Source organism: Notamacropus eugenii, chromosome 1, assembly GCF_028372415.1.
Source record: "Notamacropus eugenii isolate mMacEug1 chromosome 1, mMacEug1.pri_v2, whole genome shotgun sequence".
In the NCBI taxonomy this organism is placed as follows: domain Eukaryota; kingdom Metazoa; phylum Chordata; class Mammalia; order Diprotodontia; family Macropodidae; genus Notamacropus; species Notamacropus eugenii.
Window position 1 is genome coordinate 197,720,158 of NC_092872.1, and position 144,179 is coordinate 197,864,336.

At 35.5% G+C, this 144,179-nt stretch overlaps 1 protein-coding gene across 2 annotated transcripts; it reads right to left on the reverse strand.

Annotated features, from left to right (window-relative positions):
* Positions 1–2,087: 2,087 nt before the first annotated feature.
* RAB11FIP2 (RAB11 family interacting protein 2) lies at positions 2,088–94,058 on the reverse strand. Of its 2 annotated transcripts, XM_072623839.1 has the most exons (6): positions 91,406–94,058; positions 80,920–81,362; positions 79,737–80,205; positions 65,917–66,243; positions 19,524–19,569; positions 2,088–6,462 (listed from the first exon to the last, which is right to left on the reverse strand). In XM_072623839.1, the coding sequence occupies exons 1-6, from the start codon at positions 91,756–91,758 to the stop codon at positions 6,235–6,237; spliced, it is 1,866 nt and encodes a 621-aa protein (XP_072479940.1). In that variant the 5' UTR covers positions 91,759–94,058; the 3' UTR covers positions 2,088–6,234. The 2 variants fall into 2 exon arrangements, with proteins under 2 accessions (XP_072479940.1, XP_072479946.1); XM_072623845.1 differs by lacking the exon at positions 65,917–66,243.
* Between the last annotated feature and the right edge of the window lie 50,121 nt (positions 94,059–144,179).

Genomic DNA, 144,179 nt, shown 5'->3' on the forward strand with positions numbered 1-144,179 from the left:
GGAGAAAAGGCAGGAAAACAACTAGGAGAATAAACAAGGCATGGTTGAGTAGGAGAAAAAAATGAATCTTTTACACTCAAATTGGCAGTCATTTATTAGAGGAATAAGTTAAAATACTGGATGATAGAAAGGCTTCATATTTAAGATTAACGGCCCAACTGCAATAATACAAATGGCTTGACATATTCTGAGATGGCAGGGCTCCTATTTGAAGCCAATAAGAATTTTGGAAAGTAGAGACAGATGACAGCACAAGGCTCTGAATCTGACAAGTGTGTTTATGTGCAAGTATTTGAGTGCTGGTCCTAGTAAAAACAAACTTGTGGGTAACACAAAATATTTCCAAGATTCGGCCAATGAATTCATTTTCTGAAATATTTAACAGGCAATGTTTAATAGTCATTTATTGAGCACCTATGTATCATGAACCATGCCAGGCACTGAGGATATAAAGCAAAAGACAATCCCTGCTCTGAAGTAGCTCACGTTCTAATTGGAAACAACATAAAAATTATTATGTATAAATCAGATATAGATGAATAAACCACCTCAAGGGGAAGGTACAAGCATTGAGGAAGATGGGGAAAAGCTTCTTACAAAAGGTAAAATTTTAGCCTAAAGAAAGTCAGGAGATGGAGATGAGGGAGAACATTCTAGGAATGGAGGGACAATTGATGAAAATATATGGAATTGGGAGATGGAGTGTCTTATGTGAGAAATGCAATGAAGCCAATGTCACTGGATGCCAAAGTTATTGGAGGGGAGAAAGGTATAAGAAAAATAGGAAGGGGCTGGGTTATAAAGGGCTTTAAAAGCTAAAAGATTTTACATTTGATCCTGAAGGTGACAGAGCACCCCTGAATGAGTGGGGTAGGGGGGTGACATAGTCAGATCTGCACCTTGGGAAGATCAATTTGAAAACTGAATGAGCGACTAGAGTGGGGAAAGACTTGAGGCAGACAGACCAACCAGAAGGCTATTGCAATAGTCCCAGAATGAGGTGGCAGAGCCCTGCACCAGTGTGCGGCAGTGTCAGAAGAGAGAAGGGAGAACGCAGTGAATACAAAAAATGTTAGAAAGACAGAATCTACAGCATTTGGCAACTGACTGGATACGGGGGAGGCATAGAAGTGAGGATTTCAGGATGACATCTAGGTTGCAAGCCTGGATGCCTGGGAGAAGGGTGGTAACTTCAACAATAATAGGAATAATAAAAATGTAAAAGTGAAATCAGTATATTTTTTAATGGAGGGGGTGTATGTGTTAATGATTACAAATTATCTCTTTCTACAAAATTTTCCACTGAATAGTCTATAATCATTTGGTTTGCTTTCAGCTTTCTCTGAATATTCAAAAACTAACTTGGTAGCATTCTTTATTACTTTTTTGATGGAGCCAACGAAAACTGTGTTTTTCGAATTAAGTACTTAAATGTTCCATATACACTGGAACACTAAATTGCAATTTGCTATGCTACATAAAATTTAAGGTATTATACTTGACTTTTCAGCTCATCAAAATATGTTCATTTGCAATCTAACTTTTCTAACTTAGGGACAACTGGTAGTAGTACAGTGGACAGTGGGGTGAACTTGAGTCAAGAAAAACCTAAGTTCAATCCCTACTTAGAGACGTATTAAGTATGGTATCATGGCAAGTCACTTAACCTTTCTCAGTCTGTTTTCTCTCGCAGGTTCCAAGGGGGCTGGACTCAATGGTCTCTAAAGTCCAATACTATTCTAAATCTGTGACTCTATGAAATGTGCAAAATATAGTACTTAAATTGTGTGAATTTAATTGTTTGACAATAGTGTTTGAATAACATGCGTTACTGTTTAATCTGTATTTCACACTAATGTAGGACAAAAAAATGCTTTACCCAAACAGATGTGTCTAAATGTTCATGTACATAATGGAAAGAAGACATGCAGGTGATTCATTTACTATTCTCTTAAAAGATTTTCAAATGCTTTCATACTTATTTATGCTCATTCTTACAGAACACATCAAATTAAAGTATTCTATATAAACATAATGAATAAGTCACATACTAATGAGTATACTAAACTAAAAGAAAAGAACTACTGTGATGTACTTTGGAAATTTATTAATATTTAGACATGCAATTAAATAAAATTATAGATGATTATATTAAGATTATACACTTTAATCAGCTATAATAAATCAATACTTATTGTACGTAGTATAAAAATTCTAATTCTTCATGCGTCAGATGACATAAATTTGGTATCACATTAATACAATATTTAAATATACTTGTGAATTTCATACCTTCAAAAAGGTGTACAAGTTACTACAGTATTTTTAATAAGACAAGTATGTACTCTTCTGTTATAAATAATGTTTATATCTTTTGCATACCTGCTAAATATACACATTCTAAGATCTGCAGCAATTTTTCATACTTCAAAATACAAAACATCTGGAAGCTTCTAACATGAATAAGCCCAAATGTATTATTTGTAACAGATTTCAATTCCACATAAGAGTGGATTCTTTGACATAGAAAATAAATGAAATAAATGATGTCAACTCTAGTTTAATGCTTGAAGAGCTTCTACATTTCCTAATAAATGCATCTGAAAACCCTTCATATGCAGATTAGTTAAGGTGCTATCTATTGCATATTAAATACTTCCAATGATTACGTCTGGATTATTAAAGTTATAAATCCATTAAAATGGAGTTTACAATGGAAGTGCTGACAGACCTTTAAATCTAGTATCATGAACTAGCAAGGCCATAATCCTTCACCTCTTACTTCAAAGAGAGTAAGTGAATCAACATGCTCTTAAAGTTCATTTTAATACACACAACTTACACCTACCATATCTACAAGATGTATGAGTACATGAACATCAAAAAGTTTCAGTGTGATTTACAAATCCAAGATAGGCTCTTTCTTAAAAGCTATAGAAGAAAATAAAAACTCTGGTACAACAGTTATTGTAGATATATTAAAGAAAACAGTTCTTATTTCTTTTTAAGATTCTTTTAGTCAAAAAAAATGCACCCCACCCCCACCCCCTTTGAGTAAGATGGGGGTGGGGGAAGCACATGGGAAGAAAGCAAGTTTTTCACTGATGAGCTTAGTTTTGCTTAGGGTTCCATTCATGAAATCTTTTTAAGAACAAGGCAACATTTTCACAGCTGGAAAATTACAACTAGATCTTGATTTCCTGCCAAAAGCAATAGATGTATGGATGATGCTACATTCACGCACTCACAGGTGACAAAACAAAGTTCAATACAAAATATAGCAGCAAAAAGTTAACATCTAAATGTTATACATTCTTCATGAATGGGTAATAAGTTACCATTGTATTTACAACTCTAAGATATGACCCTGATATTTGTCCCATAAGTGAAAGTTAAAAGAATTACCTGTAGGCAAGTATTTCCAACATTATCATCACTAAATTGGTATTAATACTGAAATGAAATCTGCATATGGAAGTGATTTGATAAAATAAAAACTTTTAAATTAATATAAGTTTCTCAGATTATAACAGGTTTCAGATATATTGTGTAAATTGTTTTATGACTAAAAGATCAATGAAATGTTTTTGAGCATATAGATGTGTTTCAGTGCAAAGAGGAAAAAATGTGTTTATAAGTATCATATTTTCTGTTATAAAATTCATTAATTTTACCCTCATTTCCAAACTATTAACCTAAAAAAATACACACAATCAAATCTCTAATAATTTGATTATAAAGTCATACTTCAAAAATATAAGCTAAGATATTATTTTTTGCCTTTCTGCAATTTCGGGAGTTGCAGACAGTTTTATTTCTACTTTCAACCAAGGAGACAGATTAAAACACTTTCATTTGTAAACAAAATTTGAGAAGTAATTTTTTTCTCTGCTTTTAATTACATTGATTTATAATGCAATCATAATAAAAATAGCATTAAGCTGTAAAGTGATAGTAATCAATAATTGAAATAGTTTCAGGTGGTACTAAATACAATTAAAATTAAGTTTTAATATAATACTCATTTTGGCTTACAACAATAAAAATGAACAGCTTATTGATTCCTGATTCTTTATGTAGGGAAATATCCTTTCCTTTAAAGTAAATTTGATTGTGTCATACTTGTCACATGAGATATGCGCATGCCTATGGCAAAAGAAACATTAATTTGTTAAGTAAAAGCATATTTGGCCAAACTATACTAAAATATCCAAGAATCTTTGTAGCAGAAATGAATGACCCCAACCTTATATTTTGATCTTTAAAAAAAGATTTAAGAAATGTTTTATTTTTTTAAAAAATCTATGAGAATCATAACCTTTGGCACCAGATTTGAAAATATTTGTCATTAAGACTTCAAATTAGGAAAAAAAAAAACAGAGAGATATTTGAGGTATAGTCACCATAGATTCTAAACACTAAACAGCAAGTTGGGGGGAAATGGGCAAATTAATTTTTCTATTTCCCATCCATTTTCCTAATTTTAGAAAACGAACTACATGCTTAGGAAAATTATTTCAGAATTTTTAAATGATGCTCTCTTAGGAGAAATAAATACTGTGAATAAAGGGCCAGATCCTTTGGATAAGTACACTCAATATTCTGTGACTCCCAAATATTAAAGTGATCAAAAAGATAATTCTAAATGCAGTTTTTAAAAAGAAGTCCTTTATCTAGCTCTTTTAATAAATTATATCTACTTTATTATTTTTTAGTGAAGTGAAGCTATGTCAGAAAAACAACAAATTTCATTCAAGAACAGAGGCAAGAGGTTGCAGAAGACATCCCCAACTGAAATGAACTTAACTTCTTAACATCGGGAAGATAAAGCTTCCTTCTTAGCTCATCACTGGAATAATTTCTTTAAAGTCATCTTACAGAAAGTTTAAAAACAAAACAAAAACTTTTTTCTTTCACCACTACATTTTTTCCATCTGTAATGATGGGATAATTTCACATGCATTTTACAACAATATCTAAAAATGCCCTATAAGTAACTAAGCGTGCTTTGTAGAGAGATGAAAAATTCACCAGAAAAAAATCCTATTACTAATTGGACTTCCAAGAAATGTAAATATATATTATTCTTTGAGTAAAGACGTGCACTAAAATTTCACAATCCCTTTTATCTAGCCTTTTTTTGGGTTTAGTGTTTAAAAATTCCCTAATCTAAAACTCTTAATGTTTAAAATTTATTTTGCTTTTATCAACATTCCTATAACACTGCCCATTTTATACTCATTTGTGAACATCTTATGTGCCACTATTATAAATATTCAAGGATTTCACTATATCCTTCCTCTTCCTCCAACTTTCTTTGAAATTTGACATTTTTCTTTTTTAAGAACTTGTCCTCATCTTTAAAAGCATGCAACATCTTTAACAAAAAAATTTTCAAACCCACATATTGTATTAATCTGTTATTAATTTTACAGCTTTCACACAAAACTCAAATTTTAGGATAAAAGAATATGAGCTCCAACAAATATGTAAGATCTTGAAGTTGAAATATCCTAAGAGAGTCTGAATATTACGTAAGTATGACACTCCACCACTTTGGGGTCATTTCTTTCAATGAATACCAAAAATGGATTTTAAAGTATTACATTACATTGCAGTTCACTTTCAAACCAAGTATCACAGGGTTAGGATTGAGTCAAAATAGTTTCTGCATAAACAGCAATACCAATAAGAACTGATTTTTGTTTTGTACCAATAAATAAAACACATTCACACGTTCAAATGAAGGACATGAGAAAGTCAACCTCAAAATGTATCAATTATAAATATAAAATGCTTATCTGTGCATATGTGTAATTAGTAGTTCTGTGGCTAAATATTAACCTCAAATCGATTTCTGAAAAAAATGAAAAAATTCAGCATATTTCAGAAGGCAGGATATGTATGATGAAAAGTCTTATTTAGCAACAGGCATTCTGGAAGGTGAATGTTACTAAGGTAAAATGTCCGCACCAAGAGATTAATCAGGAAGTAGGGAAGAAGGCCTAATCTATACCCAAGGAGAAGTTACACACCCTAAGGATGCTAACCTTTTTTACTTTAAAGATTTATATTATTTAGTTCACTTCAGAGATGACACTTTTTTGGCAATCCCCACTAGTAATTTAAAGCAATTTCTGAGAAGTTAACAGGAAAAAAAACAAAATTTAAACCCATTGTACAGTGTCTTCCACTAGCATTTTTTAAAGTATGAAATGCAGTGCAACTGGCTTATTAAGTCTTAGAAAATTTGCCAGCTTTTCTTGAAGGTTCATATGGCACTCTGAGAATACTTGGAGTTTCTTCCATTACTCTTACAAGAAGATTGTCAATGTAGTCCTCAAGTTCACGGATATGGGTATCTTTCCTTTTAAGTAGTTCTTTGTGCTTCACCAGTTCTTGTAATACTTCTTCATAGGTAAGACTTCGATAGCCTGCAGTGGCATCAAAAGGATTGCTATCCTGGAACAGGATAAAAATACTCGTTTTATTAGATGTTATGTCACAGGTCCAAACAAAGGTTTTGGGGAATCAGAACATGGGGGAGACAAAGAAGGAATGGAAATGAATGATTGTCAATCAATCCTGAAAAAGAAACATGTTTATAACATGATAGTTTTCTTAACAACAACAAGAAAGCACGAATATGTATTTGCTTATCCAAATCTCTAATAAAAATCTGCATGAAGCTTATGCTATCTCAAAAATGAGAATAACCAATTTCAATCTGGTCAGTAAACTGCTTTCTTTTCATTTTAATAAGAGTAGATGGCTCTTTACAATTTATTGTTTTTCCAAATAAATTAAGGCTCTTTTCCTTGTTTCTATCACGAGGCAGGTCTCCCTTGACACACTGCAAATTGCTTATAATTAGAATCAAGTGGAACACTGTACAGATATTAAATCTACTAAATAATTTTATAGCTAGAAACTTTAACTGAATAAAACTATAGAGAGTGACTAGTTTATCTCTGAGGCATCTCTGTATGTGATATATGTGGTTCTACTATAAAGTGATAACATTTTCATGAGTAGCTTATGGACATCACAAGACACAATTTTTATAACAAGATACTGATTTAAAATATAACAAAAAATATAGGCCCCACCTATAAGAATGACATCTACATTTTAAATACCCAATATATGTGTTAAAAATAGCAATACAGAACTGTGGTTAAAAACCATAGAATATTGGGGCTGGAATGTAACTCAAGTTAGTCCAAACTATACTAGAAAAAGAAGCTCTACAAAGTAACTGGCAACTGGCCAACCAGTCAGTCCGTAAGCATTTGCTGACCACCTATTACATGCTAAAGTACTATACTCAGTGCTAGGTATACAAAGAAAGGCAAAAGACGGCTCCTGCCCTGAAAGGCTAACAATCTAATCAGGGAGAAAACAAGCAAACACATCTCTAAAAACAAGTTATATAAAGAACAAACACAAAGTAACAGAGGGAAGGCAGTAAAAAGTAAGAGGGAGTAGGGGAAAGATTTCTGTAGGTGGGATTTTAGAAGGGATTTAAAGGAAGCCAGGAAGCAGAGATGAGGAGGGTGAACATTCCAGGCTTAGGGGACAACCAGAGAAAATGTCTAGAGCTGAGAAGTGGAGTGTCTTGTTAATGGAGCATCTAGGATGCCAGTATCACTGAGTCAAGGACTATGTGGAAGGAGGAGAGGTATAACCTATAAGACTGGAATTGTGGGGGAGAGGGAGGTCTTGCACAGAAACACTTTTAAACACTGAACAGAAGAGAACCACTGGAGTTAATTAGGGTGTGTGTGTGTGTGTGTGTGTGTGTGTGTGTGTGCGTGTGTGTCTGTGTTTGTGTCTGCATGTGTGTGTGTGTGTGTGTGCGTGTGTGTGTCTGTGTTTGTGTCTGCATGTGTGTGTGTGTGTGTGTGTGTGTCTCTTAGACAGACAGACAGACATAGTCTGACCTGTGAAAAGACAAATTCTTTTGAGAGCTGAAGGGAGGGCAGATTAGACTGGAGGAAAGACTTGCAGCAGCCAGACCAACCATGGCTACTGCAGCAGTCCAACAAGGAGATGATGAAGAACTGCACTAGGGTTGGCAGCAGTATCAAAGGTGAGAAAGGAGTGTATTCAAGAGATATTAATTAACTAGGTGAAATCTACAGGCCCTGGCAACACATTACTTAATCTGCTAGAAATGGGAGGTAGAAGATGTGGGGAAATGCCATCTACGGTGTGAGCTTGAAGGACTGAAAGGATGGTGTTGCCCTTCATAATTTATCAAAATTGAGAGAGTTTAAGAGGAAAGATAAGTTCAGTTTGGGACAATATGAGCTTAAGATGTCTATTGAACTCCTCACTATCTCTCACTACCCATATCCAAACTGGATAAATAGAAGAAAATCAACAGGGTGAAGGGTATTAGTATTAAAGGGGGAGAGTCTCCTTGTAAAAAATAAGATTGTAATCACTCACTCTCGACATGAGAGTACAGTCTTAACACAAAGTCCAAATTCAGCAAGGCTATAACAATGAGTAAAGAGAAAAAGAATTCCACCAAAAAGAACTATCGCCTAAGATAAACTCAGTAAAGAATGATTCAAAAATATTTTCAATCAAAACTGCAAAGAAAAATGCAACTTAGACACAAAATTCTGCTAGATTTCCTAGAAGAAATGAATCAAGAATTTTAAAATAAAGAGCTTAAAATTATTTTTCGACACAAAATGAGAGAAACAGACAAAAGATTGGAAAAGAAATGAGTACTAGAAAAGAAAAACTTGGAAATTAACAATTTAAGAAGTACATCTTATCCAAACAAAAAACAGACTCCTTAAAAATCAGAATGGATCAAAAAGAAGTTAACATCGTTATGAGACAAACACTGACCCCAAGTCAAAAAACTAGAAAAGGTAGAAAAAGAAAAGTATCTCTTATTAAAAATAAAATAAAAAACCTTGACCTGGAGAACAGACTAGGGAGAGAGAATGTAACAATCACTGGCCTATCTGAAAGCTGTGACAAAAAAAAAAAAGAAAAGAAAAAAGAGCCTATACATCATATTTCAAGAGATCAGAAAACAGTCCAGAGCTATGAGAACCAAAGAGAACTAAGTGGAAATATGAAGAATCTACTAGTCATCTCCTGAAACAATTTCCAAATGAAAACTCTCAAAAGCAAAGACAAAATTCAGAACTTCCAAATGAAAGAAAAAAAGTATTTCAAACAGCCCAAAATAAACAGTTTAATTACTAAGGAATCACAGATAGAATCTCAAAACATTTATCAACGACCACTGTAAAGGAGTACAGGTATCTGAATATATTCCAAAAGGAAAAATACATTGGTATATAATTATTAATAAGCTACCTAGAAAAAGTGAGTAACATCACATGGGAAAAAAAACAGATTTTCAATGAACGAGATGACTTTTAAGAACTAATGAAAAAGCTAAAGCTGAGTAGAAATTTTTAAATACGCAGAAAAAGACAAACATCAAAAGGCAAATATGAGCAAACTATCATAAGGAACTAATCAATAATCAAGTGTTTATATTCTAACAGAGAGACAATACAAGCATCTCCTCAGAACTCTACCATCATCAAGGGACACAGAAGGAGCAACATAAGAGAGATTTTAGTAATGGTTCTGTTGTTTTGATTATCTTAAAAAGAGTAGAAAAGAGGGGGTGGAGCCAAGAAGGCAGAGTAGAAACAGAGACCTGTAAGAGCTCTCCCCCCCAACCCCTCAAAAAAACCTGTAAAAAAAAAGTAAACAATTTCTAGCGTAGGAAAAGCCACAAAACAATAGGCTGAAGTGAATTTCCAGCTCAAGACAATTTGGGAGATCTACAATAAAGGTCTACTGCTGGGAGTGAAGTGCAGTTCAGCATGACGGAGCTGGACCACGTGTTAGGGGGCTGAACTGTTAGCGGTGGCTGTGGTTTTCAGACTTCTCAACCCACAAACACCAAGGACAGCTTTTAAGGTCAGTGGGAAAGATCTCTTACCTGACTGAGAGGGGAATATGGTCCAGCCCCAGTCCTGGCCCTCTCTGGCTCCAGTCTCAGGGCAACAGCAACCACTGCTAAAGCAGAGGATGCTTCTGGAGCCCTCCACTTAACAAACAACCCAAAATTCAAGTAACTGGCTGAGAAAAATGAGTAAATGGGAAAAAGAAACAGACTACAGAATCTTACTTTCTCAGTGAAGAGGCATTTTCTTATCTCACTGGTGAGAAGGAAGACTAAAATATACAACCAGAGGAAGACAAAGCCAAACCTCCTGCAACCAAACCCTCCAAGAAAAATATGAATTGGTCTCAGGCCATGGAAGAACTCAAAAAGGATTTTGAAAATCAAGTAAGTGAAGCAGAGGAAAAATTGGGAAGAGAAATAAGAGTGATGCAAGAAAATCATGAAAAATGACTCAACAGTTTGCTAAAGGAAATCCAAAAAACTGCTGAAGAAAATAACACCTTTAAAATTAGATTAACAAAATGGCAAAAGAGGTCCAAAAAGCCAAGGAGAAGAATGCTTTAAAAAACAGAATGGGCCAAATGGAAAAAGAGGTCCAAAAGCTCACTGAAGAAAACATTTCTTTAAAAATTAGAATGGAGCAAATGGAAGCTAATGACTTTGTGAAAAATCAAGAAATTATAAAACACAACCAAAAGAATGAAAAAATAGATGATTATGTGAAGTATCTCACTGGAAAAACAACTGACCTGGAAAATGGATCCAGGAGAGATCCTTTAAAAGTCACTGGACTGACCACCTGAAAGCCAAATAGCTGAGACATCATTTTTCAAGAAATTTTCAAGGATAACAGCCCTGATATTCTAGAACCAGAGGATAAAACAGACATGGAAAGAATCCACCAGTCACCTCCTAAAACAGATGTCAAGAGAAAAACTCCTAGTAAAATTCCAGAATTCCCAAGTCAAGGAGAAAATATTACAAGCAGCCAAAAAGAACCAATTCAGGTATTGTGGAAACACAATCAGGATAACACAAGATTTAGCAGCTTCTACACTATGAGACCAGAGGGCATGGAATTCCAGAGGTCAAAGGAGATAGCATTTAAACCAAGAATCACCTACCCAGCAAAACTGAGTATAACACTTTAGGGGGAAAAAATGAAATTTCATGAAATAGAGGACTTTCAAGCATTCTTTTTGAAAATATCAGAGCTGAGAGGCTGAGTGAGAGTGAGAGAGAGACAGAGACAGAGAGACAGAGCAACAGAAAGCACAGAGTGAGCTGAATATGAAGGTATGATACCTAAAAAAAGAAAATTAAGTGTTGACAGGAATGTCCTAGGAGAAAGAGAAAGGGAGAAATAGAATGGAGTAAATTATCTCTTACATAAAAGAAGCAAAAAAGAGCTTTTACAATGAAAGGGAAGAGGGGAAGATGAGAGGGAATCAGATTTGGCTTCAGGAGGGAATAACATACACACTCAATTGGGTATGGAAGTTCATCTTACCCAACAGGAAAGCAGGGAGGAAGGGGATAAGAGAGGGAGGATAAACACTTTGGTCAAAAGAGAGAATAGAATAAATAGAGGGAGGGACAGGATAGAGGGAAATATAGTCTTTCACAACATGACTGTTGTTGGAAGTGTTTCGCATGACTACACACATATAACCTTTATCCAGTTTCTTGCCTTCTCAATGAGGGTGGATGGAGAGGGGGGAAGGGAGAGAATGTGAAACTCAAAGGTTTAAAAATGAATGTTAAAAACTGTTTTTACATGCAGCTAGGAAATAAGATATATAGGCAATGGGATATAGAAATCTATCTCACTCTACAGGAAAAGAGAAGGGAAGAGGATTGGGGGTGGGGACTGTGATAAAAGACAGGGCAGACTAGAGGAAAGGGTAATCAGAACACAGGCTGTCCTGGGGTGGGGGAAGGGGAAGATGGGGAGAAAATATGATATCAAAAATTTGGTGAAGTCAATGTCGAAAACTGAAAATAAATAAAAGAGAAGAAAAAAATATGATGAAGAGAAAAAAGGGAGCAGATAAGTAGAGGAAATTATTTCACAAAGTTGGGGGGCCCAAGTTAAAGATGAAACAAATGAGGAAGGAGTAGGGAAAGGGAGTGACACTTGAACTTCATTTTCATGCTAACTGATCAAAGGAGTAAAAGATATACACTCACAGTTGGATAGAGAAATATAGTTCACTCAAGAGAAACTAGGAGGAAAGTGGATTCTGGGAGGAGGGTATATCTCAAAGACGGATTTAAAAGGAAAGAAATAATAAGAATCTGTGACTGGGCTCTGGGTAAGGAAAAGAGAATGAGGAGTAGAGGGAGCAGACACAGACTGCATCAAACTTAAAGTACAGGTTCTCTTCATACTCCTTTCTCATCAACCTCTTCTTTGTAAAGAGGAGGCAGGAAACAGGTGTATGTTGGAGAAGAGGGGGGATGTAAGAGATTAGTATAGAGAGAAATTCACAATTAATTCTCAAAACTGTGAATTGAATAAGATGAACTCACTCGTAAAATGGAATAGGAGAGAGAATACACTAGAAAGCATATTCAACAGCATGTAGTTTACTAGAAATATACTGGAAAACAAGAAGACTCATAGGGCCCAGGACAATATTATACTTTAGCTTCACTCAAAAAGCATGGTAGTAGTGATGATCTGAGAGAAGGAAAAAGGAAAAAAAAACCAGACTTGATTAAAAGACATAAAAAGGGAAACATACATTATGTTAAAACATACCTTAGAAAACGTTAGAACACTAAATATATATGTGCTGAATGGCATAGCATCTAAATAATTAAAGGAAATGTTACATGTGTTAAAGGAAGAAATGACACAATAAAACTATTAATAGTGGGAGAGCTCTATGTACATCTTTCAGACCTAGACAAATATGAAAAAAACAAAAGACGAACAGAACGTTAGATATATAACATATCTATGGCATTTCAGCATTACATTGTAGACTTTACAAAAACTGATCAAGTACTTAAGGCATAAAGACCTAGCAAAAATAAGAAAAATTAAGCACATTGTTTAATGATCTGGATACAATAAAAATTGTATATAATTTATGGGTCACTTAAATGACAAAAAAAAAAAATATCAAAATTTTGGAATGCTGTTAAAGTAGTCCTCAAAGGAAAATCTAAATCTCTAAATATGTTCATAGAGAAATAACAGGTCAATGAACTAGGTATGCAACTAAAAAAACCCAGAAAGCTAGAAAACCAATAAATTAAAATTCCAAATAAACAGCAAAATAGAAATTCTGAATATCAAAGAGAATTACAAAATAGAAAGAAAAATATAATTAACAAATTAAAAAGCTGTTGTTTTGGGGAAAAAATAAAATTTTTTAAAAAGTTAATTTGAATTTTTCAAATAAAGCCATTTTACCATTATAAAAAATGAAATAGGTAAATTAAGTGAAGAAATAAAAGTATTTGAAACTATTTTGTCTAATTATATGCCAATGAAACTGACAAGCTACATGAAATGAATGAATATTTACAAAAACACAAAATATGTACATTAACGAAATAAGAAATAGGAGGCTTAAATAACTCAATCTTAGAAAAAAGAAACTGAAAAAAGTCATAAGCTCCCAAATAATAAACACTCAAGACTAGACAAATTTATAAAAGAATTCTATCAAACAATCAAAGAACAATTATTTTTAATACTACATAAGCCTTTTAAGAAATAAGAAAAGACAAGGTCTTACTACAGCCCTTCTACGATCCAACTATGATCTTGATATTTAAACCACTGATAGTCAAAACCGAAGACCAATGTCCTTAATGGACATTAAGAAAAAATATTAAATGAAATATTAGCACACTAAAGAAACATATTATCAAGATTATACACTATGACCATGTTAGATTTATACTAGGATTCAGGACTGGTTAGGAAAACTATCCATATAACAAACTATATCAATAACAGGAACAATAAAAACAATATGATTCCATTAAGAGATGCAGAAAAAGCTTTTAACAGAATCTGGCACAGAATTCCTACAAAATACACTAAAGAACACAGGCATAAATGGATCTTTTCTTAAATGATTTTTAATAACTATCTAAAACTAAGAGCCATGTAATGAATACATCCACAGGTCTTCTGGATATGATCAAGGATGTCTATTATCACCACTATTACTTGAGTGTTACAAATGCTAGCTATTACAATAATACAATAAAAAAATTGAGGAAATAAGTACAGGAAAAGAGAAAAGAAAATTAGAGATTTTTGCAGATGACATGACAGGATGGTTTACTTAGAGAACCCTTGAGTCAATTAAAATTTAAATGAAAAATAACTTCAAACAAAGTAACAGGATGTAAGGTACATGCACATGAGTTACTGGCATTTCTGTGCATCACTGTATTATTAACAAAACTCAGCAGGAAGAGATAGAATAGGAAATTCCATTTTTAAAAACTACAAAATGTATAAAATGAGTAGGAGTCTATCTGTGCTAACAATTAACTCCTAGGCCGAGGCTCAATTACAAAGGCAGCACTAGAGAACTCAGTGTAAAGATCAGATGGTAGCTGGGGAAAAACAAGGGTAGTAGTTCCATGGGGAGGTTTGCAATCAGTCTAAGGGATGCCCCAGAAGAAGCCTAAATATGGGCAGAGATATCTGGCTAGAAAGAGTGAAGTCTCATCCTAGGCTCTCATCTACTCTCTATATGCCAATTACTCATATCTACATACACACATACACATACACACACACACACACACAAAATATCAGCAAGAAATGATCTATGCATATATAGCTCTATACCTACCAACACATAAAGACACTGATGTGCATCTAGCTTCTTCCCTGACCTTCCATCCTGCATTACCAATGACCTATTAGACATTTCAAACCGAAGGCCCAGAGATAGCTCAACCTCAAGACACATAAAACAGAGATTATCTTTCCCCGAAATGTTTCCTTTTTTCCAACTTCCCTACTCCTGTCAAAAACATTCATAGTCTCTCAGGTTCCTAACTTTATCTTAATTATCAACATTATCATTAACTTCTCACTCTCCCTTACCTTATGTAATATCTACCAGTTGCAAATCTTTTTACCTACACTACATCTCTAAAATCTGACCCCTTCTTTCTACCCAGAACTAACTACTTACTTAAAGGCTGTCACAGTTCCTTCCATTTGAAATCAAACTTTTTTAAAGCATTATTACCTTCTTTGTACTTGCATCCCCCAGCACTTGGTATGGATTCTAGTATAAAGTAGATTCCAAATAAATACTTGCTGATTGACTCATCTGAATTAGACTTCCACATGCAAAACACTCAAATTCTGGAGTATGACACTCAGAATACCCCGTTTTTCCTAGGCTTCCTTTATTTTGCTAAAAGACCTTTTATTTTATGTGACAAACATTTATTTAGTTCTGAAAAAAGAAATTTTCTTCCAAACAGATCCATTTTTAAAGCACAGTATTATATAATTTTTAAAGAATATGATTTAAAAATTAAAAATTATATACTTTTGTCCACTTTTACTGAGATATTTTAGGTGTGCGGTTTATTTCTGATCACTAGATACTTTTTTCACTCTTATCCATTCAATCAACTTTCTTCTGAAGAATATACAAATCAGTGTAGGATACATATCTATAGCACTAGTTTGATTTCAATTAGTGATAGCTATCAATGTGCAATAATTCAATTTGTAAACATATTTAGTCTAACCATATTAGTTAAGTTTCTGAATTATATTTTGAAAAGATTTAACCCCACATTACATATATCAAACATGTTTTATGTCAAAGGATATTTTATTACATGATACACATAATATGCATAGTTTTATATGTATTTTAAGAGATATACCTAAGAAAAATATTCCTTAAAAAAAAAACATTTTGGATCTAAAATCACTTAATTTTTGTGTTTTTTTTCTCTCGGAGATCTGATTTTAGTAAAGAAAAAAAAATGAGGCAAAAACAATTTGAAAACAAGATGATATAGGTTGTTCCAAGCAATTCTTATAATATGATTGCATAGGACCTGTCCAGAAATAGGAACTGAAATTCTGAACCTCAAATGGATCATTTTCATCATAAGAATGGAAGCTGAACTCTCTGGACTTATTTCTTCATGTTAAAGGAAGTTGTTCTTGAGGATATCTGAGTTGCCTTCCAAAGTCTAAGATTCTAGGCAGTATGGTTTCTGTTTGGTTTTATAAAAGCAATAAAACTCTCCCAAGATTTCACTGTCACACTAAAATATTTATCCTTACCAGGGACTTTTTATGATTTTGTGACAAATCAGTAGGTGTGAGAATTAAATAAATGAAACTAGACAGGATACACTATGAAGTAGCATGGCTTTATTCTTGCTCCTTCTGACAAAACTATGATATTCACCCATCAAAGTCTTATTCATAATAATCAAAATATACGTTATATACACTCAGTTTTCCAGATCTACATGGTATTGTTAAAATTCCTTTGCAATAATTCCAAAAATACTGATATCTGAAGATACTATAAAGAAAAGCATTATGTTTAACTAACACCTTTCTTGAGAAACTGAAAACAGAAATAAGAAATAATAGACTTTAAGATTGTCTTAATGATCAGAAATTTAAATTAACCATGACCAAAATACCAGAATGCAGAAATTTAATTTCCCCAAATATCTGATTTTTCTAGAACTCTGTGATGTCTTTAGAACCAATACATACTAAGGTGTAGAAACTCTTCCAGGAAGTAAAAGCATGCCCAAAAAAGACAGCTAATAATACTTCCACTATATAAACTTTTAACTATATTTCCTGGAACTTTCTCATGTCTATGTGAGTATTTTGCCCCAGAAATCTTGCATGCAGTTTTGTAGTAAGAAAACATCTTAGGAACACATGTATTATGAACTACATTCTGGAAAAGAATACAGGGTAATTAAAAACACAATTGGATCTCAGTTCCAGATTTTATTTCAGATTAGAAAAAACTATGCAACTCTATTTTTAGAAAAGATTTTAATATTGCCTGATACTTAACCTGAAAAAAAAAAAGATCATTTTATATTGTAAAGATGCAAAAATATTCACTTGTGAATAAAATTTAAATGCAGGGAGATCTACTGGGTCATAAACATGTTTATCTACAAATAGAACAATATTAACAATACTATTGAGCTAAACTGGAATTCAAATATAAAATTTTTATATGTTATATGTCATCTAAAAATAATTTATACACTATGTTTGGAAAAGAGTTGATATCGGGAAAAATATAATATGGCAAAACTCTAAAACAAGCATTCAATGAGATTCCTAATTGTTCTACATTGTTTTCTAGTTTATGCCACGTAACATATGTTTTTAAGATGTTTTCTTATGCTGAAATTCAATGCAAACCATCTTCCCAATCCATCTCATCAACAAAATCCCCACATGGAGATAATAAGAATATTTTAAGGATTTAAGGATAGGGTGAAGGAAAGAATAATGGAACTACTACAAATATTATGTACTCTGAATTTTTTATATTAACATACACATTCGTAAGACATGAGTTTCCTAGATAACCTATATTTTCCTTTATGTGCAAATTTCTACATTTTTAACTAAGAAATGTGTATCTTTTTCAATACTTAAATTTAAACAAAAGCAAATTACCAAGACTCAAAATAGCTAAAGATTTAAAGAAAGGTTGTCCTGGTAACCAAATATTGGTGGGGCACTAACTGACATCCAAGGCAACTAGGGGAGAGAGAGAGAGATAAGATGAAGGCTTGGCATTCTCTGATCATCTCATTATTGTTCTAATGAGGAACTTTGCTCTGGGAATATCATCTCAGCTACTTTCACATCTTTTGTCCTACTCCCTTGATCTCCCTTTCAGTTCTTAATTAGGCCTTAAAGAGCTCACACTGCCCTTTCAACTGGCTACTGCTCCTGTTTAAACACTGTGCTTTCAGAGACAGGTGTTGGCACCAGAATATAAGACATACTAACTTAATTACAAAACACTATGTCCAGAGGGAAAAAAATAACCTGGTGGATTGCTATTATTGGAGAACTTAATGTAAATTACTTCAAACATCTTATAATCTTCATAAAAATTTTTCAAATACTTTTTCCTCAAAAAATAACAACCAGTATGAGGAAGCATTTTTTTCTCCTTTTAATTATATCTTGCATTAAATTAACAACACCTAGTAATCCTTTAACTGTCATTAAGGATAGTTAGTATTCCAAAGAAAAATAATCACACATCAAGGAATTCTTTTATCACCTTTAAATCCTTTAAATAAAACAATTTTCATGTTTTATTTCTTTAAAGAAAATTCAAAGAATGCTTTTACAGTAATGAATTACATGATTTGGGGAAGTACATTTACAAGTACATAGAAATTATAATTAAGGTTACTTTAGAGACAATAGCTATCATGTTAAAGTCAATTTTTTGATGTTTTATTTTGTTTGAGATTAAGTAACTAGCTGATAAAATTCAGTTTACTATCTCATCAAAGGCTGACTTCATATATTCTGACATTTTCTATCAGTCTATCAAATACAGAAACTTAGGTTTCTATGAAACATCAAAACTTAAAACTCATTTACATAAATGGCAAAGTCATACTGTTTCTATAATACTTTCTGTACACTTTGAGAATAAGAAAATATTTTGAGTAGTATACAAAAAAAGTCCTAATAAATTCATCATTTCTTATAAGCATATCACATCAAATAAACTGTGATCTGTCACTTTTTAAAAATCTCATTACTATTCATCTACATTATACACTTTAAGCACAAACTAACTTCAAGCCTCTTGGATTAAAGCCCCAGTTTCAGCTATTCAGGAGGAACTTTAACACCAAGACCATGGCCACATTTACCCATACTTTCCTAAAACAAATCATCACTTATTTTAATATGTGCTAAACTGGTTACAAATAAAATCTAACTTTAAGCAATGACCTAACTGTAGAAGGACAGTAAAACCAGAAGAAATAAATTGAAGAAATGTTAATATCCAATACTAGGAAAAGCATTTATTCTGGCACTAGATATATCTGACTATAAAAGTCCTCAAAGGGAAATTAAATATGTAGGACACTTAAAATTTTTGCCATCAGAGTAAAAATCAAATGGCATTTGCAAGAAGATGTAGCCTTGAATTGAGAGAGACCAGATTAACTAATACTTTTCGTAGATGACAGATAACTCAGTTATTCAAGCACTATCTTTGCTTCAAATTTATCCATGTCATAATAAACAAAATCATTCTTGCAACTGGCATTTCCATATTCTTGAACATACACACACACACGTTCATTTTAACTCTATTTTCAAAACAAATGAAATATATGTATTCAAAATTCTTCAACTATTATTACATTATTTACTAAAAGTTTTACAGGTATTGTGGATCCCACTTCCTGTTATATATATATAATATATAAGGCACTTTTTGTACACTCTCATTTTATAGGAACCATAGCAACTTGACTCTAGCAATAAAGAAAAACTTCAGTAGTTTGCAAAGCTGTTACTCACCAGTATTTTCCTGAGATCTTCACTGCTTGTCGGTTTCATATGAACACTGAGTAAGAAAAAATATACATAAATGTCAAATTAGTACAGCATACACTGAATTATACTCTTTAAAACCCAAAGTAATTTCTGTGATAACATCTTCATAACAAAGAGAAGGAAAACAATAGCATTCACAAAATATCTCCTAAAATTTGGAAGTAAGCATTGTATATTTATGTACACCTCAGAAATGAAGATTTAAATCTATTGTTCCTGAAACAGGAAATATAAATGTAAATATAATATTAACTACATAGTTTACAAAAATGAAATTTAGACATTAAATACTCTTAATATCATACATGCAATACTAGAAGATACATGTATCTCAAGGTATTTTTATACCACTCTATTAAGAAGTAAATTTGTAACTTCAAAGATATTAAAATGATAGGATGAGGCAAAAGCTCTCTAATTTATAAGTCTCAGCAAAATTAACCTTCCATATATCACTCTACTGCTGAGAATCCTGACTGGTGCAGACCACGGCTTGGCATAAGTATTTCTTCCTACTGGCCTTAAAATTTAAATATTGACTAAAAAGTAATAAAAGAGAAAAAATTAAGATTATTTCTGAATGCAACAATAATCTTTTGCCATGAAGTTTGTTCTTTAAGAAGTGAACAGTGACCAAAAACTTATTTATGAGATAAACGTAATTTAATGTGTAGGTATAAATTATTTTCACTGGTTACTAAAAACCACTACACCTTCTACAAAACACAACAACTAAGCCCTGGGGAAATTTCTTATGCTTTTAATAAATGTATAACTATTACTGAATTAAAATGGATTGTGGATATTCTATAACTGGATTCCTCTACACATTATTAATTTTATTTTTTAACTTTTGGGAAGATTTACATAAAGAATGTGGACATCAAAGACTAAATCTACATATACTTATAAAAACTGTTACTGTTTTTAAAAGCATTTCTTGTTATATAGAACACATTCCGTAAATTTATATAGCATACAGTAAAGATTTGGCAATCCCCAAACAAACCTAAAGTTCCATTTGTTATTAATAGCCTCAATATCAAGAAGATGATATTTTTTTGTCCAATATACATTAACTCCCAATAGATACTAAGGGACTGCTATCAGGTCTAGTCTAGAAGTCATTACAATTATCATACTACAATACCATAAGTTTTTATTAATTTATTATTGGACCAGGTTTTTTATCTAATGCATAAAGCAAATAATTTCTATGCTGTTCTGTCCAGCTTAAAATTAAAGGTGGGCAACAAGAATACAGAGATATTAATTAAGATTAAACATTTAACACATGGATTAAATTAAAAATTATATATAATACCTGTAAAATGTAACTGTGGGATGGAAGGTAAAGAGTTGTGAGATATTACATCTTTTAAGAAAGTGGAAGAAGTGAACTGAGGGTCAGATAATCAAAGAAGGAGACATGAGAAGCAGATATATAATGCTACTTAAGGCCTTCTTAGGGCACTGACTGTAGCCCTGGACTCAAAAACAGCAGTGTGATGCTGGTATGGGTCAGATTTGTTAGAAAAAGGAAGAAGATATGAGAATAAGAAACATAAGAAATCATCCTTTGAGGCAAAAAAAGAAGAATCTTTAGCTAAGTCTGGCTCTATTACTGCTTTTGGCTAGTTTTTCACTGTTAATGTTCAACTATAAAAATATGTTGTATTTGTATACACGGAGAGAGAAAGTGACACAGACGGACATCCACACATGCACATATTAATTGGGTTCATACTTGATTGTACAGTATTTACATTTATTTCCTCAAATAATATAACAAGTTTTGTATCATGATGAAAGCATCAATAAAATATTAGATTTTATAAATTCATTAGAGTTATAAATCACTAATAATAACAGAAATGAGAATCAAAACAACTCTGAGGTTTCACATCACAATCAGCAAAGTGGCAAAAAATGACATAAAGTGGAAGTAGTCTTCGTTGTAGGTGTTATTAAATAACAAGTTAACCAACACACTATTGGAAGAGTTATAATTTAGTACAACTACTCTAGAAAGTAATTTGGAATTAAGCAAATAAAATAGCTAAAATATTAATAACCTGTGACCCAAAGATTACACTGCTAGGAATATGTTCCAAGGAGGTTACTGATAAAAAGGAAGACCCCAAGACTCCATATATACCAAAACATTAAAAGCAGCACTTCTTGCATCAAAGAACTAGAAACAGAGTAGATGATCACTGATCAGAAGAATGGTGGAAGAAATTATGGAATACAAATGTAATGAAATATCTTTATGTTGTAAAAAAAAAAAAAATGGCTATGAGATGTACATAGAAGCACAGAAAGACTTATATGAACTGATTTAAAGTGAAGTAAGCAGAGCCCTGAGAACAATATGGGTAATGATTACCATGTAAATGGAAAAACCACTATAAATAGATTATTCTGAAATTATAGACAAGAAACTTAGGTCTCAATACAAAATATGAGAAGACGTCTTCTCTAACCTCTTCTACAAAGACTGAGGTTCTACTAGTGTGCAACACTGCGGATGATATCACAATTTTTGTTGGGGTTTTTTTACGTATTGACTGGTTTTACTGATTTTTTTCTGGGGGGGGTCGTCTTCTTTTTCATTTAAGAAAATCTGTGCTATAAAGGATGACTCTCAGGGAAGGTCAGGAGAAAAAGTTTCAGGGCAAAATATAGATGATGCAAAAACAAAAGAGACCCAGAAAAATCTAGTTTTAATAATTTCATAAGAACTAAACATCTTTAATTTAAACTGGATGTGCTTTTCACTTTTTAATTTTACTAGGCCTTATAGCATAGTCACTGGTATGCACATTAAAAAAAATTTGCTCCTTTGATATTAAAAAACACAACAAAAATATGTAAGTGAATATAAAATATTTAAAAGGAAAAATAACTCAAAATGGTGAAAAATTGGGAGCCCAGTCTATCTCAGCCTAGGGATTTTGTAACTCATAGGAAAGCCAACAACCCCCTAAAAAACATGAGAACACTTTAGGATGATTATACTATAATAAGGTAACAAGTGGAAGGGAAAAGGTGTCTGGTGAATCAAGTCCTAGCTAATTCCCCTTATACCTGTTTTTAACAGTGATCTGAGGCATTCTGTCCTTCTTGCTACATAAAGAAGATCTGAGTGAGAGGCCTTTTATCGAGTATTGTCTAAAGTGTAAAGATGGGAACCCTCCCTCATAGTCTGCTTTTTATTCTCACACTGATGTGTCAAACACATGATGAACTCAGTCATTCATGGACTGCCTTTTTTGATCTGTCCTTAAGGGGGGGAAAATGAGTTAACTGAACTGGATTGAATTAGCTTGGTGAAAAATAAAATGTCTTTATTTATTGAAGTGTGGCACCAATTTGTGATATCTTTCTCTTTGGCATGCTGTCCTTCTGTGAGACAAGATATTGAATAATGAGATCTGACTGCTCAACTGAGATGCTGACAGGTTAAAAGAATGGTGTTTTTAAGAGTATACAGAATAAATTGTGAAGTACTAAAATATACAATTGTCGTCTGTACTGAATTTTAGGATAATAAATTTAAATTTTGAAGTACTGAAGGATTCTTGCAAGAAAACGTTTAAATCAATAAAACATTCTGTAGCAGGCTGATGTTGAAATTTTATGATGATGTGAAAATTTTCATAGTTTCTATCGAAAAATTTGACCTTTAAAATTCTGAACATATAAACTGCCTTGGGAATTTTTTTTTTTAATGAGTCTTTAAATTAGCATTGTTTCTCCACTTTTTATGAATACAGAAAAATAGTTTTATGTGAGTACACTAGATGAATCACAGTTTTTGATACTGTACTAAAGATAATCTTGGTAGCAATAGCCAAAATATTACAATTATTATTAAAGATTTCCTAAAAATTCTTTATAAGAGAGCTAAAAAGGGGATGAAGTTTTTAAAAGAATAAATAAGTTATTCTTTTACAGAGTAAAAATATATAAGGATTATTATCTTTTAGTAAATACACAGTTAGTGCTCTTCTAGAATAAGACACTTTTTTAAGATTACAAATTTTCATCATAATCTTGATCATATACATATGAAGTGCAGTATTGCCATTAATAAAGCAATAGCTATAATTAACAAATCAGCTCAACCTAATTAATGTTATTAGTTATCTATTAAAGTTTATCATCTGAAACATTTCCCTGAATCAAAATTACATTCCTTCCCATCAATTATTTGTCCATTCCCAAATATGGCATGAAAAATGTGTAACCAGAAGAAAATTAACACCTTTAACTTACCTCATGGAATGTGTCTATTTATTTACTACGAATAGTTGGGGTTCTAAAGAACTGTGGGTTTGCCAGAGTAACAATTATACTGGTTGAAAATATATGACTAATATGGAAATGCTTTACATGATTGCATATGTATAAACCTATACCAGATTTATTACTGTATCAAGAAGAGGGGAAAAGAGGAAGGAAGGAATAGAATTTGAAATTCAAAATTTTTAAAAAAAAATGACAAATGTTGAAAATTGTTTTTACATGTAATGGGGAAAAAATAAAATATTACTTAAAAAAATAATGAGTATCCAATATACAATAATAGTAGGTAACTTTAATGTTCTTTCTCAAAGCTAATGAATAAACAAATCTAATGATAAAACAAAAAAATACAGAACTGAATAAACTGGGAAAACTCAAGAGCTGTAAGATTGAGAGTATCTTCTAAATGAAAACAATGAAGACTATACGTATTTCTCAGCACCACACAATACCTTCACAAAGAGAGGTCATGTACTAAGCTTAGCACAGAATAATGTAAAAAAGCAAAGCAGAAATACCAAATCACATCTTTTGCAAACTCTTTTTAAAATCACACTTGTGATTTCATCGGGATAGGGAGCTACGAGTGAGGAACTTCCTCTATCAGTGCAGATCTGGCTCTTCTGTAGAATGTATAGTTCTGGGGCACTGAGGGATTAAATAACTTGCTAAGTGTCACCCAGCTTGTGTCAGAGACGGGACTTGAAGCTAGGTTTTCCTGACTTGAAGGGTAACTTTCTATTCAATACACCAAAAAAAAAAAAAAAAAAAAAAAAAACCATTAATCAATACATGCAAAAGAAAGACTTCAATGGAGAACAGAACTTTTCTGCTTTTCAGAATATATCTCATTCCCTTCTGAAGTTTCTGGTGGGTGTAAAATAGTTTTGTGTTATTTGAATTTCTTTTCCTTTACATTTCACTCTGTCTTCTGTTAAACTGCAGAATTTGCTGTTTGGTACTGGAATATATTAACCACTATCTGTTTGGGGAGTCTGAAGCACAGGATTCTTGCTTCTGGATTTCCTACTGGCAGTCTGTGGATTCTTTCACTGTTAACTTCCCCCACCCCACTCCAGGTATGGCGAAGCTCTGGACAGTTTTCTTATATTTCATTTCTTGCATTATGTTATTCAGGTTTTTTTGACTTGTCATGTTCTTCTTGGAGGCCCATGAGCTTTAAGTTATCTCTATCCATTCTATCTTCAAGGTTAATGTATTTTGCTTGCCTAAAGAATATGGATTCTTGGTGGAGTCAAGATGGTGGAGTAGAAGGATGCACCTCTAGAAGCTCTCCTCTCACAGCCCATAAAATACTTGTAAAAAATGACTCTAAACAAATTCTAGAGCAGCAAAAGCCACAAAACAACAGAATGAAAGAGACTGCCAGGCCAAGGCAGCCTGGAAGGCTGACAGAAAAGGTCTATCACACCAGGCGTGGAGCAGAGCACAGCACAGTGTGGGCCCCACCAAAGCAAGGATAGGACTGGAGCAGGCTTCAAGGCACCACCGGCAGCAGCTGCAGGTCCTAGATTCCTCAACTCACAAACTCCAAAGACAGTTTCAGAGGTCAGTGAGAAAGCTCTTTCACTTGGATGAGAAGGAAACACAGAGGTCTAGCCCTGGCCCCAGGCAGCAGCAGCTTCCATTGTTGAAGCCCTGGCCTAAAGTCCCTGGGGGAATTGAGCAGCTGATCTGGTTCTCAGCCCTAAGTGACTACCCTGGGGTGAGGAGGAGGGCTGGCCCGGTGGAGGCTCTGGAGAGGGAATCCTGCTCACAGACCAGAGCGCAAGCCAGGAGAGGAATAAACTTCTCATCCTTGATTGTGCCATCTTAGAGGAACTGAGAACTTACAGGTCCCTGGAGTACACCCTTCCCTTGACAAAGAACTCAAAAGTCAAGTGACTGGCTGAGAAGATGCCCAAAAAAGGGAAAAAGAATAAGACAATAGAAAGTTACTTTCTTGGTGAGCAGATATTTTCTTCCATCCTTTCAGATAAGGAGGAGAAATGCATGCCATAAGAGGAAGACCTAGGGGTCAGGGCTTCTGCATCCAAAACCTTCAAAGTGGATGTGCAGTGGTCTCAGGTCATGGAAAAGCTTAAAAAGGTTTTTGAAAATCAAGTAAGAGAGGTGGAGGAAAGGTTGGGAGGAGCAATGAGAGCAATGCAAGAAAATCATGAAAAGCAAGTCAACAGCTTGCTAAAGGAGATTCCCCCAAAATGCTGACGAAATCAATACCTTTATAAACAGACTAACTCAAATGGCAAAAGAGGCCCAAAAAGTCAATGAGAAGAAGAATGCTTTAAAGAGCAGAATTAGCCAAATGGAAAAGGAGCTTCAAAAGCTCACTGAAAAAAATAGTTCTTTAAAAATCAGAATGAAGCAGATGTAAGCTAATGACTTTATAAGAAAGGGAAGAAATTACAAAACAATTGAACCAAAAGAATGGAAAAACTGAAGAAAGTGTGAAACATCTCACTAGAAAAACAACTGACTTGGAAAATAGATCCAGGAGAGATATGATCAAAAAAAGAGCCTAGACATCATCTTTCATGGAATTATCAAGGAATACTGCCCTGATATTCTAGAACCAGAGTGTAAAATAAATTTTGAAAGAATTCACCGATCACCTCCTGAAACAGATCTGAAAAGAAAAGCTCCTAAGAATACCGTAGCCAAATTCCAAAGTTCCCAGGTCAAGGAGAAAATATTGCAAACAGCCAGAAAGAAACAATCTGAGTATTGTGGAAATACAATCAGGATAATACAGGATCTGGCAGCTTTTACACTAAGGGACTGAAGGGCTTAGAATAGGATATTCCAGAAGTCAAAGGAACTAGGACTAAAACCAAGAAACACCTAACCAGCAAAACTGAGTATAATACTTCAGGGAAAAAATGGTCATTCAATGAAATTGGGGACTTTCAAGCATTCTTGATGAAAAGACCAGAGCTGAATAGAAAATCTGACTTTCAAGCACAAGAATCAAGAGAAGCATGAAAAGGTAAACAGGAAAGAGAAATCATAGGGGACTTACTAAAGGTGAACTGTTTACATTCCTACATGGAAAGATAATATTTGTAATTCTTGAAACTTTTCTCAGTATTTGGGTACTTGGAGGGATTATACACACATATATATAGACAGAGGGAACAGGGTGAGTTGAATAGGAAGGGATGATAGCTAAATAAATAAAATTAAGGGGTGAGAGGAATATATTGGGAGAAGAAAGAGAAAAATGGAATGGGGCAAATTATCTCTCATAAAAAAGGCAAGAAAAAGCTTTTTCAATAGAGGGGAAAAGGGAGAGGTGAGAGGGAAAGAGTGAACTTTACTCTCATCACATTTGGCTAAAGCAGAAAATAACATGCACACTCAATTTGGTATGAAAATCTACCTTATACTATACAGGAAAGTAGGGGAGAAGAATGGGTGGGGTGTGGGGGGATGATAGAAGGGAGGGCAAATGAGAGAAGAGGGGTAATTAGAAGTAAACACTTTTGGGGAGGGATAAGGTCAAAAGAGAGACCAGAACAAATGTGGGGGGGTCAGGAGAGGATGGAGGGAAATATAGTTAGTCTTTTACAACATGACTATATGGAAGTCTTTTACAAAACTACACATATGTAGCCTATATTGTATTGCTTGTCTTCTCAATGGGGATGGGGGGGAGGAAGGAAGGAAGAGAAGTTAGAACTCAAAGTTTTACGAATAAATGTTGAGAATTATTTTTGCATGTAACTGGAAAATAAGAAATACTGGCAATGGGGTACAGAAATCTATCTTGCCCTATAAGAAAAAAGAGAAGATGGGGATAAAGGAAGGGAGAGGTATGACAGAAAAGAAGGTAGATTGGGAGAAGGGATAATCAGAATGCAGGGTGTTTTGGAGTGGGGGGAGGGGTGAGATGGGGATAAAATTTGAAACTCAATATCTTGTGGAAATGAATGCTGAAAACTAAAAATAAATAGATTGAAAAAAAAGATACATTCTTTTAGTTACTGATTTTTGCTTTCCTTCTTCCAGACCATCATTCGCTACAACATATATCTATATTCTTAATCTGTTGGGTTTTTTTTGTTTCTTTGCAGCCACTTAAATTTTCTATTCTGACCATCATCTCTTCTGTGTAGGTCGTAAGTTCTGCCATTTTGATCTCATCTAAATTCTTCTCTCAAGTTACTGATTTGTCTCTTGAACCATTCTGGAACATTCTACTACAGTTTTCATGCTTTCTTAGAAATCCAATTCTGTTTTATCATGTGTTGGATTCAATTTCCTTTGTCTTGCTGTATGCAATCTTTTAGATGTTTTGGTACCATCTTTCTGATTTAGTATCTTACTTGTTGATCTATCTGAGTTTTCTTCCTCCTGAGTTTGGGGCTTTCCCCCCTTATATTCCTCTCTTGACTTACTTTCTGATTTTCCCAAAGTTGGAACTCAAGCTGTCTCACTCCTCAACCACTCTGGGGAATTCATTTATTACCGGCCACATAGTCCTTCCCCCAAGTAACTTCTGGGAGGACAGTACTGAATCCCAGCTAAATGCCAATCCATCTTCTTTCAGTCATGGTACAACTCACAAATGGGTACCCTATTCCAGTTATCTCAGTTCTTTAGTTCTCTGAGTGCAGCTGCATGGTACCACCTACTATACCTCCCCTTGTTATGTAAGTAATCAGAGGGGGTGTGGTCTACTATTTATTGCAAAAGAATGCTGGGGTGAGAGATGGGACAAGGGACACAGAGCAGACTTCAGCAATATCAAAACCATTGCTAAGTGGATCCAGGAAGATAAGCTGGTAGGTTGTGTAATACATATTCTGCTACAGCAAGGAGATTGGGTGAAGAGGGTGCTGAGCAATAATGTTAGGAATTAGCATTCTTCACTGCAAAACAATAAGGATATTAACTTGGTGGGCCCCCTGGTTTCTTTGCCTGCAGAAACAGCTATAACTGCTTTGCCTAAGACAGCCAGTGGTATCCGCCAGCCAGCCTGGAGTCAGGAAGACCCAAGTTAAAATCTGGATTCAGACACTTATTGGTTGCATGTATGACACTGGGCAAGTCACTTAACCTCAATTTCCTCGATTATAAAATGGGAAAAACTAGTAACATTCACCTGACAGGGTTGTGAAGATCAAATGAGACACATGTACATTAAAATAAAGTACTTAGCACAGCACCTGGCATACAGCAGGCACTATATACATGCTTATTCCTTTCTCTCTTCCTCCTTTCCCTCTAGCACATAATTCCCCTTGATTTTTTTTTTTTGTAGAGTTCATGGGGACTAAAGACAAAGTTTACTGTTCCATCTTGCTAGTCATGTGACCCATCTCCTATATGGAAACTTAATTCTGAATGAGTAGGTTAAAGAATAAATCACAGAACCCAAACAGCTGTTGATAACTATAAAAAACAATGAAAATAATGAAACAATATACTAAAATTTCAGCTACACTATTCATAGAATAAAAATTATATTCCTCAGAATATGTATTCTAGAGGCCACTACGTTGCATACTGGGTTAGGCTTGGAATCAAGAAAAAGTGAATTCAAATTCTGCTTTAGACCATTCCCAGCTAAGTGACCCTGGGCAAATCATTACATCTCCTTCAGCTCAGTTTTCTCATCTGTAAAATGGGGATAATATCCTTTACCTCACATGGTCAATGTAAGGATGAAATGAGATAACATGTAAAGAAAGCACTCTGGAAACCTTTATGGTGCTATATAAATGTTAATTATTATTATTACACATTAACAAAACAAAAAGAGCTTTCTGAATCAAATGTTAATAAAAATTAAGAAACCCAACAAATCCAAAATAAACACAGAAGAGAAAATCTTGAAAATTAGAAGAAAAATAGACAATTTAGACAAGAAACTGACAACAACATTAAATACTCAAATTAAGAGAACACAAATAGAGATCTTAAATACTCTAATCTCAGGAACACAATTAGAATTAGTTTAAAAAAGCCAGTAGGAATTTGGGGCAAGGGAGGGAGTTGGTGCAGGAAAAGAATTTCTATGCATGGATTTGTAGGAGAATTCTAACAAATTTTAAAAAGATAATCAATACATGAGTTGTTCAGTCATTTTCAGTCCTGCCCAATTCTTCATGACTCCATTTGGGCTTTTTTTTTTTTGGCAAAAGACACTAGAATGTTTTTCCTTGAAGCAAACTCGGTAAAGCTACTTACCCAGGGTCACACAGCTAATACATCTCTGAGGTCAGATCTGAACTCAAAAAGATGAGTCTTCCTAACTCCAGGTGTGGCACTGTATCCAACATCTAGTTGACCGAATATATTATACATATACATATATTCATACACACACAAATACATATATAGTATATTAAGGCAGATACAAATATAGATATACACATATGTATATATACATACATATATAACACACACATACACACACACACATATATATATATGTATATATATATGTATATATATATATATATATATATATATATATATATATATATATATATATATATATACATAAAACACAAATTATTCTCAAAAACTTTAGGAAAAAAGAGAACATTCTACTGATCTCTTTTAAAAAGATAAATATAGTCTCAATATTTAAACCAAGGAAATATAAGGCAAAGAAAGGACAGATGAATATTTATGATGAATTGATTAAAAACTTTTAAATAAAACTCTCAAAAAGACTACAGTAACAAAAAAACTCCCTTACTATGATGAAGTTGGATTTATATCAGGGATACAAGTTCAAAATTATTTTAAAAACTCAAATTAAAAACAAAAACCTAAGACACAGAACATCAATAGCTACAGAAAAAGCTTGACAAAGTACATCACTCATTTATGTTTAAAAAAGAAACTTTACATAACATAAGCACAGAAGCACCTTTTAAATATGATAAAACGTCCGTCAAAAATCAAAGGTTAGTATATTTTTTTATTAATGGAAAAGTAATGAAGTTTCTCCAACAAATGCAGTAATAAAGCAAGAACTGCTCTTTCCTCACTCAATATCTAAAAATGTTAATAAGACAAGAAAAAGAAATTAAAAATATACCCATATGTACATATTTCAGGGAACTCAAAAGTATACCTTTTTGCTGATAACATGGCAAAGATGGCATATTTAGACAATTCCATGGAATCATCAATTAATAACTTCAGAACAGTAACATACAATACAAGCCAAGAAAAGTCAACAGGATTTCAAATCGAAGTAACAAAATTCAGAAGAGAACAGAAAAGAAAATCCTGTTCAAAGTAACTACCAAAATTATCTAGGCGTCAATCTACCAAAGCATATTTGATGCCTTTTATATACAATTAAGAGCTGTTTCTCAAAGAAACAGATCAACACAAATAATTGGGAGATATATTTAATGATCATCACATGGATGTGTCAATATAATAAAAATGACAATACTACCCAGATAAATTTAGAGATTTGCCTTTATACCACTCAAACTAACAAGAGAACAAAATATAGAAATAGATAATAGGATTTATTTGAAGGAAAAAAACTAGAATATTGAGGGAAAAATGAAAAAGGGGAGAACTGAAGATTCAGGATTCAGAAATTCAATGCAGACATGATAAAAACTATTTGGCAATGAATATTAAGAAAAAATTAATCAGTGAATCAGGATAGACAAGGAAGAATGAGAAATAATTTAAATTCTATAACCTAATAGTCAATAAATTGGAAGACATTACTGAAGAAAAAACTCTTTATTACAAGTACTACAAGGAAACTGGAAAGCAATCTGGCAGAAATTAGGTTTTGGTCAAAATCTTACACTATATACTTTATCACAAAAACTCAAAATTGTTACGAGCTAAAATATTATAACAGAATCCAATCCAATATCTATCATTGCTAATACTATTGCGAGAGAAAGAATTCTTAACCAAATGAGGGATAGAGGGATTACCAAAAAGAAAAATAAACTAGATAATGTAAATTACATGAAAGCAAAAGGCTTTTGCACAAACAAAATTAATGCAATAAAAAAAGGAAGCAGCAAACTAGAAAAATCTTTGAATCCAATCTCTGACAATGGTCTGATGTCGAAAACATGTAGGCAATTAGCAGAAATACAAAAAATCTCAAACTATTCCTAAGCAGTTACTTGGTATTGTTTAGTTTTTTTTTTCAGTCACGTCAGATTCTTCACTACCCCATATGGGTTTTTTTGGCAAAGATACTAGAGTGGTTTGCCATTTCCCTCTCTGGCTCATTTTACAGATGAGGAAACTGAGAAAAACAAGGTTTGATTTCCCTAGGGTCACACAATTAGTAAGTGTCTGAGGCCAGATCAGGGAGAGAAATCTTCCTGACTAGGCCCAGCATTCTATTCATTTCATTCTTAAGTAGGTAAGTGGCCAAAAAATATGAACAGTATATATAAAAAAAAGCTAAGAACTATTAACAACCATATTAAAAAGTGCCCCAAATGAAGAAATGTATGACCAAACAAGATATAGGGAACATTATGAAGGGCAAAATGGATAATTCTGATTACATTAAATCGAAAAGTTTTTGCACAAACAAAACCAAAGCAACCAAGATTAAGAGGGAAGTAGAAAATTGGGAAGGAATTTTTTGCAAATAGTATCTGTGATAAAGGCTTCATTTCTAAAATATAGAGAGAACTGAGTCAAATGTACAAGAATACAAGTCATTCCCCAATTGATAAATGGTCAAATGATATGAACAGAGAGTTTGCAGAGGAAAAAATTAAAGATATCTATAGTCATATGAAAAATGCTCTAAATCATTATTGATTAGAGAGATGCAAATCAAAAAACTCTGAGGTACCACATCACACCTATCAGATTGGCTAACATGACAAAACAGGAAGGTGATAAATGTTGGAGAAGAGGTGGGAGAGTTGGAATACTAATTCATTGCTGGTGGAGCTGTGAGTTGATCTAACCATTCTGGAGAGCAATTTGGAACTATGCCCAAAGGGCTACAAATATGTGCATACCCTTTGACGCAGCAATATCGCTTCTAGGACTATAACCCAAAGATGACAAAAATGGGAAAGGGTCCCACATGTACAAAAATATTTATAGCAGCTCTCTGTGGTGGCCAAAAACTGGAAATCAAGGGGATGCCCATCAATTGGGGAATGGCTGAACAAGCTGTGGTATATGAATGTGATGGAATACTATTGTGCTATGAGAAATGATGAACAGGAAGGCTTCAGAGAGGCCTGGAAAGATGTATATGAACTGATGCTGAGTGAAAGGAGCAGAACCAGGAGAACTTTGTACACAGCAACAACCACAGTGTGTGAGAAATTTTTATGGTACACTTAGTACTTCACTGAAATGCATGTACTTAAAATATTTCCAATGGACTCTCGAGGCAAAACATTCAGGTAAAGAACTATGGAATTGGATTGCAGATAAAAACAGACCATTTTCTTTTGTATTATATTTTGTTTTATTTTATGGTTTCTCCCATTCATTTTAAATCTCCTATGCAACATGTATTTAACAGGAAAGTACGTGTAGAACCTATATAAGATTCTACGCCGTCCCAGGGAGAGAGTGGGGATGGAGGGGGGACAAGGAAGAGGGAGGGAAAAAAAAATCTAAGACATATGGAAGCGATTGTCGAATACTGAAGACAAATAAAATAATTTAATTTAAAAAATAATAAAAATTAAAAGTGCTGCAAATAACTGATAACAGAGAAATGCAAATCAAAATAACTTTGAGATTCCAACTTACAGTAACAAATTAGCAAAGAGGGAGAGAAAATATGTGAATAGTCAATTTTTTAAAGGCAATGGAAAGACAGGTACACTATATATTACTGGTGGAACTGTGAATTGGGCAAACCATGCTGGAAACTAATTTAGAACTATAAAGAAAATAACTATGCCCATATGCTTCAACACAGAAATTCCAATGTGGGGCATGAAGCACCAAAGAAACCAAGGATAAAAAGAAATATTATATATCTAAAATATTTACAGCAGCACTTTGTATAGTGAAGAGGGAGTACATTCCAGGAATGTGGGAATGGAAGATGAAAGATGATATGTCATATATGATTTTAACAGAGAGAAGGCTAGTTTAGATGGACCACAGAGGTCAGGGGAAGTAATATGAATGCTATAAAATAAATTGAGGCATGGCTTCCAAGGTACATCTTGATAATTTTGGCTACCTAAAATTGAAAAGCTTCTCTACAGAAGCTAGAGCTTTTTGGAGATACAGGTGAGTAATGGGTGTCCAGCTGGACACCAAAGATAGACAAGCAGCCTTTTAAAGAGCTCAGGAAACCCTCACACTGAAAAAGTGCTAGTCTTCTCTTAATACTCCATGTATCATTGTAACATCAGAAGAAAGTAAGAAATCTAAACTTGATGCTATATCAATGGAATATTCTTCAGAGGTTTCTTTTATTTGTTTAGTTTAGGGTTTGTTCAGTTTTTTTGCCTGGAAAAGAGGCGCATATGCGTATTCAGGGGAAATTCATTATTTTAACTTTTATAAAAATTAAGCAATGAATTAAAGGTTCTGGAGAAATACATATATACATACATACACAATCTAGAGAATGTCAGTGTATTATTAACTTTAGAGATATAATCTTTATTGTGTTTCTTTTCTTTTTTTTAAAAAATGACTTGAGTACCATTCCAAATTAATGGTGTTATAGACGACAACATTGTGCCCATCTCCCTTGGGTTCGTGTGTGTACAATGAACCCAAAAGGATGACAAAATAGAATATAATATATAAAAGTCCTTAGGGGTAAACAGTAATTACTCATTAATATTCTCATAGGAAGAAAAAACAACCCTATAGGCTGCTTTATGAGATCTCACAGGCAAGACAATTAAAACTGGTGGTCAGTAACAGTAAAGATAACGGATATCAGATTCAGAACTGCAGATCTTTTTAACCTTTTCCAGCAATGAATACTGATACAAACCATAAAATGAAACAAATTAAAGAAATCTTGAAAGAAAGATTTTCTTCAAAACTATATAGCATTGAGAGTATCAATATTTTTCCATTTACTATCAAAAAGGAAAAAATTTATACAATTTAATCAAATTACCTGTATAATAAGAAAAATTTATCAGGTATAATCTCAAATGATCTGAAAAGTTTGCTAGTTTAAAAAGTGCTGAGAACCAAGGGATTAATTCATCATGATGCAAAATTCAAAACCTATGAAATTTCTGTTAGTAGTAAACTGACTGGTTTGTATAATACCATATTCTCCTCACAGTAAAACACACACAGAGTGGGTTTCTTTTTTTTGTTCTAATAGATGTAAGGAAATTATTTACCACAGAAAATGACAACCAGAACAGAATATTACTTTTGACACTTTTTCCCTATAGGTAATTTCACTGATGTTTTATAAAGAATGAGTCTTGTGGCATACAGATATGCACGTATTAACAAGACAGCTGTGTTCTTGAAAAGTGTACTATAAATTTCTTTTATACAAGTAACTGGAAAGTATGTTTAACTAAACAAAGGATAGAGGCAATTATAAAAGATAAAACTGACCATTTTAATTTTGGCTACCAAAAATTGAAAAGCTTCTCTAAAGATAAAATTAAGGCATCAAGGATAAATGGGTAAAAAAACTTCAGATCAAATTCCTGAAAAGTATTGTTTTTTAAAACAAAGATATATAAACAGCTAACAGATATACATGTAAACTAAAGCAGTGCCCTGTAGATGACAGTTCTAAACTTTTAGTATTCTACATTCTTATTAATTTGGGCTATACCACCTATCCAACATTATCTTTACCATTCCCAAGTACATTTTCTCATTTTTTTCACTTCTTTTGCTTAGAAGAAAACTTCCCTGTGCCCTCCTTTGCTCTTCTCCAAATCCTAAACATTCTCTAAGGTCCAGCAGGGGTGGTCCAGTGACTCTTTGACTGAATTCAAACTTCACAGAACAAATACCCTTAATAAAAGGATTTGTTCTGTAAAATTTGTACTCATTCAAATGGCTGCACCCAAGGACCTAAAAGGCCCCACGTGGCCTCAAGGCAGCAGGTTCCCCACCTCTGTGGCCTAGAGAGTAATTGGGTAAGTTGTGGAGGGAGGCTTAAGGGGAAAAATAATGAGTTCAATTTTGGACATGCTGAGTCTAAGATGTCTACTGGATGTTCAATTCTAAAAGGCAGTTGGAGGTAGGAGATTAGAGTTCAGCAGAGAGAGGTAAGGGCAGGATTTGAGAATCACGAGTAGAGAGATGATAAATACATGGGAGTTGATGAAATCATCAAGTTAAATGATGTAGAACAAGAGAAGAGTAACCAGGATACAGCCCTAAAGGATGCTCACAGTTAGTAGTCATGTCATGGAGGAGGATCCAGCAAAAGAGACTAACATAAGGCATGGTCTGATAGGTACAAGGAAAACCAGCCAAGAGTGGTACTGCAAAAAACCTAGGAAAAATAAAGTATCCAGGAAAAAAGGGTGATCAATAGTGTCAAAGGCTGCACAGAGGGCTAACAGAATAAGGATGGAAAAAAGGTCACTGGGTATCTGGAAAGAATAAATTTGGTGGAATGATGAGGTCAGAAGTTGGGCTGTAAGGGGGTAAGAAGAAAATAATAAAGTAGAGACACCAATTATAGATGGCCTTTTCAAGGAGTTTGGTCACAAAAGCAGAAGAAATATAGGATGATAGTAGGGTTAGAAGGGTTAAGTCAAGGCTTTTTGAGGACAGAGAAACACAGACATGTTTGCAGGCAGAAGGGAAGGAGCGAGGGGGCGGAACCAAGACGGTGGAATAGAAAGATACATATACCCTAGCTTTTCCTTCACAGCCCATGAAATTCCTGTAAAAGATGACTCTCAACTAATTCTAGAGTAGCAGAACGACAGAGTGAAGGAGATTTGCAGCCAAAGGTAACCTGAAAGGCCAACAGGAAAGGTCTATCCCACAGGACCACTAGTACAGCAGAGCCTAGCTCTGGCCCCGAGGCACCAGGAGGAACAGAATCGCAACAGCCCTACAGGGCAGAATTCTAAGCAGGGAGGGTCTCAGATCCCTCAACCCACAAGTGCCAAAGAAAGCTTCAAAGGTCAGTAAGAGAACTTTCCTAACTGGGCGAGAGGGGACCAGGGCTGCCCCAGCATTGGCCCCAGGCAGAGGCAGCAGCAGCAGGGGCAGCAGGGCCCCTCCATTTGTGATGCACTCCACCTAAAGCCCCTGGAGGAGCTGAGCAGCTGATCTGAACCTTAGTCCTGAACATGGTCCTAGGGTGAGGAGGAGCACCTAGGACTCTCCTCTTCACAAAAGATTCAGAAGTCAAGTAACTGGCTGGGAAAATGCCCCCAAAAGGGGAAAAAATAAGACCACAGAAGGTTACTTTCTTAGTGAACAGGTATTTCCTTCTATCCTTTCAGATGAGGTAGAACAATGCTTACTGTCAGAGGAAGTCAAGGTTTTTGCATCCAGTACCTCCAAAATGAATATGCAATGGGCTCAGAATATGAAAGAGCTTGAAAACCAAGTCAACAGCTTGCTAAAGGGGAACCAAAAAAATGCTGAGGAAAATAACACCTTTAAAAAAAGGCTAACTCAATTGGAAAAAGAGGTCCAAAAAGCCACTGAGGAGAATGCTTTAAAAAGCAGAATTAGCCAAATGGAAAAGGAGGTTCAAAAGCTCACTGAACAAAATAGTTCTTTAAAAATGAGAGTGGAGCTCAGGGAAGCTAATGACCACATGATAAACCAAGAAGTTAAAAAACAAAACCAAAGGATTGAAAAAATAGAAGATAATGTGAACCATCTCATTGGGGAAACAACTGACCTGGAAAATAGATCCAGGAGAGACAATTTAAAAATTATGGGACTACCAGAGAGCCATGATCAAAAAAAGAGCCTAGACATTATCTTTCATGAAATTATTAAGGAATACTGCCCTGATATTCTAGAACTAGAGGGCAAAATAAATATTAAAGAATCCACTGATCACCTCCTGAAAGAAATACGAAAAGAAAAGCTCCTAGGAATACTGTAGCCAAATTTCAGAGTTTCCAGGTCAAGGAGAAAATATTGCAAACAGCCAGAAAGAAACAATCTGAGTATTGTGGAAATACAATTGGGATAACAGAGGATCTGGCAGCTTCTACATTAAGGGACTGAAGGGCTTGAAATAGATACTCCAGAAGTCAAAGAAACTGGGATTAAAACCAAGAATCACCTACCCAGCAAAACTGAGTATAATACTTCAGGGGGAAAAATGTTCATTCAATGATACGGAGGACTTGCAAGCATTCTTGATGAAAAGACCAGAGCTGAATAGAAAATCTGACTTTTAAACACAAGAATCAAGAGAAGCATGAAAAGATAAACAGGAAAGAGAAATCATAAGGGACTTTCTAAAGCTGAACTGTTTACATTCCTACATGGAAAGATAATATTTGTAACTCTTGAGACTTTTCTCAGTATTTGGGTAAGTGGAAGGATTATACACACACACAGAGCACAGGTTGAATCAGAAGAGACGATATCTATAAAAATGATAGAAGGGAGGGCAAATGGGAGAAGGGAGTAACCACAAGTAAACACTTTTGGGAAGGGACAAGGTCAAATAAGAGAACAGAAAAAAAGGGGGGACAGGGTAGGATGGAGGGAAATATAGTTAGTCTTACACAACATGACTATTACGGAAGTCTTTTGTAAAATGACACATAATATAGCCTGTATTGAATTGCTTGCCTTCTCAGTGGGGATGGGTGGGGAGGGTGGAAGGGAGAGAAGATGGAATTTAAAGCAACAGAAATGAATGTTGAGAACTGTTATTGCATATAACTGGGAAATAAGAAATACAGGTATGGAGTATAGAAATCTATCTTGCCTTACAAGAAAAGAGAGAAGATGGGGATAAGGGAAGGGTGGGGTGTGATAGAAGGGAGGGCACATTGAGGTAAGGGGTAATCAGAATGCAAGGTGTTATGGGGTAGGGGGAGGGGAGAGATGGGGAGAAAAAGTGGAACTCAAGATTTTGTGGAAATGAATGTCGAAATCTAAAAATAAATAAATAAAACTATATTAAAAAAAAAAAAGGGGGAATGAGCCAGTAGACAGGGAAAAAGTCTCCCTGTCTAAGGATGACAGTGAAACGGTCTGATGGAGAATATAGGATGGAATGGGACTGCCTGTGCAGAATGGTAAGGCTACTTTTTTGTATGAGCCAGCGTGAAGGAGGAAATAGTGGCAGAAGGCAACTGAGAGATATGGGATGAGGAAGATAGTTTCAATTTTTTCTGCAAAATATGAGGTAAGGTTCTAAGGGGTAAGGATAGGGAGAAAGTGAAGCCATAGGATTTAGGAGGGCTAAAAAAAACGGTGACAAGAGTTGCTGTGGAAAGGGCGAGAGTAACTTGATAAATGAGAAGCAAAAAGACTGCTTAAGTAGCAGTGAAGCCACTCACTAGTCAGGTTATATAACATTAATTTGTAGCGGATCAAGTCAGAATAGTTGCATGATTGTTTTCCACCTACATTCAAAAGCATGTGTACAAGAGCAAAAGTGGCAGATGGTGGGAATCATCCAAGGCTGAGGCTTTACAAAGTGCTATCAACAATATAAAGGGGACAAGGACTCAAAAAAAGAGAACAGTGATAATAGCATATAAATCTAACAACAGAAATATCAATACTTTCTTAGCAATGGAGGACCAACCCCAACATCTCTAGTCCAAGTTATCCAATAAGAAAACAAAAGAACAAACACATGATTATGACATTAGAACATATCCATTTCTTTAAATGACAGATGATCTTCTATAGAGTAAAATTTAATTGAATTCATTACAGGTACTCCCTTACTTTATATTATAGGCAATATAGCCTACTTCCATTCAAATGACCACAAAGGAATGTACCCTGACCCCCACCCCAGAACAGTGGCCACAAAAAACCTTTCCCTTTCTTTCTTCCTGTAAACATGAATTTCTGCCCCTACTTCCTTTCTTTTTTACTGCTATACAGGTTCCAATGCTTCCTGGTACACCTTTCCCTTCCTGTTCCCAAACCAGAGCTGTCATGAGTCCAGGCTGGAATGTCAAGTCTGGATCTATTCTCCAGCCTTGCTCATATACCTATTGTCTCAAGAAAATTGTAGCTAGTGACTCAATCATCTCCTGACACTGGTTCTCCCTTTATCAATCTCATATGTAATAATTACCCCTTCTGGGTTTAATTCCTCATAAACCATCTGCCAGTTTTAAATATTCTTTGGCTTACTTGATACTTTTTATACTTCATTAGTATTTGATTTTACAATATGCCTGCTTGCTAGCCCCACCTAAATAATAATCACTGCCTTGTCATGGTGGAAGAGATTGTATGGGTCAATGAAACTATGAGCTATGCTTCTGTGCAGGACCCAAGAAGGACAAGTCATAGAGAAGAGTTCTGACAAAGGATGATCCACTGGAGAAGGAAATGACAAATCACTCCAGTATCTTTGCCAAAAAAAACTCTATAGACAATATTAAAATGAAAAAAAGATGACATTGGAAGATTAATCCCTCTGTTAGAAGGCATTCAACATGCTACTGGGGAAGAGTGGAGGACAACTACAAGTAGTGCTAGTACTTAATGAAGTGGCTGGGACAGAGCCAAAAGAAAACTCAGCTACAGATGGGTCTTGAGACAAAAGGAAAGTCCAAAGCTGTAAAGATCAATATTGCATGGAGTCAAAAATGTAAGATCTCTGAAATAAGGTAAGGTGGATGTGGTCAGACAGGAGATGGAAGATTAAACATCAACATCTTGAATGTCAGTGAAATTAAATAGACAAGATGTGTGAATTTAATTAAGGTGATCATTACATATATTACTACAGGCAAGCATCCCTTAGAAGAATGGAATAGCACTCACAGCCAATAAAAGAGTGAGAAAAGTAGTACTGAGATATAGCCTCAAAAATGACTATCTATTCAAATGATAATCTATGTGATTCCAAAGCAAACCATTTCACATCACAGTAACATAAGTTTAAGCTCCAACTACTGATGTAGAAGAGGCCAAAGTAAATCTATTGTATAAAAAACAATTTTTAGAAATAACTCCAAAAAAAAAAAAAAAGAAGTTACATTCATCATAGGGGACTGGAATTCTAAAGTAGGAAATCAAAAGATAATTGCAATAATGGGCAAATTTGGCTTGGAGTACAAACTAAAGCATGGCAGAAACTGTTTAATAGAGTTTTGTCAAGATAACTCACTGGTCACAGCAAACACTTTTTCTTCAACAACCCAGATGGTCATCATCAAGATCATACTGATTGTACATTTTTGCAACCAAAGGTGAAGCTCTATACAATCAGTTAAAACAAGACCTGAGGCTCGCTGTGACTCAGATCATGAGCTTTTTTTTTTTTTTTTTGCAAAATTCGGACTTAAATTGGAGAAAGCAAAGACATCAGACCATAAGTATGACCTAAATAAATTCCTTCTTAATATGAGGTGGAAATAATGAATAGATTTAAGGGATTAAATCTGGTAGATAAGAATACCTGAAGAACTATGAAGAGATTCATAATACTACATAGGCAGCAACAAATAACATTACAAAAAAAAAAAAGAAGAGCAAGAAAGCAAAATGCCGGTCAGATAAAGCTTTACAAATAACTAAGGAAAGAGAAGGCAAAGGGAAAGATATACCCAATTGAATCAGAATTCCAAAGAATAGCAAGGAGAGATAATGTTTTCTTAAATAAGTAATGCAAAGAAATAAAACAGAATGAGAAAGAAGAGATCTCTTCAAAATTAGAGATCTCAAGGGAATGTTTCATGCAAAAATGAGCATGATAAAAGACAAAAATTACTTAATAAAAGTGGAGAAGATTAAGAAGAGGTGGCAAAAATATACAGAACTATACAAGAAAGAGCTTAATATATCCCCAATAACGATGATGGTGTGGTTATTGATCTAGAACAGCACTTTTTAAACTGCTGGTCACAAGCCCATATGGAGTCTTGAAAATTTTGGCAACAGTAAGGTTTCTGAACTCACAACGACCAAATATTAATTAAAAATCAAACTTAATGAATCTCAGGTTTTCCTGGCAGTGCTTGCCCATGTTGCATCACACAACTTCACTGCAGCCTTGGTTCCAAACACAAAGCATGCACCCTATGCAGTGCACATGCCCTCAGGCCACACAACACCAACACTGCCAAAAAAGGGGTCTGAAGTAGAAGTTTAAGAAGCTCTGATCTACAGCCAGCTATCCTAGAGAATGAAGTCCAGTGCACCTTGGCAAACACTGCTAACAGTTAGGCTAGTGGAAGTGAAGGAATTCCAGCTGAGCTACTTAAAATCCTAAAAGATGATGCTGTTAAAGTGCTGTGCTCAATCTGCCAGCAAATTTTAACAGTGGCCATTGGATTAGAAAAAGATCAGTTTACATCCCAAATCTTAAAAAAAAAAAAAAGGCTACGCCAAAAAATGGTCAAATTACCAAACAATGCACTCATTTCACATGCCAGCAAGGTGATGTTTATGATTCTGCAAGCTAGGCTTCAGCAATATGTGGACCGACCAGAAGTGCAGAAAAGTTTTTGAAAGAGGCAGAGGAACTAGTGGCCAAATTGCCTACATTCATTGGATTGTGGAAAAAGCAGGGGAGTTCCAGAAAAACATCAACTTCTGCTTCATTCACTACACTTTTGGCTGTGGGTCACAACAAAATGTGGCAAAATGGTAAGTACCCAATCATCTTGCTTGTCTCCTGAGGAACCTATACACAGGTCAAGAAGCAACAGAACCAAACATGGAACAACTGATTGGTTTGAGACTTGGAAAGGAGTACAAGACTATATACTGTCACCTTCTTTAACTTATATGTAGAGTAAATCATGTGAAATGCCAGGCTGGATGAATCAAAAGCTAGAATTAAGGTTGCCACCTTATCAACAAACTCATTCGTAACGATGATGCCACTCTGATGGCCGAACGTGAAGAACTGAGAAGACTCTTGATGAGGGTGAAAGAGGAGACTGTAAAAATTGGCTTGAAGCTTAATATTAAATAAACTAAGATCACGGCAATTTGTTCCATCACTTCCTGGCAAACTGAGGGAGTGAAATGGAAGCACTCTCAGATTTTATATTCTTGAGCTCAAAGTTCGCTGCACATAGCAACTGAAGCCAAGAAATTAAAAGATGCTTGTGCCTTGGAAAGAAAGCTATGGCAAATCTGTACAGTATACTAAAAAGCAGAGACATCACCTTGCCAGTAACATATGACAGTAATGTATGGCTGTGAGAGTAGAACTATAAGGAAAGCTGAGCACTATAGTATCAACGCTTTTGAACCGTAGTCCTGGAAAAGACTTTCAAGAATCGCTTGGACAGAAATAAGATCCTATCAGTCAACTCGTAGAATTTAACTCACTGGAAGGACAAATACTGAAGCTTAAATATATCGGTCACACAATGAGAAGACAGGGCTCACTGGAAAAGACTTTGATGTTAGGAAAGACTGAAAGCAAAAGAAGAGAATGACAGAGAATGAGACAGTGTCACAGAATCAACAAACATGACACCAGATAAACTTCAGGGACAGTAGAGTCTAGAAAGGGCTGGCATCCTGTGATCCATGAGGTCACAAAAAGTTGGATGCAATTTAATAAATGAACTACTGTTTGTTATGTTGCTAAAAGAATGGGAGTAAAGAAAGGAGAAGCTTCTAAGGCCAATCTATTCTTCCCATGCTAACTCTCCAGTTCATTCTATAGATCAATTCATTTCTTCATCTTTTCCCCACCACATGCTCTAAAAGAAGCTCTGTCCTGCTTTCAATAGAGACTTTAACCCAATTTCTATAACGCAACTTCCAGGAAATCCACTGGCTGTCAGTGTTCTTCTTGTAAGACTTATATAGAACACTTATATCTCATTTTCTAATTGTTCTTGCTAGCAGTAAAAAAAAAAAAAAAAAAAAAAAAAAAACCTGAAATACCCCAAGAGTTGTGTACTTGCTTCTAGAACAAAAAGTGAGAAGACAAACTTTGAGACATGCTCTGTTCAGCAATCAGAGAGAAACAGAAAGACACTTTGGTCAGAGGCAACATGATGATGTTCAGAAAGAAGTAGGCAGCTAAATTAAATATCTTGAGTTCTTCAGGGCAGGGGGAAAAAGGAGGAAACAGGGAACTGGACAGGAAAGAAAAGGGCCTTGATAACTTCCTTCAACAAGCATGCATTAATCACCCACTATGTACTCTATTAGGAGGCATCGCTAGGGTCTCATAACTCCTCACCTACTCCTCTCTACTCCCCCTACACTCCATCCATCACCCTATAATCAAACTTCTCTATGTATGATTCCATATAAACAGAATATTTCAGTTTCCCCAGCTTCTTCATTTTAGCATACATTTGTCTGATATCATATGCTAGACACTGTGCTAAGCATAGGGAAACAATATCAAAATAAAATAGTTCACCTACTCAGACCTTTCATTCCATTACTGGGAATGGGAAAATGAGATGAGGAAAAAATTTTAAAAAAAGATAACCTGAAGAGGTAGAGAACACTTAACGGGGGAGATAAGGAGGGAGAATCAGGAAAGGTACCACCTAAACTGAGCCTTAAAAGAAGTTAACTAATCTAAGAGATGGGGATGAGAAGGCAGTGTATTCTAGGCATGGGGGTCAGCCTATACGAAAGCCCAAAGACTTACCATGAAATGCCTAATGTGAGGAAAGCAAGTAGGCTATTGCACATTTTAAAGTGAGTGAAAGGAAGTAACATGAAATAAATCTTCAAAGGTGAGTTGCAGTGGGATTGTGGAAAGCTTTATTATACCCTCTAAAATCCTATCAAATACTTTTACAGAATTATGTGGTGAGAAGGACCCAGGGGACAACTTAATTCATTAAACACTTGTTCAGGCAGAATCTACTTAAGATAACCAAGAAGACAGGTAGCTATCCACTTTGGATAATAGATACAGTCGAGTATTCATATTACATTCAGGTTATAAGCTATAATGAAGAGTAGATGGTTTAAAAACAATTAGCTTATTTTATTTAGGTTCATTCTGAAAGGCAATTAGTGCTTTTTTTCATTCATTTATTTTTAGTTGTCAGCATTCATTTTCACAAGATTTTGAGTTCCTAGTTTTCTCACCATCTCTCCCCTCCCCTCACCCCAAGACATCATGTATTCTGATTACCCCTTCCCCCAATTTGCTCCTCCTTCTATTACACCCTCCCTTGCCATATGCCCACCCTTTCTCATCTTATAGGGCAAGATAGATTTCTATACCCTACTACCTGTATTTCTTACTTCCCAATTGCATATAAAAACAATTCTCAACATTCGTTCCTATAACTTTGTGTTCCAACTTCTCTCCCTTCCTCCCTCCCCACCCAACCCCACTGAGAAGACAAGCAATTCAATATAGGCTACATATGTGTAGTTATGCTAAAGACTTCCACAACGGACATACTGAGAAAGACTAACTATATTTCCCTCCATCCTATCCTGACCATTTACTCTATTTTCTCTTTTGACCTTGTCCCTCTCCTAAAGTGTTTACTTCTAATTACTCCCTCCTCCCATTTGCCCTCCCTTCTATCATCCTTCCATAACCCACTTCTCCCCTACTTTCCTGTAGCGTAAGATAGATTTTCATACCAAATTGAGTATGCATGTTATTCCTCCTTAAGCCAAATGTGCTGAATAAGCTTCACTTTTTCTCTCACCTCCCTTTTTCTCCCCTCCATTGAAAAAACTTTTTCTTACTTCTTTTATGAGGTAATTTGCCCCATTCCATTTTTGTTTCTCTTTCCAACATACTCCTCTCTCACTTCTTAACTTTATTTTTTTAGATATCATTCCTTCCTATTCAACTCACCCTGTGCCCTCTCTATATGTATATAATCCCTCCAACTCCCCAAATACCGAGAAAAGTTTCAAGAGTTACAAATATTATCTTTTCATGTAGGAATATAAACAGTTCAACTTTAGGAAGTCCCTTATGATTTCTTTCCTGTTTACCTTTTCATGCTTCTCTTGATTCTTGTGCTTGAAAGTCAAATTTTCTATTCAGTTCTGCTCTTTTCATCAAGAGTGCTTGAAAGTCCTCTCTTTCATTGAATGACCATTTTTCCCCCTGAAATATTATACTCAGTATTGCTGGGTAGGTGATTCTTGGCCTTAACCCTAGTTCCTTTGACTTCTGAAATATCATATTCCAAGCCCTTTGATCTCTTAATGTGGAAGCTGCTAGATCGTGTGTTATTCTGATTTCCCCTACACTCAAATTGCTTCTTTCCTGCTGCTTGCAATATTTTCTCCTTCACCTGGGAACTCTGAAGTTCATAAGAGTTTTTCTTTTCAGATCTTTCAAGAGATGATCAGTGGATTTTTTCAATATTTATTTTATCCTCTGGTTTTAGAATATCATAACTTCATGAAAGATAATGTCTAGGCTCTTTTTTTGATCATGGCTTTCAGGTAGTCCCTTAATTTTTAAATTGTCTCTCCTGGATCTATTTTCCAGGTCAGTTGTTTTCCCAATGAGATATTTCATATTGTCTTCAATTTTTCATTCTTTTGGTTTTGTTTTGTAATTTCTTGGTTTCTCATAAAGTCATTAGCTTCCATGTGCTCCATTCTAATTTTTAAAGAACTATTTTCTTCAGTGAGCTTTTGAACCTCCTTTTCCATTTTGCTAATTCTGCTTTTTAAAGCATTCTTCTCCTCATTGGCATTTTGGACCTCTTATGCCATCTGGGGTAGTCTATTTTTAAAGATGTTATTTTATTCAGCAATTTCTGGGGTCTCCTTTAGCAGGCTCTTGACTTGCTTTCTTCTTCACTCCAGGACCACCACTCAGAACTGAGACCCAGATTGGCTGCTCAACTACCCAGGGTCTTTAAGCAGAGGACACTGCCACAGTGGCCTGCAGTGCTTGCTGCCACCCTGGGGCAGGGGCTAGGGCCAGACCCTCCTTGCTTTTCACTCAAGGGAAAGAGCTTTTTCGCGGACTTTTGAAGCTGTTTTTGGCATTTGTGGGTTGAGTAATCTGGGAACCACAGCTGCTGCCTGTGATTTTGCACCCTGAAGCCTGTTCCAGTCCAGCCTGTGCCATGCTATGCAGCCAAGGCTGGGCTGCACTCCGCTCTAAGCCCGGTGCAATAGATCTTTCCTGTCGGCCTTCCAGGCTGCCTTGGGCTGGAAATCTTTCACTCTCATTTTGTGGCTTCTGTTGCTCTAGAATTTGTTCAGTCATTTTTACAGGTATTTTATAGGCTATGGGGGTAAAGCTAGAGCAGGTCCGTCCTTCTACTCTACCATCTTATCTCTGCCTCCAACTAGTGCTTCTTTAAAACATCTAGAAAACAGTCTCTAATTTCCTGAAGTTGAATCTGTCAAAAGGCAATAGCTACACTGCTACCTGCTTAGTGACTAGAATTTCAAGAGCTGAATGAATAAGAATTTTCAAAACACCAATTCATTCCACAGAAGCAAATTAAAAGATTATGATCTCTCTCATATATATCAAAATTAAATGCTGAGTTCCTTAAAATAATGCATTTACAACACAAGTTAAACCAAAGTTTAATTTATCACAAATTTTTGGTAATGCTCCAACTAAAGAAAGTGACGAAAACTTGCGATTTTAAATATGAAAATACACATATTGTTAAATTAAAGCCCAATCAAGAATCTCTTAGGTATTAATTCCTACTGAATGTTAAATTATCTGAGAAAGTGTGTCATAACATATTTCATGATAAGGAAAATATTTATTTTTCAAACTCAAGCCTATGACCCACCATAAAAATGCTTTGCTCTACTTATTACAAAGATATACAACTATAAAGACAAGTAAAATGAATGTCTCTTCTTTTTCCTATTCTTTGAGCAGGAAAGTATTCATTCAATAATGAAATTCCAAGACAGCAAAGAGGTAGGCTGGCAGCATTTATTAAGCACTTACTATGTGCCAGGAAACGATTATGTGCACTAAGAAATGGCGACACAAATATAAGCAAAAAGTCATTCTGCTCTCAAAAAGTTTTATTCTAATGGGGGAAGACAACACAAAGGAGCTGAAAAGGAAGTAGGAGCGTTTAAGGGAATAATGTAAGGGAGCATGTGAGAAGGTCCCCCCCAAAATAAAAATGGCTATTTCTCTGAAGAATATGGTTCATTATGTCAAATTTATGAAATACAACTAGTCTCTGAAGTCTTCAACTCTAAAAAAATTTGTGGCCCATGTGCAAGCACAGTAAACTTGGTTAGCCAGGAACAGTAATAGCTAATGGGCACATAGTGCTTTAAGGTTGGCAAAGTGCTTTATATATATTATCTCAATCATCACAACTTCTCTGAAGTAATTGCTATTATCATCACTATCTTATAGATGTGGAAACTAAGACTAAGAAAAGTTTTAAGTGACTTGCTCAGGGTCACACAGTTAATAATAAGTATCTGGGTCAGGATTCAAATTCAGGTCTTGCTGAATCCAAGTTTAGCACCCTATCCACTACACCATCTAGCTTCCTGAGTATTTTCTAAAATCTTGACATATCTTCAAAATCAAAAAAAAAAAATGATATAAATGTGGATCATGCGTTTCATTTTTGGATGCATTTTATAGTATTTTGATTTATTTAAAGGGCAATATCATAAAGATATATGACAGCTGCCTGCTAATAAGAATATTTAATTAAATCAAAAGATCTCATTCACCAACTATGCGAGATTTAAAAAAAATAACTTTCACCCTATTGGTATAAGTTGATAACAGGTTCCACAACTGCCTAAAGGAACAAATGAAGCTAGCTAAAAATCTGCTAGAGAATAAGTGGTGGGGAGAAAGAGAGGGCAAAGTTCCAGTTTCTTGAGTAAAAACTGATATAAAGCTAATGATCTGTTCATAAAGCATAAATATGCACATAATACCAAAACAAAATGTTTATAAAAGACTAATAAAACACTTCTGTTAAGTTGGGAATGAGTCTCTGTAATGGTCATTTAAATGGGAAGATCTTTCTCATTTATTAATAGGCCCATGTGACCTGCTTAAATCACATGGAGGCCTGAGTCACATGTAGTAAGAGGAGCTTTCTGAACTGGAGAAACAGGAAGGGTGGAGCACAACTGAGAGGAAGCTGGTGAACGCCACTGGGGGTGGAGGAAAGAGGACTCACACAGGCACAGTTAGGTTCTTAAGTGTTTGCTTGTGGGAAGGTCCCAGCAGGGGTGGGGAAAGACTTGGAAATGGCTTTGTCCCCTGCAGTGCTAATGTGTATTGACTTCTTGGTAACTCTGATGGATTTGGCTTTATGGTGTCTGAATAAATGTTTTTCTTACACCTACTGTACAGAAAGTCTCTTATGCTTTGGGACTCAGAACTACGCTGGCATACTCATAGTCACCCTTGGGACCGTGAATATTGACTAGGCAAGTCTTTTAAGTTCATGAATTTTGTGACCTATATTGTTGAGTTCTGAATGCAATTTTTAGTAAAGAAATGATATGATGAAGAAGAAAATGGATAATTTTGATTGTATTAGATTGAAAAGTTTTTGCACAAACAAACCTAATGCAACCAAGATTAGGAGGTAAGCATAAAACTGGGAAAGAATTTTTGCAAATAGTGTCTGTGATAAAGGCTTCATTTCTAAAATATATAGAGAACTGAGTCAAATGTACAAGAATACAAGTCATTTCCCAATTGATAAATGGTCAAAGGATATGAACAGAGTTTTCAGAGGAAGAAGCTAAAATTATCTATAATCATATGAAAAAATGCTCTAAATCAGTACTGATTAGCAAGATGCAAATCAAAACAACTCTGAGGTACCACATCACACCTATCAGATTGGCTAACATGACAAAACAGGAAGATGATAAATGCTGGAGAAGATGTGGGAGAGTTGGAACACTAATTCATTGTTGGTGGAACTGTGAGCTGATCCACCCATTCTGGAGAGCAATTTGGAACTATGCCCAAAGGGCTACAAATATGTGCATACCCTTTGACTCAGCAATATCGCTTCTGGGACTCTATCCCAAAGAGATCATAAAAATGGGAAAGGGTCCCACACGTACAAAAATATTTATAGCAGCTCTCTTTATGGTGGTCAAAAACTGGAAATCAAGGGGATGCCCATCAATCGGGGAATGGCTGAACAAGTTGTGGTATATGAATGTTATGGAATACTATTGTACTACAAGAAATGATGAACAGGAAGATTTCAGAGAAGCCTGGAAAAATGTATACGAACTGATGCTGAGTGAAAGGAGCAGAATCAGAACTTTGTACACAGCAACAGCCACAGTGTGCAAGGAATTTTTCTGGTAGACTTCATACTTCATTGAAATGCATGGACTAAAAAAATTTCCAAGGGACTCTTGAGGCAAAACATCCAGAGAAAGAACTATGGAATTGGATCACAGACAGAAACAGACCATTTTCTTTTGTATTATGTAATGTCTTATAGTTTCTCCCATTCATTTTAATTTTTCTTTGCAACATGCATTTAATAGGAATGTACATGTAGAACCTATATAAGATTGTACACCATCTCAGGGAGGGAGTGGGGAGGGAGGAGGGAACAAGGAAGAGGGAGTGGAAAAAAAAATCTAAAATATATGGAAGTGATTGTCAAACACTGAAAACAAAATAAAATAATTCCATTTAAAAAATGATGATATGGTGGTCTGGGTTGTAATCTGTATTCATACACTAAGTAGCCTCAACAAAGGTGTCAAGATACATTTCACCAAACACAGAAAAGTATTTCCAAAATCAATCATTATTTTTAATGTATAATGTCAAAAGATAACCAAAGGAAAAAATACAAAAATATTTCTATTCCTCTTAAAATTAGATAAACTCAAATTATAACTATATATTAAGAGTTTTCAATTGTCTTGTTATTAAACTGAAGTACGATCATCAATAACAAAACACAAACCAAACCAAAAAGGTCATCCCTGTACAAAATTTTAATAAACCTTATGAGCTCAAAACAGAATAGGCATTCAGTCAAAAAACATTTAATAAGCACCTACTATGTTCCAGGCACTATGATAAGTACTAGAAATACAAAAACAGATAAAACTCACAATCCCTGCTATCAAGGAGCTAGAGGCTAATGGAAGGAATATGAAAATAATTATTCATGAAGAAAATATAGACAAGATAAACTGGAGACAATCAATAATGGGAAGCATTAGCATAAAGAGGGATAAATCAGAAAAAGATACTTATAGAAAGCAGGATTGAGTTAAGGCTTGAAGGAAGCCAGTTAAAAGGCAGCGATGAGGAGGGACAGTAAGAGAAAATTCTAAGAGTTGAGAGTTGAAGTATCTGGTTGCAGAAGCAGCAAGGAAGCCAGTGTCATGGGATCAAAGAGTACACATTAGAGCAGGGCTAGCTAAGGAATAATCAGACCAGGAATTTAGGAAGGGACTAGGTTATGAAGGGCTTTAAAAACCAAACTGAGGATCTTATGTTTGATCCTGGAAGAATTAGGAAGCCAGTGAAGTAGGCTGAATGGGGGTAAAAGGGAGGGCTGAGGGGTAGTGTGTGTTATACGATCAAATTTGTACATTAGGAAGATCAATTTGAAAGCAGAATCAAGGGAGAACTGGAGTACGTAAAAACATGAGATGGGGAGATCAACTAGCAGGCTAGTCTCTACTATGTGCCAGACATTATGCTAAACACTGGGGATACAAAGTAAGGCAAAACACAGTCTCTGCTGTCAAAGGGATCACAGTCTAATTGGGGAGACAACATGCCAACAACTATGTACAAATGAAATTTACATGCATGAGGGTATAAGGTTAAAGAGGATTTAATGACCTCATTTTAAGTTGTCTTCCAAAAGCTTTTAAAAAAATTATCTGTGTACTGGTCATCCACAGTGTGATGGAAGAGAAGGAACAACAGAATGTTCTACTTCTCTTACAAATAGGAGACCTGGAGCTTACCCTTCAAAGTGTCCCAATGAAGCTAATTATTGCCAACAATAATACTGAGGTTATAATATGACAATGCATCACTGCTGATCTCGAAATCAGCAAGACTTGGGTTTGAATCATACTTCAAACTTTTTGTATGACCCTGGCTTGCCTTTTCTTACCTGTAAAATGGGGATATTAACATCTACCTCAGAGTTGTTATTATGAAATAATATAATGTATGCAAAACACTTTGTAAACCTTAAAGGCTATATGTCAGCTGTCATTATTAAGTCTTTAGATCCCGTTTAATGGCAATTACCTGGTTAAATATTTTAATTAAGAACTAATTCATCAGCATGATTTAATTCAATAAGTATTTATTAAGTAGAATAAACTGCAGTAGGTGCTAGGGATACAAATATAATGCCTAAGTTGTTCTTTGTCTCAAGTAGACTTTATCCTTATGGGGGATATATCATGATCTCAGATACTTAAATACAAGGCAATTTGAGAAGAAACACTAACAAGTGGTGTTATTTGAGAAGTCTATGTAGAGAAGGTGATTCCTGAGCTGAGCCTGGAATGAAGGTAAGCATCTGAGAAGCAGAATTTAAGGAAGGAGTGCATTCCACGGATGAGGGACAAGTCATGTAAAGTCATGGTGGGGGAAACTGAACTGGTTAGTAGCTAGCTAGCAGTTGACTGAAATCGTGTACTGAAAGTATAGGCTGAGGGGTAAAATGAAAGAAATCTAGAAAGGTAGGTTGGAGCCAGATGGTGGAGTTCCTGAAATTCCAGGTTGACTTTTATATTTAATCCAAAATGCAATAGGGCACTGAAGGTTTTTGAGCAGGAGGGACATTTAAACTTTGTCCTAGAAAAGTTACTTTGAAGGCTGTTTGGAAGATGTATTAGGAAGAGTGGAGTCTAGGAACAAGGAGACTATTTAAGGAGGCTATTAAAATAACCTTAGGGCCAGGTGATGAGGTCTTAAACTAAAGTTGTGGCTATTTGAGAGGAGAGAAGGGAATGAATATGAGATGCTCTGGAGAGGGAATCAGGTAGTCTCTTGAACCAGACTGAACATGAGGTATAAAGTACGAAGAATGGTAGAAGAAAGTCCGTAGGAGTAACTCAGTAAAATGAGTAATTAGGAATTTGAAGGTGATAGCAATACCATCTTTGTGTGTGGCTGAATAATGTGATTGGAATAGTGGGCTATAAAATGATTAAGCTGAAGAATTGGGAGATTTGAGGAAATATCAATATGTATGTTGAAGTCACCTAATAAGAAAGCAAGAGTTGGGGAGTAAAGACTCAGGAGACTGAACTCTTTGAGAAAGGGAAGTTATCATGAGAACAGCTACCTAGATTTTGATTGGGTGGTACATATGGATTAAGTGAACCCCAAAGAAGTTACTTAGTGACAGTAGTGGGGGAGTGACGATAGAGAGCAAAGACAATTATAACTTCCCCACCTTGTTCAGTGAGTTTAGGAGAATGAGGGAAAGTGTAGCCAGTACACTAGGGAGACTGTCTCATGAGAAGGTGGCCAATGTTTCAATGAGAATCAGAATACAGAAAGAATAGGTGAGATTAAAGCAAATGTGTTGCCTATAGAGCAGACATTCCAGAAAGCACAATGCAAGGGGCAGGCAGCTCTACAGTGAGACACTAGTCAGGGAAAGCGAACGGAGGTGGAATGAGACAGAGCACTACGTCTGAATGATGACACCCAGAGGATTCAGAATCACTAGGATGGGAAGGGAATCATCAAGGGGTAGTTTGTTAATCATTAAGGAAAGAGTTCAGGCAGGTTTTCATTGTGTATGAAGATTTGGCCTCAGAGTGTAGTTCTCTCAAAGTCTTATGCATCTCAGGCAAAAGAAAAAGGGCTAGGAGTGGAAGGAAAGGTGTTACTTCACTTTCCTCCAAGGCAGGAGACCAAACTGGAGCCTTGATGGAAATGTACTTCTCCTCTTCCCCTACTCTCCCCTGGAGACCAAATGTTTGTTTTTTCTTTTCCCACGGAAGGTTGGGAACCAGGGAGGGGACCTAGCATGATGGAATGATGTTTTTTCCCCTTACTCCACAGGCAGGAGAATGGTGTGCAATGGAATGGCATTTTTCTCTTTCCCTCAGATTCTGAAGACAACTCAGGAGACTGAAGCATGGGCATTTCTCTTCTTTTCTAGGAGACTGGAGATCAGGAAGACTGCACAATGGAATGGCACCCTCTTCACTTAGGGAGGAGGGCAGGAGACTGGTATGTGATAATATAGTATTTCTCCACTAACTTTTAATTAGTGTGAAGTGATGAGGGCCTGCACCAGAGTGGTGGCACTACTGAAGAGGAAAAGTGGTGTAAGAGAAATGACACGCGCAAGGTAGAAACAACAGAAGTTGCTACAGACAGGCTATGGGGAGGCATGAGAGTAAGAAGTTGAGGATGATACCTAGATTTTGAGCCCAGGTGACAGAGCTCAACTATACCAAATGGTAATGGTGAAGTGAGGAAAAGGGGAGTATTTACAGGTAAGACAATGAGAACAATTGTGGACATGTTAATTTTAAGATATCAAAAGATATCTAATTGGATACGTCCAGCAGGAAATTGCAAGTTCAAGACTGGAGGTGAGGAAAGAAGTTAGGGCTCGACAAATCTGAGAATCATTTGTAAGAGATGATATTGAAACCATAAGAGCTAATGAAGTCAGCAAGTGAAACAGTTTAGAGAGAGAAAAGGGCACAGGTCAGAGTCTTGCAGGATATCCATCTTTAATGAGTATGACCTGGATGAACATCCAGCAAAAGAAACTGAAAAAGAATGGTCAGACAAGCAGGAGAAGAACCAGCAGAGAACAGTGTTAAACATATAGTAATATAATATACCCAGATATGTGCATCTTTAAGATGATAAAAGTAAAATTGGCCATTGTAGTTAAATTAGTCCATTAGGAGAGACAGAGGAAGATGAGTTGGAAGAAATCGCATACATAAAAAAAGAAAGATAATAACAGGCTTAAAAACCAAGGAAAGAAATAAAAGATGATGAGAACAGACAAATATAATTTGAAAATAATACATAAACAAATGGAAAGTCTCTTATTAGTGAAAGAATTAAATACAAAATACTAAACTGGACCTATGCCAAATGCATAGATCGAGAATAAAACGTTATTAGTCTCTAAATTCTTACACACAATTCTAGCAAATTTGCATGAAACTTAGGTTTAAAATTCTCTTGATACCCTATTTCTAACTTAATAGACTACAATTTATATTTTCTAATTTCTAATAAATAGCTTGACAGTTATAAAACAAGACTTGTTTACAATTTCTACCTTAACATAAACAGCTCTAACATTTCCAGGAAGAAAATCAATCAGAAGACACTTAGTGGAAAAGGGAGTCTAATCAATTCATACTAAAAAGGAGAAAAACAATAAAAACATTAATAAAAACTGCTAAAAATAATTTAAAGTTTATATTTACATATTATTTTATAGACTTCAAGATCAATTTATAAGGGCAACTAGGAGGCACAGTGGATAGCGTCAGGCTTAAAGTCAGGAAGACATCTCCCAGAATTCAAATCTGGCCTCAGACACTTACTAACTGTGTGACACTGGGCAAGTGATTTAACCCTGTTTGCCTCCTCTGTAAAATGAGGCAGAGAAGGAAACGCCAGACCACTCTAGAGTATCTTTGCCAAGAAAACCCCAAATGGACCCCATTTGGAACCAGACAACGAACAACAATGGATTTCAAATTACTTCCCTCACAATTAAATGATAAGATAGGATATATTCAGTATACTTACCCACACATTAAAGTTGACAAAACTAACACTTGGTGAAACTAAACAAATTACCCAAAGTCATGGAGCTAGGAAATATGATTCAGGACTTTAAAAAAATCAGGTCATGGGGCGGGGGGAGGAGCCAAGATGGTGGAGTAGAATACATGTATGCGAGCTCCTAACCCACAGCCCATAAAATACCTCTAAAGAAGAACTCCCAACAAATTCTGGAACAGCAGAAGCCACAGAACAACAGAGTGGAGGAGATATCTGTTCCAGAGGACCTGAAAAACTGACATGAAAGGTTCATTGGGCCCTGGACCCCGAGCAGAGCCCAGCCCTGCCTCAGCCTCCCAGCACCAAGAGGAGCAGATGTGAGCAGGCGTCAGGGACAGAATCTCCAGCAGCAGCAGTGCAAGTCCCTCCACCCACAGGTGCCAAAGGTCAGTGAGAGAGTCTTTTCAGCTCCCCGACAGGGGAGCAGGGTTTCTCCATAACTCAGGCCCCCTTGGGAGGCAGCAGGGGAGGCAGCAGTGGACAAGGGCTCCCAAAGCAGGCAGGAGCTCAGATCCATTGTTGAAGGTCTCTGCCTAAACCCCCTGAGGGAACTGAGCCCCATGTGGCAGCCCTGCCCCCACCAGAGCAGATGACCTTAATCTCACACTGAACAGCAGTCCCACCTCCACCAAAGCCCTAAGGCTGGGAAGCAGCATTTGAATCTCAGACCCCAAGCACTGGCTGGGCAGATCTGGAGGTGAGGTGGATGTGGAGAGGACACTCAGAAGTCAAGTCACTGGCTGGGAAAATGCCCAGAAAAGGGGGAAAAAAGATAAGACCATAGAAGGTTACTTTCTTGGTGAGCAGATATCTCCTTCCTTCCTTTCTGATGAGGAAGAACAATGCTTACCATCAGGGAAAGACATAGAAATCAAGGCTTCTGTATCCCAAACATCCAAAATAAATATTCAATGGGCTCAGGCCATGAAAGAGCTCAAGAAAGATTTTGAAAATCAAGTTAGAGAGACGGAGGAAAAACTGGGAAGAGAAATGAGAGAGATGCAAGAAAAGCATGAAAAGCAGGTCAACACCTTGCTAAAGGAGACCCAAAAAAATGCTGAAGAAAATAACACCTTGAAAAATTGGCTAACTCAATTGGCAAAAGAGGTTCAAAAAGCCAATGAGGAGAAGAATGCTTTCAAAAGCAGAATTAGCCAAATGGAAAAGGAGGTTCAAAAGCTCACTGAAGAAAATAGTTCTTTCAAAATTAGAATGGAACAGATGGAGGCTAATGACTTTATGAGAAACCAAGAAATCACAAAACAAAACCAAAAGAATGAAAAAATGGAAGATAATGTGAAATATCTCATTGGAAAAACAACTGACCTGGAAAATAGATTCAGGAGAGACAATTTAAAAATTATGGGACTACCTGAAAGCCATGATCAAAAAAAGAGCCTAGACATCATCTTTCATGAAATTATCAAGGAAAACTGCCCTGAGATTCTAGAACCAGAGGGCAAAATAAGTATTCAAGGAATCCACAGATCACCGCCTGAAAGAGATCCAAAAAGACAAACTCCTAGGAATATTGTGGCCAAATTCCAGAGTTCCCAGGTCAAGGAGAAAATATTGCAAGCAGCTAGAAAGAAACAATTCAAGTACTGTGGAAATACAATCAGGATAACACAAGATCCAGCAGCTTCTACATTAAGGGATGGAAGGGCATGGAATATGACATTCCAGAAGTCAAAGGAACTAGGACTAAAATCAAGAATCACCTATCCAGCAAAACTGAGTATAATACTTCAGGGGAAAAAATTGTCTTTCAATGAAATTGGGGACTTTCAAGCATTCTTGATGAAAAGACCAGAGCTGAAAAGAAAATTTGACCTTCAAACACAAGAATCAAGAGAAGCATGAAAAGGTAAATAGCAAAGAGAAGTCATAAGGGACTTACTAAAGTTGAACTGTTTACACTCCTACATGGAAAGATAACATTTGTAACTCTTGAAACTTTTCAGTATCTGGGTAGTGGGTGGGATTACACACACATACATACACACACATGCATGCACACACACACACACACAGAGCACAGAGTGAATTGAATAGGATGGGATCATATCTTAAAAAATGAAATTAAGGGGTGAGAGAGAAATATATTGGGAGGAGAAAGGGAGAAATGGAATGGGGCAAATTATCTCTCATAAAAGGCAAGCAAAAAACTTTTTAGTGGAGGGAAAAAGAGGGGAGGTGGGAGAAAAACATGAAGTTTACTCTCATCACATTCCACTAAAGGAAAGAATAAAATGCACACTCATTTTGGTATGAAAACCTATCTTACAATACAGGAAAGTGGGGGAGAAGGGGATAAGCAGGGTGGGGGGAGGATGGAAGGGAGGGCAGTGGGAGGAGGGAGCAATTTGAAGTCAATACTTGGGGAGGGACAGGATCGAAAGAGAGAATAGAAGCAATGGGGGGCAGGATAGGATGGAGGGAAATTACTTAGTCTTACACAACATGACTATTATGGAAGTCATTTGCAAAACTACAGAGATATGGCCTGTATTGAATTACTTGCCTTCCAAAGGGAATGGGTGGGGAGGGAGGGATGAAGAGAAGTTGGAACTCAAAGTTTTAGGAACACCTGTCGAGTACTGTTCTTGCTACTAGAAAATAAGAAATACAGGTAATGGGGTATAGTAAGTTATCTGGCCCTACAGGACAAAAGAGAAGATGGGGACAAGGGAAGAGAGGGATGTTAGAAGAGAGGGCAGATTGGTGATAGGGGCAATTAGAATGCTCAGTGTTTTGGGGTGGGGGGAGGGGACAAATGAGGAGAAAATTTGGAACCCAAAATTTTGTGAAAATGAATGTTAAAAGTTAAATAAATTAATTTTAAAAAAAAAGAAAAGAAAAAAATCAGGTCTTCTCTCTTCTACATTACAACAAAAACTGACAAGTTTTTATGCCCAAAGCATGACAATAATTATCATATTCATAATATGCTAAGTGTGTTTACAATTAGCATAAGTTCCATTTTGATCACATTTGATTATAGACCATGTTCTGAGATCAGAGACCAGGTTGCACTTAGATATAAGTAATCTGATATTAAAGAGGACCCAAAGGCAGAAAATAGATATAAACTAACATTTCACATTAAAATATGGTCAAAATAGGTACATGATTTACACATAAAGGGTGATACAATAAACAAATTAGGAGAGCATGGAATAGTTTGTCATGTTTATGGATAAGAAAAGAATTTAAGACCAAAGAAAATATAAAAGGCATTACAAAATGTAAAACAGATCACTTTGATTATATAAAATTAAAAAGCTTTCTGCACACATAAAAAAAAATAATTCAATCAAAATCATAAGGAAAAGCAGAAAACTGGGGGAAAAATTTTGCTTTAAGTATCTCTGATAAAGGCCTCATTTCTAAAATATATAGAGAATTGAGTCAAATTTATAAAATTATAAGTCATTCCTCAATTGATAAATGGTCAAAGAATAAGAACAGGAAGTTTTCAGACAAAGAAATCAAAGCTAAGTCATATGAAAAAATGCTCTCAAGTTCTATGGAGCAGAGAAATACAAATTAAAATGACTCTGAAGTAGCACCTCACACTATCAGATTGCTACTAAGACAAAAAATGAAAATGATGGATATTGGTGAGGATATGAGAAAACTGGGACAGTATTACACTGTTGGTGTAGTTTTGAACTAAATCCAATAATCATGGAGAGCAATTTGGAACTACGCCCAAAGGGTTATAAAAACTGTGCTTACCCTTTGCTCCAACAATACCACTGCTAGGTCTACATCCCAAAGACATCCCAAAAAAGGGAAAAGGACCTATCTGTACAAAAGTATTTATTGCAGCTTTTTTGTGGTGGCTAAGAACTGGAAATTGAAGGGATGTTTATCAATTGGGGAATGGCTAATTGTAATGGAATACTACTGTGCTTATAAGAAATGACAAGCAGGATGATTTTAGAAAAACCTAGAAAGACTTACATAAACTGATGCAAAGTGAAGTGAGGAAAACATTGTACATAGTTAACAGCAATGTCTTATTATGATCCACTATGAATGACTTCACTATTCTCAGCAATATGATACAAGACAATTCCAAAGGACTAATAAGGTAGCATACTATCCACTCCAGAGAAAGAACAGATATTGATTGAATACAGACCGACGAGTGCTATTTTTCACTTTCTTTCATTTTTTTTCTTTTATTTGAATCTTCTTGTACAAAATGACTAATATGGAAATGTTTTACATAACTGATGATGATTCATTCATTCAATGAATGTAAACTCCTTGTAGGGAAGAGTTGTTTTGATTTTTATCTCTATTATTTCCACTGTCTACCACAGTGCCTAACATATTAATAAATGAATCAATATTGAGATAAAATATTCTACTTTGTTAGATTTTCTTCATTTACTACATATATTATTTTCAAAATACTAAACTAGTGAGGAGTTTCACTATCATTCTCAACCTTTATGTCTAAAATAACCCAATTTCTTTTCAAAGTATGAGTCAGAGTGTAAAGGCAGCCCTCATCAATTAAAATCTCTGTACCTTTTTAACACTTTCTCCAATTCAACAAATTCATTTTTAGAATTAAATTCTCTCAGGATTAGAGAGCTGACAACAAAACCTCCTATTTATAATTATTCAATAATCTTTTGCTATATTACCTTCCATATTAGTGTAATCAATAATGGTCTGCTTATATGAACACAATGCCGTTGTAAGGAACAATAAAAACAATGAAAATAGAAAACTACAGCAAAGAATATTTATTAAGATTAGAACTTACCTTAATCATGAAAAAAATTATAAGGAGTGATATTTCAAGAGTAGAAAGAACCATGTTTTTTCACACACACATACACACAAAAAAAACCCTTCAAATTTTAGGAACTATCTTCAATATAAGCAAGTAGTAGCACAAGAAAGGAAAGATATACAAGATAGCACAGTAACCTTTATGTATCTTATCTATCTTTTTAAGTAAACTGTTTTTGTAGCCTTCTATGATTTTAGCTGAATTGTGAAAAAGAAATAAAAGAACTTGCCAATATTAATTAGGAACACAGAATAAAAACAGAGTATTTCTTTTAAAAGTATATGAATAAGCCCATTTAAAATAATACATTTTTATGACAAATTTAATTTCAATGTCAATAAAATAGCATTCAAATGCTTGAAAGGTAGTAGAATGTTTGAGGTAGGTGAGCAGTTTTGGCAGAGTAAGGAGGAGAGGTAAGTACATACATGCAGTTAAAAGAAAATTCATTTAATTAGGACATACAGCAAATATCTCTTAGTAGTTTGAATTACCATTTCATGACAATTGACAAAAATTCTAGTTCTCCTACTAAAAAGATAAATCTGTAAGTTTAAAATGCTAAGGAAAACAAAATCAGGCACCTTTCAGTTATAACTAAGAGAAAAAAGGGAGATGGAAGTGGTATGTGCCAGGCAAGACAAACTTCTACAGGACCAGTCTTTCACTGAGCCCCGATGGAGACAATTAAAGGGCTCTGGGCCCAAGAGCCTTGGGAAAAAAGCAAAGTCCTCCAAACCACCAACCCTGCTTCCAACCCAGCCCCTACAACCATCATCAAGGGGAGAAATCATTGTGAAGACAGTGCCCACTTTCCTCAGCATCACTGACAACAAATGCTGACCAAATGCCACCAATAGGCAGATGGGCATAGGAGCCCTAAGAAGGGCAACAATCCCCAAATCACTCCTTGGGCTTCTAGCCCAGCCCTCAACAAACATCAAACAACACCATTCCTACCAACTGTCACTGACTGTCCCACATCGGGCAGATAGGCCAGCTTGGCTGAAGCCATAGGGCACACAGAGGGAGAGACAGGGTAGAATGTGTCAGGCTAGTCAAACCTCCTCCACCACTTTGACCACTATTTTCACTCAAACCTTGATGGAGACAGTCCAAAACTCTGAACCCAAGAGCCTTGGGACTAGCACTGCTTCCATCTCAGTATCCTCAGCCATCATTCTGGGAAGTACCTTGTGTAGACCTTCTGCAGCCTGATAACTTGTTTCTCTACAGAAAGGAAAGTTCTGAACACCAAAATCCTTAGTACTATTAAATAATTCAACATCAGAAGCTGATAAATTATTTTAGCAATGGATGATATTAAGGAGGCTGCACACTAAGGACCATAGGCCTTATCTGAAACCTTGCATAGGTGGTCTCCACCATTACAATGTGAATTCCTCGAGAGCAGGGACTGTCTTAATTTTCTTAATTTCTTAACTTCTAGCAATCAATTTGGTGCTTTACACAGTTAGTGCTTAATGTAAAATTTCCATATGTTTCTCCTTGACTTGTTATTGCAAACAATTTTGGCACTCTCTTAAATAATAATGGTGATCATGAATATTCTTGCTTTACCCTTGGTCTTATTGGAAAGGCCTCTAATTTATTCACATTACAGATTATGATAACTCGGTTTCAGATATATACTACTTAGATTTATTTCTATACTGTCTAACGTTTTTAACAGGAGTGGGTGTTATATCTTTTTCATATCTGTTAACATATTATTTTTACTGTTCTTGTTATTAATAGTTAATTATTATTACAGTTTTTCTAATACTGAACTAGCCCTACAATCAATCCTACATGAATTCAACCTCGTCATAGTCAATGTTTGTCATATTACTGTACTCTCCTGGCCAATATTTTTTTCCCACTAAAATTCATTAGGGATATGGAGCTAGTTTTCTGTTTCGACACTTCCTTGTTTAAAGTATCAGAACTGTATTTTTGTCATACGGCAGGATCCTTTCTTTTCTAAGCTTAGATACTATTAGAATTGTTCTTTAACTGTTTGATAGAATTTGCCTGCAAATCCATCTTGTATTTTTTTCTTTGAGAATTTGATTTATTTTCCCAAGATTGAGTTTAAATCATTTATTTCTTGTTCAGTTAATCTAAGCATTTTGTACTTTTGTAAATATTTATCCTTTTTTAATTGACATTTAGTTGGACAAATAATTTTTTTTTCCTCACTGAGTGAATTCATTTTCATTTTTGATACTGGTCATGTGGTTTTTCTTCTTTTTAAAAATCACGTAAGCTAAAGGTTTATCTATTTAATTCCCTCTCCCCCCAAGAAAATAGTTTCTTATTTTCTTTATTAATCAGTTTTCATTGTTATATCAGTTTTGTTAATCACTTCTTTGATTTTCAGGATTTCTATTTTGCTCTTTTATTGCTTTTCTAGCTTTTCTATTTATATACCCAATTAGAGATGTATTCTTTCTTTTACTGATAAAATTGCTTACAGATATAAATTTTCACTTAAGAACTCCTTTGGCTATATCCCAGTTGGTATGTTATCTCATTAACATCATTACCATTAATTAAAATAATGACTTTCTATTATTTGCTCTCTAACCCACTCACTCTGTCTCTAATTTAATTTTTTTTAAATGGGATTTACAATACTTGATAAAGTACATAAAAATTATAGAATCAGGAAGCTGTAAGGTACCTTGAATATCTTTTAGTCCCAATTTCTCCTTTTATAGCTTAGGAAACTTAGACCCAGAGATGTCAAGTGGCTTGCCCAGTGCCACACAAGGTAGTATATAGGAGATAAGTTTTGAACTGAGTTTTTCTGACTTTAACTCCAATATTCTTTCCACTGTACTAAACTAAATTACAATCTTTCAACAGAAAGGGACTTCAAAGGCCATCTCCAACCTGTACCTGAAATGGAATCCCATTTATCACATCAAGTGGTAATGCATCTTTTAAGACCTCTAATGTTTTAGGACATCTCTAACGGTTTAAGATGTCCTCTAAAAGCACTCCTTATCTCTCATAATGACTTGTTTAGTTTTTTGACAGCTCTTAATTTTAAATTAGCAAGATTTCCCTTACCTTTAGTAAAATTCCACCTTCCTGGAGGTACACCATTCTTAGTTCTGCTTTCTTGAGCCAACCAAAATAAGTTTCACTGTCCCCCCTCCTGGTAACTAGCCTTCAGATACTTGAAGACAATTATGATATCACTCTACTAGTTTCCAACCATGCATCCCCCTCTTCATCTATGGCATTCCTAGTCCCTTCAGCTCATGTTTGCATTGCATGCTCTTGAGGACTCTGGCTATCCTAATTTATTCCTCCATTTACAATTCAACTTACTAATGTCCCTTCCCAAAATTTAACACACTATTCCAAAAATATTCTGACTAGGAAAAAGCACTATGGGATTTTCAACTCCTGTGTTCTAGACACTGCTGCCTCACTTAATATAATCTTAAAACCTTGAGCTGACATCACATTTTGTACTCATCTATTGAGTCTATTTCTCAACTAAAACTCCTAGATTTTTTTCACAGTAACAGCAGTCTAGATTTACATTTTCTTTTACTTGTAAAGCTAATTGAGTTTTTGGAACTGAGGTTTTTGACTTATTAATTTCCACCACGTTCCATATTATTAAATTTAGACAGTGTTGTAACCTATCAAAATTTTTGTCTAACATATCAACATGTGAGCTATTCTTCCTAGCTCTGTCAATTGCATGTTTAAAAAATTTGCTAGCTAGACTTTCATGTAAGTCATTGATAAAAATAATACACAGCACAGGAACAGAGAAAAATCCTTGATTCAATCCCCTTCAGACCTCCTATCAAACAGACACTGAACTATTTAAAGAAATATTAACGAATACTCTGGATCTAGATATTATCTACTTTTTTTAAAATTCAATTATTTTCAGTGAACAAAAATCTGTTTCCAATTTCCACAATTCCCCCACCCTTAGAGAAAAAAATAACAAAAGCTTTGTAACAAGTATGTCAAGTAAAACTAATTCCCACATTAACTTTGTCTCATTCTGCATCCTGAATCCATCACCTTTCATCATCAGTCCTCTTGAATCATTGATCATTGTGTTCATAAGAGTTAAGTCTTTCAAAGTTACTTGTTTTTACAAATTTTTTTTTTATCACAGAAGTCATTCTCTTTATTATGCTTACTCCACTTTGTATCACTTTATAAGTCTTCCAGGTTTCCTAAAAACGAACCTTTGCATTATTTCTTACAGGACAGTAGCATTCTGCTGTATTCACATATAACTTGTTTAGTCACTCTCCAGTTGATGGGCACACCCTTACTTTTCAGTTCTCTGCTACTATGAAAAAAGATACTATAAATATTTTTGTACATATGGATCATTTTCTACTTTCTTCAGTCACACTTGAGTATCATTAGGCCTACTAGTGGTACTGTTGGGTTACTGAGTATGCACAATTTGGTAATGCTCTTTCATAGTTCTAAGTTACTTTCCACAATAGTTGAATCAATCTCTCTATTTCTTAACAATTACCAAATTATTCTGGTGGTTACTCCTTTGTAGCACAGTTTGATATCTGGTACTGCTAATCTCCTTTCCTTCCCATCTTTCTTGCCATTATTTCCCTTGAAATTCTTGATCTTTCATTACTCCAGATAAATTATTATTTTTTCTAGCTTCATAAAGTAATCCTTTGATAGTTTCATTGGTAAACTCATTTAAAGACTATTCCTATTTTTATTATATTGATTTATGCCCATGAGCAAGTAATATTTTTTCAATTATTTAGGTCTTTCATTTATGCAGAGTATTTTGTACTTGTATTTGTATAGTTCCTGTCTGCATCTTCAAAGACAGAATCCCATAAATTTTCTATATTCCCTATTTTAAATGAAATTTCTACATTTCTCTTTCTCTATCTTCCTGTTGGGTTACATTGATATTATAAAGAAATGCTAATAATTCATATGTACTTTTTTTAATATATTGCTACTTTGCTTTAGTTAGTTAATTTTAAGTTGTTTCTCAAATTTTCTCTAAGTAAACCATCTTATCTTCAAAGAGTAATGTCAATTAGTGGTAATGATAGTGCAGACCATTGCTTTCTCTTCTCATTAGAAAGGCCTCTAAGTTTCTATTTTATATGTGATGTTGACTCTTGTTTTCAGAGACATACTTCTTAATTATTATATTAAGCATAGGTCCATTATGCTTTTAGTGTTTTTCACAGGAACACTATTCTAAGATAATATGTATCTTTTCAAAAGCTTTCTGCATCTCTTGTTATAACACAGTGTATGGGTTGCTCAGGAAGGCCTGGAACCTCTGATGTGAGGGCTGCCATGCTCTTTTAAGCACTGCTCATTTTGATATCTACATTGCACCCAACTCTCACCTGTGGCTCCAAGAAGCTGTAGCATGCGCAGCAGCCACACCCTGGTAAAACCGTCTGGACAGATGGGCTAAATCAGATTGAGGGTAATCAACAGGCCTTAAGCCTGTCAGTGAGTTATGGGGATATCTACCCCAAGCATGTGAAGACTTCCCCAGGCCAAATGGGCGGATGAGAACAATTTGTTCCAAAGGCCATAAAGGTGGCTGAAGCAGTTGCTGTGGAGCACTTAGAGCTTGGTCAGACATCGAAGACGCCAAGGTCATCCACTGCATCCCAAGCCATCGCCAGTCTTCTTGACTTTTGTCTTGCCACTGGACTTGTTTGACTCTGGAAGAGAAAGTGAGGCTGGTGACTTTGTGTAACTCTGCCTCACTTAAATCCAATTCATGCTTGAGTCAAGACATCACCCCATGATGTCACTAGTCCTCTTCAAAAATGAAGGATGCATAACAACAGTTTTGTTGTCTGTCATCTGTTTTATTATGCTGATAGTTCTCCTAATATTGAACCAACCCTGAAAGCTTACTATATATCTAACCTGCTCATAGTGTATAACCTTTGTGATACATTGCTATATTCAGTTTGCTGCCATTTTGTACCTCAACTTTTAAAAATTCTTGCTTCAAATTTCTTCCAGGAATTCTAGTTGACCTCGTGACTAAGCTGTATTTTTCTTTGTGACTTCATAGATTTGCTGAAGTCATTCTCTTCTTCCAAGTGTGTCTTTGTCTCCATAATAACTCCTTATGGCAGGTCTTTTTATGCTACTCATTCTTATAGTCTTTCTTCCCGAACTTGGACTTCGTGTTAAGGTCCAGTTCTATGTACTTCTGGAGGGAATATATAAGACTTGTTTGGTCCTGATTTGAATCCTCTGGGTTCCTGCTGCTGTTTTCTTCAAATATTCAGTGCCACCTTCTTCAAAGGTCTCACTGGGCAGTTCAGGCCCACGACCTGCAGACTTAAAGTTTGCTCAAATCAGTATGATTTTTGGTTTAAATCTGATTGCTGTCATACTGGTCTGAGCTTCTGCAAGCTCTTCTGACCGGTTTGAGTCTGGGCAACATCACTGTAGGTTTGCCCCTCCCCATCTCGTAGACTGGCTCCAGCCCCTTTCAGCTAGCTGAAAGATTGTGTAGGTTCAGAATGACAGAATTACAGGCTCATCCTTGGTCTGAGTATCCCTCCCTGATCACACATCTGCAAACCTCACACTAAGCTAAAGGCAAAAATCTGGGATCTCACTCTGGGGTAAGAACTATACAGCTGCTACTCACTTCCACTCCTGTTCCTTGCTAGGTAAATACACAGCTTCAGGCCCAGGTCAGATGACCCTTCTCATAGGTCCCCTCCTTAATCCATGCTAGGTCTGTGAAAGAGCTCTAGAGTCACAGAAACAGAACCGTTAGTTGGTTTCTGTTCCTTTCTCTGCCTAGAGTCAGACCTGTCCCCTCCTGGATCCATTAAAGCTTCTTGCTCTAGTTTTAATACAGAGCTTCATTTGGCTTAAAGTTTATGTCAGTTCCTTCTTGGATAGACTGAGTGCCCAGTAACCAAAGATCTATACTGACCTAGGCTGGAAAAATGACTGTTTTCTTCTTAGATTTCCCCATCACAACTTGGTTTGGGATTCTTTTTCAATGTTGGATTGGAGTATTTGTGGAGAACTGGGCTACACAGATTCCTCTCTTCAAATCCAACCAACCATACTTTCCTTCTATTCATCCATCTAGTTTGCAAAGTAGCATGAGAGACTACTATTTTGCTAAAATGTAGATAAATCCCATACTCTGTAATTTCCCTGACCAGGCTAATAACTGTCAGAAAAAGATATGAGGCTATCTTGGCAATGGCCTGATCTCAAAGTCAGCCACCTTTTGGTGATCATGTCTTCCTTTTCTAGAAGTTAACTATTTAATAATTCTTTTAAGCTTTTTTAAAGAATTTCAGCAATAATTTAGGTTAAATTTACTAAAGTACAGTTTGAAGATACTATTTTCTTCCCTATTTTGAAATTCAAAATTGTTACCTTTTATGCTTGTAGCACCTTTCCCATTCTTCATGCTGTTTTAGAGATCGCTGATAATAGCCCAACGCTCCTACCTTCCAGTTCTTTAAATGCCTTGGCCTGAAGTGAATCTGAGTCTAGCTTCTTGAACCTATCCTCAGCAGTGCCCACTATCTCCCTACTATCCTTGAGTCTCAACTATCAGTTAGCCCATTCTTGTCATTTTCATTACAAAATTATTTTTCTTGAAAAAATATTAGAAGAAAAGGAAAAATTGAGTACGTATGCCTTCTTTCTCTTCTCTCTTATCATTCCATCTATCCTAAGGTGCTGCCCCAACCCTCTTTTGACCTTCTTTTCCTTACAATAACTCGTTCAAAGACTTCTGGCCCTGTCATTTTTGGCATTCCTTGTTATCTTCAGCTCATTCTGAGATCTAGCTCTATTAAAATTTTTAATATTTTGTCACTCCTCTATATTCAGTCATTATTACTTCCTTTCCTTTAGTGTGTGTACATATATACACCTATGTGTATGAGCTGACTGAATTTCTTCCATATCTACTTTGGTCTCTTTGTTTAATTCCCTTTTCCTTCTCAGCAGAATTATTTCTTAGTGTATCTAAATTTCATTTTTGAGAGTTTTTCCTGCTTAGACTTACCTACCCTGTATATTTTTAGTCAGTAGGATATGCCTATCTTTTCACTAAATCTTTTGAAATCTGTCCCAAGATCTGGACTGTATTGTCAGATTAATTTTTTATTTTCTGTTCCTTTGCGTCCCATGATGGAGTTCCTGGGTTCAAATTCCACTCAGATGCTTATTGGCTATGTGGCCAGTCTCAGTTTTCTTACTTGTAAAATGGACATAATAATCACACCTACCTTAGAGGTTTGTTGTGAGGATCCAATGACATATGTAAAACATTTGAAACACCTTAATATTATCAACTTGTTCTCACCTCTTTCAGTGGAGTTCAGATAGAAGCAATACTGAGACAAGTCCTTACCCTGCTGTTCTTTTATATTGAATATTCTGCAGACTCTTATATAAGTGAATAAAATAAAGCTTTCTGTAATTAACAAAACTATTAGTATGTAGGCTCACTGAAAGCATCCTCAGTACAACTCTAATAGCAGACAGAGTAACAGTGATGACATACATCTCAGCCTGCTTTCACATGATTTTGATTTCTACTAGATTTCTATATTTTTAATGTTTTTGATCCATGCAGCTTGGAGGTTATGAGTATTTAGCATAGCCACATTTATTAAAAACTTTGTTCTTCAGTTTCTGTGACTCTGTATTATCATGAAATAATGTAGAGTACAATGCAAATTAAAACAAAACATAACATCCAAATTTAGCTGAACACAGTTTAATTATAATGACCAAGTGTGGCTTTGCAGAAGCATTGAGAAAAATGCACACTGTCATGCTGCCTTGGGTAGAGGACTGTGGATATTGGAATATTGCATATGCGTCAGATTACTTTGTTGGTTAGTTCTGCTGAACTGTTTTCTTTCCCCTTTCTTTAAACTTTGTTTCATGGAATGGCTTACTGAGAAAGAGAGAAGAAGGATTTCTTAAGAAATGTGATGTTAAAATGAAAGTCATCAATGCAAAAAAAAATTTAAAAATAAAGTGCTATGAGATGGGATGGAGGAATAAATTCAATTGGGAACTATTCATGGTGAGTTTGAACTGTTTGTAGTGTAAAGGATATCTCATTACTTAGAGTTGTAGAACTTCAGGGAGACGATTTACCTAGAGAACTTCGCTTTGGGAACATGGCTTCTATTTTTTATCTGAATAGGGCATATATCGGTTTAAATGTGGTTAAATAATTTTTTAGATTATGGGTAACAATAACTTTGCTATTTAAGGGTGATATTATCTTGTAAATATTCTTGAATATCAAAGTAGCTCACATTCAACACTGTCCCAACAGGATTGATGCTATTTGAACATACAGTTCTCTTTGTAAGTTATGTTGATTGATTCTGGCTTTCAATTAATTAATTTTGGCTGATTAATAATCCTTTGTTCACAGTAGTATAGAGGCCAGGGAAATAAAAATCATAATTAGCCCTTTACTTTAACAATTCATATTTCCACATGTCAAACTGACATTTTTCCCCTCTTAGGGTCACAGTGATCTGTTACAACTGAAGCCAAAATATGCTTTTTAATGCCAACAAATTGGCAATCTAGAATGTATCCATGATTCATATGTAAACAGGTTTAAAAGTTTCAAATATTTAAAACACTGCCATAAGATCAAGAAAAGGCTGCTTAAATTTATTAACATTGTTTTTTCAAAAATATTTAAAAATCAGACAAACTATTCCAAAAGATCCCCAAAATCTTATTTTCACAGAAGTTTAACAGATTTTTTAAACTCCTAATTATTTTTGTGTTATAAAGGTAATTTAAACAGATCGGGTTTTTTTTTTCTAGTACATGTTTCTTGGAGCATGTTTCCATAAAGAGACAGAAGTGTATTAATACTAAAAATACAGTTTAATTTTGAAAACTAAAAATTGTTTTTCTCTCACCTGTCAATTCTACATGAAAAATGATTTGCCTTTTCTTTAAATTTATGAGCAGAACTATTAGGAAATCTAACATTTAGGAAAATTTGTAGCCAAATTTAAAAAACAAAACAAAAAGCCTTTGTAAGATGATGCTTTTAAAATCCACTAATCTATTAGTGCTCAGGGAGTTACTGAATGTAGCCAATGAAATGACTACCAAGAACATTAGATATTCAGTATGATTAGTTCTCTTAACAGAAACCAGAACTTTTATGCATAAAGTCCCTGGACACTACTTGAAACTTTTATTCTTTGTCATCCTAATACCCATTATAGTAACTCTTCATTAATTGCTCTATTTCCCTGTGGATTAATTTGCAGAAGACCAAGTTCTGCTGACTCTAATGCAAATTGATATCTATATTCTTCAAAATAGAAAAGAAAACAAAACAAAAACCTCTAACAAAAAAGTCAAACTTTTGTTAAGTTATTTTAGTGAGAGAAAGAGAACAAGAAAACAAACAAAAAAAAATCCACAAAAACTGCTATAGTCCAATAAACTGATGTGAAAATTTCTCAATTTACAGCACTTGACAGGTGCTAAAAGAAAAGCATCTTTAATTTTAATGTGTTGTTAGGACCTCTTTAGAGAGACTCTACAAGTTATTAACAAGGTCCTCTGAGACAGGAGACGGGTAATTAACAAGACCTATGGAGATATAGTTTAGGTAATTAACGAGCTCTTAAGCACTGGACACAGGATAACACAGAGAATCCAATAGTTAAAGTGAACAGGTTGTTACAAGATGATCAAATATAGGAATCAAGTTCTTCTCAGGTCCCTGATAAGACTTTTAAAAAATGTTTCATAAATTGATATTCCTTTGCAATAGAATGATTTTTATAAATCAATATCTGGCTTTTAAAACGGTTTCAGTAGAATTTAAATTGGATTTGGCATCTAGGAGGAGTGGGGAGTCTATTAGATGTGAAGATTATTATCTTAATCATTCACTGATCAATTTTTAAGAAAAATTACAAATTTTTTCTCAACTTGGTCTTATAAGCATGTTGTTGGCTATCTCTGTAACTGACAGGTTTGGATTCTAAATGTACACACCCTAGTCCTTAACGCTATCTACACTAAATAGTAACTATGTCGTGATGCCATCCTAGATTCTGATTTTATATAAAAATATCAGGAGTTCTTGGTCCCAAAACCTTGTAGATTTATGCTCTACAATTTCAAGATGCCTGAGGCTGAAGCTGGGAAGGGGATTTTGCCCTTGAATGAATTATCATGGCAGGGGTTTTTCTGTTTGGAAATCTGATCTAGAACTCAAATGCATAGGAGGAATATACCTAGGTTTATTACAGATAAACCCAGTTTTGATATTTTGTTCCGTGTACAAACTGTGTATTGCTGGATATTCAATTCCACATCTATCTCTTTCCTTATCGACTTTTGTGGGAAACAACCTGACTCAAGGAGCTGTGGATGGAACAAATCAGTATTCTGTACCTAAAGAGTTATAGACATGGCATTTATAGTATTCAAGTAATTTAGGCTATTCATTTGAGATTTTTTTCTCCTATGCTTAAGTATAATTTTGCTAATTTCAGGCAATTTAAAAATATGTAAGTTTCTAAATGAAAGCATATAATCTATCCTTTATTTAGGACTATTCCTTATATTGTTTTCTAATTGGAATTTTATTTTAAAATGCTTCCCTCTCATCCTTTCCTTTTAACAGTCTTTAGTTTTTTTTTCCATTCTCCATTTTCTTTCCCAAAGTTTTATTTTCCCATATTCTAATTTTTAAATTTACTTTATCAGTGTTTTTTTTTTAATTGTCTTCCTTGCTAAATATATCCTTCCCACTTTCCCTATTTAGCTAGCACTTGCATCAAAGAACTCTAAAATAGATGAGGGAAAACATCAACATATCATTCCATGTCTGATAGTATATACAACAGTGTATACCCATTATACACTCTTGGTGGAGATGGGGGTATGAACGTTTCTTTAGGACCAAGTTTGGTCATTACAGTAACCCAAGATCCAGTTTTATTTTTTTTTTTTTTGTTCTTTTCATTTACACTGTTGTAGGCTTTTTGTATATTCTTTTCCTGATTCTGCTTATTCTACTCTGCACCAATTTATGTTCTCCCCTTGCTTCTCCAATTCTCATCTTATCATTTCTTACTGTGGAGTACTGTTATACTGCACTTATGTACTGTGCAATGTTTACCCATTCTCCCAGTTGTCAAACACTTTTTTTCCCAGTTTTTTGTTACCATCAGTAAGTGTTGCTGTATATGGGACCTTTCTGTTTTTACTGTATGGACATTTTAGTCACTTTCTTAGCACAATTATGGATTGTTTTACAGCATGGTTGGACCAATTCAATTGAAGCAGTGCTTTAATGTGCCTGCCTTTTCATAGCTCCTCTGACACTGATTTTTTCCAAATTTTTTATCATCTATGCCAGCTTGTTGGGCACAGGATAAAATTTCAGTTTAGATTTGCATTTGTGCTATTATTAGTAATCTAGAGCAGTCTCTCATAAGAAATTACTTATATCTTTGACAATTTAACAAATGCTAAATGATTTTTAATCTCATGTGTCTATTAATTTCCTATATATTTTCCACATATCTTGCATTACACACCCTATCAAATATTTGATGCAAATATTTTTTCACTCTACATTTTCCCTTATACTACACATTGTTTATTGTTTTTCATTCATGAAAAAGTATTCCAGATTCATAAACTAGAATTATTTCAACTTTTGTGAACATCTCTATTTGAACAAATGAAGCACTTCGTAAACACCTACTATATGCGAAGCACAGTGATAAGCACCTTGGATACAAAAAAGAAAATTAGACAGTCCCTGCTCTCAAGGAATTCACATTGTAGTGGTTGAGACACCACCTATGGCAGGTTTCAGATAAGTCCCATGATCCTTAGTGTGCAGCCTCCTTAATATCATCTAGTGCTAAAATAATTTATCAGCTTCTGATGTTGAATTATTTAATAGTGCTAAGGACTTTGGTGTTCAGAACTTTCCTTTCTGTAGAGAAACAGAAGGTCTACACAGGGTATTTCCCAGAATGATGGCTGAGAATACTGAGATGGAAGCAGTGCTATTCCCAAGGCTCTTGGGTTCAGAGTTCTGGGCTGTCTCCATCAAGGTCTGAGTGAAAATGATGGTCAAAGGAGGAGGTCTGACTTGCCTGACACATTCTACCCTGTCTCTCCCTCTGTGTGCCCCACGGCTTCAGTCAAGCTGGCCTATCTGCCCTGTGTGAGACAGTCAGTGACAGCTGGTGGGAATGGTGTTGTTTGATGTTTGTTGAGGGCTGGGCTAGAAGCCCAAGAAGTGATTTGGGGATTGTTGCCCCTCTTAGGGCTCCTATGCCTATTGGTGGCAGTAGGTCAACAATTGTTGCCAGTAATGATGAGGAAGGTGGGCCCTCTCTCCACAATTTCTTCCCTTGAATATAGATAGTCAAAGAGGGAAACAAAATTATCACTTTTTGAAGATTCAGAAGTCATAGAATATAGAAAGAAAAAAGTTCATCACCTAATTATTGGGTAATAAGATATTTTAGCATTCAAATTCATAATAAGAGCCAATATGAACAGGCAGTTTTCAAAGGAAGAAATCCAAGTTATCTATGGTGATATGAAAAAATGCTCTAAATTACTAATAATTAGAGAAATGTAAATCAAAATAACTCTGAGCTTTCACCTCAAGACCCATTAGATTGACAGAGATGACATATGTTGGAGGAGTTATGGAAAAACAGGTATATAATTCACTGATGGTAGAGCTGTGAACTGGCCCAGCTATTCTAGAAAGTAATTAGGAACTATTTATGTAAATACCAAATAGCTATTAAACTGAGCATGACCTTAGATATAGCAATAATACTACTAGGTCTACACTCCAAAGAGATAAAAAACGGTGGAAAAGGAGCCATGTACAAAAATATTTTTGTGGTAGCAAAGAATGAAAGCTAAAAGAATGTCTGTCAAATGAGGAATAACTTAACAAATCATGGTGTATCGATTTGATGAAATATTAATTGTGCTTGCTATAAGAAATGAAGTGGATGGTTTCAGAGAAACCTGGGACTTTTATAGAATGATGCAGAGTGAAGTGAGCAGAACTATAACAGTTTATACAGTAATAACAATACTGTAAAGACAAAAAACTTGAAAAGACTTGAAAATTCTAAGTAAACACAAAAAAACAAAAATTTCAGAGGACTGATGATAAAACATGCAGCATACATACTGAGAGGTGATGGGTTCAGAAAATAGACTCAAATTTTTTTTTTTAAGACATGACCAATTAGAGAATTTGTTTTGTTTGACTATCCATATTTTAACACAGATTTTGTTTTTCTTGTTTTCTCAACAAGGGTAGAGGAAGTAAAAAGAAGAAAAGGTAGATCTTCATTTGAAAATAAAATTTAATTTAAAAAAAAAAAGAGTACGTCTGACCATATCCCCCTCTAACTTAAATAAACTCCAATAGTTTCCTATTATTTTAAGGATCAAATATAAACTGCTAGCACTCAAAATTCTTCACAACTTGACCCTTCTTATCTTTCCAGTCTCATTACATAGTATTCCTTTGCACGCATACTGTAATCCAACCATACTGTAATCCAACCATACTGTTCTACCTGTTATGTATTTACAACCCAATCCCTATCACTGTGCCTTTACGTTGGCAGTCTCACATGTAACATATGTACTCTAGAAGCCTTGATTTCTTTTAACACTCAACTCAAATGCCACCTTATACATTAAAACTTAGTGATCTTCCAGCTGCTAGTGCCCTTCCCCTCAGCAATTAACACAGTGCCTGGTACATAGTACGAGCCTAATAAATGCTTGTTGACTGACTCCCTCCCTCCTAAAACTAACCTGAATTCATTCTGTATTTCTTTATATACTACATAAGAAAATGTTATCTCCTGTACAAGTAGGATATTTCATTTGTGATTTTGTATATACTCAGCAAGTGGTATAATGCCTGGTATTCAGATGGTGCTTAATAAATGCTCACTGACTGACTAATTTACGTATATGCAGCTCTCCTCCTGCATCCTAGCCATCTCCAGGCATCCGGATTTATATCTTGCCACTGGACCCAGATGGCTCCAGGGGAGAGAGTGAGGCTAGTGACTGCACAGCCCTCTCTCACTTAAATCCAATTCACTTATGGGGATTAGAAGAGGCCCTCCTGTAGAAGCTGGTGTTTAAGCTGAGATTTGAAAGAAACCAAAGATTCCTAAAAGGAAAGAAGAGGATGCATTCAATACATGGGGTGCTGAACTGATAGAATGATGAAAGATGTGATGTCAAGTGTGGAAAAAGTCTGTGTGAATGGATCATGTAATTTACCTAAAGTAGTAAAGAATATCAAGCTTGAAAATGGAATTTGGATCCAGGTTATAAGCTTTAAGTGCATGATTCTGAAGGTAACAGAGTCGATGGAGTTAGCAGAACAGGGGAATGACATGGTCAGACCTGTACTCTAGGAATAACATTTTGGCAGCCAGTAATAATAGATTTGGATAAGTCAGGTACTAAATTATAGTGTCTTACAGAATAAGCAGAGAAGTTTAGATCTGATATAAAATGCATAAGGGAAATATTGTAGCTTCTTGAGAATGGAGGGGAAAAAAGTAGTGCTTTAGCATGATAAATTCAACTGGGAGAGAACTGAGAAAACAATGGAGCAAAAAAACAAGAAGTTCCCAGAACAACTGAAGGAAAGCAATAAAAACTGTGCTGGTAACCAAAAATCAGGATTAAGAAAGAAATCAACAGCAAATTGCGGGATTCTCCATCTCCAATTTAGCAATCCATTCTTTAAGTGTATTGTACCACAGAAAAATACTTTTCAGATTACATTTAAAATCTAAGGAATTAATCTGAAATATCAAAAATTAAGTCACATAACAGACAGGGATAGGCAGTAAACCTGTGGTTTAGTTGGTATAGAGAACTCCAGTCAGTCAATAAATAGCACCAGTGCCTATGTGCTAAATGCTGGGGAAGCTAAAGACAGTGCCCTGCCCTCATGTTGCTCAATGGATGAAGCAACTCCCTTTTTTTGTGTATGCTGGTGTCTCCTTGTTATATGCTGGCATCTCCTCTGAAATTCAGCCTTAGAAAACTATTAAGAAGTTAAGTGATTTGCCAAGGGTCACATAGCTAGTATGTGTCAGAGGTCACCTTGAATCCATCTTCCTAGCCCCAATGAGCCCAATATTGCTGCAGTCTTATCACTGCCTTCACCACCACACACACAGGTAGCTTTAAGTAGTCAAGACAAGTTAAAACTCTCCATCACTTGCATCATTACTATACAACATCATAATAACAGAGACACAACTAAGTCTGAAACTTAGGGCTGTGTGATCCTCAGCAAATCACTTAATCTCTGTTCCTCAATTTTCTCATCTATAAAACGTGGGGTTGGACACCATGGCCTCTAAAGGTTCTTTCCAGCTCTCGCTCTAAGATCCTATGGCATGAAGTCTTTTTTTTCTTATTTCTGGCAGACTTTACACTTTAAGCTTGTTCTTTTAATACAATCATTGCCTGGTACATAGAGTTCTCTCTAGCAAAATAAATTGCACTCTTCATTTAAGATAAATCTCTACTTTTCCTGATATGGTTAGTATGATACTAAGATGGAGGGAAGTAGGTGGCATAGTTGACAGAACAGTGGAATTGGTTTCAGGAAGACCTGGGTTCAAATACTTCCATCAAATACTTACTAGTTTCATGACCTTGGGCCAGTCACCTCATCTTCTCTTAGCCTCAGTTTCCTCATCTATAAAACAGGGATAAGACTACCTCCAACCACACAGACTTGTTGGGAAGATCAAATAAAGACATTTCAAGAGCTCTGCAACCTTCAAAGCACCACATAATTGCTAGCAATTATTATCATTCAATTCAGTTATGGACCAAGTACTTCAAATAGAAAATACTCAGTTCCTACAGTTCTCAGACCAAATATTCTCACAAATGTGTATCATTAGTTACACAGAGAGATAGTGAAAATCTGACACCCCTGACTATTAAGAGAAAACAATTCAAAGTTTTGTTGGTATTATCCATGACATAATTAGAACATACAACGAATAGACTACATCCATCCTGTTTTAAAATGAAAAATTAACTAAATTACATTATCACTGCAAGGGGTAAGACAGGAAAGTAGATAAGAATAAAAGACAGACTTTTAAAATGAGAGACCTTCCTAAGTGTTGAAATAACTTCTGAATATATACAAGGTAAAACTATTTCCCAAAGAGTCTGATCTACATTTTACTCTTAAGTCAATATCCCTACCCTTTTATACACTATCAATAAAAACTAGCTTTCTCTGTGTCTCTGTTATGCATTTTTATATGATGAGATTTTTAAAAAATCATAACCTTGAAGGTATGTTCTATGTAATTATATATTTTACCATGCTACATTAAGGGCTTGAAAAATCCCAAGCACTTTCACATGGCACTTGAGGGAATTCTTAACCTGAAACCACAGACATTAGGCTTAATTTTTTTTGGATTTTGTAATTACAATAACTTGAAAAGAGATTCAATGTGCCAGATAGTGACACTCATCCAAGATGCAACTGGATTCAGGTCCTTTAAAGTAACTATCTTGTTTTAGACTAAACTTTCGCATAAAAGGTTGAATAAGAGAAAATAGAAAAAGGCAAAAGGGGAAAGGTATCATAGCATAATGGAAATAGAACTAAAATTAGTTAGCAGACCTGGGTTTGAGTCTAAACTCCACCTTTTATAAGTTGTGTGATGTCAACTAATTACATATAGCATGTAACAAACCTTTAAGCACTATGTAAATGTTAAATATTGTAAAACAGTGGACTTAACTGAACCTCAATTTCCTCATCTGTAAAATGAGTTCTTTTATAATTGACATTCTATGATTTTTTTATCTAATGACATACAAAACTATAGTATATTGTGCACTGAACCTTTAGGATTTGAAGAAATGAGGCTTATTACAATATAAAGGAAATAAAATATTTAAAAGCAGGTTATATACATGTAATTCTCAATTATATGAAATGACAGTACTACATGATGATAAATTTCTTTGGGGTATCATGTTAAAAAATTCAGTGGGTTTTTTGAAACCATGGCAAACTACCTATTCTTTCTCCAGGAAAAAACAAAAATGCAGTATACATTTCTTCTAAATTTTAAGTACCAATTCTCCTTGACAAATCTTTCTGTACAATAGAGTTCAAACACAGAAAATAGATAATGCAATATTTTTCAACAGAATTCTTCCTCACTTAGAAAAAGGGGGGGAAGAGGTGGGCAGACAGTGGAAGGGGAATAAACCAGAGCTTCTGAAATTAGACAATTGTCTCAAAGAAAAGAATATAAAGGAAATGACTCCAAGGTTATACAGCAAAATCTCATCACTGCTTTTCCATACATATTTTCCAACATCTAATACTTTCTTTAAAATCAAAGAATGAATACATATATGCCTTGACAGACACCACCACATTACATGTGAATCAGGAAATATGAATTTTTCTTCTGGCTTTCAGACTGATAGTGCTGATTCTGTATAAGGCACTACATGAGCCACAGTTATTCACTTGGAGTCTCAAGGGATATTACAAGAATTAAAAAATAAATGCCTACGATATAAAAACCTCAAATTGCTATCCTTCTGAGGATGGCTACTCATCCAAAGATCAAAGCACTATGAAAACTAACTCTAGATATAAGGTAATGGTTTTCAAAGTATAGTCTACAGACTATACAACTGGTCTGCTCCTGTTCTCAAGGGGTGTGGTATGAGTTAGTCTCTTAAAGCATTAATATCCCACAATATAACAATCTTCAAAACAGAAAATTTTAAAGCAAGCAAATTAAGATACTCATCACTGCATCTCATCAAAAAGATTATCATTCATTCCTTAAATTTCACTGACTTTTTTTAAAATTATAAGAAAATAGGTAAGAGGATTTGTTGCCCCACTGGAGTTACAAAGATAGAACCACGGTTATAAAGGGCACAAATACTGTTACACAAAGACTGTAAGCAAAAAACATAATTTAAATGAAATGAATGAGTGGCAAAGCAAAAGTATTTAAAATAATCAAACAGCTGGGGTGTTTTATTCCTTCATTTATATTACTTCTTTTCAAAACACCATTCTCCCCTCCAAAATTAAGCTTACCTAGAAGATGGCATCATGTTGGTAGTTCTGAAGTTTGTTGTAAATGGATTAGTGGAATCATAATCAAAATAATCCTGGCGATTTTCACCCAATGCATTAGGTGATTTCAAGTCACAAGAACTGTCCGATCCCCCATTGCTAAGTTTGTCAGACCTCCTGCTATCTTTTTTCCCAGTTACTCTTTCAAAAAGGCTAACTTTCTCCTTTTTCTCTCTTTTATTTTCCTTTTTGACTTCAACTGATTTTGAAAATAAACTCACACCACTGTCCCATGATTCACTGCTTTCTTCAAATGGATTTTTCTTTCTTGGCAGTGTTGCAAATTTTTGGGGTAATGAAGCAGTCACATTTGTAAATGGGTCATTTTGTGTTCCAAAAGACGATTCACCTTCATCAACTATGCTGTCAGGTTGGTTGATTTTAGAAGTATCAGCACTTAATGTTCTTCTATGTGGAGATTTGAGACTTCCTGCAAACAATTTTGTAGTTAATACATAGCCAGTGAGACATTACATCATACTACTTGACACATTCAGTGTGCACACTGGTTCTACTTTTAGAAGTTGAGCAATTAGTTATTTCAAGATATTAACCTTAAAAATAATCTCGTAAAATAATTCATCTTAAGAAGCCACTGTATAATTGCATAAAGGTTCTAAGTTAACAACAACTATTGGATTACTAGACACGTGCCTAATAAGTTCCTCACTTCAGATAAGACATGATGTAAACAAATTGTAGTGTCAGTGTATCTTCTTGGCATGAGAAAGCAGTAAAATATTTCAAGGATTTGTGTGGGTTTTTAAAATCATTTACACTAAACTTGTTTTTAATATGCAGGATTTATTTTCAAAGACATTTCTGACCCCAGAAAGTGTATATCCTGTAACACAATCTACACAGAATTAAATCTTATAAAGTCTTCAATATGGGGAAAATAGCAATAAAAGAGAATTGGATCATAAAAGGAGGTTTTAAAACCGAAGAATTCATGCTAAAAATTTGCTATAAACAGAAATGAATTTACATTACTTACTAATAATAAAAGGATTAAGAAGAGCTCAGCTTAAAAAACTCTAAAAAAAGAAAAAAACAGTATTTTCTAACTTTAAAAATTATATGTAAGAAAATCAAAGGGTAGTTCAAACTTTCATCAAAATACCTAGTATAACATTTCACTTACCACTTTCCTCAACAGATTCGAAAGACTCTAACTGGCGCCTGAAAAGCTGTGTATGACCAATAGTACTAGTCTTCAATTTCTCTGAAGAAACATGTGATGCCGTTAAATCGGACATTGAATGAGCTGAAGAGAGTCGCTGAGGTCCCAAAAGAAAAGGCTTTTTTGGTTTGGATTTCATCTGTATTTCACCACTTGAAAGTTCAGTGTTAGCATCAGGTACATGAGTACTTGGAATGATTGCTGAAGACGTATCAGAAAACGTCCCATCATTCTTTCTACCTTTCATTTTATCTTTCAGTTTTGCAAAAGGAGATCGTGTTTTGTCCTTCATTGACAGATCAAACATACTGGCTGTCATATTATTCCTCATAAACTGAATGTTGACCTTTATTTCTCCTCTGTCTTTGGCTCTTTTACCTTGTTTCGATTCTAACCTAAACCACCTTAAAAAGAAGGAAAAAATGGGCTGTATTAGGCATTTAAGCTATGTTATTTCCTATTTTTTTTTTGTCATTCATTATTTGTATAAATTCATAACACAGAATACTCAAAAAAATTTTCAATCATACAAGCTATCTTTGAACCCCAAGACTTAAAGTTAATAGAGTGCTGTGAAAACTACAAAATATACCTTCCAAAGATTGTATATTTTAAATTTCCTTTAAATACATAGAACTTTTTATAGTACCCGTCTCCTATCCTGCCCCAACTCAAACATGGGTAGCCATGTCTACAAGTAACTTCTCCTGATATTTTAAAGTGCAATACCTTTCCTTAATTTCTGAAGAAAAAAAAAATTAAGGGAGAATAGCAATTCTTTCCAAAACAAATACATGTATCAAGGTAATCTATATTAAAACATTCCACATAAAGAGAATAACATAAAAGGATTTAAAAACTAAACACAAAACACATAGTATGGTATATTTTCTTTTCATTAGACAGAAATTCTAAAATTTCACATATATAAGTGGCTATTTTCATGTTTAAACACAGAGTAATAACATTTATCAAATTTAGTTATACTAATATACTATATTTCTAGATTTATCCATTTTCATAGAGGTTATATGACTATTTCTGTGCTATGACTTAAGCTAGCTGAATAGGCCTCAACATTTAAGTGACCTTTTCTTTTATGATTTTAAAACCACTCACCTTTAAAATTCTTATCAGTAATAGCTAACATGTTTCCATGTGTGATAAGCATTGCTAATGGCCTAAGTAAATTTTCTTGACATTGAAAAATATTGAAGGAGGGAATCTGAAAGCACTCGCCAATAAAAATTCTTTTTGAGTTAGGCAATTTACCATGACAAATAATGATCAAGTTCTCTGGAAAATGAGCCTCCCAAAGTCCTTCAGCACTAAAAATACTACTTGGGTACAATACGTACATTTAACTCACCCAAATGAGGAATAATATAGTAACTCTGGAGACCACTTGAAGATGTAATGTAATTTACTTATGCTACATTTTATATTCAGTTCCTAAATAAAAACTCAACAAAAAGCCTAAGATCTCTCCTTGGTCCCCAGCTCTCTCTTCATAGTCCATGTGATCTCATCAATTCCCATGGCTTCAATTATCACCTCTATACAGATGATGCCCAAATCTACATGAAGTGGAACCAGATAGAAAGATACAAACTTGGAATCAGGAAGACGAGTTTAAATTAGGCTTTAGACTGCATGACCCCTGGCAAATCACTGAACTTCTCCACCTCAGTTTCCTCAGGAGTAAAAAGCAGATAATAAGAGCACCTATCTTACAACGTTGTAAACTTAACGAAATGTCAAGTACTTGGTAAACCTTAAAATTGCTAGCTATTGCTACTACTATTATTTGGAGCTACAATCACACACCACCAACCAACTACTGACTGAACATCTTCACCTGGAAGTCACAAAAGTGACTCCAACTCTACAGATCCAAAACGCTTGTTTTATCTTTCTTTCCTTAACCCATCTCTTCACCTAACTTCGCTATTTCATGTGGAGAGGGTCACCATCAAACAACTGACCCAGCACTGCCATTTTGGAGCCACCTCTCATTCATCTCTCTCTCCCTCATTTCTTACCCAAAGTCAACCAGATGGGAAATCTTGTTAACTATACTTCCACATCTCATTTTCACTTTTCACTTACAAAGCCATTAGTTTGATTCTCTCTCATCATCGTTCACTTGGACTATTGCAAGTCTCCTAATTGGTCACCCTGCTTTTAGTCTCTTCACTGTTTAATCAATCCACTACACAGCTGCCACACTGAAATTCCTAAAGCACAGATCTGACCATATAACTCACCGTCTCACAAGAGTTTCAGTGATTCTACTATCTCTTGGATATAATACAAACTTCTTTCTTGGCCATTCAAGGGCTTTAACAATCTAACTCCAACCTTTATGTCTAAATATATTTCACATTTATCCCACTCACTCTGTTTCAACCAAATGTGTACAAGATTATCTATCTGTCACCTCCATGCTCCTGCACAAGCTGACTGATCTCCACACCTGGAATATTCTCCCTCCTATGTGCTTCTTGGAATCCCAACCTCCTTTCAAGTTTCAGCTCAGTTGACATCTCTCATATGAAGCCTTTCTTGAATACCCTCAAATTGTTAAGCCCTGCCCCCAACTTTATATTATCTGTATACATGCTGTTGGGGCTTTTTTTCCAATCCTCTCCACAATTACCCCCAACCCCAGTAAAAGTTATTGTAAGCTCTGTGATGGTGGGCCCTATTTGAGGGGGAAGGGAGCACTCTCAATGACCAAAACAATGTTCTATACACAAGAGGAGCTTAATTAATGTTTGCTGAATTGAGTTTTTATGAAATATATGAACTGAGCAAAATTCTGAGAAACCCGGTTACTAATAAGCTGTGATAAGATTACTGAAAAACAAAAGGTTAAATGCCTCCTGCTAGCATCCATGTGCTTCATACAATAGCATTCTAAAGTAGAAGTACTAAAAACTAATTTAAAATAGAGCCAAGTTTTGTATTTTCAGACATATCATTGCAACATACTACACACTTTTAAACTGAGGATGCAAGGCATAGTTTACTTGTTTCATTTATAGCATTTCTGACCATGAAAAATACTGCAATTTTCAGAATATCACTAGTTCTTCTTACAAAAGTAAACAGTCATAACACACTGCAAAAGAGCATTTACACTGGTACATGGTAAAGGCTTAATAAATGCTTGTTAACTGACTATGTTTAAATAACTCCTCTGAAAGTATGGATGTTGTATTTTATTATCAAGTGACACAAAAGTCTTTTATAAAGTCAAGTCCACAGATCAACATTTTATTAAGCACCTACCGAAAGGCAAGAAACATCCCTACTTTCAAGGAACTCTCTAATGGAGAAGACAATATGAAAACAAAACGTGTACAAACAAGACACATATATGATAAATTGGAGGTGATCAATAAAGGGAAGGTATTAGCGTGAAGGAGAATCATAGGCTTCCTGCAGAAGGTGGGATTATAGCTGGAATTAAAGGAAGCTAGGAAAGCCAAAGGTAAAAATGAGGCAGATGATTCCAGGGATAAGCAGTGAAAATCAGGGAATGGTGTGTTTTGCATGAGAAGGCCAGTGTCACTGGATCAAAGGACACACAGAGATGAGCAAGGTATAAGACGACCAGAATGTCAAACCTAAAAAGCTTTTTAGCTAAAAATGAATTAAGTGACTAAATTTTACATAGGTCACACATTCCGAATATGCCAGACATAAGCTACCACATTTACTATGCAACAGGTAAACAAATTCTTAGTTCTGTCTACTAGATAAGACAAGAGAGTTATGTCCATAATATGTAAAGCAGCCACATCTGAATAAAGTAGCTAAAATAGTAGAAGCCTAGAGTTAGATATTTAAATAACAAAAGGGCAAGCAAGGTGTGATATTCTCATGAATTTAAGTAATGACACAAAATCTCTGAAGACACATATTTACTTTTAGATTTTCTAATTGAAAGAGGATATACAAAAGCTTTGTTATTAATATATCCTTTGTTGATCTATATAGACATCATCTCTATTACAGGAAATTCAAACAAGACACATCTTAGAGTATAAGATTCCTGGTGGAAAATTGATATTACAATAATTCTGCAGGTGTCCACACATGACTCATTTATTCCAACAAATAAAGCCTAGAAGGCCAAAGTGTAAATAGAGCTAAAACGTATGGTTGTCCCAAGACCCTAGAATATGCTAGACTAAATACAATCTTCACTGTATCATACCAGTGATGAAAGTTACCAGTTCTTCCTCATAGCGGGGTGTAAGCACTGGAGTGTTAAATCATTACTTTTTAAATACATCTTTTTTAAACCCAACCAATCTAAAAGAATCTAAATACAAGTTCATTCTCCTCAGCTTCTCTATCTTCCCCCCTCCTTCCTTTCAGGTGACTCAATAGAAGTAAATGTGAAATAAAATGGTACACAAGTAATATGATTCAAGATGCTATAAAATGAGACAAAAAATTATTTTGAAATAAAAATTATAGTTCATTTTGGTAATCACATTCTCCTACTTTCATTGATTATTATAAGCTGAACAAGTTGGTTAAATGTCATTTACTGAGCTTGACTTTATACAGAAATTATTCAGTACATTCTACTAGTCTTTTTTGGGATATAACTCTTGAATATACCTCCAAGAACATGTACTACTATAGTTAGTTGTTTAGTATTTAGTATATTTTAGTTAAAGTCATGACTGCTTGAGCCATTTAGTTTTACAATGCTAATCTTATTCCACAAATGTCAGTCCCAAAGGAGACCAAATGAGAAAATGTCAATGGATGAGTGAAAATTCATCCATACCAGAAGATAGCTAACATGTATATACGCTTCAAAGGGTTTTATGTATATCACCTCACAGCACATGACCTAACAATGAGTAGAATCATCTTCATATATATTGAGACAGAAAAATATATAAAAACCAACCACTGAAACAACTAATCACTACTCTAATACTAGACCTCTAAGAAAACTTCTCTAAACCAGTAGTTATTATTTAATTATGGAAATAATATCCAGGATAGGTACCTATGGTACAGTAGTAAGAGGTCTAGATTTGGCATCAGAAGATGCCAAGATATATCAGTTCCATCACAAGGCAAGCCTACTGGATAAGATGACCAATGACAGAACATGATAAATGCCCTAAATATGATAATATTACTTTTATTATTAATATTAAAGAAACTTGCCAGATTTTCACAAAATAGAGCACAAAGGAGCCTTAAAAATCTTTCAAATCAATCCCTTCAACTTGCAGCTGAAGAACTGGTGACCCAGCCTTCTGTGCTTTTTCTAACATACTGCCCTTCGGAATTACCAAAGACAAACAACTATGTATCATCAAAGGCACTAAGACAAAAAGCAACCTACTAGCAATTTATCTCCACCTCTTTTGTTGTGAGGTTAAACGGTGTCTCAATTTGTTTAATTCTTAAAATCTAGAGACAGAGTTAGAGGCACTTAGGGTTAGCGTTTGTGGAAGGGCCATCGTTTACTTCCACTTTTTAAAAGTAAGCTTCAGGTCTCCAGTGCTATTATTCAGATAGACTGCTTTTATTGATTCCTTTCACAAGTGTCTAACGTTTAAGAAAATAACTTTTTTAATTAACATTAAACAATGCCAGCAATTAAGAACCAACAATGTTAAACAACTTGCATGAGGAATAAACAATCTAAAGTAAAAAAGAATTAACCTGTAGCACTAATCTGAAACAAATGGGCAAATCCAATGACATGAACTAGAAAATGGGAGATGATGGTGCTAAAATCTTTATGGAATTTAGGATATTAGAAAAAACAAAATGGAAAATGCAGCAACTACTGCCTTGTTAACACATTTATGGAACTATCAATTAACATTCATACTGAGAAACCTACCTTATAGATGATACATCACAAACAGCAATAAATTACAGAAAAAAGATAACCACATCAAATACCCATCAATTCAGAATATAACAATGGATAAATATACCCAGGTGTCACACTATTAAGCACAAGCAGAAAAACAACCAAAACGAGAAAGAAGAAAAAAGGGGGAAAGGAAAATAGAATCAAAGAATTTATACACAAAAAACCTTACATCAGTGAAGTCTTTTGACAAAAACATAATGACAATTTATAAGATGTAAGCACAAGTAATGTCACTTGATGCTGATACGCAATTTGGTTTAAACATGGTAGCCTTATACCTTGAAGTGACTGTTCTCTCTTGTAAATTAGCAAAGTTCTTTTTAACTGTCAACAATGATAATGATAGCTGACATTTCTATAGTACTTTAAGATTTATGAAGCCCTTTACATACATTATCTTAGTTGATCCCCACAACAACCTAATAAGCTAGGTTGTGAAAGCATTATTATCCACAGAAAAGGAAACTGAGGTTGAGGAAGGTAAAATTACTAGCCTACAGTCACATGGGCACTAAGTGGCAGAACCCTGCAAGATTCAAATCTAGATCTTATCATTCCAAGTCTGGAACTCCTTTGCCAACACACTCTTACTGATGTCAACTTCTTATCATCCTCTCCAAATTGTAGCAAAAAGATTTGTGGAGCGGATGTGGAATAAACTTTAAAGTTGGCTTTTATCAGCTCAATTTCCACATTTTATGAAATAGGAAATTAAGATGCAAGGAGGTACAGTGTCTTGCATAGGGTCAAATAAAAACTAAAAAGAAAAAAAAGTAGTCAATGAATCTTAATTCCCTTTGAACATTCTAAAGGATTTTTTTTCTGATAAATAATCCAGTTATCAACTACTTAAGTCACATTTATTGCAAGATATGTACTTACAATTATCAGGATGTAGAGGTCAAAGATATGGTTGGCATTTTAAATTTCTAGAATTAATCAAGTTATAAAACATCTCCAAAGCAGGAATATTCTTTGTGTAGAGGATCCCTTTGGCAGTCTAGTAAAGCCAGGGGATCCTTCTACACAATAGCATTTTAAATACGTAACAGTATAACAGACATCAGCTAATGTTAAAAGAGTGATCAGAATTTAAGTTCCCAGACCCTGAGTTTCTGCTCCAAAGCTTCAGGCAGGCTTGGATGAGAAGCACAAATAGGTACTTAACACAAACTATACAGTCTAGCAATTATCCTCACCAGATCAATAGTGTATCCACAAGCTAAAACATAAAACTTCATAATAAAAATATAAGTATACAAAGTCATTTCAGTGCTTTGATGTTGTTTTTATACTGCTATAACATGGAAGTCTTAATGAGGCCTTCAAGAGCCATTCTAGAGATATCATTTGTTTTCCCAGGCTTCCTGAAGATAAAATGAAGACATAGCATTCGGGGCTTAGTGGATTAATGCTGATTTTTTTTTTCATCTCTTGAGTCCTGGATTTAAACTCAATATGGCCTCAGTTCAATTTTTAGTGGGCACCAGTCCATGTTAGAAAAATCACCACACATGTGGGAACTATTCCCAAACAATTGGTGCTATTTGGTCATAAGTGGGAAAAAGATTGGCATTAAGGGTGCTACAGGCCAGAATGCAGGTGCACTGGCAGGGCTGCACAGAGAAGTTTTAAAAAGCTCATGCCTACATCATACCAAACTCTAGGGATTCCAACTACTATTATTTTCATGAGCATTAAACACACAATGTATTGCTGTAAAAAAGCAATAGATATTACATAACAGCATGCACAATTTTATTATTCTCTTATATTAAACATGGTTTTATTTTCTCAAGTCTCATGCCAGCACGTAGCCAGCCAGCCATTAAAAGTCAAAGACACAAAAGTACTCTCCAGGCCCATGTTTATATTATTCAGGTTCAGCCATTTTCTCTTCTTCCTCTTAAGGGGAAGAAAGTGCTGACTGGGGTCAGTGAAAAACAGAAGTTTATAGAATCCCATCCTTTATCGACCATAATGCAATTTGGAATAAATCAATCTGTAAATATTTCTCTTTAGTTCAGTATCAAAGAGAAAAAAAGCGTCACCCTGTAGTTTTTATGGGAATTCTAAATCAGCTGGTAGCCTTCATCACTCATATTGATTTTCCAAAAAACACTTGGGAATTGCTGACAAGGTTCAGCATTGTGCAGAATATTAAATGTCTTTTTTTGTAACACACCAGCGACTCAAGCCTGTCTTTTGCAAGGCCATATGTACAGCTGTGCTGGAAAGAGGAAGCTATTAAATATATTAAAAAACTAGAAATATTACCAATAATGACACTTCATCAAACAACCTGGTCCCCATTCATCCCCACAAAGCAAAAAACGTTAAGGATACAGAACATAAGAAAATCATTTTGGATACAATAACATTATAAGCCTAGTAATACTTTAAAGCAACAATTTTATTTCAAACAATACTAATCAATTTTATTTAATAGTCAACATACGAACACAAACTTTTTGCATGTAGACTGCCACTTTTTTGGATAAATGATACCACATAAAAAAAGATCCTGAATCAAGGAAAACTAGGTGCTATTTCAAACTAAGAATTTTTAAGTTTGCAGTTGGGTCAATTCATATTTAGAAAATGTATTCTTAAAAAAAGGTCAGAAATGCATGACCTATTAAATATTTGAAGATACAGTATAAAATCTGAAAATGAATGCAGTATAAGAAATTCAGTCATGACACTTGTAGTAGAAGCATGTTAAAAACATTATAAAGAGTCACTAAAGCAACATCAGATTATAATAAACAATTTTAACATACACATACATGTGATTTTATAAAAACTTAATTCCAATATGAAAAAGGCTCAATGGATAATAAAAGACTCTTTTTAAAAGGAAATGCAAAATGTATTTCATTACGCTACTAAAAGCACAGACACAAACAGCTTTAACTTTTTATCTTTTTCCTCATTTCCTTAGAACATTCTGACCTTATTTGAAAGTATTTACTATCATTTTTTACCTTACATTCCTGGCATTTGATATTACTAACACAAACCTTAGGTCAGGGTTTGGAGTATAAGTCTTTTCTAGAAGTTTTGAGGTAAACTCTACTTCAGTGTATATCTTTATAGCTCAAGTATGTGAAATCATGTCATTAGGTAAATTCACACCAGTCAAATGACTTTTTAAAAAGGAAATCTGACTGTGGTTATGAGGGAATTACTCACTCTCAAAACATTTTTCCAAGTTTGCAGACCTGTAATTCAACCTGAACTTCTTTCCTGAAGGTAACACTGACTATTTACTTATACTTAGGTAAAAAGTTGCATTAGGAAGTAACTGCCTACTTCTGGAAGGACTTTGCTTCATTTTGTTATTTTGTGTTGGGGTTTTGACTGATCTTCTTATTGTTAATTTTAAAAACAGGTTTCATGACTCAATACCCATATTAAGAAGGCCCTGTTTCCAATGAAGATGTTATTAAGCTGCTTCATCATAAAAACTGAATCAGTACTTCTAATCTTGAAGCACTTAATATGGTCCAAGTACATTAGCTTTGTGGAAGTCATTTTCAAGTAATATGCTGGCATGGATAGAATGAAAATATAAAAGAAAAGTTGTTAAAACAGTCAAGGTCAGAAATGAGACAAGTTTGTAAAGTGGAAATTCTAGACTTCCAAATGCTTTAAAACATACCAAGTAAGTTGTCTTGAGAAGGAGCAACAGTTGAAAGAGAAATAATGAAGACCTATTGTGCATGTAATCCCAAAATGTGAATAAGAAGTTCCAAGCTTTCTAAATTTAACTGTAATTATTAAAAACACTGCAGTGATGTCCTTGATATATTTAATATTAATAATATTATATCTTATACATATGTTATAACATAATTAAATTAATAATTAATATAAACACTGCACTAATGTGCTTGATAAAAGTTAATGTTAACTATTAGAATATTTTATATATAACATAATAATTATATTTAATATTATAAACACTGCACTAACGTGCTTGATAAAGTTAATGTTAAATATTAGCATTATATTTTACACATAATAATATAACATAATAATTATAATATTTAACATTATAAACACTGCACTAACGTGCTTGATAAAGTTAATGTTAAATATTAGTATATTTTATACATAATATAACACAATAATTATAATATTTAACATTATAAACACGTGCTTGATATATTTTTCCAGAGGCCACTAACCTTTCTAACTACCCCATTTCTTTCACTGACCAATTTTCAACATTATCATTACATACTTACCTAGCTTTAAAAGCTTAAAAGTGACTGCTTCTCACAAGTCACCTTAACCACAGCCCAAACAACTTCCTGTATTGAAAGTCATTACCAAAACCAAAGACTCGTAATGAATGCTCATTTTAAAGTGTAACCGAAATGACAGAACGGAGCCTCCAAGGCCTTCATTCACGTGACTGGGGGGGGGGGTCACACTTCACCCCCTCCAACACAAAGTGCTTTGTTTACACCATGAGAAGTATCTTAAGACCAGGAAAGGCCCGGCACGACTTACTCTGTTTTCCTCCTCCGCTTGTCCTCAAAGACGTCATTGAGGCTGATGGCCACCTGCCCCAAGAACTTATCCAGCCCCACCAGAGACCGGTGCATGACCACCAGGTGCAAGACGCACTTCTCGGGGCCGCCCTGCACCAGCAGCCCGGGCAGCTCGAAGGAAGCCTCCTCCTTCCAGACGGGCTCCAGGGTCTTCTCCGCCACGGAGGTGGAGTACTTCTCCTTGCCCAGCTGGATGATGGTGTACGTGTCATTGGTGCCACTTTTGCCTTTGGGCTTCAGATCTTTGGCTTGAAGCACGGTGACCTGCACGTGGGTGGGAAACCACTTCTGGGCTTGCTCGGACAACATCATTTTGTCTTTTATTTTGGGGGGGTCCCCGGGACGGCACGGAGGGAGACGCGAGCAGAGGTACAAATAACCGGAGTTCCCCGAGCCTCAGTCTCCGAGGAGGAGGGCACTCGCTCTCACGAGGAGCTCCAAGTTGCCCGATTTCTATTTACTTCCTGTCCGAAAAAAATAGCCCGCGTGCCTCGGGGTCCGACGAAGCGGCTGCCCCCCAGGCCCCCGCCCGCCGCCGCCGCCGCCTCTGGGGCCTGGCCAGGGGCTGGCATCCCCGGGCCGGCCCGGGGTCCGCCGCTCGCCCCTCGGCTACCCCCCCCCCACGAAGCTGGGAGGGATCAGGTTTTGGGGGGTAGTCGGGGCTCCCTATCGGCCCGGCCTCGGGAGCAGGGGAGGCCCGCTCGGGGCACCTGGCGCCCGGAGGGGCGGGGCGGGGCGCGGCGGGGAAGGGGAGCTCGCCGTGGGGCTCCCGGGGCTAGGTCTCCCTCCTCGGGCCAGGGCCGCCCCCGCCCGCCGCACCTGCTCGGGCCCCCGCCCCCGCCTCGCTCCCAGCTGGCGCTCAGGCGGGCCCGGGCCCCCAGCCCCCGGCTAATACGAACCCCCGGAGGCTCGGGCTCGGGCGGCTCCCCTGTCCCTCTTTCTCTCTCTCCTCCTCCTCCTCCTGCCCTCCTCTCGCCTGCTGCTCCTCCTCCTCCTCCTCTCCTCAGGAGCAGGGGCTGCCGAGCCGCGGCCCTCGCTTCTCGGTCACTTAAGGGGCTGGGCCGGTACGGACGCCGGCGGGACGTGAGAACAGGCCGGGGCTAAGGGGTCTTTTCAGGGCCCGGTAGCGCCCTTGGGCGGGCGAGCGGCCGGCGGCTGGGGCGACACTTCCGGTCTGGGCTTCTCCATGTTGGAACGTGACGGGGGGAGGGCGCGGCGACGGGGAGGTCAGGGGTCAAGCGCCTCCCTGGTTGCCATGGTATCCGTAGGCCGCCCAGGCCCGAGGCATGACTTTGAGGTGGGGAAGGTGGAAAAAGCAAGCAGCCTCTCTTTGGAATCCTAGAGTGGAGGGGATCTAAAAGACCATTTGGCCTGAAGGGTTTTTTTGTACAGATGGGGAAACTGAGGCCCCCCGGAGGCCCAAAGTTCGCCGTGCCCGGAGGCAGCTCCGACACCACGTGCTGCCGTAGGGCCCCATAGCCCCGCCCTTCACTGATACTGAATAGGAAACTGACATCCGAAGATAAGCACCTGACCTAGGGCACAGAGCTGGCTACGGTGGAACCAGGGCTACAGTCAAGGCAACCAGCATTTATTAAGCACCAACGGTGTGTCAGACGCTTTACTAAGCACTGGAGATATCTCAAAGAAAGGAAAAAAAACAACAGCCCCTGCTCTCAAGGAGCTCAGACTACTGGGGGGAAACTGCATGTCAACAACTGTACCAGGCATACAAGTCAGCACACCCGTTTTTCCCCACCAGCCTCCTAAGCAATGCATGCTGTCTTCCTCCACATTTTTTTTCACTAGATTGATCTACGAGGAAAGATTCTCTCAACGTTGGAGGCTCAGAGGAGAGCAAAAGATTAGACAATTCAACTCAGAAAACGTTAGTGTCTCACTTTGTAGAATGCATTGTGGGATACAAAGACAAAAATAAATTTTTTTGTAACTATTCCTTCCTCCAAGAAACTTACATTCTACCCGCATGAAACAGCATGGGCTCAAGTAAGCACAAATATGTATGAAGTAAATCCAAAGATTTCCAAACTTCCCACATCAAACCAACTACCTATAGAGAGAGATTGCCAAGCCCATTTCCCCTCCTCTCAGGAAGACAAAATGCGCACCCTAACAACAAGTATTTGTTGATCTAAATTGGCAAAAAGGATGGGTGATAAGACTTGAAGTTCAAATAATCCTGGTTGCCTATCTACTTGAAGCTCATAGTCTAATATTGACCTTATCAGGATTTTACTCCCAACTTTCCTGTATAATCTTAACTGGATTAAATGGAGTCAGAAGATGTAGATTCAAATTCTGATTGTGTTACTAACCTCTGTGACTTTGGAGAAATTACTTCATCTCCATAGACCTGGACTTTCCTAGTCAGTAAGAGAAAGGTATGACCAGATAACATCTAAATCTTACATACTAAACTACTCTCTAGTGATGGGATTTCAAGGTGGGCATTGTGGAAGACCCAGAGAGAGACAAATAAGACCTGGCCGGGATGATTTTAGGCATACATGAGTGACTGCCTGCTTTTCTTTTGTTTAGGATTAGGCCTCAGTAGAGGGAGTGTAGGAGTCTGGGTTTGGAAGTAGCTTGACCTAGCAGAAACAGCCTACTTTGTCACTCCCTTCAAGGAGCTTCCATTCTAATGGGGAGAGGGAGACCAAGTTGCTTGGAGGTGGGGAGCTGGGGAGTATGGTAATGATAATCCTGAGTACAACAAAAGTGTCTTTTTCTTCCCTACTAGACTGAAAGCTCCATAATTACAAGATGTGTGTCATATATCTTTGTGTCTCAGAGCATCTCGTTTGGATGTCATAAGCAATAAATATTTGTGAGTCCTTAGCTAACTCACACTTTGAAAACTTCATAGCTTAAGGTTTTATTCCTATGTTCAGGGAATATTCAAAGGCTCTCCATCTGACAACTTTTTTATGTCCTCAGATAAAATAATTTTAAATGACCCTTCCCTTTCCTTCCTTTCCAATAGCACCATGTTCACAGGCCCCTTCTATAGAACTGAATTGAACTGTAAGAAGCAAAGGGAAGTTGGGGGCATGTTAATTACATGAAATGTTTTATGTTTGCAAGTATGTGAAGTATATTTAGTGGAAAATACTTGAAGAGAGAGAAAATTATCCCTTTTATCACGGAAAAGAAGAGATGCTGTACTTACTTTGAGGAATAGCACGACAGAGATAAAAGACTATATACCAGGGACCTTGCCCATATCTTCCAGTCTTTCAAAGCTGTTGGGAGGTGAAGAATTTTGAGAACAGATTTCCCTCAAAGGTGTAGGGCATATCTACTATTTCTTTAGCACCCCTTACACACGGTACTTTTCTTGGTATTTTATATATAGTGGGAACTATGTCTTATTAAAGACTAGAAGGCAAATCAGTTTGTTGAGGTTATCAAACACCAGAGACCCACAACATAATCCCAGACTAAAGATAACTCAGAACAAAAGAACTGCGTTTTAAGTCATCCCCAAAGGTTTTACCTTAATGAATTAAAAAAAGAGGGAGAATATAATGCATTCAAGTAAGACAACATATTGTTGTTTCAAAGGTGGAACTTGGGGGTTACACGTGGAAAGTCAAATCAATACAAAGATCAATAATGTGAATTATAAGCACAAATCTGTTATCTGTGTCCTAGAGTGGGCAATTGTCAGTTATAAAGAAGTTGATTCCTAGAAATTTTTAAAAAGACCAGTGCAATGGTAGAATTTGTTTAAAAAAAAAAACCAGTTTGATAGCTAAAATCTGAAAACATCTTGTGAAGTTTTATTTTAATGAAAATTGCATAAACCTAAGTTGCATTCGTAAAAAATAATCTTTCAAGTAACTGTTAAGTGTTTTTTAATCGTAATAATGCATCAATAAAGAACAGTAATAATATCAAATGTTTCTGAAACAAACTGCTAGATAAACTTTATAAAATTATTATAAATATGTTTACAAATATATCACTTCACCCATCTTTGAAATAATGTATAGTCATATCTAGGGTCTAAGTTAGAAGCTGTTAAATGTAATAAATAACAAACTGAACACAATTTTATGCTGATGACAAAGGTGAGAGAACAGCCAGTCCTTTGAGTGAATTTCTGAGTGCTTTTCCCATATCACCTAAATTCCCTTTAAGGCTTTCCAAGTATTGACCAGAAGAAAAGCTACTTGAAATTGTCATTTTGTCAGATTCAGACCTTGACTCTAGACCCTGCAGGCCAATTAACAGCTTTTATTAAACACCTGCTGTGTCAGGAAATGTGCTCAGTGTCAGATAAACAAGACAAGATTGCATGTTCCTTGGTCTCAAGGAACTTACACTCCAATAAAGCTAATTAGACATATATACAGATAAATATGTTACAATTAACTACGAAAGAAGAATAAAAAGTACTAGGAAAGTTGTTCCTCCTTCATTCTGGAAGAGGACATCAGGAAGGTAGTGCTTTCACTTGCTTGCGAATTGAATTTAAGTGAGGCAGAGTTGCACAAAGTCACCAGCCTTGTTCTCTCCTCCAGAGTCATCAAAGTCCAGTGGCAAGACAGAAGTCAAGACAACTTTTGCTGGCCTTCAATAAGTACTTTTCCTTGGCTATCAAAGTTAGATGAGGAAGGAATCACTTCTTGATGGAAAGTTCAGGAAAGAGCTTCATGAAGGTAGTAGTATCTAAGCTTCTGCCTTGAAGAATGGCTTGAACATTGGCAGACTGAGATAGGAGAAAGGATCTCCCCAACAGGGAATAACACAGAGGGAATGTAAAGGGAGGAGACCATAGGAAAATCCAATTTGAGTGGAACGAAGAGTATGAAAAAAATTCTTCCTGATGATTAAGCTATGTAGGAAGGACTGGCTTCAGTACCCAGGTATAGGCAAAATCTGGTTTAGGCCCAAGAAGGATTGCTTGAAAAAAATGTAGCCTTTGTCATTACCTTGAGACTTTGGCCCCTTGAAAGAAATTGGATAAAGGGTGGATACTAGGTTGAGAAAATTGCCAGGGTCTTTCTGTCTAAGGAAAAGGAGAACTATCTTGCCATGAAGTTACAATGAACCCTGTTTAATAAGGGAAAGAAAGGTAGAGACATTACTCCAATGGCTAAAATTCATCCTCAGCTGCATTGAATATTTTGTATTTGCATAAAACCCCTTTCTGATGGTTCTGATAACTGAAGGATGGATGGGGATAGGCAATGCGTATCTTATTAGTCTCATTTTACAGAAGAAGAAATAGATTCTAAGAAGTTAAAAAACCATTATCACACAGTTAGCAAATGCCTGAGGCAGAATTTGGGCTAGGTTTCCTGACTGCAATTCATTATGTTAGTTATTCTTCCATACTCGAGGACACATGAAAAATTGAAAACCATTCTGTGTCACTGATTTTTTTTTCAAAATATTGACCAGACAAGAGCCAAGAAAAGACTCTTTGAGCATACTCCAAGATATCTTCCTCTGAAGCCATAGTAGCTCATTAATAACTATTTTTTGAGACTGGTCATTCAATCTGACTGTACTAATATCTAGCCAATATTTATCTTGTCAAGGATAATATAGAAGACATTCCTAAATTTTTTGTTAAATATAAAGATACTAAATTTGTAGCATTCTTTTGATTTATTAATGTAGATACCTTGTCAAAAAGGAAGATATATTTCTTCAGGTATTACCTGTTCTTATTTATGTCATACTGACTCACCATTTCCTTTTTTAAATGCTTACACACCATCCGTTTAAATAAAAAATTCTACAATTTTGCCAGGTATAAAAGCCAATTTCAAAGATTATACTTTGCGGAATTTTTCTTACTTTTTTTGAAAATTGGTACAACTTCCTATCTAATTCCTCGTTTTTAGGTGGTCTGGTATATACTCCTTTAACTCTTTACTCCCACTGTTGATCTTCACCAAAATGCTTTTTCACTGTGTTTCCCCATCACAGTCCTGGTTTTTTCTTACATAAGCATATCTTCATATTGCATAATGTTACTCTACCACCTTATTTATCTATTCTGTTCCTTTTTGAATAACATATGCCTTTCCAGAGAGATATTCCAACCATGAATCCCATGCCCAAGTCTTAATTTTGTGAGATCAAATTTGTCTCCTTGCAGTAGAATCCCTATTTCACCCTCTTTATTACTCATACTTTTGACCTTTGTATGTGGATATCTGAGGCCATGAGTTTTATTGTTGGCTCTATTATAGATATCTCCTGATCTCCTGTGCATTTTGCTAGTCCATTCTTGCAATTCTTCTTCTAGTTATAACATAATTGATACTGGTTTTGGTATTTGGCTTTGCAGATATATGTGAAATGTTTTCTGTTTCCCCTTCCATTTTAAATTTGCAGCTTTCTTAATCATATTCACAACTCCAGGCAACATATTTTTATTATTTTTTGCAAGGTATACTCCTATCCTTGACCAAGAAGCACTGAATTTGGTAGGGTTTTTTTTCCCCTTATTATATTTTGAGCAACTATATCGACATGGAAAATCAAGTTGGAGAATACAGACATGGTGCAAGATATTCCACATATTACAACTTGGATACATATGCAGAATTAAGTATGTTTTATTGAGGGAATGGGTTGGAAATCCTAAACCATCCTATATTTAGGGATGGTTCAAGAGGAATGGGGTACCTATTGTCTACTGATGAATGCTTCATCATCCATCATCACAATGATTGGGTCACTCAAAGGCCAGGTGGTAGGCACTGTCAAGTGATTGGATATAGCAGGTAGAACTTCACCTCATGTCTTTACAAAATATTTTTCAGATGCCAAGTAGTGTCTGACAGTTGGGAAATTGAGTAGGACTTAGACATTTCAAGACCAAAACAACTTACTAAGTGAGCCACAGCTGCTATAGGTAGGAATGTGACAAATGAAACAATACTTTGGAGTAAAGCTGGTGAAATGATAAAAGTGATAGACGGATAACACAACTACAATTATGAAGAGTGTCTTCCCAAAGGCTATACTCTAAATAGAAGGGACTTGGGATGGCTGATATATGAGACTAACCTAGTGACACAAGAAAGACGGCACTACAAAACAATGATTTATTTGGAAGAAATGCTACTGGGAATAATTAGATGATGAATGTTGCATAAGCACAAAATGACCAGCTATATGTTCCCAAAGGAGAGGGGAGTGGTTTCTGTGCGATTGTTTGGTCCATGGTTGGACAGAAGAGCTCTTTCACTTAACCCTTGAGTTGTTTTAGTGGCTCACATGACAAGGGGCTGTGTTCAACCTTGCCCCAGATTCCTGAAGATTCCTTGGATAGGCAGGAGCAGGGTAGACCTTGGAACCAGCTCAAAGTGTACTTACTGTTTGAAAGTCCTAGGGTAAAAAGACTACTCTTAAAAGGCAGCCAGAAGGTGTGCTCTGATGTCAGGGCACATATATGCTTTAACTTTGTAAAGAAGCTTAGTCAGAACTCTTTTTAAGTTCCAGTTGTTTTAAATACTGATTATTGATTTCAGATATATAGGGAATTATATTTTAAGAAGAAAAGAAGAATGAAATTTCTAACGAGATTCCAGAATAGAAGAGTGTTGCGTTATTATTCTGTGACCATTCCAAAGATGAGAGTTTGGCAAAAATCTGTATTTTATAGTGAAAAAATTTTAATCCTCAACTCACTGCTGAAATCAATAAGGATGATTGAACCGGAAATAAAAATGAACTAATAAATTGAATTAATAGCTGTCAAAAGAATTTCACAGAGGAAAATTTCAAAAACATTGTAGGTATTCCAGAACTACAATCACATTTCTTGATACTTATGCAACATCATACTTTTCTCTACAAAAGTTCCCAAGAGAATTAATGCCACACACTCCTGAAGTATTTTCCTGCTGGAAATAAACTGTTGTATTACTATACCTTGCAAATAATCTACTGATTCAAGGATTTCAAGTTTCGTACATGCATTATATAGTGGAAATTTCCATTCTCTAAGTGACTGACTATTCAGAGAAATGAAGAAAACAAGAGACTATTGCAAGGTAAGACAGTAAAGCTGTGGCTTTGTTTACGCACTATCAGTACATTAATGATGATATTTTTTCCCCTTTAAATTAATATTTTGGCTATTTTTAGCACCATAAAGAAATAGTTTAAGAAGAGCCTTCATAGTATTTAGTACTAAACAAGGCTTTGGAAATCATCCAATCCTACCCTCTCATTTCATAGAGTAAACTGAGTCTCCAAAAAGTTAAATGCACATGGTCATGCAGATAATAAGTCGCAGAGGTGGGATTCAGGCATAAGTCCTTGCACTCCAAGCCTCATAGTCTTTCCTTTCACATATAGAAAATATAGAGAAGCAACTCGCTCATTAAAGCTGCTTAAAGTCTTAGGTTTGGGGCTGGAAGGGACTTCAAATGGTTATCTAGTTTGACATCTCAGTTTTACAGAGGTAAGTTATCTCCCTCAGAAAGAATCTGAACTCCTTAAGTTGTCTCTAGGGCTACCTGGCATTTTCTGTTTGTATACTTTGCACTTAGCACAGCATATCTTAATCTGAACCATTGTTCAGACTCCATTCCATTCTGGAGGTCTCTAGGTTAAATGACTTGCCCAAGATCACAAAATAATAAGCCCCAGAGACAGGATTTTGAGTCCTCTGACTCCAGGGTCAATATTCTACCTACATAGCTACACTCATAGTAAATGGCTGATGACATCCTCATATGCACTCTACATCTATATAAAAAAAGGTACAACCTACCAGGAGTTTATAATCTTCATTTAAGGAGGCTTCAGATAAGAATATCTTATTTTTCACCTGGCTGCTCTACTTTGGTACTTCACTGACTGTGACGTTGTCCACATGACCACACCCCTACCCCCTTCTTTCCCACCTCTTTTTTCATCCTTCCCTAGGCTTTGGTGTGTTGTCCTGCCCCAATAGATGGTAAATTCCTTGAGGGCAGAGACCATTTACCTTTTTTCTTATTTGTATTCTCAGCATTTAGCATAATCCCTGGCACATAGTAAGCGCTTAGGTGACTGACAGGAGAAAAGACTGGCTCCTGAGACAAACAAAAACACAACAATGACACGAGTTAAGTTCAGAATAGAAGTTCAAGGTGACAGAAAAGAAAAAAACTTGCAAAGCTTATATTTACAAATAAGAAGGTACTAGCCAGTTTCCAAAATAACTTGCCTCTACGTTAAAACTAAACCTTCAAACCGGACTCTAAAAACTAGTCCTCTTCTCAATGACTTTATTGACCTAAATGCCAAAGGCTGTATTGAGCATCAGTTCCCGTTGCAGAGAAAATGATTTTTCTTGTTTTGAGAGGAGTTCAGCCTAATCAGACCTCCAGGAGGCAATAGTTTATCCAGCTTAGCATTTCTTCCTGGAAGCCCTAAGTCCTTTCTGGTGTCAAAAGGTATAAAATGCTTAACAGCTCTTTAAAGACTGAGAGAATTGCCACTTAAGATTTCAGCAAAGACGATGCTAAAAATACCTATCTAAATATGATCACTATTCATTCTTTTGAGCACTACCCATTCTCTTATCAACTATCAAGTTTTTCTTGTCCAGGAAAATGGATTGGCAGTGAGCAAAGATATCCTGCTGATTATACGAATTATTCATTGTAAACAACCCTCTCGCTCTTCAACAAACTTTCCTGAAGCACTAGATGAGTTTCCCAGTCTGATTCTGTCCTTCTGCTGCTGGTTGCAGGGCTGTCAAAGAACAATGGACTCTGTCACCTGTAAAAGGAGTAGCATAGGTGCATTGAACTGAGTCAGGATCAAATCTTACCCCGAAAACTATCTGTGTGACCTTGGGCAAGTCAAAATTACTCAGCCTCCCTCAATTCCCTTGCCAAAAATTGGGACCCATAATAGCAGCTACCTCACAGAGTTCTTCTTAGGAGCAAATAATATGTTTGTAAAATGCTACTATGTACTTATAAGCTATTTTCCCAATCGTTTCATCTTATAAGTCTATAAAATTATAAATAGGTTAAAAGGAATTAAGAAGGGGATGAGGATTCAGTGAGATAGTCTTCTCCATAATGAGTTCAGTAACTTAGTTCGTTTATGTCATTCTCTGAAATGTAGCCCAACTACTATGTTCTTCATTTTACATATTTAGAAATTTGAAACTCAGACAACTTAAATGGCCAATGACACAAAATCAGAGAAATCTCTCAAACTAGAAACCTGAGATCACCTTCAAAACTCTTGGAAAAAACTGTGAGTTGTGGAACTTTCACCCCTGAGGGCAATGCAGATTCGGTTACTGTCCTTCCATTTTGAGAATTAATCTACCCCTTGATGGGGTGCTATGGTTATCCTTTTCAGAGCAGCTTCTGAGAGACATACATACATACATACACACATACATACACACATACACACACATATACACACACATATATTTAAGGAAAAAGAACACAAAGCTGTCATCAATCCTTAACTAGTTTTGGGTTTGTTTGTTTTTTTCCATGTTACCAAAGACACTGACATATTCAGAAGCCTTCAGTACAAGTCAATGTTAATTAAGAGAAAATCAAGAGTAGGTGACTAACATTTCATAACCTGTCTCCACTTCTCCCTATGATATTTCCATGTCTTTCTCTTTCACTCTAAATAGATCTCTGTCTCTCCTTTAGCCTCTGCCACCAACACTTTTCTCTCTTTACCTTTCTGTATTTTCTGTATTCCCTTACTAAAACATATTTCAACTCAAAAGTCAAGTGCAAAACACTGAAAATGACCTCATTTGAAAAAAGATTTTTCTTTATTGAATAAAATTCTATATTTCCTGTCCTTAATTAAAATACAATCACCAATTTAGAATCGGACAACTCTGTTATTTTACAGGTAAGGAAAATGAATCTCAGGGAGATTAAGTCGTTTGCCCGAGGTCATACACAGTAAGTACCAGAGGACAGATCTGTATCCAAGTCCTCTGATTCTAAAGGGAATGTTCTTCCCACTTTACCACGCAGTTCCTTTTTAAACTTCTCTACATTGTAACTCTTTAAAAAAAAACAAAAACCCACTACCACTAAAATTAAAAACAGAGCATGCCTGACTCCATCCTTGGGGACCTATCTTCCAAATAGGATTTGTTGGATGGGGCCCAGCTTTAAGAAAGAAAAATACAGTAGACCACTCAGCTGCATTTCTCTATTGCCCAAACTTGACATAGTAATATGTACAGTTTACATCATCAGGAAGTTTGACCACTGGCATAACATCTTAAAAACTTACACAATTATTAGCCAGCACCTAACTCTTAATGTAAATCTACTGTTAATCTACTCTAAGCAATCATATTTAACTAAGGGAATAGGTACCCAGAAGACTGAATTTCATGTTTCTGCTCTGCCATTTATGACCTGTATGGCTTTAGTTAAGTCAATTTACTTCTCTGATATTCTGTTTCTTCATCTGTAAAAAGAGGGAGTTAGGCTACATAACCAGGAAAGTCCCACCTAGTCCTCAATCCTATGATCTTCTCAAAAGATAATTTGATGTAAAATATAAATATTATAACATGAAAAAAGTCAAGACATAAAGACATACAATAACAAGGAGAGAATTCCATTGCACAAACGTTACCCTTGTGCTCATCTTACAAGATCTTTTTGAACTGCTAAAAGGAGTTTGCCAAGTAGCAAGGGCAAGAACTAGAACCAACTGTGTTGGAAAGAAATGAACCGTACTTCTAGATCCAAAGTGCAGCTCAACTACACAAAGACAAGCCTCATACTAAAAATATGAGATTAAGGGAAGAGGAACTCAGGTATAGGTCAAATTTTCTAAGGGAACATAAAAATGGTCACTAGATATTATTGCCATGATTAAAAGGTTTAAAAAATTAGTAGCTCATTTCTGTAGCACTTTACAAAACATTTTCCTCACAATCTCATGATCTCTCCTGAGGAGAGGCTATGTTGCTTTAAGACATTTTAGATATTTCTCTACCAAACTTGACTAAATTTTTCAGAGATTCATATCAGAAATATCTTTTCTGCTTGATGTAAAAAATATGTTGCCTCTGATTTTTATAAGTAAAGAACTTGGGATCAGACCCATGACGTGTCTGGATGTAACCTCCAAGTAGAATGGTACATACCTTTCAGAGAAGCCAAAAATGGGGGAAAATCAACCCTGCAATAGTATTTACTCAAACAAAGTGATCTCAATTCAATTCAAACATTCATTAGGAACTACTTTATGTAAGAAATTATACTGAGCGTGGAAGATACAAAAAAACAAAAACAGATCTTTTCCTTCAAGGAGTTTATATTATCCTGGTAGATGACATTGCTAAGTAAATTTAAAAACAGGTATAGTTTTTGTACAAACAAAACTAATGTAGCTAAAATTAGAAGGAAAATGAAATTGGGGGGGAAATTATACAGCAAATTTCTCTGATAAAGACCTCATTTCTCAAATATATAGGAAACTGAGTCCTATTTATAAAAGTACAAGCCATTCTCCAATTGATAAATGGTGAAAGGCTACGAACAGAAAGTTTTCAGAAGAAGAAACCAAAACTATCAAGAGTTACATGAAAAAATGCTTTGTCACTGTTGATTAAAGAAGTGATAAAACAATGCTTAGGTACCACCTCATACACACCAGATTGTCTAATATGACACAGAAGGAAAACGACAAATGCTGAAGGGGTAAAAAATAGGGACATGAATGCACTTTTGGTGGACTTTTGTATTGTTCTAACCATGCTGGAGAACAACTTGGAGCTGTGCCTACAGGGCAATAAAATTATGCATACCCTGTGATCCACCAATGCTACTTGTAGGTCTATACCCAAAAAGATATAAATTATACAATAGGAAAAGGACTTGTACGTACAAAAATATTTAGAACAGCTCTTTTTGTAGTGGCAAAGAGTTAGAAAAAATGGCTGAACAAGTTGTGGTATATGATTGTAATGGAATAGTATTGTGCTGTAAAAAATGATGCAAGGCAATGGTTTCAGAAAAAACTGGGAAGACTTACACGAGTTGATAACAAAGTGAAGTGAGCAGTTCTCCTGGTTAGGAGAACATTATACATAGTAAAATCAACGTTATAATGATGATCAGCTGGGAAAATTGATTCCAATCTGTGAAAGATATTCTGATCAAGGCAGTGATCCGTGACAATTCCAAAGAAATACTGATGAAAAATGCTATCCACCTCCAGAAAGAGAACTGATGAACTCTGAATACAAATTGAAGTATACGTTTTACTTTATTTTTCTTTGGGTTTTCATATTTATATAAAATTTATTTGTATATTTATTTGTATATATTATTTAAATAAAATTATTTGTATATTTTCTTACAAATGGCTAGTATGGAATTTGTGTATGTATTTCACACAAATTACATATAAAGTGCATATATAATGTATGTATTTCATACAAGTTTTCCATACAAATGGCTAGTATGGAAATATATTTTGTATGACTTCCCATATATAATTGATATCCTATTACTTGTCTTCTCAAAGGGTGGAGAAGGGCAGGAGGGAGGTAGAGAATTTGGAACTCAAATTTTAAAAAATTAAGGTTAAAATTTTTTTTGATGTAACTGGGAAATATTTAATGAAATAAATAAAAATATTTTTAAAAGTTGATACAAATTAATATGAAGTAATTTCAAAGTCATTTTGGTGGAAATCATTGACTCAGGGGAATCAAATCAAAAGAAACTATTTTGGCACAAATTAACTGGTACCATTATTAGTAGGCTCTGAGACCTTAAGTAGGATGTGTGGTCTCACACTATGCAAACTGTGCTTCTTAAAAATTGTGAAGCACTGAACAATAGTGTTCTGAGTATCATGACAGAACAATGAAGAGGTATACCAAAGCCCTCATTTTATGAAATAATAGTAATCATAGTAATTAACATTTATAAAACACTTTAAGGTTTACAAAACTTTTATATAACTCATTGGGACCTCCCAACAACCCTGGGGGGTTGGGTTTTATAGGAATTATTACTCTCATAACAGATGACAAAAGTGATGCTCAGAAAGCTTTGCAGGAGCTAGGTTTAGAGCATAACGCTACCACTTTGTAACTATGTAACCATGGACAAGTCAACCCTTTTGAACCTCAGACTACTCATCTGTAAAATGAACATCATGATAGCTAACGTTTCTGTAGCACTTACTATGTGCCAAGCACTGTTAAGCACTGTTACAAATACTATTCTCATTCAATTGTCATAGCAATTCTGGCAGGTAGGGCTATTATTTTCTCCATTTTGCAAATGAAGAAACCGAGGCAAACGGAGGTTAAATTACTTGCCCAAGGTCTCACACCTAGTAATCATCTGGGGCTAGATTTAAATGCTGATCTTCCTGACTCCAGGTCCAGTGCTCCATCCACTGGGCCACTTAGCTGCCTATCAGTGTAAAGACTCATAGTTCAGAGGCTTGCAGTTGGACTCAGTTTTTCCTTTAAAGTTCTTTAAATGTAAACTAAACATCAAAGACAGGATTTAGACTCAGGTCTTCTGACCTCCAAGGTCCCCTATGTTATTTCCAAGTTCACTTTCTCCAAGTGAAGCCAAGAGGCTGATAGCTTGAATTATTTGTGCATAGAAATGTGTTAAGTTTATGACTAGGTTTTAAATCTTAAGGGGAAAATTAAGAAAGCATTTCAAAAACCTTTCCTTTATTATCTACTTTACCAAATAACAATGCATTAAGGACTCAAAAATGAAATGCTTTTTGGGAGGCACATTTCCCATACAACTTTTAATACATTTTAATTTTTGCTATATAAAATTTGGGAATAAGTTAAAAATGGTGGAAAAAAATCAGTCCTTGAAAACAAGCAAAGGTTATGTTTTAAATGCACACAAAAAAAGATGAATTATCACCTAAAGTTCAGAGCATTTGAATCCTTCACATAATCCTGTTCTTGTTGCAGATTCAGATAGAAGGCCTTCTCCAGAGGTGTCATCCTCAGGGCTTTCAGGGAGAGAGAGGAATGAAGAACTCCCTTGATTGCTAGGTTTTGTTCTAGTGTTAAATATCTTTGGAAGTTCTGAAGCATAGTAAATTTCATGTTGTCTTTCCAGTCTATATAGACCGATCCTTTAGTTAAGACTGATAGGGTCTACATTGCTGTCTAGATGTTTAATTATCAAGTTTTGGAATCAGGAGACTTGTTTCTGACTCTACTACTTTGCAGCTATGGCACCATGAAAGCAAATGGAAATTGACAAGCACTACAAATCAGGGCTTGATTTATTGTTGTGTGGATTGTTTAAGCTGTAGAAGAATTAATAATGCAGATTATTATTATTATACAACTTAAAAGTGCATCAAGAATCTGGGTTTTTTTTCCTCCAGAAGGCAAATTGTTAAACATTTACCAGGGTACCCCTGTACATACCTACCTTACAGGGAAGTAAGGAAAACACTTTGTAAATATGAAAGAACTATACAAATTTGAGTAATTGGCATCATCATCATTGTCATCTTCATCTTTCCCTTGCCTTTGATTCAATGTAACTGCTGAGGTTATTCTATTCTCATGCCATGTTTGTGGTCTTGAGACTTTCCATGCTGAAAAGATCCTTAGAAATGTAATCTAGGTCCGGGTCAAGTGCTTCATTTTAGATATGAGAAAAGTGAGGCCCAAGAGGTAGAGTTGGAACTGGAACTTTTTTTCCTAAGGCAAACTCACCAAAACAAAAACAAAATAACTTAGGAATTTCAGATTGCCTTATAAATGTTGCCATATAAATCTTTTGATTCAGTAATAAGAAAGGTGTAAGAATTATCATAAATTCTGGACATGTAGAGAAAAGTAATGAAGGCTCTCTAAATTATATGCCTCTTATGGAAGATGAGCAAGAAATTTATGGAATGAATCAAACAAGATAACTTCATTTCATTCATTAGATACTTGTCACCTAACCATTTTCTAAGTGAATTTTGGCTACTGAAAAAGTTAGCAGCTCCTTTTAACATACTTGATAATATAAATATTATTCTTCAGTGTTAGATAAACTCCCATTTACCAGTCCATACAACCTTTAAGCATGTTATTTAATTAGAAAGAAAATTCATTCAGAGCTTGAAGAGGACCATGATATCAGGAAGATGATGCCATGACTTGCAAGTGAATTAGATTTAAGTAAGGGAGGCTGTGCAAAATCACTTTCTCCTCCAGAGACATCTGGGTCCAGTGACCAGCTATAGATCAGGATGACTGGAGATGCTCCAGCCAGGATCATATGGCTAATAAGTGTCAAATGATGCATTTGAACTTATGTTTCTGACTCCAGCCCCAGCATTCTATCAATTACATAGTCAGCTTCCTCTAGTTTAGTTTAGTTTTGTATAGTTAAAAACATCTTGCCATATTTATTATACCAACAAAGTGAGTAGGAAGTATGTAATTGTCTTCCAATTTTTAATGTCAAGTTTTCCCCAAAAAACCTGGAAACCAAATCTTCAGGTTGAAAGTCTCTTAGAAGCATAATTGACTGCAGACATTATTTAAAAAGTCATTGAGGAAGACTCACTGTCTATAAACGCAAGACCTCAGAAATAGACATCCTCAAGGAGAAGGGAGAAAACACTGCTAAAGACCTTCAGATAAGCAATAATGCTTATCTGGGCATTTATCTCAACACACACACACACACACACACACACACACAGCATTCTCTAAGTCATTCTCTCAAACCTATGAAAGGAACTGGGTCATAGAGAATTTATATATTTAACATTGAGGGTAGATGAGGAGTTGTCTCTACAGAAAATGGCCAATGAAGGCCCAGTCTTTGAAACATATGTAGATATTACCTGACTGGTTTTAGTCCTTATAACATGCGTGGATTTTCTCTTCCTGTTTCCAGCTGTGAATGACTTAGGAATTGATACTGTGTAAAGATGAAAAATCTTATGATTGGTTGCAGAGATGGAAGAATTGATGATACAGAAGTGACATGCTACCTATCTCTTTCTTTTTTCTTGGCAGCTTCTAGACTAGGGTGAGGCAGTTGGCCCCGTTCCCCAACCAGTCACCACAGATCTGTGAGCACACAGCACCTTTGCTTCTTTATGCTATTTCCTGAACTTAGATGAACAAATATTTCAAGAGGGGAGAGCCCAAGTGACCTTGTGAATGTAGGATATCCTGAGGTACCATTAGCAGTCCCACCAGCAACTCCAGTCTGTGACAGAGACAAACATCAGTAGGCACCAGCATCCATAAATAACTGAACATCAACCTTAAGAGAGATATGCCAAGGCAAAAACATTGTGGGCATTTTAATCTGAAAAGATTACTGTGTGGCGCCTGGGGTAACCCAACCTCCATTTGCCTCAGTTTCCTTAGCAGTGGCTGCGCTATGCAGTAGTTTGCATCTTCCCATTCCCTTTCACCTGAGCAGAAGGGCATTTAGGGTTGAAAAGAGAATATTAGCAGTGATCTAATAGCCTGACACAGCAATGGAGAGAGGCCTGGCCTCTAGTAGTGTGTGGCAGCCTGGCCCAGTAACAGATGAGTTGTCCAACAGAGACCTATATCTAAGGGAACTTCATGAGGAAGTTCCTAAGGGAAAAAAAAAGGACCTCTGATGCTCCAGATGCGAATTAACCCTCTTTGGCCACATGTATACCTTGTATGTGGATCCTTTTAGAATTCTTTATTATTGCTTACAAGTGCTAACCTCCATGAAACCTAAAACAAAGGGCTGTCCCTAGGATGTGTGACAATCAAGCAAGCATGACATATACCAATACATCTTCCTATAATCAAACAGCTTTACGTGTGGAACCATTAGAAAAGACCTCCTGAAACTTTCATAAGACCCTGGTGCTTCAAGATTACTTAATCAAACTCTGAAAAAGTAGTAGTAGTTAGTTCCGCCTTTTGGCGACCCATCCTGTGAGGCTAGAGTGCCCAGTTGTGAGGCTGAGCCTCAGAGAAAAGGAGAGAAACTCAGGATCCCAAAGACTATGGTGATAGCATAGGCTCACATGTGTCATTGACTCCATCTAATTCTACCCTTCCCAATTATGCTGCTCTTTACGCTGTGACTAGAAACAAATGTTTACTAGTTCAAATACTACCAGAGTCTTTACTCAAAGCTTTTCTTAAATAGTCTCTAGTTAATTATTCCCCCAAGCAAGAACACCAGGTCATACTTCTCAGAGCATCGCATATACTGTGCTCACTCCTCATTTCTATTAGATGCTATATCTGCTTCTCTTCCCTAATACCTATGACGTTTTAGTAGAAACATTACAGACAGACATACAGACCAAAAAAAGCCTAAGTAGAAATCAGTAGAAACATTACAGACACACATACAAAAAACCCCAAAATCTAATGGATCTATTTTTTACCAAATTTTACTCACTTTTTCAAGCGGTAGGCAGCCTAAAGAGAATAGATTGATGCATATCAAAAACAAGACAATGTGTGGCTTAAATACAATACTAGGAAATCCTACATATAGTCAAAAGTCATCTTAGAAATCATTCCGCCTGTTGTAATAAATGGTTAGCATTTATATAGTGCTCTAAGGTTTGCAAAGTACTTTACAATTATTATCTCATTTTATTCTCACAACAAACCCAGAAGGTAGGGGTTGTTATTATTTCCATTTTACAGATGAGGAAACTGAGGCATAACAAAGTTAAATGACTTGCTCAGGTTTAGGGACTGACCCAGTATAGCTCTGAAGCTAGATTTGAACTCAGGTCTTCTTAATTCCAGTTACAGCACTCCATCCACTGGGCCACTTGGTTTACTGCTGCCTTTCTGCCAAAAGGTTAGCTGATAAATGGTTGAAAAAAGAGGCATAAATAGATTAATATTAGATAAAACAGTATCTAACCTCCAACAAACTAGCAGTTTTCACCAGTACCTGTGACAAGATCCAGCCTGCCTTATGGCTGTTAGGTTTGTCCATACCATAGACTGGTGTTTTTTTTCTTTTTTACTTCACTCAGCTCTTCTAGCAGTGTCCCTCTGCATGGACAGCTAGCAACCACAGCTCAGAGGTTTAGCAACAAGAGCACTAGTTGAATGATAGTAACTCAGCTTTAATACAGAAGGATAGATGAGAAGAGGGCAATTAGGTAGATGGTGACATGAAGTGGGATCTTTGAAAGTGGATCAGAGAAGGAATGGTATTGACAGACTGAAAGCAACTTCAACTCAGGCACTGATTCCTGAAGAAAATAGCAAACAACAAATGTGCTCTGAATGTGGTAGTCACAGAAGACAAGAAAGTACATTCTGATGTCATATGCTTTGACTATGAGGACACTGAGCCACAACCAGTAGCTCTAGCAGCTGGGGACAGATTTCATCTATTCTTTGTGGTCCTCTTTTCAGGCCCAGTTATTAGCTCCTAAATAACCATTGTTGTTCATAGCTTCAAAAGAATCACAAGAGCATAGATTTAGAGCTTGGAAGGGAGCCATTAAGTTACAGATGAGCAAACTGAGGCCCAGAGACAATTAATGACTCCCTAGAGTCACACATTTAGTAAGTATCTGACGCAGTATTTGAGCTCAGATCTTCCTGACTCCTAATCCAGCAATCCATGCATAGTGCTACCAAGTTGCCTTTATGATAACAGAGTGTATAGTGGTTAAAAAAAGGGGGTGCTAATGAAAAGTCAATGGGTATGAGGTAAAAGTCAAAAATGAAAACACTTCACAAGTTCTGACATTTGACATTTGGAAAGCATCAACCTAGGAGTATAAACCCCTGGGCTTGAATTCTAGCTCTAACTCCTACTTGCTGGGCAATATTGGACAAGTCCCCGTACTCTTAGAAATGTTCATTTCCTCATCTATAAAATTGGAGTAGATTACTTAGAATACCTATCACTTAGTGTTATTTTGAGGAAGGTGCTTTTTTAAAATCTTAAAGCACTATAAAAATGAGTTATTATGATTGACCCATAAAAATTTTTAGTAAACTTCTCAGGCTCAAAACACTAGAGGATCACTGGCTCTTGTACCAATCTTTAAGTCCATCACAGGAATAGCTTTCAGGTGATATCCATCTTAGGCATAGAAAACTAATTTAACACTTCATTAAGTGTAAGTATATTTCCTCTTGGCAGGATGTTTTTTTATGAAGTATCTCCGCCCAACATTAAGCTCAAGATTTATAAGTATGTGAAAAAATGGAGATGAAGAAAGAGGAAGAAGTTATTTGAGTTATTTGGCTTCTGCTTGACAGATTTAGCCCCAAAACTTCTGACTAGAAATAACCAATTATCAGGAAGGAAAGATAGCTAGCCACTTGATAAGCCATGAAGCTGAGTAGAGTGCTAAGGGAAGGGGAAGTAAATATTTCTATAGATAGAGCTTACCATGTGCCAGACACTGTGCTATGCAATTTTACAAATTATATCACTTGAGCCTCACAACAACCCTGCAAGGCAGGCGCTGTTATCTCTATCAGTTAAGGAAACTGAGGCAAACAGAAAGGACTCATCCAGGGTCACACCGCTAGTAAATGTCTGATGCTGGATTTGAACTCAAGTCTTCCTGATTCCAGGTCCAGCATACTGGTCAGTGTGCCAACTGCTGCCTCTACAAGATTCAATATTGACCTCTTATTTTATAGCATTGCTATATAGTCTACCATTTATATGCCGTATAATTGTACAGATATAATACCACAACAATGCAGTTAGAGACGAGGAGCCAAAGATTTTATCACAATCACTGGATGACTCTCTATAATGACATTTTGAAACAACTTTGGCTTTTTCATGTATTCCGTCCATAGACTCTATGCTAAAGATCTTGACCTCTCAGTGAATAGATCAGATAATCAATGATTCAAAATACCTGTGATTGAAATAAAGCCATGGTGTCCATTTGGAAGCTGAAAAGAAAATATTTGAGTCCTCTTAATTTCAATCATATGGCTGAACCCAAAGACTTAAAGTCAATCATCCTCTAGTTTGGGAAAATGTTTTAAAAACACAGTTGATCTTAAAGACAAATACAAACTCAGCCCTCAAGAGGAATGTACAATATGTTTATATCTCTTATTCTTGATGAAATTAAAGAAAATATATTGTACTCAAATTATTGAAATGTCAGATTCTTGGACAAGAAATGTTAAAGGAAAGAAACAAATACTGCTCTAAGAACTCCTTCCTATTTTCTATTTATTGTTGATAATTTGGACCTTTTTTTCTTTCAATGAATGAAGAGCCAGTCAGCAAGTTTTAATTGCTAGTTGTATTACTCTGCAGACTGGAAATATTTTGTAGTACAGGAGATCTTTTAATTCACCTGCTAATGTTAATGCCTATTAAAATATCCCCCAAATGAGATAGATTTGGAATTTCCTGGATTCTTATGTTTGTTATGCAAATATTCAGTTCTGCTCTTTTTATGATAATGTGAAATAAAGTAGTTTCTTATAGCAACATCATAAGTCATTTGTTTTCTATTACATGCAGCTGGTTTTGTTACTGTAATGATTTTCTATGAGGGCAAATTGTGGAGCTCATTGGAGGCAATGTGAGTCTTTGTTAGGACAATACAATTATTTGTTAAGAAATGATAGAATGCTGAAACAATAATTTATTACAATAATGCTTTCCCTCAATTAATCTATCTAGATGAGAAAAATCTGTTTATAAAAATTATGCATTTTTCTTTCTCATGCAGTGAGTTTTCATCTCAGTGAAAATTCAAGCTCTAAATCAAAACCATGTGATGCAGTTACGCGGGTGCCTTCCTTTGGCATATTCAAAAGAATATAGGATGAACGGTAAGAATTAAGAAAAACCACAAATTATTTTGAAGTATCTGGTTTGTATTATAAATAAACTTTTCACTGCTGGTTGTTGTTTCAAAAATATTGCCTGTATTTTTGATATTCATTCCTGTGATCTAATGTAAACTATGTCCTACTAGTTAAACTATTGTTAGTCTGTGATTAAATATTTTTTATTATACTCATATGCTATAAAAATTTCTCACTATGCTTTTCTGGATTCCTCCCAAAGAACAATAATCTTTTAGACATGTCATGAAAGCCCAATATTAAAAGAAATATCCCCTTTTGGTGTTGTCACGTACTAATTTCACACCTTTAACGGAACCTAACCACATCAATGGTGAAGTGCATACTTTTTGGAGACTGAATTGAAATATTATTAAATCATCATACAAAAATAGTAAAGAGTTTCTCCTGGATCAAAAAGTTAATTCATTGCTGGTACCTGACTATTATTTCACGATTGTTGCTGGCAACTGCATAGGAACTCATATCATGATAAAACCATAGAGTTTTTTGTTTGTTTTGTTTTGAGATATAAACATTTAGGGAAATTTTTCTTTATTTTATATTTTTAAAATGTGAAACTTAGACTCTATCTCCATGTTCTCACACCCAATAGTAAAACTATCTTATTAGGTGTGATACTTAACCAAGTAGATTTTTTCTTTTTTCAGGACCTAATATGTTCTATTTATTTACTCCTTTCCCCCCTTCCTCCTCTTTTCACTTGCAACTGAAGCTTTCAAAACAATGTGGTTTTTTTCCCTTTAATATCTCTTTTTTATTTTCTGCATGTTTTACTTTTTGCATAACATATTTTTGTGCCAGGCCTAGAGGCCTGAGGGCTACCCGAGTCTTCCCTTACCTCTATCGGAGGTCTTCGGTTGGCCAAACCGGATGCTCGTATGAGAGAAAGGACGTTCCAGAGTCGAACAAGGGTTGAGCTTTATTTCAGGGTCTAGTTACAAGTGCAGGGGAATTCTTCCTTAGGAGGGAGCGAAGAATCTCCCAAGGAGGCAAAGATCTTACAATAAGAGATTGGAAGTAGAAGTATAAGTGGGGAGAGAGGGGGAGGGGAGAGAGAGAGAGGAAAAGCGGAGCCTTGTTGTCCTCACACGTGGCCCCTCCGCCCAAGAGAGCTTTCAGGCTTTCCTGATCCTACTTAAGCTCTCCAGCCGCATAGTTTGCATCTGAATACCGTGCTGTTAGGTGTGCCCAGATCCGGGACAATCTCGAGGGCGGGGAGAGCTCTCTCCCATCACGTCTCTCACGGGAAGAGGCGGAAATACACGAGATAGCTCGGTTCACCTCGATTCCCAGTCGTTTCCTGGGGGGGCCTCGTGAGAACTCTAAGATTTAGAAGTTCCCACCTTTACCCGCCCGAGACTGTCCACATGGAATTGAGCTTCCATCCCCAGCATTTTTGCCTTTGACTTTATGCTTTGCTTTGCATTGTTTGCTCTGTGTCTTGTCCCTTCAACAACAGTGTAAATTCTCCAGTGAAAAGAATGAGAATATCTGTGTTCTAGGCCTCTCTCCCTCATTTACCATCCATGTGACTTTGGGAAGTCATTTTGCCTTTGTGGACCTCAGCTTCCTCCCTTTATAAAACGAAGGGTTTGGAACTACCCTTGGATCTCTAACATTCAACAATTCTTTGATTAGTCGAAAGAATTGACTGTAATACAAGCTCCTCTATTCATTCCCTGGGAGATGAAGATCAAAAACACTCTACCTCTCTTGGCTTCTCTTTATCTTTCTCTAAAATAAGAGAATTGGACTAGATGGCACACTTCTGATAGACTATGAAAATTTCCTTCAAGGTAGGGATTGCTTTTTATAGTTCTTTCTATTCTTCTTGGCACTTTTCATGATAAACACATGGTAGAATTTGACAAAAACTTATTTGCAGCTAGGTCTTAATTAATGCTAATAATAAATCCAATGAAGTAGTCTCATTATTTGAATTTACACTATTTGAATTTATAATTATATGTGAAATATGGTAATTGGTTTCAGCCTACTAGAAGTATGCTATAAGAAATTTTAAAATAAGTTTTTAATCTGTTTATCATCACAGCATAGCAGAAGAGGACAAGAAAAATGTATTTCCAATTCAAGTATATTACAAGCAATATTGATAGACAGCAACATTTTTAAAATTACTGAATATCCCACCTAAAGCTAAGCCCATACTGATGGTATGATGAAAACATTGTTATTGTTAAAAGTATTTTAGTAGTGCAGAGAAAAGTGTCTTCTCTTTCTTTATATCTTCATATATGTGCTACTATGTTCCAGAGAGCTTTATCCACATCTCCCTAAATATTCATGCTCACACATTGAACCAAGTATAGTTGGATGGCCTGAATCGTTATCTAAAATCACTAATATTTTAAACATGTTATTTTTGTCCTCATAATGTTTTTCAAGCCAGGAAAAAATAACTTGAAAATGAGTTTTCAAAAACAGCTTTAGTCACTCATGCTTTCTATTTGACTACCAAAAGCCTGAAAGCTATTGCTGGTTGTAACCTCTGAGAGTGGGAGGATTTTGGAGACCAATAAACAAGAATTAGTTTTAATTTAAATTCTCCTTATGCATACATTATCCCCCGCCCCAGAAAAAGGAAATCCTTAGATACTTTAAATCCGATCTGAGCTCTTTTTCTTTCTTAGAAATATAAGTTCTAGAAGACATCTTTTCCCAGAATACATCTATTTCATTCACATTAAAAATTTGTTGATCAGAGTAGTCATCTTATTTGATTATTTTCTTTAAGACATCAGGATACTTATTTGCCTCTCCTGTAATACTAACATTGTGTAATTGAACTTAATTTTTAGAGCCATGGAACCAACCAAAGCTTACAATAAAAGTTTCTTTAATATCCATTTCATGACCCTTTTCTTTCACTGCAATAAACACCTACATTTGAAGCTTTTATCTGAATGGCTGCTATGCTAAGAGGAATGCTTTTTGATGGCAGTTTTCAGTTCATACAGCTAAAAGATGCTCCATTTCTATCATCTGAATCTCTCTTCCTTGAAGTTGTTTGCAAACCACAAAAAAATTGATGCAACTTTACCTTTTCCTTTGATTTCACCTGTGTGTTTTATTACCTTTCATACTAGAGACTTAAGCATTCCAGTGTCTTTTCCTGCTTTAATGAGTTACTATGTCTACATGCAGGTCGTGCATTTGCACCAATTTCTTGTTCTTATGTAATAAAATTATTTTGTAATAACTTATGATTTTTGTTCTCATGTAATAATTCTTTTTTGTGTGCTTATTTTCTTTCACCTAAAGTATTCCTTCTTCATCCATTTTATTAAGGGTTCTTTAAAAAAAAAAGAATATCACTATTAGTAACGTGGTATGTTATGCAATATGAGGTATACAGCAGCACATCCTAGCCATGTGCAGCAATACGCAAGTGGAGACTGAAGACAAAGCAGGGTATGGATACCCTTACCTAGCTTGCATGGGTATGCAAGCGTCATAATAATTGAATTTTGGCTTGCATTAAATGCATCCTGGTATCATTTTATATCATCTGCACTACATTGAATTTTGCATCATTTAAACTAGTGTTAATCAAGACCACACTGTAATTGAATGACTGACGACGCATGAAAATTTTAGCTACTCTGAGAAGCCTCCTGGTGTGCTTTTATAGCATTGAAGGCAAAGTCAGGAGATCTGCCTTTAAAGCCCATCTCTGTTGCTTGTTAGCTGTGTGGCCACAGATAAGTCACAGGTTCTTTAAGCCTCAGTTCTCTAATCCATACAATAGGGATAATAATACTTGCACTACCTACTGCAAACAGTTGTGAGGTAAGTGTTTTTTATAAACTTTAAAACACAACTTAAATCTGTCATTGTTATTTAAGATGCATATACAATGCAATTCTTTTTCTTTTTTTGAGAAGCAAACATTTACCAAAATGTTTATTCAGGCATAACTTCACTCCGAGCAGAGTTTTGCTGGGAAACTTTTATTAATACTTAGAAATTTTTCTTTTAAAAAAAATTCATACTTTCCCAACTGCACAAAAATTTTGGCAAGCTACCAGGTCTGTGAGCAACAGACAACTCATGGAAACAATTGTAAGAAAAGCCAACGTTGCTACCCCTAACTATATATTGGTTTTACTGAAGCCTGAGGGTACTGAAACTGAAATGACTTCCCTGGTCCAGTGCTTTGGGAAGTCCAACCAGGGAAGCTCCCATTAAGACAACGTAGTTCTATCAACTGATGCTAAGAAAAAGAAAAGACTTGAAATTTCTGTACATAAAATCAGAATATAACTACCCTCTTCTCTCAGTCCTTTCCACATAACGCTTTTTGAATGCATTAAGTGTAGCAGAGTCTAATCACAAATCAGCAAAGGGATTTCCTAGGAAGAATTAGGCTAAACCAGGCTCCTGAAGTTCAACCCATCTACTAGAAGATACACAGAGAACAGGATCAAAGGCAGCGGATTTTTGAGCTTGGCACCTTCTGGCAATATGTTTCACTTTTATGACCAGTGGCAACCCTTTTGGGCTTAAGTTGGTGAGGAGGGTCAAGGTTATCTGGACTTTCCATTTCACTCCCTGAAGGCAAAAATTTTTGAAAGTATAAGAGATTCTAGGTAGGAACTACTCTTCTCATATACTTTCTGGGATACAATGAAGTGACTAATTCTATGGGGCATTCAAGTTTTATTGCAAGTGACTCAACATTTCAATACATTTGTTAATTCAACAAACATTTATTAAGTTCTTTATCAACTGTGTTTGAGGCATTGTGCTGTGTTGAGGAGGATTCCTTTCTGTATCATGGATTCCAGTTTTGAGATTCTCCTACAGGATCACAAATTTAGGGTAAGAAAGGAACTTAGGGGCCATCTAATCAAGTCACATTTTTCTACAGAAGGGGAGACTGAGGCTGAGGAAGATTAAGTGAATTGTCTAAAATCACAGAAATCTCAACAAACAAGTCTAAGATTTGAACCAAGGTCTTCTGACTCCAAATCTACTTCTCTTTCCACATTATGCTGCCTCTCAAAAGACAAAACACTCTTTCTCCTAAGATCTATTGGAGGAGACCCACCACACACAAAAACAAGATGGAACATTATTACCACATTAGGGGAGCACAAAATTCTATTCAGTTCTCATTCAGAGGAAAGAAAGGCCATTGCTAATTTGGGGGGAAGGCTGCATGAGTTTGGCAATCTTCTTTTTAGGTATGGTAACTCAGAAAGAATTGAATCTAAAGACATGCTCTTCATCGGCAATATTCAATGAGATACTCAATGCTAAGAATGGCCAGGAAATGACTGACAGAACCAATTCCTATGTGCCACATTCTGTAAAACAGATTTTAGTTTAACTCTTCTACTGTGGGGAAAACAGCATAATGTGGTGCAGTAGAAAGGATGCTAGCCTTAGAGTCAAGAGATAGGTTTGAACCATGACTCTGAAATTTATTAAAGGTGTTACCTTGGATAAATCACTTGCCTTCACTGTGTCTCCTTAACTTCTTCTGTAAAATGAGGGGATTGGACCAGATGATCTCTAAAGTCTAGACCAGCTCTAAATCCTGTGATTTTCATATATCTAACTTTTTGGGTTTTAACCCTGTGGGCTGATATTCTGGTAATTGGCCCTTATTTATATATCCTCCTCATTTCTACTCAGCTCCATAGGTTTCCTTGCTTTGATCATGGTTTATTAACCTCATTAACTCTACCTGCAGGAGTTTGTAGGAGAGAACAGCAGGGAACTTCGTATGTCCAGCTGTCCTCTCTGTTCCCTGCTGCCCTCTCTTGACAGTCAGCTGCTGCTGATCCTGAGCCCAATACTGAAAGAAGACATGTACTTTCCTGTCTCCAGCATCTTCTCACATAAGGGATCAGAGTTGAAGTTCATGTGCATTTGCAAAGGCTCAGATTGTGAAAAGAAGGGCACCCTCATTCTTTGAGACTTTATTACCTGGTAAAGTGTAATATGATACTTTTTTAGGAAAGAAAACTCAGGCTTTCTAAACTTTATTATATCAAGAAGATGTGTTTTATTTAGTGGAGGTTATGGAACTATTGCAGCATAGGTACATTTTTACAAGTCATTTTATTAACTTGAGACAAAGAGGAAAATTCAATGAGAAACAAAATGTCCAAATAGAATTTCCATGGACACCCTGAACACTTTATACCATCCAAATCTGAGAAATGAATCCTCACTTCTAGACTTTCTGTTTTTATTTTTAAAAATAGGCTTTTAGATGTAAATGAAATATGATTAGCTAGCCTTTAAAATACTGCTGCTTTCTACAGAGCCAGTATTTGTCATAATAAAACCCACCAAATGCAGTAACAAATGATCGTATGGGCATATGAGTTACATGCAGCAACATTAACAGGTTTTAAGGTTTTAACTGTGACTAAATAAATAGGAATTGTGTAGCAAACCACTTACTGCTTGTTATCCTTTTGTTAGAGAAACTAGAGCTATATAACCTTTTATACAAAGAAACTGTATGTATTCATAAGTGGCTTTCAATTCTTGCCTAGATCGTGCCAAGGTTCTGGAGTGACAATTGTGACATAAATCCTTCTGTTACACCTAGTTATTTTGTGCATTAAAAAAAATAAGTTGTCTTCTAGGAAAAAAAATTAAAGGTGCCACATCTGATCTTGTATAAATAGCAGCACAAACTGCCAGAAGTATATAATGATAGGAGTTTCCCCTTTCTTTGGCATCTCTCTTCTCATCTGTTTAAGCCAAGGCACTAACTTTTAAAAACAAATGTTTCAATATGGGATTATTAAAAGTGTTTTCCACTTTGCAAAGTGGAAAGAGTACAGGTGTTGAAAGTCAAAAGAACGTGGGTTCCAGTTGTGGTCCTGCCATTATTTCACTGTGTAGACTTGGAGAAGTTACTCACCCTCTTTAGACCTCCATTTTCTTGTCTATAAAATGAGAGGATTGGATTAGATGACCTTTAAGGTGACTTCTAGGTCCAAGTCCTGTGTTTCTTTTCTTTTTTCTTTTTTTTTAAAGGATGTCACTGCCTTTACTTCTGAAGTGATAGAATTATGATATACATTACCATTTGTAACATTAGAGACTGATTAATCCAACTTGTTCAAGCTGAGGTACAGAGAAAGTAAGTAATTTGGAACCTAATTATTTAATTGTACGTTAATCCACCTGACTTCTGTTCCTTCCACTTTACCATGATGCCTAATACATGAAATCAATTGATAGGAGCATTAATAATAATGCATATGTCACCACTCATTTATGCAGATGTGTACATGTATGCATGAAATTTTGCAGATGTATATATATGTGTATATATGAAAATCTGTACATATTCTGTATATACATGCCCCTCCACACACACACGCACATGCACACACACACACACACACACACACACATATATATATACGTTTGCAGAATTTAAAAAGCATTAGAAAAAAATGCATCTGTAGTGCTTGTCACTATGCCTGTCTTTACACTCTGCTTACCAACAATTTTTTTCAGAGATCACATTCTACCTTATAAAGCTTTTCAAATTTGTAAGGCATTTTATACTTTTCCCATATTAAAATAATTTCACCTTTTCAATTACAACTTTTTTTGAAATTAAAAAATCTGAAATCTATAAAGTTTATTAACTCCTATCTTTGAAACACACCCTTGAAAACAAACTTTGAAAGAATAACTAAATAATAAAGAACAAAATACTGGAATTACTGGCTCATTGGAATTACATAGGATGGGACTGGAAACGTGCAGCAGAATGGTATGCTTTATAATGTCGTTGTTACGATGATGAATTTTCTAGCTATTAATAAGGAGTTTCAAATTTTCACTGTCACTATAAGTAAAATAACAGCAAGTGACAAAATTACTGAACATACTACATTGACTATCATGTCTTATTTTAATGATTTGAGTAATTTTGTTTTGACTTTGAAAAAAAAAAAGACAGCCAGAAACTAGGAAAATAGTGGGAAGAGTCCCAGATTTGGACTCAGAGACCCCGACCTTGAATCATGATTCTATCACTCACCACTTGTATTATCTTGGTAAAGTCACTTAACTTCTCTGTAACCCAGTCTTCCTATTTTTAAAATGAGGAAATTAGGTTGGATGGCCTCTGAAGTTGCCTTCCAGCTCTACATCCACCATTCTACTTCTCTGCCTTCTCTCTCTTCAAGCTAACTGCTATTGCATAACTTTCTAATTTACCTATTAAAATTTCTTTCCCCACTTTGAGCCACAGAATCATAGAATGTTCTGGCTAGAAGAGACTTGAGAGGTTATCTAGTCTAACTTCTTCATTTTGTAGAAGAAACAGACTTACATCAAAGGATCATAGATTTAGAGCTTAAAGGGACTTCAGAGATCGTTGAATCTGACTCCCTCATTCTGCAGATGAGGAAACTGAGACCCAGAGAGGTCACAAAGTGAGGTCACACAGCAGATAAGTGTTTGAGGCAAGATCAAGCCCAGTCATCTTTATTCCAAACCCAGGGGTCTGTTTGTCATATTATTCTCTCTCTCAGTATTTGCCAGAGGTCACACAGTAAGTTAGGAGGAGAGGCAGTGTTAACACCCAGCTTCCCTGATTCCTAGCCTTTATTTTTACCATTACAATTTTTCCCCCTATTCCTTATATTTTCTTACATTTTCCTATTCCTTATATATACATATTCCTTATATTCCTTATATTTTCTTCCCCAGGACTTTTCCCTAACAAGTCCTTTGCCCTCTCATAATTATTGTCTTTCCGATTCTTCTTCTAGCATATCTCTTCATGATGCCTTTATTAACATAAGATTTTTCAAATTTGTTGACATTGCATTTTTAAAAGTTATATTTATTCTTTTTAAAAAATATTTTATTGTTCTATTTTTAACATCACTTACATTTGCCAGTGTACCCATCCTCTCACCTTCCAGAGAGAGCTGTTGCTTATAGTAATGAATAAAAAGAAAAGAAAAAAAATGAGACAAAAGTAACCAATGAATTGAAAAAATATGACATCATATGCGGTATTTCCCGCCCATGGTCTCCCATCTTTGCGGAGACGCAGGGGAGGGGAGAGACTTGCTTTTTGTTGAGTAGCAGATAGAGTACTAGACTTGGAATAACGAAGACCTGAGTTCAAATCCCATCTCAATCACTACCTGTGTGACCACGGACAAGTCGCTTAACTGCAAAGTCTCTCAGTTTTCTTAAGTTAAAAATGAAGAGATTGGGCTCCATGACTTCTAAGTTTTCTTTCAGTTTTAAATCTGGGATATCCTGTTATCTCTTCTTTGGAGTCAAGCTTGGTCATTGTAATTTCCTATTATTCCATTTTGGTGTTTTTGTTGCTCTTTACATTTACGTCAGCATAGTCGTTGTGCATATTGTTTTCCTGGTTCTACTTTCCTCACTTTGTTTGAATTCTATAAACCTCCCCATCCTTACAAACTATATTCATCATTTCTCTTCAAATTCAATTTTACTTTTTTTTCTATGAGCAAAACTAGATTTTCTCTCTGTGATACTCTTTATATCTCTCATGAAAAAAAAAGAAACTGTAACAAATATGCATAGTCAAGTAAGGCAAATTCCAGCATTGACTATGGATAAAAATATGTCTCCTTCTACACCTGGGTCTATCGCCCAGGAGGTGAATAGTATGTTTAATCATAGTCCTCTGGGATCATGGCTGTTCCAAGTTCTTAAGTCATTCAAAATTGTTAATAAAATGTTGTTATTGTACAAATTGTCCTTGTTCAATTCAGTTCATTCAACATCATTTCATAAAAATCTTCACCAAACTGTCCCTTCATCATTCCTTACGTTGCAATTTTATTTCTTTACATTCATGTGTCATAACTAGTTCAGCCATTCCCGATGGATTTATATTTATATACATAAATATTTTTGTACACTTGTGTCTTTTTTTTCTTTCATTGTTCTCTTTTGGGGTATAGACCTATCTGTGGTATTTCTGGGTACAGTTTAATGACTATATGTGGTGCAGACCTGATTTACGTAGTGCTCAGTTTCCATTTTTCTATGCTTTCCATTTATAGTAATGTAGTTATTGTACATATTTTTGTTTGTTTTGTTAATGGTTATGCTTCCTTTACCAGACATCACTTTATATATGGTTACTCATGCTTTTCTGAATTCATTCCTTTCATTGTTTCTTATGGTACAATGATATTCCATTATATTAATTTCTATTTGCTAAGTTATTCTCCAAATGATAGGTACTTTCATTGTTTCCAATTCTGTACTATCCCAAAAAGTGTTGCTATAAATATTTTGTTGTATATTAATTCTTTATTTCTGTCTTTGATCTCCATGACTTATATGCCAAGCAGTGGGATTTTGTCAGGTATTTTTTTTATAGTCTGATCTCATCAAATAAGTCTGCAGTCCAGCTCAATCTTTTTTATGATTTAATATGTGGTGGGAAAATGTCACTGCTGAATGGTCGGATATTTTTACACTTTCCTCTTCCCAAATTAGATCTACTGGGGGGAGGGTGTTTCAGATTTTCACTGTAAAACTTGTTCTAATGCATAGCTCTTTTATATCCTGGCATATTTTCTTTCCTACACTGAATCACTCTTGCTACAAATAGTACTAGTCACGATCATCAAACTCATTCCAAATCTTTGTACTGTCATCATTCTCTTGCTACTCCCGCCATGTTTATTTTATAGATTTTAGAATTATAGGAATTTAGAGAAAGATATAATATTATAGATCATTTTGTATAATCCAACAAATGCATTTTGTGAGTAATGTATGTCATACAGCCTCAGTTTGAATGCCTCCAGTGACAGGAAGCTCACAAGGCATTCCATTACATTGAATTTGGTGGACAATATATATGAAATGTAGTTCAGATTGCATTATGCCTTTTTGACATAGTAAAAGGCAGTTATTTAAAAGAGAATGAAGCCTTTTAGCATGCATTCAAAATGTTAATTAAAATAAAGCTATTGAAAAGTGAGACTTCAACTTGCTTTGTGATTTCATACTTTATTGGAGAATTATGGTTATTATGAAATATGTGTCTGGTTGGACAAGCTGGTATTTTATTACTATCTATTGTCAACGAAAAATTTAATTAAGTGGTTTTATAAATGAATCGTTATTAGTCTTTAGAAATTTGTTTTACATATTTTGATGAACGTACAGAGATAACAACCTCCATCATATGGAAAACAAAATGCAGACTTTCCCAGGAATGGTCAAAGGATGCCTTTAAAGCTTTAGGGAATCTAGTCTAGTTCTTGGTAGCCTGGAGCCTTAGTACCATACACATTTCTTTCAACTTTGTCAGTTAAATCCAGTGAGTGGCAACTAGGAGTCCCACAAGGTGCAGGCCAAAGCTTACTGATCCAGGGGACAAGAAAAGGTCATAGACAAAAAGTCACTGCTCAGGCTGAGACCAGAAACAGCAGGTTAGAGCTAAAGAGTGACTAATTAATTAACTAAGCAGAGTCATCAGAGGTAGGAGGTAAGATCTGGATTGGAAACATGATCACTATATTCAAGGGACAACTGATGGACTAGGAGAATATTGAAAGATGAAAGTTTCATAAAAAGCCTAAGACAATTAACAGCACTTTGAGTCTTGTAAGCATGTGCTTGTTTTTATGTCAGTCATATTTTCTAGCTTCCCCTTCTGAGTTTCAGCTGGATGCCTCTACATAAGAATTTTATCTTCCAAGAAGAGAGCTAGCTTTATGAGGACAATATATTACTATACATAAATAAATTGCTGTCTTTCAAATCCATTACTTCAGTGCTTTATAGTTTCATCTGTGTGGAGACATGCATTGATACTCATCAAAAAATCTCTGCTATTACTTAGTAGTTTAACTTTGGGGGACTGATGCTGAGCCTGTGGATACTGGGGTGTTATGTCATTCCCTTTTCTACTGAGGTGCCTTTGTCCTCAGAATCTAGGCTGTGGCTGGACCCAGTTCAGTGCCGGGGGAACCTAGTCTCAAAGGAAAGGGGTTAGGCTTCCTTTCCTCCCATTATTTGCTTCATAAAACCTCTGGCCTGGTACTTTAGGGTCAAATTTACTTATAATTTAGGTTATGGATCTTGTCTAGAGTTTCCCTAGAAAGGGGATAGTAAAAAGGTGCCCAACATACAAAATGAATAAAGTATGGGACAGGTATTTATTTGTAGTGTGCACACGTGTGTGCGTGCATACACACACGTTTGACATAAAGGGCTATCAGTGCATATCAACGGAACTACTTAAAATAGGTTTCAGTGATACTTTACAACTACTGTTACAACTGATGAATCTTAGTCCATTAAAGCTGATAGAGACCTTAGTGATAATCATGTGTACCTTCCCCCCTTTTCAAATGAAGAAATGAAATGCCTTGCTTAGGGTTCCACAAATAGTGGAAGAGAGAAACCTAAAACCCCACAGTCCTTACTTCTAATCCAGTAACCCTTTCCTCACTATTCCTCACTGTCTGTCCAGTTAGAGGCCCAATTTTTTTCTGGCACCATCCTCAAACCCACTCATTTCAGCCTCTCAACTTCCTAAGAAGTAATAAACATCCACCTTAGGCATATTCAAATTGGGCAGAGACGTACGCTTTGTTTTTTCCAAGAGACAAAAGATGAAAGTGAGGATTCCTTCACTTTTAGTGCTTAGGTTAAATTTTTTTTCACCAAAAACGTCAGTTGAATAGATCCCCTGTCTACAGCAAGTATTTGTTGAAAATTGAATTTTCAGGTAGAGAACTTTTTTGAAAGAGCCAACTGCATCCAAATATTCTCATGTTCAGTAGGAGAGAAAATAGACAATGAGCGTTACTAGAGGTTTTAAACAAAATTGTCTTATTTTTCTTCTTTGTAAAAGAAAAAAGGCACTTCAGTAAAATATCAAAATGCTGATATGTTTTATCCTGAAAAGAAATATCCAAAATCTCTCTATTTCTTTTTCTGTCTACATTTCTACATGCCCAACTATCTCTGTCTCTATTTCTCTGACTACTCGACTGTCTCTGTCTCTATATTTCTGTCTGCTCAACTGTCTCTGACTTTGTCTCCCTGTCTGTCTGTCTTGCTCTTTTTCTGACTTTCTTCATCTCTATAACTCTCTGTTTCTGTGTTTTTTTGTCTCTAGCTCTGTCTGCCTGTTTTTATCTGTTTTTGTTTCCCTGTCTTTCTCTTTGTCTCTGTCTTTTTTCTTTCTCTCTTTCTCTCTGTTTTCTCTGTCTCTATCTCCACTCCGGGACTATCTATCTGCCTTTTTTTCTCTCTCCATGCATTTAGTTTTTCTAGTACTTGAGGTCATCAGGTTTTCTTGTATTTATTTGTATCTGCTTCCTCTGTAGAGCAGAATAGAAAACTCCCACTTCAGATTCCTAGCAACAACTGCTTAATTTGACAATTTGTAGATGGTATTCTTGTATTACCCTTTAGACCTTAATAATTGGTTTTTCTTTAGTGCAGTATTAAAACATTAAAGACCATAAATTCCACAGTCACCTGTATCCATTTATTGCTAATTTATTGTGGAGCATATCATAAAACTTTCCTTGACATAGAGGCCTCTTCATAACTATAAATCTTTTTCCAACTGTTTAGATAACTTATGCTTAAGTTCAAGAAAAGACCTTTAGGAGCAAATATTTTAAACATCTATTTATTACATGCTAATGGTACATGTTAGATAGCTATGGTAAATTCACTGTGAAATATTAATTTATATTCAGAGTATTTATCACTTCAAACTCTTATAAAGATAAATTTGTTTTCAAGAGGGAAAATGTTGTGTCAAGTGACTGTTTTGCTAAATGTTTTTAACTGTCCAGTTGAATAAAACCTTGTAATTTAGCTAAAACATACAAAAAGTAGAATTTTTTTTAGAGTGAATATGTCATTTGTAAACTACACAAAGGCTTAATTGTTTTTTCAAACCCAAAAGTTGTGTCTGTAGAACACAACCAAATCATACTATTTGACTGAGAAATTGCTTTTTCTGTTTCTACCATAAATGAGCACTGAATTGAAGTTTAAGATACATGCTACTCGGTACATTTGTCACTTCTAAAATTAGCATGTAGATGTATTTATGCTACAGATCATATGGTATAATAAATGATGGTCTATGTCCAAGGAATAGTTTCTACCACCCTTCCTGTTAATCATTTTGGTCAAGGGGTCTAGTAAGTTTTCAACTATTTCCATCTTGGTGCTTTTAGAAGGACCTACAAAAATCCCAGGTGCATTTGATTCATTCACGACAACTAAGTAGATCAATATACCCATTTAGTTCCCTCGTTTTTATATATTTATTCTCATTAATCATGTATTACTTCTACTAATAATAACCCAAATTTATATAGCACTTTGTGGTTGCAGAATGTTTTATATGATATCTAGTGTGATTCCCCACTCTATACCTATGAAGTAGGTATGCATTGCCACCCCATTTTACAGATGAGAAAACTGAGGTTAATAGAAGAGAAATAGGAAGGTAAGGTGATTTAACAGCAAGAACACCAAACTTGGAATGAGAAGACTTAGAATGGCATCTCAGCTGCAGTGACTTTGGATATTTTCTTTCTATATAAATTTTGGTATTTGGAAGCACATTAGCACATGATTGTTGTGAAGAAAACTCTTTGTAAGCTATAGAGCACCATATATGTGAACCATTGTTATTACCTTTGCCCAAACTCACATAACTAGAGCCACGAATTCAATCCAGAGCTTACTCCAAGTGAGAAACTTAACCATTTCCCTTTTAGAGATGGCCCAAGTCAATTTCAATGTTCCCTTGACTTAGGAAGTCCATTACTGCCATTATGAAAGCAGTATTCACAGGCTAAATGAATTTCTATGTTCACTCCCTGAAGAGAAATGTTATTTTTGCACACATCATTGAAAACTAATCTGGTGTAACCTAGATAATTGTAATTATTTTCAAATATTTTTTTTTGGAAAATTATATATTGTTAATATTATCTCAGTTGCAAATAGACAAACATTTTAAAATTACACTTACCTTATGCTAAGCTAAAAAGAAATGTACATTTAAATTTGACTGCCATTTGAAATATTTTAAAAGCACAAACTATTTTTTCATAATTTAACATTTATAATAGGGTCATAAGACTAGCTTTAAATCTGTAAAGGACTTAGCCCACTCCCTCATATTAGAGAGAAACTGAGGCCCAGAAAAGTGAAAGGACTGGCCAAAGGTCACATAGGTAATAAAGAAATGGCAAAGCTGAAATATGAATCCAAGGTCTCTGTCTCCAAATTCCCTGAAATTTGCTTTGCTTTGCAAAATTTTAACAAATCTGTCATATTTAGAACTATGAAATGATTCTTTTCCTCGTCAAGAAAAATCTCTTCATTTATACACTCTATCCCATTATCCTTCTAATGTTTTTCAGGAACTGGCACCACTGATAATTTCTTTGCTCAATGTTATTGTCAGTCTCTCTCCTTTTATAGGCTTCCCCCTCTCCCTGTAGATTTGTCCCATACTTTAAAAAAAATTTATATATATATATACATGTGTATATATATATATATATATATATATATATATATATATATATATATATATATATATATATATATATATATATATATATATATATAAAACAAAAGAACATTTTCTTTAATCCTACCACCCTTCTGGCTATTGTCCTATCTCCTCTACACTACTAAGCTTCTAAATAATCTATACTCCTTACCTCCAACTCTTACCACTCATTTATTTCTCAGAGCTCTGAAATCTTTTTATATCACTCTATTGAATTTTCTTTCAAGTCTTGAGTCAACCATATTCAGCAATCGGAAACAACAAAATCTGCCCACAAAGCTCTCCACAGTAATGGTTAATATGTTAACTACTGGCAATATATTTCATTTCCCCCTTAACTTCCCTATGGCATGGCATTTCTTGTACGGCCACGATAATGGTTAGGCTCAGGTTGGGAGCTCAGTATTTTTCTCTGGCATAGTATGGACTAGCTGCCTACTTCCCCTACCTCTGGCCATGGTGCTGATGTTTCTTTGGCACTCTCACCCACTTCCATGACTCCAATTATTGCTTTTAAGCACATGACTCTCAAATAAAACTATGCAGCTTTCATTTAAACCATGAGCTCTTTTCTCATGTTTTAATTCCTTTTGGACATCTTCAACTGATGTTCCACTAGCCCTTCAAACTCGACATGTCTAATTCTCTCCCTATTACAACTTTATCTATTTCTGTTGATGATGATTATCCATCAAATCATTTAGACTTAAAAACTTAAAGTCATCTTTGACTTTCCCCCTTTTTCCTACCTCCCCACCTAATCAGTCGCTTCAGTTCCCACATCTGTAAAAGGAGGAACTTGGATTATAAAGCATCTGAGTACCTTGTATCTCTAGAACTATAAAACAACTGATCCTACCACCACCACATATTTTATATTTATTTCTGTTTCTCCATTCACATTATTGCTAATCTAGTTCTAGCAACCATCTCTCTAAATACTAATAACAATAATCTTCTTAGTGAGCTCCCTACTTCATTCTCACACCTTCTGCAATATCCCTTAAATATCTTCCAAAGTAATCTTCCTAATAATAGATCTGATGGTGTCATTCTCCTGCTCAAAAACTTTCTGTGGTTCCCTGTTTCATAAAGAATAAAATGCAGATTCTTTTTCTTTAAATTTAAGACCTACCACAGTTTGGCTCCAATTAACTTTTACAACCCTATTTTACCTTTACATACTCTAAATTCCAGTCCTTCATTTCCCATGCCTGGAATACAATTCTTCTACTCCTACCTAGTTGTAACAGCAAGGACCCCAACATACACAGGAGGGCCTGCTATACAAATTCTTAGATCTGCTTTTCTAAAAGGAAAACAAGTTTTGAGGGGTCAGTAATCTACTTTAATCAAGCACATATACCCTTCACTTAGTTCGGGGGGAAAAGTCAGGACCCTGAACTTCAGAGAAAATACAAACAGAGAAATGAAGATCAACAGACAAGGCTTTCAACTGTCTGACCATAAGCAATATATACATCACAGATCAACAGATAGATCCAGCTGTCTGACCATACATACACAGAAGCACCAATATCTGGGTTTTCAAAGCCAGGGGGACTCCTTAGGAGCTTCCCAGTCTCATCTGGCGCAAAAACTTGCTTCCAAAACCTAAGCCCCAAAACAAAATCTTACCGCAGAGTATTTATACAATTTTCAGAGTTGGAGGGCAAGACCTTCTGACCTAGTGCCTCAATAGAAATTTACAAAAAGTATTGAGGACTATTAATGAGTGGAGAAGATCTTTAACTCTCCCTCCCCCTCACCATTAACCTTAAATTATCATTACACTAGCTCACAGAGTTGTTGTGTGGAAAGTGCCTTGGTCTTTTAAAGTGTAGAAATGTGAATTTTTATTGTTCTTATTATCTGTTTAATTTTTTTCATCCTTCAAGGTCCAGCTCAGGGCTACTTTTCCAATAAAGCCTTTCTGGTTCCCTCCCCCCAACCTTTTCAAAAAAAAAGATCCCATATGAATGTATATCTCTTCCCTCAGAGTTTCTATTGACACTTTTTTTCAGGATGTCTATCACATTCTGCATTAAAACACATTTATTTGTGTTTATCTGATCCTGTCCCCTAGCTTTCCTCCCCACAATTAGACCATAAGCTTCTTGAGAATCAGAACTGTCCCTTTTTTGTCTTTGTATCTTTGTATTTAGTAGATGTACAATACAAAGCACAATAAATGGTTATGATAAATAATAATTACCATTTTCTTCTCCTTGCTGTTATAGTGAATTGTCATCTGTATTTATATCTGATAAACTATTTAATTGGTAAATTGAAAAATATATTATACATTTCTGCATAGTTCTTTTCTAGCTATTTTAGTCTGCAGTCCAGTGCCCCCAATGTAATGTTATAAAATGGTATGGCACAAAATGCCCACTCTACAAGTATCCATTTGATGTACATCATTATTGCCGTAGGCACTAATTGGTGATGGTCTGAAGGTTTAGATTCCCATTTGATTATGAGTTAGCTAAAACTTAATCTAAGGTATCAAATTCTTCTGGAAAAAAATGACATATCTTTAAAGGCATCTTGCTTTATTAAAGTATATGTGTTAGTGTTATATTCTAAGACTATAGCAATTTCTATTCATTCTTTGACATTCTGAACATATTACCATAATAGGAATGTGATAAAGGAAAAAAACCAAGTTAACAATATGAGGAAATTTTCATCAGCATAACTTTGAAAGGTCTTTGCAACCCTGGTGTATAGTCTATTATTAAGCACAGATTACCAAATGCTTGAGTAATTTTCTGTGTTGAAGAAAAGAGTGCTTCTAAAATTTGAAAGCAATTTAATTTTGAATAATTTAAAAATATTAAGTAACCATTGGCAGTTTCTAACACTTTCTCTCTGCTGAAATTGTACTCTTGTGCACCAGTGTGTTTCCTTGATCTTTGTCTGAAAGAATTGTTTGGTTTTCTTTGGTGACATTTGGACTCTTCCAAACTTATCAGCAGGCTAAAATTGAATACAGAGAGAGGCACAGAACATGTCAATATAATGCTGCTAATGTTTTCCATGTTTATGATCTGAGGGTCAAAGTCAAACCTCTTATTGCATTAATAATGGCAAAGTAAAAATAGGCTTTGTAGTTGTGAATTCATGGTTTTAAAAAACAATTTCCCTATGTTTTCATTAATTGAAGCCATTCATTGAAATGTTCAAGGATTATGTCAGAATTCAAACAATTTATCTCATGTTATACCTTTAGATTGTGAAAACTATGAATATAGGCATACATATGGATTCTTTATAATTTTATCAATCTTAAAATTACCCTTTTTCAGAAGTTATATAAACATAAAGCATTGAAAGTTATATGTAGGGGGGAAAACCACATTTAAAGCCTATTATCAGGGTAATTAAACACTGATTTTGACCTACTTGTTTGAAATAACTTGGCTTGTGGCATGCTTAATATACCCTATTCAAAAGCATGACCATACACTGGATTCAGATACCATCATATTTGAAGACCAGGACTAATCAGGGTTTTAACAAAATACTTCTAAAGAAACTTCAGAGTGCCTCACTAAAAAGCCTTTTCTTGTGACCCATACTACATAGGCAGCAGCATATAACCAGTACAAATAGCACTGACTGGGAATCAGAGGAACTAACTTTGTATCCCTACTTCATCATATGTGTTGTATGATCAGGGATATGACTTAAAACTCTGAATCTCAAGTTTTTCATGGATAAAAGTAGAATAAAATAGGCTTGTATAGCAATATCACAGGGTTACTATAAGGTCAAGTAAAATGATGGATATAAATGACTTTGTAAAGTACCATATAAATATTTATTATTATTAACATTCTTCAGTTTATTATCATTATCTCGTTCTTATATTTTTGATGGAGTTCAGATGGAAAAAAGAACCATAACAAGTTGCTGTCCTACTTTGATTCTTTTTTTATTTAGTGCTCTGTGAACTATTGAAAAACGTACTTTTAGACTTGAATAAAATTATCATGGTATAAACTCATCTTCTATAGGTTCCCTGAAGACATCCTTTGTATAACTCCAATATCAGACAAGATAAGTGTAGATGATACATGACTATATTATACTCACACGAGTTCACTTTTTTGTTTTAAGTAGCTTGGACATTAGGAGTAATTGTAATGTAGACTTTTATTTAAAATATTCTTGACCTTTTATGGGTCATTGTGATTTCTGGATGATTGTGAACAAGAGATTGGTCTGTCATAGCTCTCTAGTTCCATTACCTTTTATTGGTTGAACTCTAAGTATATTTTGATGTCTGTTTCGATAATATGAGCACTGGTTGTCTACTAGTTCATGAAATCTAGAGATCTTCTAGTGTATAATTCTAGCCATGAGGTCATGTCTAGCTAGGTATTAAGTAGGTGCTAAACTTTTTTATCCTGAAGTGATATATTTCATAATTCCTACCATATCCTTTTATAATCTGAGTTGAAAGCTAAGTTTAGTCTCCTTAAAAATAATTCTGTACTTTCTGATGGTAATGACCTGATCCTTCATAGTCATCATAAATTTGAGTCCGCCTGCAGTCTGCTGGCTTTCTTATTATCTGACTCATTCTCAATGACTTCATCAATTTACAACTTCTGTGGAAACAACAGGTAGAACACCTTCTTTACCTATTGTTCCAAATAATTTACTTATGCTGGAATTAGTTGATCTTTAAATGTTTAATGGCATTCATTTTCCATCTGGTTCTGATGCTTTTTTCTGAGGAAGCTCATTTATAATCTGTTTAATTTCTTTTTCTAAAGTAGATTTCATTAGATATTCTATTTCCTCTTCTCTTAATCTGGGCAATTTATTTTTTGGTAAATATTCTTTCATTTCACTTAGGTTGATAAATTTATTGGCACATAATTGGGCAAAATAATACCTAATAATTGCTTTAATTTCATCTTCGCTAGTGGTGTATTCCCCCTTCTCATTTATAATACCAGAGATTTGGTTTTCTTCCCCTTTTGTGAATCATGTTAGCTAATGGTTTATCTATTTTATTGATGTTGGGAATTTTTTCTCCATAAAATCAGCTTCTGCTTTTTTAATTAATTCATTCAGTGGTTGAATAGACCAAGGTCTCCCATAGCATTCTGGGCCTTCTCTAGTGATCCTGATGAGTATCTGGTCATTGGATCCAGATGGCTCAGGAGGGGAAAGTGAAGCTGGTGACCTTGCACAGCCCTTCCTCACTCAAAACAAAGTCAAGTGCAAGTCATGTCATCATTTCTTTGATGTCATGGTCTTCTTCAAAATGAAGGATGAATGCAGACAGAAATTCCTGTATAGTCATATAGCCACACATATAACTCAGTCATTTGTTTGATGTTTGTTTGTTAACTTATCATATTGTTGCCTGAGTTAATGTGGATATCATTCACAGAAAATCTTTTGAAACCATTCTTTAACCTTAGTAGTTTCATGACCTCAATCTAGAGATAAATTACTTTTAGTTACATTCAAGAAAGTTAGCCTTGACTGTTACTTGGTGAAGAGATGTCTGCATGTTTCAAAATCATTTCTGTAGATTTAAAGAAATCTATTTATCATATATTCTGAAAATGTATAATAATTTTCTTTTTCCTTTTTGTCAAGGAAATGTTCATCTTTCTTTGGATATTTTCGGGGGATGGACCATGTGTTTCATTAATATTATGTGCCTTTTTTGTAAGGTCATTTTCTAATTCTTTTAGGGTACATTTCATCACAGATTTAGAGGTGGAAGTGACCTTAAAGGATGTCTCTTCCAACCATTTCACTTTATTGATGAAGAAACTGAGACCCAGAGAAGTTAAGTGACTTGTTCAAAGTGACATAGGTACTGAATGAACACAGATAGAATTTAAACTCAGGTCTTTTGACCACAAATCCAGCACTTATTTCCACTGAAAAGCACTGTTATTATACTGTTAATTATTTTTAAAATTTTTCTCATTTGGCTTTGATTTCAAGATGTCAGTACCTTAACATATTCTGCCATAACTTCCTCTTTGATAGATTTAGTGCTCTGTGTATCTGGTCAAGTTATTCATAAGTGTTACCTTCATCCGTTGGTTCAATTTGACTCGCAGTTTCAGGCTCAAAATCTTCAATCTTCATCTTTCCTTGATCTATGTTAAGAATTTTACACTTACTGAGCCCAAATGGCTTCTTGATATCACAGGAGAAATATTCCATGAGATGAAGGTGTTGCTTAATGTATGTTTTTCAGGGAAACCATGTAGTTGATTATCACTCATATGTATCAAATGATTAACAAAATATTTTGGTTCAAGTTCCTCTTTAACTTGGATACCATATTTAATTTGTTAAGGAGCAACAATAATGAATTCGGGGCTAGGCAGAGCCATCATAGATTTGAACTGTTTCTCTGAAAAAAATGTCACATTTTAAAATAGTTATTCTTGATGTTATTGTGTTGATGGCATATTTTAAGTAGAGAGCTGATTTTCATATGGATATAAAATACTGTAGCATTCTTGTTATACTTTGGTCTGTTTTATATATTTGTAGTACATGGAGAATTCATGAGTCCAGACTTGTCAAAGGCTTTCAGAAAACCAATAAATATCAGGGCTTTCAAATTATTTACTTATTGAATTAATAATAAATTGTTCCTTACTACCCTCTCCCCCCATCTACCTCCACTGTTCAGCACACTTCTCATTCAATATATTGTTCACTTATAAGTTTTTGCATAACACATTCTTTCAATGCTTTGTAATTGGCCTTATTTGGAGGGATCACTGGGGTTCTCTCCTTTTGGTGGTTGATATGCAATGTCTATTTAAGAAAGTAGGAGGTGTAGCCAAGATGGCAGAGGAAAGACAGTAACTGGCCTGAGCTCTCTCCAAAACTCCTCCAAACATCTTTAAATAACATAAAACAATTTCTGGAGCAGCATGACTCACAAAAGGATGAGGTGAAATAATTTTTCAGTCAAAGACAACTTAAAAGGTCAACAGGAAAAGTCTATTGCACCTGAGTGAGAGTGGAGCACAGACCAGCACAAGCTGTGCCAGCATAGACCTAGCCCCAACAAACCAGAAGCAGTCACTGAATCAGCAGTAGCAGCAACTGCTTTTAGAGATCTCAGCCCACGGATGATAAGGGGCTCAAACAACTGATCAGAAGGAGATTTCAGGGGTCTCTTTGCTAGAATTAAGGAAGGACTCTATCGCTTTACCCATACGTGGATCTGGGTGGCAGTCCTAGGGCCAGAAGGAGTACTAGCATAGCAAAGTTTGAGGCTACAGTGAAGCTGCAGAGAGGGACCTTCCTCACAGTTCTAGGGCAGAGAAGAGTGCTTGTGGTCACTCATAGATCAGCACATAGGCCAGAAAAATAGTAAACACACCTCTTCTTAGCTTAGATCATAATACCTTGAAAGAACTGAAAACTTACAGGTCCCTAGAAGCATTTCTGAAAACAGTTGCACAAAATGCCTGATGCATGGGACAGTGCACCTCCACCCTGGAAGCAGAGCCCTACCTTAACAAAGAGTTAAAAGTCAAGAAATAGGCAGAAAAAATAAGCAAACAACAGAAAACAATATTCTGACTATAGAAAGTTAATGTGGTGACAAGGAAGCTCAAAACACACATGCAGAAGAAGATAACACAGTCAAAGCTCCTATATCCAAAGTGTTGAAGAAAAATATGAATTGGTCTCAGGCCATGGGGAAGAGATCAAAAAGGATTTTGAAACTCAAGTAAGAGGTAATGGAAAAATTGGAAAGAGAAATAAGAGTGATACTAGGAAATCATGAAAAAAGAGTCAACAGCTTTGTAAAAGAGACAAAAATATATTGAAGAAAATAACACCTTTAAAAACAGACTAGGTCAGATAAAAAAAGTAAAAAGGTAAAAGAGGTACAAAAAGTCAATGAGGAGAAAAAATGTCTTAAAAAGCAGAATTGGCCAAATGAAGAGAGGCACAAAAATTCCTGAAGAAACCAATTCCTTAAAAGGCAGAATTGGACAAATTGAAAAGGAGGTACAAAAATCTCACTGAAGAAAATAATCCCTTGAAAATTAAAATTGAACAAATGGAAGTTAATGACTCCATGAGAAATTAAGAAATAAAATAAAACCAAAAGAATGAAAAAAATAGAAGAGAACATGAAAAATTTCATTGGAAAAACAACTGACCTGGAAAAAGATCCAAGAGAGATAATTTAAAAGTTATTGTACTATCTGAAAGTCATGATCAAAAAAGGGACCTATATATCATCTTTCAAGAAATTATCAAGGAAAACTGCTCTGAGATTCTAGAACCAGAAGATAAAATAAAAATTGAAAGAATACACTAATCAGCTCCTGAAATAAATGCCAAAATGAAAATTCCCAGGAGTATTACAGCCAAATTTCAGAGCTCTCAGATCAAGGAGAAAATATTGCAAGCAGCCAGAAAGAAACAATTCAAGTATGGTGGAGGCACTGTTGGAATAATACAAGATTTAATAGCTTCTACCTTAAAATATCAGAAGGCTTGGAATATGATATTCCAGAGGGCAAAGGAGCTAGGATTACAACCAAGAATAATCTACCTAGTAAGACTGAATATAATCCTTCAGAGGGGAAAATGGATATTCAATGAAATAGAGGACTTTCAAACATTCTTGATGAAAAGACCAGAGCTGAATGGAAAATTTGACTTTCAAATGCAAGATTCAAGTGAAGTATAAAAAGGTAAATAGGAAAGGAAAATTGTAAGGGACTTAATAAGGTAAAACTGTTTACATTCCTACATGAGAAGATGACACTTGTAACTCATAACAACTTTCTCATTATTAGGACAGTTAGAAGGAGTATATATATTTAGAGAGTACAGATGTGCATTGAATAACAAAGGATGATATAAAAAATTAAGGGGTAAGAGAGGAATGTGTTAGGAGAAAGAGAAAAGGAGAAGTAGAATGGGGCAAATCATCTCACATTAAAGAGACAAAAAAAAAGCTTTTACAGCGGAGGGGAAGAGGGAGTGGGTGGGTGGAGGGGTGAGTGAACCTTACTCTCATCAGAATTGGCTCAAAGAAGGAAGAGCATAAACACTGAATTGGGTATTGAAATCTATCTTTCCCTATGGGGAAGTAGGAGGGGAAAGGGATAAGGGAAGGGGGGGGTGATAAAAGGGAGGGCAGATCAGGGGAAGAAGTAATCAGAAGCAAAACACTTTTGAGGAATGTTTTGTGAAGTGAAAAGAGGCAGATGATAGAATAAACAAAGAAAATAGGATGGAGTGAATACAATTAGCAATAGTAACTGTGAAAAAAATTTTGAAACAAGTTTCTCTGACAAAGATCTCATTACATAGAGAACTGATTTATTTATTTATAAATTTATATATATTAAATTCTTATAATATATAATATAATATACTTGGTTCCCACTGAATATAATATACGTAATATGCATTATACATTATTGATATAAATATTAAATTTATGCATATAAATTAAAAATATTATTTATAAAAATAAGAGCCATTCCCCAATTGATAATGATCAAAACATATGAATAGTTTTCAAATGAAGTAATCAAAACTGTCTATAGCCATATGAAAAAAAGTTCTAACTTATTATTGATTAGAGAAATGCAAATTAAAATAACTCTGAGGTTCTATCTCATACCTATTAGATTAGCTAATAGGACAGAAAAGGAAAATGAGAAATGTTGGCAGAGATGTGGGAAAAATGAGACATTAATTCACTGTTGGTTGAGCTGTGAACTGATTTTGCCATTTTGTAGAGCAATTTTGAACTATCCCCAAAAGGACTACAAAACTATGCATACCCTTTGACCTAAGAAACACTACTAGGTTTGTATTCCAAAAGATATTTTAAAAAAAAAAGGAAAAGAACCCATATATACAAAAATATTTATAGCAGCTCTTCTCTGGTGGCAAAGAATTGAGGGGATGACTGTTAATTGAAGAAATGACTGAACAAATTGTGGTATGTGGTTATGATGAAATACTATTGTGCTATAAGGATGAGCAGGATGTTCTCAGAAAAACCTGGAAGTGAGCTTTTAATGACCTTTTAAATGAACCTTGTGCAAAGTGAAATGTACTGTGTACAAAGTAACAGCAATATTGTAAGATGATCATCTGTGAATGCTCAATTTCTCCTCTAAAGTCTTTGCTTTTCAAGCTTCAATAGTAACATTTCTGATCATTGACAAAATGTTTTTGTTCTTTACACTGCTTTGAATCTTTGTATTGCCTTAACCTTTTTACTTTGCCTTCAATCTCTCATTAAGGGAATCTAGACTATCTAGATGCTTTTATTTTCAAAATTCTATTTTATTTTCAAATTTTTATTTTTATTTTTCTATTTTATTTTCAAAATTCTATTTGGCATGTTTCCTTTTCGTTGCCTTTAACTCAGCAATATGATATTCCTCATTTAACTCTCTCAAGTAAATTCTTTCACAATGATGTTTTGTGCCTATCCTTAGGATTATTCCTTGAGAGCACTATCTTTCCATCTAAGCCTTTTACTATGCTAGTGGCTGCTGCATATACTGTTGTATTCCAGTCCTGAAATGTTTTCATAATTCTTATCAAACATTGGGGAGAATTTGTTCATTCACAACAATTACAGCAACTTCTAGTTCTGAAAATTACACTGTTAAGTATCGTTGTTCTGCTAGCTGGATCCCTAGCGCTAAATGCAAAAAGTACTTTTCAAAATTCTAGTCTAAGTATGCTCATCACCTTTTCAAGATAATTTGACACATCACTGGTATCATTTTTGTTGTCCATCTTATGTTTACATAGAAGTTTTATAGTATAGTTTGCATCATGTGAAGCTTGTCCGTAGCCTCAAGCTATAATTATTCAGTAGGAACCATAGTTTAACTGAAATTCAAAATCCCAACACTCAGTCACTGACAATTTCTTGCTGCCAACAATTCTCTAAATTGAATGAGGATTTGTTTGAGTTCTACAGAAGAAACTGAAAAGCACAAAAGCTCAATGACTGGTAAGGTTACACCATTATAGTCATAGTTTCTTTTGTCTTAGTGTTTGATCAAGATTACACATTGATTCGATATATTCTCTTTGAAAATTACAAAATTTCAATTAAAGAAACTTTAAGTTAACGTTCATTTAAAAGAAACCGCATGTATTATTGTTGGCTATGCACATTATGCTTGGTCTTCTTATTAGATGTCAGTTTAAAGTGTTAGATAATGTAATAAACCTGCAGAATCAGATTAATCAGATATTAAGTTCTTTATCACATTAATTCACTCATTCAAAATATTTAAGTACTTGTTATATTCAAAACACCTGATCAGGTGCTGGAATATATACAGAGGATAAATAAGACATGATCTTGGACTACATGGAATTTATAGCACTCAAATTAGGAATATAGTCCCATTGTGTGTCATTATCCTCTTCATTTGATCATGGTTAAGCTAATTAAAGACGTCAGAAAGAGCACAAGACTAGGGAGTAAGTCACCTAAGTTCAAGACCTAACTCTGCTACTAGCTAGCTATGTGACCATGGGCAAGTAATTTTACCTCCTTGTTTTCTCATCTGTAAATGAGTAACTTTGACTAGATGATTGATATCCAAGGTTTCTTCGAGTCTTAACAATCTATGACTTTATCTAAGATCTGTCTATTGAATGAATGGTTTTTCCTGTTCATCTTGGACATCTGACTTTTATTTTTACTAACTAGCATACATAAATCTTTTCTAAATCATTTTAAAGAATAAAAAATATCATGTAGATTTTCAGAATTTGAGCTTCTAATATTGAGTACAAATGTTTAGAGGGACCAAGGGAATCTAAGACAGAGAAAGTATTGACACTTCCGAAAAACTAAACATTGACACGGTATATTCTTCTGGCTTCAGAATCAAATCATGCTGCACATCTTGTGAATCTCAACTGAATAGTCTGTCCTCAGTCATGCCTTGGGTAACATTTGGTAGAAAGAACACTGTTCTTGTTGGGAGAAAAATGAGAGAAGAAACTTTGGAACTCCTGGAGAAAATCATTAAGTTCCTATGTAGTCCAAAGTTAAGGGAACTTAAATTTATTTGGCAATTGAAGATTGTGTAGGAAAGAAAATAATATTCTGCGATCATAGCAGGTTTCACTGGATAACTCTTATCTCTATGGTTCACTTTGTATTATGTAGACCTGGCTTTAAAGATAGGATCAAAGTATGGTATGTAGGGAAGGCTATAGAAAGATCTAAGGGGATTGAAAAGGCTCACAATTACCCAAGCACATTCCTTTCTTCAAAGTCATTTCTTGCTCTTGAGAATGGACAATTTCCTCAACAATTCTCCATAGAATGAGGATTTGCCTTGAGGTCTATTCTATGAACACAAATGATTACTGCTGTACAGAGACCTATACAGGAATCAACAACAGAGCAAGGATTAGAGATAAACCCTTTCTGACTTCCAGACAATCAGCTCTCATCTACTCTGCTTCATAAGACTTGCTGAAACTTCCTTCTCATGCACCATAGAATTCTTTAGAAATTATCTCAGGCAAAATATATGTTTTTACATCATACATATATGTATGTATGTATATACATACACACATATAATTTAAGGGGCATATAAGACAACTTTATTATAGTTAGCTCTGCTATATGAAAGTGTTCCCAACTGCACATGGAAGTGACACCTAAGAAAGTGAAGTAAGAAAGAAAACCTGGACGTGACCAAATCCATACAAAAAAAATCTATGCTGAAAATGACACTATTTTAAGAACACTTGGAGATCAACTTCCAAGCTTAAAGAGGGGAGATTCCAAAAGAAGATAAAAGATCTAGACAGTATTTTTTTTAAAAAAAAGACAGCCAAGAAGCCATCAGTGATGAAAAATCCATAAACCTATTTTCTTTATGAATACGTACATACATATAAATCCCAAAAGGTACTTTGTTTACTGATTTTTAAAAAGTGTAATTGTAGTTGCATTTTTTTTTCCTGTTCCTCTAGTGTTAGCAATTATGGGACTTGGCTGCCCTCTCAGTCAAATTCCCCTATCCTAATCACTATGGAAAGCAACCTCGGCTAATTAGAATAAACCCACCTTAATAGACCCAGAGTGACTCAGGGATCCTGAATGAAAAATTGAAAGGAAAATAAGGAGGGTCTGAAGAATCTCTAGATGCAAGAAAGATGCTGCCATAGGTAGAAGGTACCCTATGCTGGGAGCTAGGAGAGAGAGGACCTATGTTGTAAAATTCAGATAAAATTGTGATTCAAGTTATCCTGATGGATTACAGGTATAACTAGGGGGCTTAGAGGGCCTGAGCTCAGGAAGAACTGAATTCAAATCTCACCTCAGACACTTACTTAGTTGTGTGACCTTGAGCAAATGACTTAGCTCTGCTTGCCTCAGTTTCCTCATCTGTAAAATAAACTGGAGCAGGAAATGGCAAACTCCTCCAGTATCTTTTCCAAGTATCTTTTATTCAGTATCTTTTACCCTGAATGAGGTCATGAAGAGTTGGGCATGACTGAAACTACTGAACTGAACTGAAATGTTTCCGATCACTGGGCAAACTGTTATGTGGCCATAATTGAACACTAACTGTAGTGCATGATAAAAATCTAGAGCAAAAGAACCTTGTTGTGCACTACGTTAGAGCTGGATTCAAGAAAGCCCACTTGTCTCTTACCAGACTGGGGAACCCTCATCCTACCAGTCCATCTTCTAAAGGCCCCTACTTTTATAAGAGAATCTGATGATTTTGTCAGAGCTGTGAGCAGGAACTTCTGTCCTCTCCATTCTTATATCTCATCTTTCCTGTCTTCCTGATTGTGGTAATTTAGTCAAATCTCATATGTGGAAAGTCTAAATTCCTTCAATAATACAGTAAATGGAGTTTAGCTTACTATAATACATTTATCATAATGTGCTATTTGTTTCAATAATGTTGCATGTTGAGCTTTTAACTACAAAAGGAACACTGGTAAATCATTTGCATATTCATGAAAAATTGAGATGACTTTGGTATATTAGCAGTCAATAATAGCATTCTTCCTTGAAGGATAATGTCAATAAATACAGAAATGTATGTTGTATTGTTGGAATTTTAACTTTTATATAAATTTATAACGAACTCTAAAAATAAAGAGTTCTCTAACTTCCTTGGAAGCTTTTGGGAATAGGCATTTCCCCAGCCAGAATAAGGGATAGCTTTATGTTGTGAGAAAAGTGCTGAACTGAAAATTAGAAGACTCACATCCCAGTTTGGAACAAGTTATTTCATTGCTCTGAACCTGGTTGATGTAAGATGAAGAATGACCTTCCAGCTCAAAGACTAAATGATCATTCCTTAATGTGACACTGAAGATTTTTGAAAGGGTTGGTGCTGAAGCTCATTCCTCTGTAGGTTGTATCCCTGCCTCTCCTCCCGAACATTTCCAGAAACCCCCTCTAAATTCATCCCACACTAGACTTCACAGATTGGATATACCCTCTGCCCCCACAGCTCCTGAGATTGGCTGGGTTCCTCCCAGACCCTCCATTTTAAGGACTATACCTCAGTCACCTACTCTTCCTCTGCAGGCTACGCTCCTGACTCACCTCCTCAACTTTCTCAATAACACCCAACTGCTGAGTACCTGCATCTTCCCTCTCTCCTTCCCTAATCCAGCTTCCTTTTATATCTTGTCTTACTCCATTAGAATATAGAATATAAGGACAGGGTCTATCTTTCTTCTTGTCTTTTTTATTCTCAGGGATTAAAACATTGCTTGGCATATAGGCTTATAACACTTACTGACTTGATTGACTGAAAATAAAATAATTTTAATCAACCAACACAATAAGCATTTACTATTAAGCACCCACTATGTCCAAGGCATTGTGCTAGCTGCAATGGCTATAAAAACAAAAATGACAATCACTACCCTAAAAGAGATTACATTCTATTAGAAGCAATATATACATATATGTAAATGCCAAATGTGTACAAAGTATGAAGTAATAGGGAAATATTGATTAAAATTACTTGTATTTGAACCTAGAGGGTAGACTTGTGGGAATAGGATGAGGTATATATCTTGCAGTAATCTATGCTACTGTAGTTTTCACAAAGATGTTATCAGTGAACCTATAGAAGATGAATTTACATCCCTAAAACTCAATGCCGTTATTAAACACAGTTAAATTATTCACCTATGTAGTGGATAGTACACAACACTAAATATCAATAGCAGGATAGTGACTTGTCACAGGAATGTGTCTATCTGAATCCTATTAAAAAGATGATGAATGAT

Coding starts and splice junctions, on each gene's coding strand:
- RAB11FIP2 (XM_072623839.1), bottom strand. CDS start 91,758: ATGATGTTGTCCGAGCAAGCCCAGAAGTGGTTTCCCACCCACGTGCAG. Junction 81,363..91,405: donor AAGCGGAGGAGGAAAACAGA/GTAAGTCGTGCC, acceptor CTTCTTTTTAAG/GTGGTTTAGGTTAGAATCGA. Junction 66,244..79,736: donor AACATGATGCCATCTTCTAG/GTAAGCTTAATT, acceptor TTTCTCTTCCAG/AGTCAAACAAGTCCAGTGGC.